A 113192-nucleotide genomic window follows, 5' to 3' on the forward strand; every position below is an offset into this window, starting at 1 on the left:
GCAGCGTAATTTCCGCCTGAGCGAGTTAAAGGGTGGGTGACGCGATGCTGTGGGAGACACGCACATGATCGTTTGGCGTGGCATTGTTGCGAGTGGGAAGAGCTGCTGCACGCGGAGGGTATCGCTTACCTGTTCATGTTGCCAACAATCCCCGGGTAGGTCATTAGATCGATTGTGTGTAAAAAGTAGAGTATTGTTTGTTGCTAAGTATGTGTGTTTTGTGTTGTAGTAACAAACGTGGCAGCGCGCGCGCTCACTTAGAGCTGTACGCGTTATATCGTCCAGCTTCTTTTGTTCATGTTGCTGACAATTCCTGGGTAGGTCGTTTGATTTCTATCATGGCAAAAGGAAGCAGGGTATTGTTATTGAGCATGTGTTTTATATGTGTTCTATATGTGTTGTAGTAGCAAGCTGGTATCGCGTTCATGACTGGTGATATGATGTGTTTGATATAAAATAGGACACCTTGTGGAGGTAATGAGATGTTTTATGTGGTTTTATCTTTTATATAAAGATGTACAAATTAAATTATGATCTAAATGTTATTTGTATGTTTTAATGGTGTATAAATGTAGGTGTGCTGAATGTGTATTATGTGTTGACAGATTCATCTGGCAGCTGATGGCGCATATATGACCGCTGTTTTTCCCAGTATTTAAAATTATTTACAAGTGTGTGTTTGCTTGGACTTAATTTCTTTGTTTTTGTTTTTGTTTTCATATAGTTGCTGTCTGTTAGTTACATTGTATAGTGTATTCGTTATTTTTGTTTGGTTGTATTTTTGTTTGGGCCATTTAGGGGGCCTGGTACTGGATGTGACCATATCTCCCTTATTAGGAGTTAGTGTGATGCAGTGATAGCACTATCTTGTGAGTGATTTGAGGTTTGGGTATTACATTTGGCACGTGTTATAATATTTCCTTGGTTGCACTTAACTAGCGGAGACTGTTACTTCCAGCCCCGGACTTGTTTACACCAAATCAATCTTCCCCTTTTCTTACTGTGGCCCTTATTTTGTTTTGTTTTGTGGTCATACATTGTGTAAGGTTATTGTGTGTGATATTTGTTTTAGCTAGTCTAACGTTTATATGTGTATATTTCTTTTAAAGAAATAAAAAGACTGTGTACCTCCCCAGTGCCTATACTTTCATTTAATTGAACAACTTGAGCGGGTTTATTCCCTCATTAATTATAGACGGCGGATGTCGTACTTGTAACATATATGATATATTCTTTGATGAATAGAAAGTTCAAAAGAACAGCATTATACTTAATGCCCCCTTGATGAAGTAGCATATTAAAAAAAAAAAGTATCATACTGACCCCAACACGTTTGAACGGTATGTAAAATAAACTTGTTGACAGAAATGCACTTTTAATGGATGTCTATGGAACAATTGTATGTTTGCCCCATACACTTCCATTCCAGTGCATTAGAAGAAATTATTCTGTGCTAATGTCAACAGAACTTAACTTGTATTTAACCCAGAATATAAATGTAAGTGTGTGCATGTATTCAGGAATGAGTCCTGTCTGTGTTTAAGGAGATAAAAAGCATTATAATAGATCTATTTTCAGTAATGTTTCAAAGCTTGGCAGATCTTTAATGAATGTGTGTCTGAGTCAGAAAGAAAAAGGAGAGGCAGTCTTTTATCTAAAAATGAAATGAAATGTGGTCTAGTGGGGAGACACGAGCCCTGGGGTCAAATCAAAGGCCCCCCTCAGCTCTCTTGGGACCCTCCCCCTCAATCAGCCATAACTGTTTCAGGGAGACACACACACATACCATCTCATTAACAGATCCATTGTCATATGCTCTGCTTCAGACTGTGTGACAGCACACACACGCACGTTTGAACCTTACACCCCATCTCTGATCACATCTCTAGTGTCTCTCTGAGGCCACACAGACAGATATCCTGGTGCTGTAATGGACGCAGATGCAGAAATAACAGTTCCATATGGAATTGTTGTATGGGTGAGATCATGTACATGTGTCATGCGCCAAAATTTCATTGGACAAGATATCATAGTGACTCCATGACCTGCCGCAGCCATGACATCACGCACTGGGAGGTCAAGCTAGACTCAGGGTAAAAGTGACGTGTTGATTGGTTAAAAAGACAATGCACATGACAGCTGATTCACTCAAGATTTATGAGTGATTTTTTTCCCCCTCAATCATTTTAATTTTTGCATTTGTTTCTTCCTCTCTTCTGTTGTTTTCTTATTTTTTTATTTAGTTTACCAATTAAAATTTTAAATTCAAGAGTTCGTTATTGTCATTCCACAGTACACTGTAGTACGAAATTACATGCAAAGTTCACAGCTTAAGAATATAGCACAAAAACAATCAAAAAGACAGTAGGAAAAACTAAATATTAGCAACATAATATAAATAAATATGCTTATATGGGTATGCAAAGCATGTAAAGTGATATCATCAATGTAAAATAAAGTAAAATAACTAGTGCAAATGAATAAGTAACATTAACATGTAAGTTTGTTTAGCACTTTGAAGTACAGTATAATGTACTTTCAAAAGAGCCTTACAGAAAATCTTTACTAAAGATGAAATACTAGTAGTACATTGTAAAAAGAAAAAAAAGAATGAAAAGTGTGCATTTGAAATAAAATAATAATATAGCAATAATATAAATGGTTTGTAAAATGAATGATTGGATGGATAATTTAATATATTAAAAATTATAAAATAGAACACTGATAGTGTAAACTAACAAAAGTTGCATTTAACAAATACAAAATAGAATACATTTAAAAAGGAAAGATTAATTGATTTAGCTGAATTTATTTAGTCAAAAAAACACATTCATTTATTAAAGTTATTTAGTCAACTAAAGTTGAAGAATAACACTAAATGTGCCAAAATAGTGACATCATACTTTTTTCATATAGCCTACTCCCTTACTATCTCTCTTTCCGTCCCTGGAGAGAATCCAGTTTTACATGGGCAGATGGGCAACTGTTTGTCATCTGCTGTTAAAATTTGGATCACTATCAACAGACCACTCTCACATCTCCTTTCTGTCCCTTTTCTCTCTCTCTCTGTCAATGTTGTGTTATGCAGGAGTTTGCTCTGAGCCACATAGGTCTTCTCGTCATAACCCCTGAACTGGAACGATATTGCATTTAATACACTTACAATCTGTACAGGACTAATGGGCTGCATTTGTGAGAAACCAGCCATTAATAATTGATAAAACCTGACAATTCAATTATCTTAATTAAAGATATGTTGTAGGCTTGTGTGTGAATGCATGCTGTACAGAGACAGAAGCATCCAGCAAATGTGGTAAATGAATTATTAAGAAGAACACAAGAGAACAGACATTCTGCATGGTCTGAGCTAACCAGCAAAATAGAACGCGAGCAAGTAAGAGGAGCGCCAGTCAGAAACACAGAGGAAGAGAAAGCTGGTGGACCATTTGTGTGTGCATTCATGTGTGTCATTTCCAGTATTTCTGGCAAAATCCTAAAGATTAATCAGTTATAAATCAAAACTTCAAAACCCCGGCAGTATCAGAGAGAGCCAGACTTCAGACAGTTCAAAGGGATTTTGAAGTGGGCCAGACCCATTTAAAGCACTCACCCAGCTCTCCAGGGGAGGCAGGAGTGTGGGGCCCACCTTCAAACACCCAAAGATTTAGCACTGGCCCGATTAAAACATCACACTTTAAAATATAGATATTTTGGGTAAGTTGGTGAGATTCATTTCTGAATATTGACATTTTAGTCAATATTATAAGTAACTATAACATCAAAATTGACTGTTCTTAATTATTTTTATTTTTATTGAATATTGCATTATTTACTATAAATGATTTATTGGTGCACATCATTTTTTTAAATTCATGTACCCTCATAATCTTTAATTAAAATAACTTCCCTCTCCATCTTGCAGTGCATGGCATCTCTTTTTTTGACCCTGTTTACACCTGGTGTGATGCATTGTGGTTGATCGGATCACGAGTATGACTAAATACAGCTGTAAACGCAGTCAAAAACATGTTGAGCTTGTCCACTTTGGAACATTTCAAACCACTTTCAGAGGTAATATTAAAGAAATCAGGACAGACATGGTTGAAAGTGAACAAAATAGATAGCATCATAAGCATGCAAAGGCTGTTGTTGACTTCTACGAAGCCTTCTTTTTGCCCGATTTGTATATATTATTCAGAGAATGCAAACTCTGAAAAAAAATCAAGATGTTGCTTATGAATAGCCTATAAGTTCTATTTCATCCAATACCAAACTGACAACGACAAAATAGCTGATATTAAGATTCTTCAGGGTTTTTTTTTTATATAAATGAACATTCTTAAAACAAAAATTAATCATTTTAAATATTACAAGTGAATTTAGGTATCACAGCATTATAATGTAGAGTATGAAAAATTTGATTTGCAAAAGATTACAGTTAACAGTGTTATTATTAGTAGTGCTTTCGGAGATTAACTTTAAATAAGTGTTAGATGAATGGCCAGTTCCAATAAAGATACTGAAAAAAGAATCTAATATTGGCCTCAAAAGGGGTCAAAAATGACAAATGGAATACTCTACAGTTTCATGGACTACATATAAACCAATCATCACAAGTCTGCAACTACATAGTACGTGTGTCATTTGGGACAGGGCCACACTCATAGGCAGCTGCCTGTTTTGGCTGACAAAAGCATGGCAGCTCACTTGTTTATTCTCATTTTCTCACATTTACCTTCTGTAAAGAGTCATTTAGTCTAAATGAAGGTTAGAAACTAAGGCCAAAGTTTCACTTTACACATCTCCCCACTAATGACCAAGCATTATAACCCACGTTCCTGCAAACATTCTCCTTTTTAGAGCCAGAACTTTCTAACGCTGAGAGCGAAAAAACAATGATCAAGGACATGAAATATAATCTCAAGGGTTTTTAGGATGGATTTCCTCTTTCCACATTGGATTTAGTATGACCGTGACTGTCAAGAACATTGTAGGATCCTTAGGACTCTGATTGTCAATCATATCAGGTTCCTCTCGTCACTGCTGACCTGATCTGAACCAAAGCCACTGATGGCGACCAGCCACAGAAATCACTTCTTACTGGCCAGACATATCTATTGGTCAGGGAAATCAAATCCTGGATGAGCTCTGGTTTTACTTCTAAACGATGCTGGATCTGGGGCCACAAACATTCATACACACACACGTACACAATGACCAGATGGGTGGAGTGTTCTCATTACTTCAATAGCATGGCTGAAGCACCCATAGAATACATTCAAAAAGGCCCACGAGACATGCTTAACACAATGCAAATAGCCTTTTTCATTCTGCTGTGGAGGATGGACAGAATGTGAGGGAGGGGTGGAAGATGGAGTGATACCATTGTGTGGAGGAAAGCGGCACAGTGTCGAGTTCTGGAAAAACACTCACAATTACATGTACATATTCAATCTCTTTGAGAAGAGCACTTGACCTTTAGAACAATACGTACACAAACGCACACACACCCACACTTCAGGTGTGCTATGGAGGGACTTTATGTTCAGTGCTGATGTATTTATGATAAATATTGGCCAATATTTATATTTATATAACGCTAGTTGTGATAAAAACAACTTTACAGTAAGTTTCAATAAGACAACATTACTTTTGTGAAGTCTATAGGATAAATCATATTTTTTTGCATTCAAATATTATTTTCATGTCATTTGCACACATTGCCCCCCTAAATTCGCATTACCGTAATGTGTCGAGGAGCCCGGTTCCAGTTATTGTCAAGGGCTTTTCTCATGAATTGAATACACTAATTTTTAAAGAATGAAAGAAAAAAAGAAAAAAATATTTTTTAAAAGACTAAATTAAATATTAAATTAAATTAAAACATAAAATTAAAGAGTTATTAACACATCATTTATATATATATATATATATATTACATGTTTACAATGAAGTCTATGGTTTGGGTTCCTATGAGAGTTAATGGAAATTATCTATAGTGTGGTTCCCCAAATGTAATTAACACATCACTATGCAATCTTCAAAAACACACACGTCGTGTGTGTGGAATTACACACACACACACACACACACACACACACTATCATCCCTCTTGCAACAACAGTCTTCACCAAGAGACTTTATCCATCCTTCTATCCATCATCTATCTCTTTTCCTCCTCTTCTCTCTCACACATACACAGCTCACACGCGCATGTGTCTATTTGACTAGCGCGCCTCAGTTATCAGACTGCACTGATCTGGGTCGGGGGGGAGAGAAAAGAGGAGAGAAAAGGAGAGGAAACGAGAGAAGAGAGAGAGGATAAGGGAGAAAGAGGAGAGGAGAAGGGTGGGAGGGCTTTTCTTTTTTTCTTTTTCCCTCTATCCTCAGGATACTCCAGCAGGACAGGCGAGTTTCTGTGACTCTGAGCACCAGTGCAGAAGACATCAGACCCGTTTATTTCTGCTCTTCTTCACCTCTCCTCCTTTCTTTCTTCAGAGTGGAAGTCCTGAGCGCTGGCTGAGGTAAGTGCGTGTGATTGCGTGTTTGTGTGTCTGTGATTACATGTCAGGGACTCAACTGGTAGAGCCATGGTGCCAGCAACGCCAAAGTCATGGGTTCGATTTCCAGTGAAAACACAAAGTGATAATGAAAATCTTGAATGCAAGTTGCTTTAGATGAAAGTATTAATGTTTAGTATTTTGGAGAACCATTTTCTTCAATCTCTATTTATATCATTTTGTTACATGAGATGGCGATCATCCTCTGTGTGTGTCTCTTACTCATGTCTCTTTGACCACGAAATAGCCCATAAGTACAGCAGTGAGATAGTGTGTGGTTTTGGGATGGGGGTTCAGTTTCATGGAAATCCAGAACAGGGGGCAAAAAAGAAACTCCTCACAACGCAGATGAAAGTTACAATGAATCAAAATATCAGAAAAGAATAAGTTTTGGAATGTTTTTCCAATTTTTATTTCTGGTTTAAAAATATATATAGAAAAAATTATTTATTAAAGCATTATATGTCATATTTGTAGTGTGTGTGTGTGTGTGTGTGTGTGTGTGTGTGTGTGTGTGTGTGTGTGTGTGTGTGTGTGTGTTACACAATTGTAATACATATTTAATATAGATATTAGATATATAAAAATATATAAGTATATAAGATAATAAATATACAACTTTTGTTTATGAACATATATATTGTACATAGGCATTATTTTGCTGTGGTAGTGTTGTAACTGCATGACCATAACTAAACGTCTCTGAACTGAATTCAGCTCAATTCAATTTTGAGAGACAGAGACTGAAAGGAAAGAGAGACAAAGCAATTAGTGTTACTTTTGACTAGTTAAAGTCAGCCATTAGATCTTGTGTTCATGATTATAATATATTACTCTTCCCTAATCTTTCACTAAACCCTCTTTCTCCCCATCTGAGCACATCTCTGTCTATTTACCCCCCTACGGCCCACATCTTTGCATGAGTTCTCAGTTTTCATTCAAGTTTGGAGTCCTTTTCTGTCTTTCCTTCTCTCTTTTCTACCTCTCCCCCTTCTTTTCTCTCTCGCTTTATATCTGGCTCCCCTGGGAGCAGTCAGGACCCCTGCAAAGAGCATGTGTCACATGACACCCCAGCCACCAACGCCATCAACAAGCTCTCTAACAGATCCAGAGCGAGAGAGAGAGTGTGTGTACAGTAATACGAGCTCGCAGAACACAGTAAACACAGAGATTGAGAGATAAAAGAGAGAAATAAAACTAGTGTGAGGTTTAATGAACAGACAGACTTAGTGCTATAGAGACATGGGGAATCAAAAGAGAGAGAAAAAAATCATAAAGAAATGTAGCATATTTTAGGACAAATCATGTTTTTGCATTACGCCATTATTTTTTATGATAATAAATTTTCCCCCCTCAATTCCCCTATTATCATTACCGTAATGTGTCCAGGCATCCCACTCCCATTATTTTTTTATGGCAGTTCCATACAGTATTTTAGTTTTACATTTACATTTTTTAATTCATATAAAATTAAATAGCCTACAGCAAACACTATGGTGTATAAATACATTTTATTAAAATAATATAAATGTTTGAATCATTTTAAAATATTAAAAATATATAATAAAATGTAAATAATATAAATAATTTTGCATTACATTAATGATAAGTTTGGCAGAAAATAGCAGAAAATAGCATGAAAACAATTTTACAATGCACTTTTTTTTTTCTCATTGTCAAATATTTATTTTGAGTTTGGGATGAAATATAACTCAAACATGTTCTCGACTTGTCATCAGATTCACCTGGAGGTTTTATGACCACCCATCCAACACTTTTTCGTTTCCTCTTTCTCTGTATTTTATGTGCACGTGTCAAATTGGTCTTCCATTTTTCTTCTACACTTCCTTCTATCCCTTCCTCCTCCTGCCTTTCTCTCTCACCTCCTACGCCCTTGTTCTGATTCACTCATCTTCACTCTCCCTTTACTTCTTTTTTTTCTTCCGTTCCTCTCTTTCTCACCTTCACTGTCTTTTTTTCACCTTTCTTAATCCCTCCCTTCATCTTCCTGGACATTTTCCCGCTCCAATCTCGCCCTCTCTCCTCTCTTCACACTTTCCTTGCATCCTTCTTTCCCACCCCCTCCATCCTTCTCTCCCACCCCCTCCATCCTTCTCTCCCACCCCCTCCATCCTTCTCTTCTACCCCCTCCCTCCATCCTTCTCTTCTGTTTCTAATGAGGGCCTGTTCAGCAGTCATAATCAGAGCAGAGGTTGGGTGATGAGAGAGCGCGTCGCGTCTCATGCGCGTTCACTCCACCGCCTGTCATCTGATCTACGGGGCAACGTTTCCCCAGCGACAACCATGCGTGTTGTTATGGGGACACTTTTCAGCACGATGGCTTTGATCGCTGCCTCTCTCTCCCCGGGGACGTGAACTCACATCACTAGGCCCATCAGCTGCAGATAAACACAGATTGAACATCTGAGAGTTTCAAACTTCCTCAACTCTCCCCCACAGACGCCGCTCGGCGGTGTTCAGATTACCTCCAGGTGCTGTTTTGGTCGGTTTTTGTTCTTTTTGTCGATGGGTTTTTATAGTACCAAAGCAGCCTGCTGTTCGTACATAATGAGAAGAGTTGAATTCTATTTCCGTAGTAAACCAATTTGATGTCGCTTGTTAAAAATAGAGACATAAATTCAAGTGAGTGTTTGCCAGGCATCGCTGAAGTGCCGTTCTCGTCTCGCAGCGCAAGGTTTCTGTGTGGAGTGTCAAAGCAGAGAGCAGCGAGTGTTAGCAGATAGCAAATTTTCTTTGCTCATATAAATAATTCTCTCTGAATAAAGCCAAATGTTTTCTGCTATCAATGAATCATCAGCTGGGATGAGGCTAACTTTCTCTCCCTCATCCTCTCTCGCGTTTTTCCTCTTGCGTTTTCCCTCTCTCTCTCTCTCTCTCTCTCTCTCTCTCTCTCTCTCTCTCTCTCTCTCTCTCTCTCTCTCTCTCTCTCTCTCATCTTGCCCTCACAACAGATGGAGTGTGAGAATAAACTGATTGACTGATAGCTCAGTTCTTCGCTTGTCAGCCATAATGAATAACCTTTGTGCTGAACACCAGTGAGTTTGTCAGCACATTGAGAGATAAATAACAGCACTGTCATCTAGCACATCAGCCCCGAGTGCAGATCTACCCGAGAATGTGAGTTTCAGCCGTCAGAGCTGGATTTTGACAGGTTTCAGAAGATTTTAATCTTAATTTTAATTTGAAGTCGGCAGTTTATCTCCAACTTTTACATCAAGGACAAGGCAGATGTTTTAAGTATGATGGATTTACTTTTTTGAAATGAGATAAAGTCAAAATTCTGCTGAATTATCAGCTCCTTTGAAACTTCCAGATGTCCTCATTTGTCTCAGAGCTTTCATAAGCCAAGACATGGGACGTTTGTAATCTAAATAGATGGACTGACTGACAAGATATGCTAAATCGATTTTTCTCTGCAGTCTGTATAGGCGATGCGTAGGCTACTATCCCCATTACATATGCAAATAGCAGTGTGTCAAATTAGCAGAAGTGTATAGGCGAAGATTGTGGAGATTGTGAAGTGTGTAACCAGTGGCCACTGCTGAAAGGACGTCAGTGAAACAAAAATGGCAGATAATTGTCAGTAAGATGGCTTTTTTTAAGTGCTAAACCAAAACACATTGACATTTTAAGGCTATTCCCCCAGTGACAAGCTGTTGTACCCCTAAAGGTATCATTTGTACAAACAGTGTTGTTAGTATGCCATAGGTCAAAGGTCAGACAGGTCAAAGGTACAACATGGTGAATGTTGAAGTGTATACAAGAAGTCAAACTTCTTAATCAAATTTATTATTATGCGAATTCAGATGTTCCTTTCATAGTGTCTTTATGAAGGGAGAACTGAGCACAGTAGTTCTATAAAATTAATTAATTAATTCTATAAATTAATACTTACTCAATGTGCTTTAAGTTGTCAATGAAAATCTTTCGCCACCAAAAGTCTTGCTGGTTAAGTCTTGCACCCTTGTGGTTTTTAGTGAAATATTCAAAAACTGGTGGATAAAATGCATTTAAAAGCTCTTACCGCTTGTTTAAAAATGTCATTCTTTGTTTTCCAGACAAGTGAGTGGCTGTTTGTGTTGGACAAGGATGGCTCTCTTCTGGTTTCTCTGCCTGGCCATGGCCGTCTTTTCTGGTCCCGGCACCATCAGTGCACTGGCACCTGAAAATGAAGTGACATTACACCCCACAACATGGCTGAGTGAGAACAGGGTCACACCAGTACATCTGCCCAAAGGACGCGCTCGTAGGTAAAATACACCTTGGGGTTCTGGTGGGAGATAAAGGGAAAGTACACTAAAATTGGTCAAGTGAACATATCAGAAAGGAAAGGAATGAAAGAGAAACACTGATTGTGTATGTTTTGAAGCTTTAACTCAAGTAGAGAAGAATTGGTAGAGTGGAAGAGTTTAAACCAACATTGTAGTCCTCCAGAGATTGCTAATACTGCATAATCACTTAGCAGGGAATCGACTCATCTGAAAATCACTGTAAACTGATATCTGTCCTTTAGAGCAGGGGGTTTCAAAGACCCAGGAGGTTGCAATGGGGTTGAAAATATATACAATATTAACTTAAATAAATATTTCCTGATATTTGTCACAGTCATGTTTAGTTATCACTGTCTTGTTTAGTTTTAAAGCGCTATTCAGACGGTAATTGATGGTTTCTCATGGGGTCGTAATGTATTTTCAACATTTACAGGGGCTAGTCTGTGATTTTATTGCTGTCCGAATCCAGAATGTCAGTGTTTTTCTCCCACCACCCCCGTAAAAATAATGTTCTGCCATCATTTGCCGTCCGAATTCACATCACTGAGTTTACAAGAAGAGATCAATTAAAAATGTACTGTTTAAATCCTTTTTGACCACTGCCAAGCACAGTACGATAACTGTTGTGCTTCGCTGTAATTTGGATGCATTTTAAAAATCTAGCCTATACACTTTTATTACATTTACTATTACTATCGTAACTTATTTCTGCTAATTTTCCACATTTTTAAAATGACATGCATAATTTTGAGGTAAAATACAAGACATAAAACCATTTTAACTACAGCACGTCTATATTCCTATTTTCAAACAGATTTAAATGAGTAAATAATAAATCTTCTGTAATAAATAATCGTAACCTTACGTTGTTCATGTGTAGTATTCTCTTCGTGACCATTACAAATATTAGAATTATTCATTCATCCAGCGTCAAGCATCATCTTTGAATGATCAACACAGCCAATCCGTGACAATATTATTATTATTATTAAATATTACACATATTTATAATATTCCCATTTTTCACAGTATACATTTTTAGGATCAGTGTTGTTATTTTTTAACTAAAACTGTTAAACATTTTTGGTAATTGAAATAAAAGTGATCCCCTATATGTTTAATTATCGTTAATAGTCTTAAAATCATGCCACAGATTTCTCAGTTTCCTCTCCATCAAACCCAATAGCTAAACCCAAACCCAGCAGCTAAAACTAAACTAAAACTGCAGCTTTCTTTTTCCATTAGCAACACTAGCCAGTGAGAATCACAGTGAGAACTGCTCCCTCACCCGTAACAGAGGTGGTGTCAGGCTTCAGACTGAGCGCGAGAAAGAGAGAGAAGAACAGAGTGCGTTTCAATGCACAGCCGTAGGGCAGGAGCTGCTGATCATAAATCAAATTAATTAATCTATTAAAAGATTGTAACTGTGCCTTCCACACAAAACTCTCACAAAAAAATTGCATTAAAAGGGTAAGGGATGGACATACCTAAAGTGTACCTGCCAGTAATCCCTCAAACTAAATTGATGACCCTTTATTTCCGTCAAGGTCAAAGTTAAACTTGATTACCAGAAGAATTAAATCAATATTATGATAATGTGCTATGCTGGTGAGCCAGTGGCATGCAAATAAGAGATCCAAATTGCATTAAACAAACGCTGAGTCTTAAATCTAATGTCTGACTATTTCCATAGAAAAAAAATATAATGAGCAGTTGAAGATGCAAACACCATTGACTGAAGGCAGCCACACAAGCTTGTTTTCAAGGTCAGAGGAAGTGGCGGTTGCCAAATGGCTGGTGTTACCAGAATGCACAGAGGGAGGTTCACCAGAATCTGCCCAGTGTGATGTTAATCATGGAGGGGGAGTGAATGTGTTTCCTGCTTGAGCAAAGCGCTCTACAGTGATGGTGCACCTGGCATCAGTTGTGATCTGTAAACATTAGGGTTTGTGGAGATGCATATCTAAACGGTGGTGATGGATCGATAGAAGCTTATCAGAGATCAGTCATTCTGAAGTCATTGCTTTTGTTTCTCCTCACCTTCATTAGCAGATCAACCTGTGCAAACAACAGCAGTCAAACAGTCCCCAAGGAAGCTCTGCGGCATGTTATTTCATTTATTTAAAGGCATCATGTCATACACTTTTTAGTAGGGATGCACCAATACCACATTTACTTTAGTCTACTTTCCGATACAAGTACTGATATCTGTATTTTCATTGCATTTACATTTTTTTTTTTTTATATTGGGCAAACCAAAAAAATATCAAGTCAAAATACCAAGTCAAATTAGTTGGCTTAGCCAAAATATATTTCCTTCAGTTATTTTCATGCTTTATTATGCCTGTTAAAATGTATTGTTGGAGCTACTGTTACTTTTACTGTTCTTATTATTGCTCTATCATCTTTTATTTAATAGCACTGTGAATATTTAGAGCTGCTCCAGCAGGGCTCAACCATTCAAGAGCAGTGAGTGATTTTCTCTGTCGTTTGTTGTTAGAGTAACATTGAGGACAAAGACAGCAGTGAGATTATTAGGCTGCTGTCACTTTAAGAGCTGCACGTATCCAGCATACTGTTAAATGTGTTTCCTTTTCAACTGTTTATGTTCAAGACATAACTGACTATGTTTCACAAAGATACTTGCATATGGGCATTTTAACATAATTTTGTGTGATTTTGTCCGCTTACAGCAGCTAAATATTTAATTTGTTTAACATTTACATTTGTTAAACTATTAATTTGATACATTTACTTCATAGACATCCTTCATTTTAATGAGTACAAGCGAAGGGTCGGCTCTATACCAATACTGGTATCCCTACTTTTTGGCATAATTTTTTTTCTTTTTTTTCTGAGGTCCGTTTAAGTAATGTTTAATTTTGTTCCCCTCCAAAACAGTCATGATTTAGTTTTAAATAACAACTTTTTTCCCCCTTATTAAAAATGAAAATTTTATCATAATTTACTCACCCTCATGTCATTCTAAACCTGTATGCATTTTTCTTCTGCAAAATAGAAAAGAAGGTTTTTTGAAGAATGTTGGTAACCAAACAGACCATCGGCATTTCCACTGTATGGAGAGAAAAAAAAACATTCTCAAAACAGACATTTAAAAATATGTCCTTTTATATTGCCTTGAAGAAAAAAAAAGTCATACCGGTTTTGAACAACATGAGGGTGAGTATATGATAACAATTTTAATTGTTGTGTGAATTTTTTGGGTCTCTTTAATGTAAACACTTTCTTTATTTAAGAATCACCCTTATACTCACAAGTGGGTTTGCTGGCACGTACAATATAGATGCCAAATGTTCACGATACAAAGGCATGTTGCTCAAACTATAAAGATCAGACTGAATAATCAGGGACTTTGTTAAAATAAACTTCATCTACTCATTTCTAATGTTGAGATCCTTCTGAATAATACACAGAGGCAATAGTGTTGGGTGGACCATTGCTAAATTTGGTGTTTAGAAATAATAATAAGACTGAGCAGATCAAGAGTTCTGAAAACTGAATAGGGGTTTACTAATAAATATGGGCAGTCATGTTAAAGTATGGGTTTCTAATGTCAGAATCAAAAATCCAATGATTTTGAAACAAGCAGCTTAATTTCATTTAGGGGTCTTTTATGGAAGCCTGTTTCTGCTTCAGAGTAAAAAATAAAACGGTATTTTTTAGATACATTTTCAAATAAGAAATTCAGCCTAATTGTAAGATATAAGTCACAACTGTGAGAATTATAATTATAATTGTAAGAGTCATAATTGTGAGATAATACGTCAGTTATGTTAAAAGTTTTTTAGTTTGAAAATGAGTGAATACAATAGAGTAGATTAGATTATTTGATGAGACACGATTAGGCTGGTACAACTTGTTGAAAAAGGATATTGTTTGACCAAATAATTTATGATAATGGTTCATTCATAGAAAATAAAATTAGATTTTTGGAGAGGTCGTATGGACAATTAGGCCAAACCATATCATATGTGCTGTTTCTAATACAGATAGGCCTATGTATCTGTGTTTCAGACTGTATTTCACACTAAAGAAGAAAGCTGATTTGCTGTCTGTTACTGTGAGCCCCTGTGCAGTGCCCATCGAATGGAGCTTGGCTGTTCGGACCTTGAAGGATAAACCACCTAAAAAAGCACACTGTGAGTTTGTGTGTGTGTATGCTTATTCATGGACTTGTGTCTGCTTGAAGGTATATTTGTGCATGCATGCAAACACGTACTTGTGTGTTTGGGGAGTACTGGCATAGGCCTAACCAGGGCTAACAGACAACTCAGGGATTTTGTATCCAAAGGGTGGACAGGTTACATCCCTTCAGAGGCTCTAATGAAGAAGCGAAGCAGTCGCTTGAGGCTCACTGATTTAATTAGTAGGTGTAAAACTGCTGTTGTGTTGCTTTAGGGCCTCTGTGGACAGAAGATTCTCCTCTTATCCATCTCCAAATCTCCAGGCTGTTTCCTGATAGAAAGTAAAACATTTTCAAACAGAAACAAAGAGACAACATATGCAAGCACAGTCTGGATGGATAAACATTAACATCTGTTTCTAATTTTAATGGTACTTTCCAATACTTATTTGTCCACAGAAGTAATAGAATAGTGATACAGGTTTAGAATAACATGAGGGTAAGTCGATGACCACAGAAATGTTATTTTCAGGTTAAATTTTTTTATGTTAATTATAAATATCCTGATTTTCATTGTTAATTTACATTTGTGCATGTTAGATGTTCATTTATACAACTTTAAATGTAAAAATATATTTGTATATGTAAAATTAACATTAACCAAGATAAATAAATACATAATGCATTAACTTATGGTAACGAATTAAACATTAAGGTAAAGTGTAAAATTATAAAATAATTTAAGAAATATTTACTATCCATTCATAATGCTAGACAGACAACTGAATACTAAATCCTAGCTAAACAAACTATTTTGTTGCAAAATACATTTTACAATTACCAGTATCTTAATTTATATTTGGAAGACACATCTGCATCATGTTTTAACAGTACCAGAATAATCCTGATACGTTTCTGCACTCTTCTTTCATAATCATGCACATGTACTGAAATGAAGGGGTAGTCTGGCAGGCAAAGCAGCATTATAAAGTCATAAAGTGACATATAAATCATTTAGACTGTGAACTCAGGGGTCCCCATCTACACCTTTAAATTATTCACTTTGATTACCAAATGTTCCCTCTAAAAGTGTGCCGACAAAAGTAATGATGGTTTGCATGAAAAACAGTCTTATGCGTGCATGCGGCCCAATGTTTTTTAGCTTTCTTTTGATTAGAGCTTTTGAATATGCTTGATCTTGATCTGAAATGCTTCGTTTTTTCAGGGGGCTCGAAGAAGAGCATGCCTGAGGTTTGGTGGAGAGGTTCTGGAAGAGAGGTTAGGATTTACACCTACACCGGCAATGCTGTAGACACCTACACCGGCCCTGCCTACGCTCCAGCGTCCATCTACATCCTGCGGCTGAAATCAAACGATCAGGACACGCAGGTGTCGGCATACCTCCACGAAGGTCCTGGTCCTTCAGGGGCTTTCCCGGAGCTGCCTTCAGATCCTAGAGTGCAAACTCTGGGGGTGGGCATGACCAGTGTCACCTTAAACTGGGCTCCGAGCTCATCCATAGTTGTTAAAGATGGTCACCTGCCACATCACGAATATTGCGTGTTAGTCAACCACAAACATAACTACCGAAGTCTTTGCGCTGCCCGTGAGGGAATCCGAAAGGAGATACAGAGTGTGCAGAAGAGACAGAGAAGAGACAAACAAAGCATGGAGGTTGTGTGGGCACCGCTTAAAGACTGGTGGTGGCGGCACCCGGATAACCTTGAGGATCGTGAATCATCGACAACTGACAAGTTTGAGGACCCTGGATGTGTGTGCAGGGATGTCGAAAGTGTGTGCACGGTTTCGGACCTGCTTCCGGAGACACAGTACTATTTTGACGTGTTTGTAGTGGACAGGGTTAACGGCACAAGTGCGGCATACACCGGCACTTTCGCCCGCACACACGAGGAGGCTCGTCCAGCTGTCATGTCCTTACGGGAAAGCCAGGTCAAATGGGTCACCCTGAGCGAGGACGCAAGCAATCTACAGGGGGAACAGTTCCGATTTAAACCTCGTGGGTGGCAACAAAATGGCCTCCTTACCTTGCACACCTGTAACGGCACAAGTAAAGTCAAGGTCACCGTCTCTAGTAAAGGACGGACTTTGACGTCTCAGGAGGTGGGACACCAGCTGGCCCAGATATGGTTAAATGGTGCCCCGTCATACCTCATCCAGCTCCAGGCCTTGGCTCCAGGTTCCTCATCGTCAATTCCTAAAGGCAATTTCGGGAAGTCCAAATTCTGTCTCAAAATTCAGGCATCATCGGCGTACCATCGCCGAGCTATGCCGGTTTTTCCCTCCACACTGCAGATTAAGTCTTTCAACAAGTTGCGGACCTGCAACTCAGTCACTCTCGCCTGGATGGGGACTGAAGAACGGAGTCTATATTGCGTTTATCGGAGGCAGATCCCACTTGACAACAAACACAACTTGACGGATCGCTGCATCGACCCGGAGTCCCGTCCAGCCAATGAGAGAGTCCTCTGTAAGTATTTCCAAGAGTTAAACCCACGTCGGGCGGTCACTACAGCGGTGATCGGTGAACTGGAATCAGGGCTGTTATATGTGTTTGACGTTTATCTTATGAGACGCTGGGGGCTTCCAATTAAGTACCACAGCAAGACTGTGAGAACCAGGAGTGAATGTTAAGTGAGCATCTCAGAATCTTGCTCTCGGTGGAGAAGGACTCAATGGAGAGACAATATGCCACAGGGAAGCCAATGTAAGGCCAGAGAAGGAACTGTTGGGGGCCTAGATCTGGTGCAGCTGAGGTCCAACGTGACCACTGAAAGACAAACACATTTATATGCCAACACAGACACAAATACAAAGAGAGGTGAGACCAAGCTCACACCAGCAAAAACTAATTTACTGTACCATGTTCCCGTATTAATGTTTGTGTTGTTGCTGTCCGTGGTGCCGTCTCTGTTGTTAATTATACAGTATTGAGTGTCTGAATAACAGAAACTCTCTCGTCTCTTACACAAAAGAGGACCGTGCCAAAATATGCAAGAGAAACAGCCGGAGGGCTTTGAGCACCAGTGCTAACCAGAGCTGTATCAGATCTCTCAATCTGCCACCAGTATCAGAGAAAGACACCAAGTATGGGAGCGGCGAGAGAGAGCGAAAGGAGCTGTGTGAAGTCAGTGTGTTGATTATGCTCTGCTAAAGCATGCAGCAGGGAAAACGAGTTAGCAGTTCGCTTCATTGTCTGTGATGTGATTGTTGTGCTGCGCTTCTGCGCACTAATAAAAACACAATTACCAACCAGACATGAAAATGATCTGTGGATGTGTCACACTTTGACATTCTTCAAGGGCAATGGCTGTTCATATTCCTGAATATAAAATTAACTGGATCGAGGTTATACACATGAAAGCAATTCAATGAGATGTTAGTGGTAAAAAGGCGTTCACCAGTCTGTGACGATACGAAAGTCTTACAATCAATAATATTGATTATATAAACAATCAACATACATTGTGAGCTCTTATTAAGTCTTTAAACTATTTACAAAGAACTTAGTTTGGAAGCGCTCCAGTGGCTCCCTCTGCTGTCCAAATTAGGAAAAAAACACTGAACAGCTGCTGGATGTCCCAAAAGAGAGGTGGGGATTTTGATTCAGTGATTAGAATCTTTTGAGTCGATTCACAAAGAGATTTGTTCAGTGGCCATTTCTACAGTCTGGATCGTTACGTCAGTAGTTGGCAACAAGTCTTTTTAATGGCATGCATCAGTACTTTAATAATTCTTCTTCAGCTTTTCTGTCTTTGCTGCGAATGAGACTGACAATAAGTGGAGACAACATCATTTATGGTCTATTCAACCAATTCAGCAAAAATAAAACAATTTAATTATCAAAAAAAAATTGTAATATAGGCAATTGTGGTTTTATTGTTCAATTGTTTACCCAACAGCTACACCAAACAAATTTAAGTATAATATAATGATGATAGAATCACTAAAAGTATTCTAGTTTAAGGTTTTAAACGAACATACAAAACCACTGCAAGAGAAATTTGGACTCAAAACTGTATAGTAAATGAGATACAGCCACATGAATGTAGTACTGTTACAATGTCAAAGATGAAAAGAAAAACACAGTATTATTCAAATAATTACCTTTATTTTTTCAATTGCCATTCTCATTAATGTTAGAGGTAAACATTTAAGGGGAATCTTAGATACAGCAGTGCTACACCTGCCTGTCACCTCCACATGCACAATCACACACACTCCCATCCAGCACTGTCATCACCAGATTCAGAGCAGATAAACCATTATTTCCACGTGCGAAACATGTCCCCTTGCATCCATATTTAAAAGACCAGCGTGGTCTGTTGATTTAGGTGACATGGCTCTTGAAATCTTCCCACTCTAATCAGAAGCAATGAAACTCAAGACAGTCAATGTCTACTGGAACTCTAGAAATCTCTCGAATAAAGAAACTCTAGAAGTCAAATATGGCTACAACTTCTTCAACTCTGGATTGTCCTTGCCGAGCTGAGCGAAGAATATTTTAATCTGTCTTAGAGGCGGAGGCGTTAGGCTGGGGTATGAAGAGATGTCTTTCTGTGACATCCCTTCGGTATGGCTGTAGAGGAATCCATCTCTCTGATCATCAAACATTATAATGGCCTGTACACTCATAATACATGCTTTGAGCTTGGTTACTCTCCAGATAGACGAAAAAAGTCGATTAAAAGCAATACTCACTCACTGAGATCAACACGTTAATCAAATCTGAGAAATGCAAATGTTCAGTTAGAGTCAGTACGATTTCAATAAATGCTGTTACAGTGAAGCTGCCACATAAACATTACAAACCTGTAAGAGCCACATTCAATATCTGCCAGTAAAACGGAACGTCAAAATGCGCTTTACCAGTCAGTGTTAAATATTTAAGGATTTCCTGGCACCAAAGAAACCAAATGGCCATTTAAAAAACTAAATTAAAGACTTTCCCTATAATAATCCTGTGAAATCCCCCCCCCCACCCCCCCAAAAAAAAAAAGAAAAGAAAAAAAAAGATTATTACAGTACACGTTTGAACAAACCCTGAAACCTCTGCGGTCTTTGTGTGCGTTTCTGTTTTCTATATATAATAATGAATACACACCGTCCTGTCCATCGCTTTCCAAGCTCCGTATGGCTCACAGGACTGAAGGTGCTGTCACATTTACCATTGCTCTGCGGGTGAATTCTATTCATTGCGATAGAAATCCGTACAATTGTGAGTTTCACGTGAGGGTGGAAAATTTCCCGATGCAGATTTAGCTCATGTTCAAGCTGGTCACACAAATTCACCAAGCAAACCAGCAGAAAACTGCTAGTTTGAAACTGAGTGACTTCTGTGTGAGCTGTGTTTCGTACATGCCTGCATTATGCAAATATGACCCCACTTTAAGGCTAATTTCCTCAACAACAAAATGTTTTAAAAAGAAAACTTAAATCTTTCCTCTTTCCGCCCATCATTATGTAGGCTGTACTATTTTACTGTCCCGCTCTCGTATTGCAGATATACTTCCAGAATTTCAGTGCATCTCTGAAAAACGGGGTCATTGAGGTTCTACACTGAAGCTCTGCTCAGTTTGAATGCTATTGAAAATTCCATGATCACAGAAACACGATAAAAAGGCTTATAACCTTGGAATCTTCATAAGAATTCTTACACGCCTATTTTCTATGATTGTGGATAAAGTTGTTGGAATTGCATCACGTTGGAACATCCGTCTAGGATATGGACAGTATAATCTTCCATAGCAGGTTCCAAAATCCAATAGTCTTGAACAATCCGGTGTGGGCAACATTCAGGAAATTTAAACACCCAGCTTGTATGAACCTGCATAGAAACTCCATGTAGGCCTCATAGACCCGTCTTTAGGGAAAACCAAAAGTTGTTACTCCATACAGTACAGCATGTACAGTACATCTACAGATGTAATGGATAGAAAGTTTCCTGTATTTGGCAGCCATATGAAGCTGAATAGTCCAATATACAAAAATAGGGTTTTAGAAAATTTCAAACAACAACATGAATAACAATACTATTGATAATAACAACTGTGGTCATAAATATAGTCCACGCCCAAATGGCGTGTCATACAAAAGTCCAGCAGACGTATAAAGCATCTGTCAGTACTGAAGAAAAGTTGTGTCAGTGCTGAGGTGTGTTTGGTTCAAGACGGTGAGGGAGATTGTGTGTGTGTGTGTGTGTGTACATGTGTTTTGTGTTAAAGCCCTGGTCTGCTACTGCGTGCCGTCGTACCGCCTCTGTTGTGGGAACGTGCTGGAACAGACACTGGGAGTGGTGATAGAGAGAGACACTACATTAGGGTTATATTACTACATTCACTACATGATAAAGATTAATAGCCTAAAATCAATTTAGTATAAGCATAAATAGCATAAGATAATTATCAGTATAAAGATCATCCAATCATGTCAGTATTTATTATATATCCAAGATGAGTAACTAAATACAAACTCAGGGTCTGTAAGGAATATTTCCTGTGAGATCTGTGTAAGGTTTAGTAAGTTATATCTAAAGAAAAAGTTTAGACTTTTAGCACTCAGACGCTTGAGTCTGAGCATGGTACTTAAGGATTAATCATTGGTAATAAATAATACATTGATAAATCAGAATATTAAATGACTTCCTTTTTACATTTCACTCTTTCATCATTATTCTTAAAGTAAAAAATTATGTAATATTCATAAATATAAAGTACTAAGAAAGTGCAAATTTGAGGTGCTACTTACTACTCACTAATCTTACTACTGTGCTTGCTAGGCTGCTTTCATATCCTATTATATTTTCCATTCTGTTCCGTTTTATGCAATTAATTCAGCTCAAACAAACTTCATTCCAGCCTTTGGTGTGCTAATTTTGTTTTTATATATAACTGACAGAAAATAATTAATATTAGCAAGCTGAATTATGATTAACCTGCTGTTCAAAAGTTTGGGGTCAGTACGTTTTTCTTTTTTTTTTTATGTTTTACGCTTTCCACAAAATATTAAGCATCAACTGTTTTCAAAATTAATAATAATTATAAATGTTTCTTGAGCACCTAATAAGCATATTAGAAATAGAATGATTTCTGAAGGATCACCTGACAATGAAGACTGTAGTAATGATGCTGAAAATTCAGCTTTGCCAACACAGGAATAAACTATTTTAAAATACATTATGATAGAAAATAGTTCTTTTAAATTGTAATAATATTTCACAATATTACTGTTTTTACTGTATTTTGGTTCAAATAAATGCAGCCTTGAGGAGCATAAGAGACTTAAAAAAAATCTTACAAACTCCAAACTTTTTAACAGTAGAGTATTTGTATATTAAATCGACTGGTCTTTTCTTTCTTGTATCTATTTAACTATTTATTGCCACATTTACTGTACATTGCAAACACATTTAATTTGCAAAGAACAAAAACCTACAACATAAGTTTATCAAAAAACTTATGCACATCTAGTTCATTCTGACAAAAAAAAATTTTACTATATGAAAAAGAAAATGTTTAACTTTATTTACTTGGGGGCGGAGCTTTTCCATCTGGATCCTCCTCATGCTCAATGGGGAAGTGGCCATGGGGGTGATGGGAAAATGAGTCTATAAAGGAGGAGCTGCTGATACCCAAACTGATTCCAGTCACACCAATTCCCAGAGAATCTGCGAATCACACCCAAACACAGTCAATGGGACAGTTTATAGAACTACAGTGTTCATCTTGAGGAGCATATAAGATAAGTGTGTTTGTATGCACACACCTATGCCAACAGATGCTCTGCCAGGTCGTCCCTGACCGATGTTGTCTATTCCAGTAAATGAACGGCGATAAGGGGTGTCTGACTGCAAAGCAAGGTTTACCATGATCAATACACTCATGAAGACAAACACATGTTGAGGGTCATGATGTTTATGTATACAAATATGTGGGAGAGATTCACCCTAAAGGTGTGTGTGGTGTTGGGTCTGGAAAACACATCCAGCAAGTGCATTTTGTCTCGGGGCTGCAGACTGACACCCTCGTCGGTCACTGCACTATGCGCACGACTCGAGGAGCCTCTCTGCTTCTGCAAACACATGTGTTTACACACACACACACATATAATATATATATATATATATATATATAAATTAGGGCTGTCGATTTAACGCATTTATTTAATTAATTAGTAATAGTAAAAAAAAATAACACATTATAATTATTAATGCACCCTCCCCCAAGTGTAAATGTGATATTGATTTTATACAACAGTTAAATAATAATAAATAAAGAATAATAATAATAATTTAATGTTGTGTTATCTTTTTAGATGCAATATTGTCTGTTTTTGTTCATTTTTGCCCATGAAAATATTACCTATAATGCCAGAGCACAACTGTTGTGCGTCTCCGAAGCAACTCACAGCAGTTTTTAATTTCTGAATGAATCTGCATTTTGAGCGAATCAATCGGGTGAACCAATGATTCAATGGCCCACTCATAAAGAGAGCTATTTACTTAATTCCTGAATGAACCAGCTGTTCGAACGAATCAAATGAATGAATGACTCAATGACTTATTTAGATATTTACCGCCACCTACTGGCAGTTTCCGTTTCTTATTTAGAGTATAATTTCCATATTACTAAAAAAATCAATTAAAAGGTATAGTTCACCCAAAAATGTAAATACTGTTATCACATTTACATTCTACATTTAGAGGAATAGTTCACCCAAAAATGAAAATCCTGTCATCATTTATTCACACCCTCAAGTTGTTCCAAACCTTCTGCTGAGCACGAAAAGAATATATTTTGAAGAATATGGGTAACAGAACAGTTGATGGACCCAATTGACTTCCATAGTATAGAAAAAAATTACTAAGGCAGTCAAAGGGGACCATTAACTCCTTGGATTCCGACATTCTTCAAAATAACTTAATTTGTATTCAGCAGAAGACAGAAATACATACAGGTTTGGAACAACTTGAGGGTGAGTAAATTATGACAGAATTTTAATTCTTTGGTAAACTATTCCTTTAAATTGTTCTCTTCCCAAAAAAAAACTGACCAAAAATGTTGGTGACTTATCTTGTAAAACAACTAAACAACTGTTACTAACGTCTGGTTGCACCTGCATAAGCCGTGAGTGCTGTCCGGAGTAGGTGAGGTCTGTGTCTCCTGTGCCAATAGGAGGGAGAAGTGTGTTTCTACTGAGATGCATTGGAGGAGAGGCCAAACGATCGCTGGCGGTCGTCCTTAAACACATACAGTACAGACACACACTATTGTAAGAAACTTTTTTTTTTTCAGGAAAAAAAAGAGTACCGGATATATAACACAAATATAAGGTTATCTTACAATCTTGTGCCTCTAACCACCTCTTCCATGGAGCCAGTTGTGATGGCCTGCGTTACACTGGATGTCAATGGCATCAGAGTGCGAGGAGGTGGGTTCCGTCGCCGTGCCGACTGAGGGGGGCGAGTCAAGGAGGAGGAGCTTTGTTCCAGTGCCCGACGGGGCCGAGGTTTACTGGTGGGAATGACACTAGACCCGGGACGATGAGACACTTTCTCCTCTGAGTCTCTACAGTCAGAATGACAGAAAGAAGATTAATCAAAGAAAGTATGATTCATTTAGAGAAGCCATAGAGATACAAAAGTGTTTCCCGCACAGCTAATCTATGGAAGCGTGTTAAAAAAAGTTCTACTTTTCAGTTTGAATAAAAAGACTAAGTACTGCAAATCAATACAAAGACAATGAATAGACAGCATGTCTTTCAGTTGTCACTGGTTCAATGCAACCACTGTAGTCTGACACACAAGCAAATAGGAGCTGGTTCTTGAATTGGTAAATAAAATAAAATAAAATAAATGCTGCTCAGAAGTTGTCAGTTTGAAAAAAATCTAACTAATTGATGTTTTATTGTAGTAAGACTAAATGTTCTGCATATTGTTTTACATTTCTTTTTAGAAATTAATGCTTTTATTTGGCAAGGATGCATTAAATTTATCAAAAGTGACAGTACAAATATTTATAAAGTTGCAAAATATTTCTATTTCAAATAAAAGCTGTTCTTTTGAACTTTCTATTAAAATATATTCAAATAGGAAACATTATTTTAAATTGTAACAATATTACTGGTTTAACATATTTTTGATCAAATAAATGCAGCCTTGGTGAACATAAGAGACTTTCAAAAACATTACAAACTAAAAAAATCTTACCAACCCCAAACTTTTGAACAATAGAGTATTTCTTTTCAAATGTAAAAAACACAAAAACATATGTTTCAGAAACTTTTGAAAACATTGTTACACTTTTAGAGGTCAATCAATTCAGTGTTTTTTATTATTAAAAATGTATTTATTGTTTTATTAATCAACTTAGAACAGCTTTTGAAACTCTTGTATATTGTTAGTTTGGTATGTTTTCCTATGGGTGGCACTAGAGGCAAAATACTACATCAGCGAACTTTACTTTGGATCAATTATTGTGGATGAACAGAATTAAAGACTAAACTACAATGCTAAATATGCACAGTAAAGTTGTATTAGTTTGTGTTTATTTTCTCTGTGGTGTTCATACTGAGCTATTCGGTCCAGAGTTCCCAGGTTCCTTTGCTGCAGTGGAATGCCATGTATCATGATGAGGTCATTGAAATTGTGATGAGCAACCGCCGCCCCTACTGGAACTCGACTGGTCTGTGGGAACAGAGAAAGAGAGAGAAGCAGGAAAGAAAAAAAGTTAGGCTAGTTCAGGTTGTAATTGTATTTTCCCTTTAGTGCACAAGTATGTACAGTATATCTTAGTGTTAAAAAAAAAAAATCTGACATCCATGATCTGTACAGCATGCAATGTTGTGTAAAACAGACAAAAAGACACTGAAAAGAAACATACAGAACATAAAGAAAACAGAGTGGGAACAAGCATTATAAACACCTCCACAAGATTAAAAAATGAACACTAGGTTAAATTAAAGTCAGACATTTTATAAGGATGTTTAAACAGTGGCTAGGAATTTGGTTGTTAAAAAAACAAAGATGAGCATTGAGAATTAGGAGAAAAGAGGGGAACCGGTACAGACAGAAACACTCTCGCTCGCCCTCTCTGTTTAAGTGTTGTTATCAGGGTAAAGTTACATACAGTCGATGACTTTCTCTGCTTTTTGGATTTCCGTCTTGACTTGTGCTTTGAACCCCATGACTTTGAGCTCTTTGGAAAGAAAATGAAGGGAAATGATAGAAATAGAATGGTATAGAAAGAGAAAGGAAGAATACAGATGACAGATGGATGATTGGACAGAAAGGCAGAAACAAAGACAATGAGGAAAAGACAGAAAAAAGGGAGGTAAAAAGTTAATGAATTGCAAGCCTGAGGAAAAAAGCTGGGGGAAAAAAAACAAATGCTGACAGCAGTGAAAATCAGCATTTGTGTGTATTTTTGGGTATGTGAATGTGTAAAGACAGAGAGGACACAAAGCAGTGAAGATCTACGCTTATATCTACAGAATTCCCACAGATTTGGCTAAATTAATTTCTATGACTTTTCCAGTTATTCAAAAATTCCAGGTAAAGATTTTTTTAATAATTATTTATAGAGATTAACATTTTTAAAGCAAAACATAACTTTATGACTTTTTAAAAGTACAAAAATGTAAGATCATAAAATGCATGCATAATTAGATTTTAAAAATAGCCGAATAGTTTTGGGTGCAGTACAGCAACTTCCCATAAGTTTTTCATTTCCGTTACCCATTCACTATAGAAATTTCAAGATTTTTAAAAAAAGATTTTGAAAGGTATTTTCCAAACCTGGAAATCAGTTTTCTATGACCGTGGGAATCCTGTTATTTAAATGTATTTGGACACTATCATCAAGCAGATAACAGGGGACGGAAGGGTACAAATCAGTGAGACAGGACTTCAGATGAAATCAGTGTTTCATCCATCTGCCACAAAAGGAAAAGAATTTGCTCTAAATATATTCTACAATCTGAGAAGCGGTTAACCAACCTGAGCCTGCAAGCTGGCCGTGAGCTGCTGTGTTCTGCTCTGTGACAGTGGAGGAAGCACTGATGAGACATTGGACAGCAGCAAAAAAAAATTCTGGGTATCAGGGCACGCAGGACTGAGGGCCACGGCATTCTTCTCATCATCTGATGGACAGAGAAGTTCAAAGAGAAAATATTCTTCACCAGTACTCGACTCAATACTTGATTCTGATTGGACACGACACTTTGCTCTCAAATAGTAGAGAATAATGACGCTAAACTGTATATTTCTTGTATCACTTAAGTCTCCTCTTACATAACAGAAAGTCAATGTTTTATTAATTTATTTGGTGAGCTGTGTAGTATGAAATATAATTTACAGTATAATGTACAATCTTGCTGATCACTTTTACGAAATAAACCCCTTGGTTGATGTCCTGGTCATGCACACTACAGTACAAAAGTTTGGGGTCAGTAAAACCTTTTTTTTTTTAAAGGATGCATTAAAAGTGTAAGTAAAGACTTTTATATAGTTACAAAATATTTATATTTCAAATAAACACTGTTGTTTTTAACTTTTCCATTCATTAAAGAATCCTGAAAACAATGTATCATAGTTTCTACAAAAATATAAAGCAGCATTGCTTTTAACATTGATAATCATGAGAAATGTTTATTTATAGCACTTTATACAATATATTGCTTTAAACCAAACAGCTTTACAGTATTAAACATGAAAAAACAGTATCTGTGTTGCTTTCAATTAGAATTACACTTCATTTCTATTATAAAAAACTTGTGTTTTCTTCACACCAGTTCATTCTTTGATTTCGCTAATCTTAAGAGACTTCTTTAAAAAATAGAGTAAAAAAAACCCCACAGCAAATCACATTTAGACAAGTATTTGAAAATTAATCCTACCTGACACAAAACCCTCCCAATGCCTACGTACAAGCTCCTCCATCCAGCCAATGAGCTCACGCCACACATCATCAAACAGCAGACCAAGCACCGCCTCCCGGCGACAGCGATAGGGTGAGACGGGGGGCAGGCAGCGCCTTCGCCGTCTGTTCACATAATCGCGTTCCCATTCCTCATCCCTAGATAAACACATATTATCTGCACAAATCTCTGACAAAATATCAGATAAATTATGCTAAAATAAACTCCCATCTGTCACACACAAGCATACAAGCACACACACTCACAAGTCCCTGCAGTCGAAAGCGAGATACTCTTCTATCAGCCCCTCGGCCTCAATCACCCTGGGCATCTCGTCTCCATGGTTACTGCTGGGCGTGACATGCTGGGTCACCTCCACAGAGGGCCGACACAAAACAGCCCTCCGACCCTGCACACACAACCTGCCACACGCACACAATGCCATGAAAATGAGACTTTACAGAACACTTTCATACTTACACACATCAACAAACTGAACTCACTCATTGGCGGTTATCTCTTTGCTCTGGCCTGCCTTGGAGAGGATGGGAGTGTGAGCTGGGGTGGCGTACCACTGGAATCCTTCATCTGTGGGACACACCAGCTGCGTTCCGAGGATCCTGTCGCACACAAATGCCCCAAACAGGTTTAATAACCAGGCATAGGGGCTGCACTTTTTAGCAAAGAATGAAAAAGAACTTCGCCATGAGTATATCAGGTTGAATATTTTATATATAGTTGCTGGCTGAAGTTCACCTAACAGCCATCAGTGTCGCTAATAACAAGAGTTTCTGAAATTCTACATATAGCCCCCTTAAATGCATATCAAGAGAGCGTCAACACATATGCAAGGTTTAATTTACCTTATCCAGTTTTCTAGTTTATCATATACATTAACACACTCCCTACATTATGAACCGGTAAAGAAACTAAAGTTGCGATCGTCATTTCTTCCCTATTGAGATGTATATTCACGGTGACTTTGAGAGGTTTCTATCAAAAGCAAAGAAACAGTTAATTCCAATAATTTTTAATTATCGTAAAAATAAAAATAAAAACTATTAAAACACCAAAAAAAGACTATTGTATCAAAAAACTGCACAAGTAGATTTATTCAGCAACCACAATAGCAAAGAATATAGTCAAGATTCATGATTTGTGTCTATAGCACAAGCTGCGATGTGAACACGGACTGGCTGTATAGCACTTTCATTTGAGCAGAGTATCACAGTGGAGATCGGAAAACGAGAGAAACAGAAATCGTGGTCGCCATTAAAATACGATTAATCACGCAGCCCCAACCAGAGACTGCTAAGGCATTACTAATGTCCACAGATCTGAGTGTGTGCATGTATACGTGTGCGAACCGGAGGTGAGGGAATCGTGAAGCCCACTCTTGACACTCTTCCTGCAGGCCTTTGAGCTGAGTTTCACACTTCCTCTCATACAACTGTTCTTCAATCTCTTCAAACATCTGCTGGACCTGCCTGGAAGCGGCTTTATCAAATTCCTACCGGAAAATAGAAAAATATATGGGGGAAACAAGACATGAACTTGAGCACCCAGTTTTGAAGACGCTGTAAAGTTAAAAACAAGAATGCATCTGGTGTAGAATTCACGAATAATCACACTAATCAGTCATCATTCTACGACTCACATCGTAGCCCCACGAGAAGACAGAGCTGCGTTCTGTAGAGATGCCAGTTCCTGTGTAACTATGGATACCAGACCAAGACTGAGCTGTGTCATCTGTGGTGAGTGTCTGACATCCTGATCTGATGGATGATGCAGAGGACTCCTCAGACCTAGAAAGAGAGAAAGAGTGTCATTATTTCATAAATTCAAATGTCAGATTGAAAAGAGTGAAAATTATAGACAAGAAAGAATAAACATTATCTAACAATATACACATTGATGAAAGCCTATGACTTTAATGTATACCTGTAGACACACATTCAACCTGCCACTCACCTGCTGTATGAGGACATGTCCTCCTGTAGATCATGCAGGAGTCTGGGAGGATGCGCAGTATCATCATCTGCCTCCTCTGGAAGAGGATGCTGGTCCGGACAGCTGCGGGACAAACCACGACTACCAAAACCAGCAGAGAGACGGAGAAAAAGGATTTAGTAGATGATGACAGGCCTCTTGTCTGTCAATTTATCTATAATCTAATCTGTCTGTCGATCGATCGGATTATCTTTCTCTCTGTCCATCCATCAATCTAAGCATCAATCCAAAGATCGATCTATCTATCTATCTATCTATCTATCTATCTATCTATCTATCTATCTATCTGTCTGTCTGTCTGTCTGTCTGTCTGTCTGTCTGTCTGTCTGTCTGTCTATGGATCAATCCAAAGATCTTTCTATCTGACTTCCCATCTATCTATTAAAAGATCTAGTAGCAATCTATCCATCCAAAAATCTTTCTATACATAGATCTATGGGAAAAAATGAAGGCTTTTTAAAGTATTCCTTGAGTATTTACACACTGTAGGCTACTTAATAAATCAACCAGATATATTTAAACGCCAGTCCACAGTAAGTTAACCTAGTTAGCTGGCTATCTCTGCGACTAAGATATCAAAATGCTGTCTAAGTAAGCAGCTTGAGATCGTTTGTGTGATTTATACGCACATCTCTAGGCTGTGAGATACAGGCCGACGGCTGTATCGTGAAATCATCCTCCTGATGCTGTTACAGGCGCATCTCCTCCATCAATCCTGTGATCCGACTCCGAGCCTCCTGTGTCCGGACCCGACCGCTGCTGCTGCTCCACCGCTGCTCTCTCATTCTTCACAAACAGGAACCACACAGACCGGATCACAACTGAGCTGTGAGAAAATGTGTAGTATCCAACACTGAGCTGGGCCGAACCTGACCAATCAAACCCTTGTGTGAATGAGAGAAAAGAGTCCGAGAACATGAAACGGAAATTTGATTATTCCGCCATATCGTTGACTGATTTATTAGGAAGGGTTTATTTGAAAGAAAAGCAGTTGTATTCTTCATCCATCCATGATTATCTACTAAAAAACAATAACAAGACTGTCATGGAGACCAAGGTGCTCGAGCTCAATGTTTTATGGGAAGTGTAGTTTTCAACGTGGTTTGTGCTAACATGACATGTACACTGCTCTCTAGTGCATGGGAGTATTAGTAGGTTACTAACATGAACATGATAAAATCACTATTGCTTTTATAAAATGGTTACTACACGTGCCTGGCAAGATGAAATGAAGTACAAAAACAGCAACAATAATAAATGATTGATAACAAATAGTTATAATACTTATTCCGTCATGCAATGTAGTTCTCTAGAAATGTTTAGTAGTATGTTACAAAGCCTTCGAATGCAGCTTAGCCAATCATAATCAAGGACCAGAACTATCCATTTCATAGACATTTTAAGTCATCTTGACATCTGCCCTAGCTCTCTGTGGCATGTTCATGAGGCAACAAAAGAATAATCAAAAGGGTGACCCCTTTTTCACCTCTTTTTCATTACTGCTGTTACTTTTGACACATTTGTTTAGAAGTAACTTGGATTGAATTTTCCATGTTGCAATATAATTTAGTTGTAACACATTACAGTCAAAGGGATAATGCAAAAATTAAATTCTGTCTGTATGGGGAAAATACTATGGAAGTCAATGGGGCCCATCAACTGTTTGGTTACAGACATTCTTCAAATTATCTTCTTTTGTATTCAACACAGAATAAAGAAATTCATACAGGTTTGGAACAACTTCAGGGTGAGTAAATGATGACAGAATTATAATTTTTGGGTGAACTATCACTTTAAGCCAGGGGTGGGGAACGTTAGTCCAGGAGGGCCACTGTCCTGCAGAGTTTAGCTGGAACCCTGAAAAAGATTCACCTGATTGTAGCCGTTGTGACCCTGAAGACATTGATTAGCTTGTTCAGGTGTGTTATTTTAGGGTTGGAACTAAACTCTGCAGGAGAGTGGCCCTCCAGGACCAACGTTCCCCACCCCTGCTTTAAGCTATACCATGGAGACTACTTGAATCAGAAATAAGGAGAAGAGCCAGATGTGATGATTAGAAAAGAAATCATTTATAAACATAACACACATCACATACAGCCAGGTGTACAATGCAGAACTTATCAAATCAAGCAATGATTTTTATTATTTAATTTACACCTTTCTCTCCAAACTCTGAGATCCATCAGTCTTTGATGTTCTGGTTAGCTGGACCAGGTCTTGGTGATTTTCAGGTGGTTGAGTTGGTCTGCAATGTATTTGTGTTCAGGAAACTTGGCTTGTCGTGCATCTTTGATTTGAAGCCACATCCACTCCCGCCTCTGCGCTGCGTGGCCTCGCTCCTGTTCCAGCGTCATGAATGGCCGGCTGATCCAGTATTCATTCTCCGCTTCCTGTTCCAGCCGTTTAATCATATTCCGCTTCATCTGCCAGGTGACTACTCGTGGTCGACGGTACTTCCCGATCCACTGCTTTCCTGGGATCCCCTTTCGCAAAAGTGCCAGAGTCAAGAACATCCTGCAGCCAGTGACAGGTTACAAGTGTGAATCTGTGAAAAGCAGTTCAGATCAAAACATCATACATTTACACATAAATATGCTGATATGAGTAAAGATAATTATTGATTATAAAAGATCAAGCAAAAATTGTTTTGAAACTGTATTAAAGTGACATAAACATGTAAACAATACATTTTTGTACTGTATGTATAGCCTACATTATTTGAGAATATTGAGTTAGAGTTGATAAACAGCAGATATAATCTAAATTAGTTATGATCATGTCTTTAAACTCATTAACAATACATGTCTTTAATAACTAAAAAGTGCTAACAGTATCTGATGTAAATTTACTCCTAAACTTCCAAGTCTAAACAGACCAATTTGACCTTGACTTAAAATGCCATTGAAATCAAATCAACAGCATTTCAAATAGAAAAGAGCAACGCCAAAAAAAAAAAAAAAACATCTACAGCCATATGTGCATCTTTTAGATATGTAAACACTCGCAATAACCCATTTTAATGTTTCTTGCTGCATCACATAGTAGACTTGCATGCATGTTATAAACGAGTAAGAAATACTACCGTTCGTACAACAACGACGATAACCGAAAGTGCTTATAAATCTAAACACTTAGATATTACAACCAGTCCACTACTTACAACAGCAATAATGATTAAGACATTTAATTACTTACACGATCTTTTCTCCAAATCCGAGGCCAGCATGCCGCAGAGTGACACACTTGCTGCTGAATGTCAGTGGTGAGTTTTTGGCACCGCCACCTACAGCACTGGAGGCTGCAGTGCATCGCGCTCTGCTGGCTGATGAACTACAAAACCCTGGAAGGGCATCTCCATTCAATCCAGTTTAAGGGAGGGACAGAGCTGTTCAGTCCAGTCAGTGTAGTCCTAAAACCCGATAGACACTGCTAATTACACGACTTGTTGTGTTTCCCCCTTAAATTTAATTTAATTTCTGCTATAATTTGTTTTAATTAATTAATTATATAATTTATTTATTTGTATATGTAGTATTGATTTACGTTTAATTTTGTTATTGGCTTATTGGTAGAGTCTAGACTAGAGGACAAGACTAGACTAGGATATCATTATTCAATAAAAAAAATATAATTAAAAAATGAATTAAAATAAAATAAATTAAAATATTGTCCCAGGCTTTTTACACATGAGAAACAAAAATAGCCTCAAAAATTGTCACATGTTAGAAGTCTGTCCAATTAGAGTTCAGCACCATGGCCCGGAAGAGTAATCCGGTTCATGTTTTTAAAATCCTCTCCATGTCTTTGATGTTTCTGTGCTCCGACTCCAGTCGTGTTTTGGTCAGTACTCGGAGGAGGTAGAAAGATGACAGCCAGAAAGTCCGGGTCGCGATTAGAGTCTGAAATAGAGCGCTGTCGATCAGAGACACAATGGGACAAGATACCAGAACTCGTGCGACAGCTGTCTGCGAAACTCATCTCAAACGGTGTGTGTGGTTTATGTACATATTCTCACGGCTAACGCGTTAGCTCTGACAGTGTGTGTGCCTCAGGCCTGATGACAGAATTCGTGTCGGATTTATTCATTCCCGTTCATTTAACTACACATTTAACGGTTCTTTCAATTAATACTTTGATTTCATGGTGTCTAAAATATGCTATTATTTTGCCCTTTTGGTAGTGTTCCGCACATCTGCCCAGTAACGTAACGCACACTTCCTGATTGCTCATACAGTTGTGTCCATTCATCTTCATAATTTCTGTAACGTTAATTCTTATTTGATCAAGTCTATGAAGTTATGAAGAGTCATTATTTGGCTTATTATCTTGTGAAGGTGTAATGTCAAATTATAGGAGTCTATTTTGCATTGAAAACACAGATTCAGTTATTTGTTAAACAGATAGTTGAACTTCAATGTTGCATCAACTCACACTCAGATAAAGAGAAGGAACTTACAGAGTAACGTTAATAAATACAAATAATAATGAATAGAAAAGGGCAGTACACAAATATCACCAGAGATCAGTTAAAAGTAGAGACTATTTTAAAAGTTTTGAATGCTTTTTGTGTTGACAGATTAAAACAAATAAATTAAAAAAAACTTGAAAAGCGGCTTCAAGTTTACAAAGAAATAGGCCTATATATTATTTGAAACAAGTTGTAACTTGTAAGTAATAATTCATAGTCATTTAAGTTCCATCATTATTGAAATACAGTTAGTATAATACTGTAAAAAATGTTTTAAAACATAATTATTTTATTTTCATTAGCCTATGTTTAAATATGGTCAAGACTAAAATAAGTGAGGGATTGTTTAAGGGAAGGTTTCACAAAAATAACATTTTACAATATCATTTGTGAACATCTGTAAGATGTATAAATGAATGGAGGCTATCCGAAAGGTTGGTTTAATATCTATAATGAATCTACATTCATACTATTGGGGGTTAAAATTGCTTGTTGCCATCTTTACATTTAACCCTGTTCATTAAAAGGTACATTTTATTAACATTATTACACAAGCATTATTACATGAACAATATGTGCATGTAAGGCAGCAGATTAAACCACATGTGATTCTACTCAGAGCCTTGTAAGAATGTGGCTTTATGTAATGCTATTTTCACATCAGTGTTTGTTTTTTGAGATATACTGTAGTGCAGGTGACATCTCTCTCCACGGTTACCGTTTCAGTCAGAAGAGAAAGATGAAAGGAATAGTTCACACAAAAATAAAATGTCTTCCATGCTTGAGCTCGCTGACAGTCATTAAGATAAAATAGCCTAGCTTATAAAGTTCGGACAATGTCATGTGACAAATTTCCTCAGTATAGTCTTGAGGTCCTTTCTTCATACCTCGCTTAATACATCTGAGATCTTCTATTTGTGATAACTTTTTTTCAAATGAATTTGCATATTTAAATTAAAATATCTGGATTAAGCTTTCTGAGATTACTGCGCATTCCTGTGTTCATTGGAAAGGACATCATATGAAAAAAGAATATCACACACCTAATGAAAAACTTGAATTTTCTGGACCTTTATATAAAGAAACAGCCAAGCAACCATTGGCCTTCCGTTTTGTGCCTATTTGAGTGAATTCAGGTGCAGGACTAAACCTCTGCCTCTCTTGTAGATGATCTCGGGGAACTTCTGCTGGGGGAGGCCAAACTCCAGCAGTACCTCAAGGAAAACCCCATTAAGCAGGGAACCAGTCCCCGTGGGCCCCGGCCCCGCCTCCAGGAGGTGCGCAAACACTTGACGGCTGCTCTTGATAGGGGGAACTTAAAGGTAAGCCTGAACAGTCAGGAGTCATAACTTTGAAATAAAATAAAATAGATTTCAGGTAGTTAGCTAAAGAATTTTTTAAAAAAATATTTAGTGATGTACTAAAACTAAAACTTAAATAAAAACTACAGTAGTCAACATTTGAAGTGGATCAAAAAAGTTCATCAAAGTTGTCCTAAGACGAGAACGGGTATTGTTCAAAACTCATGTATAACTTTGTTGAAAGGTTTTGATCCACTTCAAATGTTGACTACTGTATAAAATCAAAAACGAATAAATATGACAACACAATAAAATGACTAAAAACTTAAATTCAAATGGAAATGACAAAAATCTAAGTGAATTTTTATTTATTTAATGTATTTTATATATTCTTGTTCTGTTTCTAAAAATGTGGTGATTGTGTAGATATATTTGATTTCACTGTAAAAAATTATAAATAAAAACCTGCCGCTATAAATTAAGTACAATCAACTTGGCTGTATAAGTCATTTCAACTTAAATTATATTAAAGTGCATTTGAAAAAAAATGGGTTATTGTATAACTATAGTTATAGGTTATTTTAAACTATAGTTAAAGTAATGTAAAAACATATGTTGTCATGATTTACTGATCGTATAATTTTTTTTACAGTGACTGAGTGTACTATATTGTGGCGGTGTGTATTTGTCTTTCTCTCTCAGCCTGAATACATGCAGGAGGCCAGTCTGATCATGGCTAAGCTGTGTTATGTGGAGGCTGATTACAGGGAAGCGCTGAATCAGTACGGCCGTGTGAATCTGGATGAGATGCAGCTGGTGGGAGCTCCAGTGTACAGACTCTCCATGATCGCAGAGGCCTATGCCACCAAAGGTAAATAATCAGTGTAGTAACTCAGAAATCACAGTGTTTTTTGTTTAGAGCTGCGGATCTGTTACATAGCTGACATTCTATCAGTGTGAAAGCACCATACACTGCTTATGTATGCACTGTGAAACAGACTTGTAACTTGCTTTGGTAAGGAGGTTTTGTCTAACCACAACCGAATCTTTATGCTATCAAGTATATATTTCTGTCCTCACTAAAGGAAAACTGCTGCACAAACAAAACAACAAAATCACAGGCAATCACAGCAGTAAGATACTTGATATTCGATATACAGCTCTATGGAGCGGATTTTTTGTAGTGGACAAGAAATCAATATCATAATATAAGTTTATACTACTGTTCAAAGATTTCTTTTAATTAATTTTATTTCTTTGAATTAATACTCTTATTCAGCCAGGACAAATTAATTTATAAAATGTAACATTTATAATGTTACAAAAAATGTTATCAACAATGTATCACTGTTTGCACAAAAATATTAAGCAACCCAGCTGTTTTCTACATTGATACAATAGTAATAATAAATGTTTCTTGAGCAGCAAATGAGCATATTTGAATGATTCCTCAGGGATCATGTGACACTGAAGACTAGAGTAATGGCTGCATTACATTTTTATTGTGTATATGTGCTAAAAAAAAATAATGTTTCAATGTTTAGAATTACATACACTAGCGTTCAAAAGTTTGGGGTTGGTAAGATTTAAAAAAATATTTAAAAAATAAGTCTCATATGCTCTTCAAGACTGCATTTATTTGATCATACTTGAATACAGCATGACTGTTGAAAATTCAGCTTTGCCATCAGATGCATAAATTCCATTTAGAAAAATAATAAGATAGAAATCATTTAATTTAAATTGTAATAATATTTCAAAATATTGCAGATTTTACTGTATTTTGACCAAATAATTTCAGCCTTGGTGCATTTAAAAACAGTTTTAGTTTAAAACGCAGTTTTAGTCATGTGACACATATTGAACCGATAGATATCGATGTTTATACCTAAAAACACCATACCGACCCCAAGTGTTTAAATGGAAGTGTATATAATCATATTTAATTATAATATAATCACAGGTATTTCATTATAAAACATGTAATTCAATTTATAAATAATTTTTTTAATGTATTTAATTTAAATGTTGTTGTTTTTTTACTTTTTAACGCTCACTTGGTCAGATCAGTGTAGAGATAGGATCCTGCAGTTCACATTTTGACCTTTGGGTGGCAGCATTGATTTAATATGTGGTGCTCTGCAGAGAAAAGTGTTTGCAACTAAATCCTTTGCTCTGAACACACACACAAACACACACACTTTTAATTCCGAGCACAGTGAATGTGTTTGCCAAGACCGCAGCATGAGGTCTTTGATCAGAGTTCTGACAGATCGGCGGTACTGTGGGGCTCTGGGGGAAAAACTGCAGGGTGGCACAGAGCCTGTCTCATCCAATCATCTCATAGCATCTCTGTGACTGACAAGTGCCTTTACAGGGGGGCAGCTTCCTCCTTTGACCCTAATCATCCATCACGCCCCAGCTACCACACACGAACACACGTGTGTGTCATCTTGCTGGCACTTTCTGCCTTGTCTCATGTGTATATTAAACCCTCGTCCTGAATTAAAAAAAATCTCCCTCATGCCGCCATGAGCTGCTTGTCACACAGCCTGTCCTGAGGCATCAGATTTACTGTGGCCGTTAAGAGCCTGATCACGGTAATGGGGCTTGTCTTGGGTCTGGCTAGTATAACGGGCCTTTAAACCTCTAAGAAGAGCGATATGTGTGTGTTTAGAGGAACACAGCATTTGAGAGGAATAGATTTCTGATGAATTTTTTATCTGTATCAGAACAGAAGTCAATGTGCCTTTTCCAGACCTTGTCTGGTCTCCAGTGTAGCAGGTCTAAATAAGGTAATGGGATTTACAGCATGTAAACACACTCTCTCATTCATTTTTTCTCTCCCCTTTTTCTCTTTGGGCATCAGTGTGGAGCAACAAGACCATAGAAAATTCCTCTGCCCACATTTGTAATGAAATATAACTTTTCCTTAAAGCTAGAGTGTGTCAGTTTGTGCCCACATGATAGTGGTTCTTCAACTAGCACCACGGCCCCTATTGTCCATAACAATATTAAAAAATCCCCAGCCCTAGTTTTTTTTCTCAAAACTTGTTTCAATGTATGGTCACTCCTAGCAATAGATAATTAGATTTCAGGATTCCTATTTCTACACAATAATATATTTTAGAGCTTGGTATAACTAGTAAAATGTATATTCATAGTAAAATGGTCATGGTGTTTTAAAATGTTTTTTTTTATTTTATTATACTTTTTCAGGTCTAGAAATCACATTTTATGGGCCATAATTTGTTATTTGCTAAGTAGAGGGGCATACTACTTTTAAAGAGCATTTTATTGGATAATAATTGGACACTTAGCGGCCATTTAATGCAAGATTAATCAATATTTTTGGTTGGTTTTCTTGATAGAAATATCTGCCAAAAAAACATTATTATTTATAATAATGTTTAGGATTACATACACTACCAATAAAATGTTTGTGGTCAATAAGAAGTCTCTTATGCTCATCAAAGCTGCATTTATTTGAACAAAAATACAGTAAAAACAGTAATATTGTGAAATAATATTACAATTTACAATAATTTTCTATTTACATTTTTTAAATGTATTCCTGTAATGGCAAAGCTGAATTTTCAGCATCATTACTCCAGTCGTTAGTGTCACATGATCCTTCAGAAATCATTCTAATATGCGGATTTGTCGCTCAAGATACATTTATTATAATTATCAATGTCAAAAACTGTGATATGTTTTCAGAATTTTTTTATAAATGTAAAGAACAGAATTTATTTGAAATATATTTTTTTGTAACAATGTGAAAGTCTTTACTGTCACATTTGATCAGTATTAATTTATTTATTAAAAAAATACTGACCCCAAACTTTTCAACAGTAGTGCAGATTCCCTTAAACCTTTAACTAATATGTTATGCCAGTCAGTCCACTCTTGTTCTCTTCCTGTCTTACTAAGACTTTTAATCAGGGCCTCACCATTACCTTTTCGCTCGTGATGGATTATTTGGCTCCGTTTTCATTTTGGAATCATTTTGTGACTCAGTACCAGACCGTTTTCTTCATCCTGTGATATCCGTTTATAAGTCGATATCTATTATTGAAGCAGTTTGAAAAGTAGTTAGGAGGGCTACAGTTTCTGTTTCCTGTCACACTGCCAAGCTGTCATGAAAACTTTATCTGCACGGAGAACCCAATACTAACGGCAGCCAAACAAACAACTCTCATCATGTTTACCGGCCACCTGAGCGCCGGGTCTGGCCTGTTTTCCCTCATGCTATGAGGGATTTAAGATGTGAATTAGGAAGTTGAAGCCAGTAGACAGAGATTGGCCACAGATTGTGTGACATCTCTAAAGAACCGTGCTTGTATCTTTACCTGGCTCTCAGTTGACCCAGACGAGGCAAGGAGATATGGCAGTGGAATCAGCTCGTGCTTAAACATTTAAAGCTTTTCTGGTTTGTCTGATTTTCTCACACATGTATATTTCATTGTCTTACTTCCTCTGACCAGCAGCAACAAACAAACTTCACTTACATGAACGAAACCTATCACGTTCAGTTTGACCCTTTCTGAATTAATATCATATCCTTAAAGTAGGGATCAAACAATAACAGTGTATTTCATTAGTCAATTGAATTAGAATTGACATAAGCGCTGTGTGAAATTCAAGCTTTGCTTCTACATCACTAAATTTCACATAAGTGAAATGAATACTGTGGCTCTGTAGAAATTGAATGGAACTAGGATTTTAAAAAAGGATTATGGTAATACTACACTGTATCAAAAACTAAATCGATACCTCAAGTAACAAATAAACAACCTATGAATTGTCAGGGCTGTCAATACATTCAAATGTCAGCATTTTGTGATTAAATTTCAAAATAATCTTTAAATTTAACCTCTTTAGTTAAATTAATTTGGATGATGTTCATATAAACTAGAAATATAGACATTGATTATTTTATCTAACATAAACATTAATTCAATAAACAGTTGTAAATGTTTATTTAATTTGCAATTGTTGCAATATTGCTATTCTATATATTCTATAACATTTATTTATAACATCAATATACAACATTTTTAACATTTACAATATACAACTTTTTAATATTTTTTTGTTTAATTTTATTTCCGATCTGATCTGAATAGATTATATCTAATCCGATCAGAACAGTGCAGAGATGCATAATGTGATTTAGTTAATTGATAATTCATTCCTTCATTTTACTTTTAAATGGCCCTTCTAGTTCTCCGTGGTTATTATGTTGAATATGGTAAATGCGTGTTTAATCATTTATTTAACTCCTGATGGTATTGCATAATGAATGATACATTTATAGAACTGCTATGCCATATAGCCCTATCAGGGAACAAAAGTTAGCATCAATTATTGCCATTTTTCACCCATTAAATGATCTTTATTGAAATGAGCTGTCATAAGTCATGAACATCCTTCTGATGGAACAATCTGGCAGAGCGCTAGGACAGCTCTGTGTACTTTTCTTGCTGTTGGCATGTGTAAGGCATCTCATCCTTCTGCTGTTTGTTCGTAGGTCTTTGTCTGGAGAAAGTGCCCATGGCGTCCCCATCACTGTCCAATCGTCCTGCAGACAGAGACCAGGAGATCATCACTTGTTATGAGAAGTCTGGAGACATTGCCCTGCTCTATCTTCAGGAGGTAGAGAAGGTATTTCCAAATGTTCATTGACTACAGTTTTCACTACTGTTTTAGCACGTCAAACGTACATACATTTTGTAGCTGAGGACAGATTTGCACAGTTCTGCTGCAGAGGTTCAGCCATCCGTGAGTCTAATCTCTTACTGTCCCACCTGTGAACTTTAAATCACAATCAAAGCCTTTTACAGGTCAAAGTTCATTCTCTTGCAGAGTAAGATTCTCTGTTGCAATAGTAGCGCACAGATTCCTCCCCCTGCACAGTGTTTAGTATTTACTGCTTGTGATTTAGCGTTGGTGGGGAAGGGAGGGAGAGTGGAGAGACGGAGAGAGTGAATGATGGCGAGGAGAACGGCAGAGCTTGTATTCTGCTGCAGTGTTGATGCTGCATTTTTTGGGTGCAGCCGAAGTTTTACGGTTGACCTTCATGCGTGGCTCACTCGTACCCTCCTAACCGCCGTCCACTCTAATGTGTTCTCCGGGTAAATATAGCTAATCTGACTCTGTGCTTCTTTTGAAGATATGGTCTGAATTAGCTGAAAAACTAACAGGAAGTTACTGGGGGAAAGAGTTTAAACTTGTTTTAGTAATGATTGACAGTAACATTTGATGACTTGTCCTGTCTTCAGGCTCTTAGTGCTGGCATTCAGAACCGCAGTCCAAAGCCTGGCCCGGTCACACAGGAACAGGAACTTGGCTACTTCCTAGAGACTGGACTTCAGAGGGCTCATGTTATTCATTTCAAAAATGGGTGAGTGTGTGTGTGTGTGTGTGTGTGTGTTTATATTCTCAGTGACTAGGGCTGGGCGATATAACTGAAAATATGTTTTTCAGCCTCTTGACAATATTTAAAAATAATAATAATAATAATACATTTAAAGGGTCTCAAGAATCACTATTTTGAACGAACAAAGTAATACAATTTTAATCTAATTTGCTAAGTAATACAGTAAAAAATAAGAAATATTTGGTGGGAAAAGGCACCCACTCAAGTGTGGATGATATTTTATTTATATATCATTATTATAAATTTCTGCTCTAATAAAACAATAAACAACAACATTTACTGATGTATACACTACCGTTCAAAAGTTTAGGGTCAGTGAGACTTAAAAAAAAAAAATTCAGCAAGGATTAAATTAAAAGCATTAATTTGATCAAAAGTGACAGTAAAGACATTTACAAAAGTTACAAAAGATATATATTTCAAATAATGCTGTTCTTTTGAAAAATATTCCTGAAAATATTGATCAGCACAACCATTTTCAACATTAATAATAATAAGATTTTTAAAGAATCATGTTTCAGCTTTGAATTTAGCATTTTTAAAATATATTAAAATAGAAAAATGTTTTAATTATTGCAATAAAACAATATTGCTGTTTTACTGTATTTTTGATCAAATAAATTCAGCCTTGGTGAGCATGCGTTTTGAATTAAATCATTGAAGCTGACCGTTTTGCAAAACTATTTCAATGGCACATTCTTGATGAAACTTAATAGTCAAAAAGCATGGTGATAATCAGTGTAGATTTATATCACCAGCAAAATCATCTCAAATTAGTTATGTACCGGTATATATTGTGTATATAGAATTCAATATATCACTCAGCCCTGTCAGTTACACAGCACATTATGATTCATGGCCCATACAGGCTACCTCATGTCTATCCATTTATAATTCCTTCAGTTCGTACATCCCTTGTTTTCTCTCTCCACCCCTCTTTCCCTAAGACATGTGCTTCAGTGAGTGGTCTAGGAATCTGCTGAGCTTTTTGTCTCGAACTTTTTTTTTTTTTCAAATGCTTTTTAAACCCTCTGTAGTTCTCAGCCTGTGAATGTCTGTGCGTCTCATGTTATTTATGCGTGTTCTGATGCCACCATCTCCCCCTGCACCGCGGCCTCTGCACCATGGAGCCGTGTGTTTGACGACTACTCGTACGTATCTCTACACATTCTTCATGTAGAGTAGTGCCTTGCTTTTTTGTAGCAGCTTCACACAAAGCCAAAACCTAGTGAGCTGCCTACATAAGCAGTATTTTAAGGCAGCATAGGCACGCTCTCAACATGAAGGCTGCATGAATACGCTGGAGTTTTAAGATTTTAAGAAAATCCCAGAATGCATTGAAACAAATGGAAAAAACTGTCCAAGATGGTGGACAATGCAAGAGATGTTGATTATAAATATACTTATTTATTTAAAGCCAAAAAGTATCAATAAATTAGTAAAAATAAATCTATTAATTTATGGCTTCGTCAAGATTTTCTGTTTTGGGGGGGACAGTAATTTTTTTTATAATATTGTAAAGACTTCTATTTAAAATAAATGCTGTTCTCTTGAACTTTCTATTCATCAAAGAATCATAGAAAAAATGTGTCATGGTTCCTATAAAAAATATTAAACAGCACAACTGTGTTCAACATTCAAAAGAAATGCTTCTTGACAACAAAATCAGCATATTAGTATGATTTCTGAAATCTCACGTGACACTGAAGACTGGAGTAATGATGCAGAAAATTCACAGGAATAAATTAAATCTTTAAATATATTAAAATAGAAAACTATTTTTTAAATCACAGTACCGGTAATACCTTATTTCGCAATATTACTGTTTTTACTGTATTTTTGACCAAATAAATGCTGCCTTGGTGAGCATAAGAAACTAATTTTAAAAACATAAAAAAATCTTACTGAACCCAAACTTTTAAATAGCAGTGTGCCTATAAAATAGATTAAATTGTATTAAATTTTTACATTTTATGTAAAAAGTTACTTAAATGACTTTTACATTTGCATATGTACCGGTAACTTACATTGCATTCAAGGTGCACATTTTATGGGTTCATGCACTTCCTAGGATTCAAACTGATGAACTTGGGGTTGCTAGCACAATGTTCTACTGTTTGAGCTACAGGAATGTAGATTTTTCAAATTTGACTACATTTTATTATTTTTTTCCATATTAATGTATCAAGCTGTTAGCTTAGCAACTTAAATAATTAAAATGAATAGAAATCAATTGGGAATCGAGTCACACAGTGGCAGCAAGGCAGCTTACTATTTTTGGAGCAAAACAAATCAAACGGAGAGAAGCAAAAGAAAAGTCTAGATAGTGCTTTGATGCCCAGGTGAACTAAACATGGAGGATCCCACAAGCTGATTAATCTCTGTCAGCAAAGATTTGATTTTGTTTACTCTGATAGACCCTCTGATTGCAGAGAGTAACACATCTAGTCAGTGATCTTCCTGTTGTAGGAGGGGAAGGGAAAGCATGGGAAAGCTGAAGGAGTAGGAGACAAGTTCATCCTATATCCTAATCTTTCATTCTAACCAGAGGTACACCTTTCTTTTTAGCGATTTTCACCACTAGCGTGAAACGTGAGTTGGCCTTACACAAGCCAATTTGAACTGTTTATGAGAATGTCCATCATTTTTTTTTATTGGTGCAGTGAGTGTGTGGTTGGGGATGAATCTACCATATGGATGCAGGTGGGGCATCTGTCAGTGCTTCTAATGCGTCTGTGTGAAATATGACCGCTGCAGTGGTGCATTGTGGGTAATGTATCTGTTAGGCTCATAAATGTTTGAAAGCAGTGTCTTTAAGTCTCATGCAACATGCAGTTCTTACAGCACAACAAATGTTCAGTGCTCAGTCTGTGTGCTATAAAAACACTATAGACCGGTTTAAAGGTATTAAAGTGATAGCTGTTTTCATTTTATGGCTGATATTAAAAATTCTAAAAAAAACACAGACATTATATATATATATATATGCAATACTCCTATAGGTTTAAAATCGGATAAAAACGTGACTGTTTTTGAACTGATGCTTGAATTTACTTTTATTTGTTCATTCCTTTTCTCTCTATCCTGCTCACTCTCATCACTATTTTGACACTTCTGTCTCTCTCAACTCAACTTCTGTACTGCGTCTCCCTGCATTCACGTGAACCTCTGCAAGCTATCTTGTTCATTTCACACACGTCCATTCATGGTTTGTGTGTTTTCGCGTGCTGTCAGTTTGTGGGAATATAGGAGTCTGATGAGGATATTGACCCCAGTCATTGACAGGCTCTAACACATTCACAGGTTGTGTTCATAGGTGTTAATTGTGACCGTATCAAGAACTACTGTAATTGATGTGCTCCCTGTTATCTTCCTGTCCACTGATAAGTGACTGCTTTAGACTGACGACTTGATGTTAGAGCTCATTAAATCATGGCAGAGTTCTGACTTGTCCTGAGGGTGTCTGTGCGTGTGTTTCCACATGTTTGTGTATGAAGTTTGTACTGAGTTGATGTGAAATTTGTTGATGTCAGCTGTCAGGTTTCTTCAGCTCTCTAGAGGTTATTAATGTTTCGCTTTTCTCTCTATTTCCCGGTGCTGCAGTAACCTGACCCATGGTGTCGGCCGCTTCCGAGAGATTCTCCGAGCCGTTGAGACCAGAACCACTCAGAATCTGCGTATGGTGAGTTGTGTGTGTTTATGGCTTCGTCTTGTTGTCTTTATCTAGAACAGTAGTTGTCAGCCTTTCTTGAACCCAAGTCCTCTCATAATCCAAGACAATGTTCATAGACTCCCGTTGCAGATTTCTGGTACTTCTGCTGTAATGACAAAGCTGCTTTTAATTTACAGAAACAGGGGGCCGGATTCACGAAACATTCTTCATAAAATTCTTCTTAACTGCCAAGTTCTTCTTATTTTCTAACTTAAGAAAAAAGATAAGAATATTTTGTATTCCCAAAAACTTTTCTTAAGAATGTTCTTATCTTTTTTTCTTAAGAATGTTCTTAACCCCTTAAGCGGCACCCCCTTTTTTAAATAGACATGAAAATGCACATTCCGACCTTAAACGGTCGTAATTCAAGAATGCTTTGGAATATAGATGTAAGATTGGTCTTGTTTTAAAGAAGGCATTTGGCAGATTTTTGTAGGAGTGAAATAAATTAAGAAAGTCAAACAGAAAATAAGTTATAGAAGTTTGAGTTTATGAGAATGTACAATGTTAAAAATTTAATTATTCATATTTTATATAAAATATATATTTTCAAAACCTGGTGGACTCTAAAAATGCCAAAAAATCAAAGCCAAAAATCTGAACAAGTCGTGTTTCAAATTTTAGGTTGATATCTCAAAAAATAAGCTTTCAGTGAGATTTTGTTTGGGTGCAGTAACAAACTTTTTCACTAGTTGACATTACTGCCCATATAAGGGCGTCTTCATTTCCATATGTTGATTGAGTGATCTGAACCATTATTTTTTACAATTTTCATACAATTTATGAAGTAGACATTCTATTCAGAAGTAGTATTGGAAGTTTGGCAGATGTTTAAATGAATTCAACCTCTAAGGCCCTGTTTACAATGCTCGTGGGTGAAAACGTAAAAATATTTTATCAGATGTGCCTTTCGTTTAGACGGCGACGGCGTTTTTGGGGCTTAAAAACTTAAAAAAGTGAAACCACCCTCCAGAGTGGAAATCTAAAAAACGCTCCACCGTCGCTTTCCCGTCTAAAGGGTAAAACCGCAAAAGTCTGCTTGACAGTGAAGGCACCGATCTGCTCACGGTGGCATGCGGCAGTACAGGAAAATAACAAAACATTATCAAACTAAAATATAGTATTAATTTTATCGACATACGAAGAGCACCGAGGGTAAAAGCAGCAGCTTTACCGTATTAAACATGAAAGACCATGTTTACCGTGTCAGCGTCTCTTTCACTTTCAGTGCTTCACATTGCCACCTAGCCGCCTGGAGTGCATACTACATCGAATTTCACACACTTTTGCCTCACCACATGCACGCAGATTCCCCCCCCCCCCCCCCCATAACGCTCGTCTAAACGCAGAATAAAAAGTGATAACGCATAATTGCGTTTTCTCTTCAGATCGTTTCGGTGTAAACATAGCCTAAGAAACACAAAAAGAACACGTATGTGCATTATAGCTCACTGCCACATCACAAATGGTGAATCTATTTTTTATTTTATATTCAAAAAAATGTCAGACATTTTTTTCTAAAATAATTGAATGGATGCTATCTTTTGAACTCTTGGCATGAAAACAAACTGAGGTTTCTACCATTCTTTCATGATTTTTCATGTCCATCACTCTTTCAAAATAAAGGTCTGAACACCTTAGGAGTATGAAAATATTCTTGTTGCAAATTGATAAATTACGGCTCCTCTGTAATTTATTTTGAAAATCTGTCTCCAAATATGTAAACTAGAGATTGTAAGCTTTCAAATTATATATAGTTTGTCAAGATTAGTTTAGGTTTAGTATAGGATATTACTGTTTTAAATATGTAATGGCTGTGGCAATATAAGGGGTTAAGATCAAATAAGAAGTTTTCGTATTCATAAAAAGAGCATCCAAAAGAGCATCTGCATGAGACAGGCTCTTTTAAAATAATGATTTTAATTTGAGATGGTGCATTAAAAACACAACACAGAGTGATTAACTCCAGTCAAGCCTGTCGTGACGAAAATAGTTAGCTTATTATGATAACTACGGTAATCTGCAGGCAGTGCAAAAAGACAAACTTTGATGTGTTTTTCATTCAGCGAGTCTTCAGCATTACCCGCCTTTCAGTCAAATAACAAATAACACCTTTCATTTTCTTGTTCTTGTTTCTATGTTAAGAACATATTTCTGCTCAAAAACATTTTTAAATAAATATTATAAATAATACATCAATTACAAAAATATTATATAAATATATTAATTATAGAAAAGTCTAGAAATTACATTTATATCCAGGTTTTCCAAGACTTTGGGGAGCCTGATTCTTAAATAAAACTGACCGGGGTTGAGGGACCAAATACAAATAAGAAATTTTGCCAGTTTTCATGTTGATTTTTAATTGTTTTATCTTATCTTAAAGCTTATTTTTAAATCCAATTAAATTCGGTTGTCAGTTCACCTTTTTAGTGCTCAATACACACACAGTTCCGTAATTTACTGGAGTGACAACCGCATTCTACAACCAAATTAACTCCTGAAATAATGCAGGTAATGACAATCGTATTTAGAAAAATATAGACATACACAATGTCTATATGCAGACAGTGTGTACAGAACCGAACTGAACAACTGATTGTTAATGTTCATAATAAGTGGACATGGCAACACTTCAAGTGCGCGGTCTGCGAAGATATTATAGCGGATATCAAACATGCGACATGGTAGAATGTTGCTGTTGTTACCGTGGTATCAATCATCACAATTTTGGGAATGAGTCGGTTTCCCTACACACGGAACGATAACTTGGGGGATTCACTCTTTTAGGGGATTCACTATTTAAATACAGTTGTCACTCCTGAAACTTTACAGTTTGTATGTGGCCTCTACATCATCTTGGAAGTTTGCTTAGGCCCTGTAGTGGGCCCCGGCCCCCTGGTTGAGAACTACTCTGAAGGTATACGTGTGTGTTTGTGTTTAGACTATTGCCAGGCAGCTTGCAGAGATCCTGCTGCGGGGCATGTGTGAACAGAGTTACTGGAACCCCCTGGAAGACCCCCCTCACCACTCCCCACTGGACGATCCGCTCAGACACAACCCACACATTAAGGACTACGCCCTCAGCCGCCGTCCACGCATCTACTCAGGAGAGAAGTAGGACATAACGCCAGCTCTCCTAGACTGTGCTTCTCTCTTTCCATTTGTAAAGTGGCATGTCTTAAGCCTGACATATCTTAAACTATGTCAGTCCCATTGTTTTGTCTCGAGATGCACACTAGTAATGTAATGTTATTTTCTAAGGCACATTTATTAAGCCTAGTTCTTGCTTAATCTAAGCCTTGTCTGTAAAACCAGGCCTTAATGTACAGCTGAATGCACAACCTTTCAGAGCTGAATATCTACATTTCTAAAACTTCAACTAATATTGACATGAAAACAAAGCTAATAAAAAAAAATACTATTAAGTAAAAAATAAATAAAAAAGGATTTGGATTTGGCAACAATTTGCTAAAAGGTTAGGACAATTTTCTGCTTTTATTTTTTATGATGTAGTTTAAAAAATGGGGGAAATGAAATGATCAGAATTCTGGTAGTTTGTTTCTTGTTACTTCATGATGTCATGGATAGAAAAGTTCATGATATAGCTTTTCTTTCTCTGTCTAGTTTGTTTTGTCCGCAGGAGAACACAGAGGAGGCCTTACTTTTGTTGTTAATCAGTGAGTCCATGGTGAGTAGCAGTAAAACTCCTGTGACCTCCTGTGACCACCAGCACTGGAGCTAGAACATGTCACTGCAGGTTTTTTATCCCATCATAATAGCACTGAAAGCAGAGCTGGAGAATCAGAGCTTTAGCTTTAACTTTAACTCAGCAGAACTGAACCATTAGCTCTCTTGGTCATGTGGCTTTTCTTTCATATTCTTTAAACTGATGCCCCAACAGCTCAGGGAGTGACTGTGTTCAGTTATAATGTGTTTTTACTTGGGAACAATGTGATCAAGCAGTGTTTTATTTCGTATAAATATTTACTTTACTACTGCAGTAACCTATAAGGAAATAAGCTGTCTAATATTATCAGTAGCATCTATTATCAATAGTTCTGGTGGTATATGCTACTATGTTGGGATTTATATAAATAAATAAATAAATATTTGTATTGATTAAGGAAACATTATATTAATCAAAAGTTACAGTAAAGACATGTATAACGTTACAGAAGATTTCAAATAGCCATATAAAAATCCTGAAAAAATGTATCGTGTTACTGTCACTTATATAGATCAGTGATTAAGGTTTACACAAAAATATTAATGTTTACAATATTGATAATAATGTTAAGATGTCTTGAAATATTTCTTGATGAAATCACCAAATATGCATATTAGAAAGAATTCTGAAGGACCATGTTACACTGAAGACTGGATTCATGTCTGCTGAAAATTCAGCTCTGCAATCAAAGGATAAAATTACATTTTAAAATGTAGGAAAATAGAAAACAGTCATTTTTAAATTGTAACATTTCACAGTATCTCTGGTTTTACTGTATTTTTATCAAATACATGCAGCCTTGGTCAGCCTTTGAAAAACATTCAAAAACTCTTCGCAAACCCAAACATTTGAATGGTAGTGTGGTGTGTGAATGAGTCTATTAACTTCTGTATTTATCGTAGGCTAACAGAGACGCCGTATTGAGTCGAATCCCTGAACACAATAATGACCGAATCATCAGCCTCCAGAGCGCCTCGCTGGTGTACGACCTGCTGACCATCGCGCTTGGCCGACGCGGACAATATGAGATGCTCTCAGAGGTGAGGTCCTGCCCACACTTATCGCTATGGGTTCAGGAATACTCCCTCAGCGGGACGAGTTGAACCTCCTGGTGTGGTTGCTGTGGTAACGAGACCAGACATGTACTCTAGACTGCACTCTCTCTGTGTGTGTGTGTCTGTGACTGGTCTAGAGGTTATGCACAACATTTATTTGAGTTTGTGAGGATATAACAAGCCAGAATGCTGCTTCAACTGATTATAATATAATATTGTATATTATATTATATTATGAATTTAGAACTAACCCAGTATTAGTATTAGAGTAAAAGTCTGCATGTCACAGTTTTGTTCAAATCTTTAAGTATATACAGCATTATTTATAACTTTCTACTTAGTTTCATTTTAGCCATGGACAAACCTGAAATGTTTGTTTTCAGAAGCCTGACCTATTTAGGACAGAACAGGCTGACGAAAAAAGGCACTTTTGTTGTGTGTGTGTTTTGTATATGTTTTCATTAGTGTACCTGGGCATCATTTTCTGTTCCATCTCCATCTGTTGATCATGCTGTTGTTGCTAATGTTAGACTCAGCATAACTTTTGCTGTGTCTTTTATATTCAAGGTTTTCACGGTTGTGCAATCGCAGGGCCCCAGGAGCCTGCCAGTGTGCCCTCTGCAGGGTCATGTGTGTTTGTGTAGATGTTTGTTATATAGATCTAATTGTTCAATGAATTGCTTTCTGCTAAGCTGCTAGTGTGATTAACTGTAAAGCCTCAGAGACACACTGAAAAGCCTGTGGCACCTTGGGTAATCTACAGCAGGAGACATGGCCTGGCTCTGTGTTTGACCTTTGTGTGTGTATCTGGTAGGGTCATAATTATTGTTCTCAACTCTTATCCGAGGTTATCTTAATGTGTCCTCTCCACAGTGTCTCGAAAGAGCCATGAAGTTTGCCTTTGAGGAGTTTCATCTCTGGTTTCAGCTCGCTCTCTCCCTGATGGCCGCTGGGAAGGTTAGTGTTCCATTTTACAACTCCTATGTACCCCAAAGTTTCCATGGTGATGCAAAAGCCTGGAAATATCAGGCAATTGTGAAGTTGATTTCAAGGCCTATGAAAATAATGAAAATTGATAATGATAAAAAAATGAACATTTCTTTTATATAGATTTAAAATAAAATATATGTATTTATATATATGACGAGGCTTTCAAAAAAAAAAAAAATGCAGGAAAAATGGAGGTGCATCATCTCACTCTCCAAGTAAGCTTCCAGTTCTGCACCTCGGCTCGACAGGGCGCTTATTTGGAGAGCTGGGATATATTGTGATGATCCATGCTGTACTCAAGGACGAAATCTTTGGACATATAATTTAATAGCGTATAAATACGGCATTTCCGACACCAGTTTTGATGTTATTGCTGTGTGTCACGTTAAGAGTGATGCAAGATACTATTTAAAATCTAATTTGAGCAGCCGAGCGTCCAGACTGAGACGCATCTGTAAAGGTCTTATTGGAATCACATTTCAAACCACCTCCAAATGTGGTTTGAAAAAGATTTTAAATAAAAACATAATTTATGTTTGTTTGTTTTCTGGATATACATACAAAAAATATCCGATTTTTGCTGGTAGTCTGAACATATCATTATATACTATTTATAAAATATATCTAATATGCAATCAGTGCAATCTCTGTGTTTGTGTGTGTGTGTAGTCGGCTCGAGCAGTGAAGGTGCTGAAGGAGTGTATAAGACTGAAGCCAGACGATCCCACCATCCCTCTGCTGGCCGTCAAGCTGTGTATTGGAAACCTGCACTGGGTAATGAAAGCGGAATCATGGGAAATATGCACAGGCTCAACCGGAGAGCTGACACTGACCTGTTTATGACTCTGTAAATCCATTACTGTTAGACCGGCCACGAACAGTGAGATGGTGATGACATGGGGTGTGTATTTGTGTGTTTTAGCTGGAAGAAGGTGAGCGCTTCGCTAAAATAGTGATTGATATGGGTGAGAAGGCTGCTGAATTCAGGGCCAAAGGCTATCTAGCTATTGGTCTCGTCTACAGTCTGAAAGCCACAGATGGTGAGCAAACCTGCACAAAGACTGTAATATTTACTGTATCCTCTATAACACACTCTATATATTTTTTATAATACTTTATAACAAAATGTGTCTTTATAACAAAAAAAGTGCTGATATATTAAATTAATTAAACCAGATGCAGTCTGTCATTCTATAAGATTCTGATTCTGCATGTTTTTTTTAAATAAAAATCAATTATTGAGGGAAGAAATAAAAAAAAATTGGCTTTAATTATTTTTGTATGTATATAATTAGAATATGTGCCCATGCCACAAACTTCTAAGCTCCCTGGTTGAGAGCCACTGTTCTCAAGCCTTTCTGCAGTCGATTTATAATGTTCTCTTCCTCTGTTCTTATATAACACACTCTTTAAGCACTCTGTACCTCTCTGTAATGCCTTTTGTAATGGTTTATGCTTTCTCTACATTCTATTACCTGCACTATTCTCTTTCTATAATCCATTTATACTTTATAACCCATTTATTTTCTTATATAACACACTCTGTACCTCTCTGTAATGACAATTACATAATTTATAATGGTCTCGACATTTTGTCTTTATAATCACTCCATAATGATCTACACCTTATCTATTCCCTCTATTACACACTTTATAATCCCTTGATACCCTTTCTCAACATTTAGGTATCTGAAACCTTACAGACTTCTCTTAGTTTCCTGGTTTATATTGTCCTTACCATCTTCTCACATCTCTGTCACCTGTCTTTACAGCATCTCTTCGAGGAATGCAGGAAGAGTATCAGAAAAAAGCACTGAGCGCTTTCCAGAGGTAGACTGTCCTAAATCTCTCTCTCTCTCTCTCTCTCTCTCTCTCTCTCTCTCTCTCTCTCTCTCTCTCTCTCTCTCTCTCTCTCTCTCTCTCTCTCTCTCTCTCTCTCTCTCTCTCTCTCTCTCTCACTCTCTCTCACTCTCACTCTCACTTTCACTCTCTCTCTCACTCTCACTCTCTCTCACTCTCACTCTCACTCTCACTCTCTCTCACTCTCACTCTCACTCTCACTCACTCTTACTGATGAAACACTCTGTTTCTCTCTCTCTCAGAGCACAGAGTCTATCCCCCACTGATCATCTGGCTGTTTTCTACCTGGCACTGCAACTGGCTGTATCTCGACAGGTAGGAGAATCAACATCTGCTTCTTACACACAGGTAGTGAGAATTAAAACATCTCAACATTCAGATGATGGTACATGATACATTTCTCCTCCATTTTGCTTTTGATACCTGGGTGACTGTAAGCATTTGCATATGGCTAATTTCAACTGCTTCAAGCCACACATAGGGCTAGGCAATATGGCCAAAAATTATTACAATATTTTTTATATTTTATATATTTGTTGTCCTTGTTTCCCTGACAGTCTGTCGCTCTCGAATGTCAGTCTATTATTTTTCCTTCTCATTTTTACCTCACCCTGTTTAAAACAATCATCTAATAAAAGCGTCTCTTGTGTGTGTATGTCAGATTCCAGAAGCTCTCGGTTATGTTCGCCAGGCGTTACAGCTGCAGGGCGATGATGTTCATTCACTGCACCTGCTGGCCTTGCTGCTGTCAGCTCAGAAACACTACCACGATGGTCTCAACATCATCGAGATGGCCCTCAGCGAATACCCTGAGAACTTCATGTGAGTCCAACACGCTCACAATCACTGTCACACTTTAACTAACCTCTCCAACTTATAGTTGGATGTAGCCTTGTTTTTTGACTGCACTGAGTTGATACAGTTGTCAGCAGCCAATCAGAGAAAGGGCAGAAGCCTATTCTTGGATAAGAGAACCAATCAGATTATTCCATGCTTTTTTGCACAGCATTTGTAAAGCCTTACACACACACACACACACACACACACACACACACACAAACACACAGCAGCAGGCAGTGTTTAGACATTTAGAGGCATGCCACAATGCCCACTCTAATGAGAATGTTTGTGTTCGCTGTAGCAGCTGGGATAGATGGGTACATATCTGCTGCTGGCATCTTCAATTAGACGAGTTAGAAGCATGCGTGTGTGTGCTGGATGTTTGGAGCACTGGGCAGTCCCCACGCAAATTCCCTTCACATTCGATTTGATCAGAGTTCCCTCCATCTCTGAGTTTATGTTGTGTGTGTGTGTTGTCGTTCTTCCGGCTGTGTGCTTCAGCCACTTACATAATAGAAAAAAAAATACAACAGCTTTCTTTTTCCTCCAATCATATGGCCTTCTTTTTCAACCTGTTTTTCCCTGGAGGGTTTTTGGTGTTGTGTGTGTGTTTATCCAGTTTGTGTGTGTGTTTCCATGCATTTTGCTTCATTGCCTTGAATGGAAATGCACCAGAACATCCAGCCCACCTTATTCCACACACACAGACACATGCGACAAGATTAATTCAGTGCTTGTGTGGGCGTCCTAGCAGTGTAGCGTGCAAATACAGCAGAGATGAAAGAGCGGCTGATGAGAATGTGCCTTCAGCGCTTTGAATTGGCTGAACTCATATCAGCATGGCCTTCAGAGACCGCAGCTCATGTATGAAGCTCAAACTGATCTCGGTTCAGGCTCCAACGACATCGAACTGTTGAAGATCAACCTCAATATATGGTATCTGCTTCACTCTCTCTCTCTCACACACACACACACACACACCAGCTGGATCTCCTCACACGCTGCCATATCTGATTATAGAAATGCCCCTCTGCTCTCTCAATGGTGGGATGTTCACTCCGTGCAAGCAGAAATGTGTGTGAAATACAGGTGTTACCAGGGGATTCTGTGTGTACTCATCAGCAGAGATATGCAACTCTAGACAGGATACAATACACCCCAAACTCCCATACACATATATACAATATACATCACACCACTCAATATAACACAAATACATCATTTGGATTATTGGATATATATTGGATATTAAGTTGTGTATTACTCCTATTTTTATGTTTAGATTATCTAGCTGTCATCTAATTCTTCCAACCCTTTTCTAATTGAACATGTTTTAAAATGTAATTTATTCCTGTGGTGGCACAGCTGTATTTTCAGCAGTCATTACTCCAGTCTTCAGTGTCACATGATCCCTCTGTGATAAATAGAAACTTCAAAAGAACAGCATTTTTTTTTTAACAGATGTTTTTTTTCAAACAGTCGGTTTAATGCATTCTTGCTAAATAAAAGTATTTATTTAAAAAAAAAAAATCTTACTGACCCCAAACATTTGACCAGTAGTGTGCTGTACTTTTAATTTTGTGATGCCTAAATTAAATGTAAGCATTTAAAATGATTGATTTTAATGTTTTATTTTTAATGTATTTAGACAAAATTGTGTACAATTTTAAAATCGGCTATTTATGGACTAACAAACCAGAATTGATTTCTCTATACTATACACACTATTCATTATTTAGATTTTTTTTTCCTTATTGTGTAGATTTTTTTTTTTCATTGAGAAATCTATTGATCTGCTCCGTTGAAGTTTTTTTTAAGTAATCCCAGCTGAAAGTGCAGAATCATTTTGACCCTGATTAAAGTTTTGCATTTAATATGGCTTTCAGAGGAGATTTACGCTCATTAGTCTTTATCTGTGTCAATAAACTCAGCTCTTCTCTGTTTATTGAACACTTTCAGATGGAAGGAGAGTGAATATAAACTTTTTTATGTGTCTCTGTAGTCTTTTATTTACAAAGGTGAAGTTGGAGACGTTGTGTAGAGGCCCAGAGGAGGCGTTGCTCTCCTGCAAACGCATGCTGCAGATTTGGAAATCCTGTTACAACCTCACCAACCCCAGGTACACACACATACTCTTTCTCTCTCTCTCCAGCTGTTGACGCATGAATGCTAGAAGCTCAAGTGTCTGCACTCACCATCACACATAAGACAGCACAGCATGTCTCGCTGACTGTGAGGAGCTAACCACTCCTTCATTAAAAATAAATAAAAGCACAGCTCGTACCAGTGCTGCATACTACGATTCAGTCCTTCTTTCTCTCACTCGCTCTCTCATTCTAATGGCTGAAATACCAACCCCCCGCTGTCAGAACACTCCAGCTCTTCCTGTCAAACTGTCCTGAACTCCGTACCTGGTGACAATCCACTGGAGACCAATTAGTGTCCGGACACAGTAACCAAACCCTGCCACATATTCAGAGTCCCTCCCTCCAAACCCTGGGTAGCGCCACTCAGAACCACTTGAGCTCTTACACCCTTAACCTCACCGCTAATACATGCTCATAGTCATTCTCGAACACCAAACAGTTGCTACTCCAGAGGTTGTTGGGCGCCCTACAGAGACTGTATGATGAGGAGGAGGAAGAGATGTGTAGTGAAATTTCGTAGCCTAAAAGGTTCGTTCTGTATTGTCTGTAGTGTAGCGACGTATGAAGCACAGTTCACACGGAAGTCACTTTCAAACCAAACAGTTTTCTTTTTATCAACACTGAATTTACATAACCAACTTGAACTCATTGCGAAATCCCTGATCATGTGGATTCCTATCGACTGGATTAAGTGAAAATTTACAGAACAGCAGTAAATGTGACCACACAATAATGCTCAGTATGACAGCTATCACCCGATAGAAACAACCGATTTGGACTATCGTCTCTATCATGGCTACGTTCATGTGACGTTCTGTGCCGTCTCAAAAGCTTATCGTTTGAATGCGTTTTTAAGCCTTGCGGTTTAAAGATAGGTGGTTTTAAACCGTTCAAGCGCAAAAAGCCGTGAAAGAGGACTACTTTTGAAATGCACACCCATCCATCCTTCGGATGAGACGTTAAACCGAGGTCCTGACTCTCTGTGGTCATTAAAAATCCCATGGCACTTCCCTCCATTTATCAATCATAGCCTCCTAATAATCCCTATCCACTGAATTGGCTCAATCACTCTCTCTCCCCTCCACCTATAGCTGGTGTGTGGTGAGCGCACTGGCGCCGTCGTTCTGTGGCTGCCGTCACTTCATCCAAGTGGATGCTGTACACTGGTGGTGGTTGAGGAGAGATTCCCTGATATGATTGTAAAGCGCTTGCTGCCATTTCACACATAAAGCCACTGCTCTTAGCGCCTAGACTACTTTCTAACATCTTACTGCAAAATGCCCGTCTTTTGCGAGTATCTTCATAAACGCAGTGGTTTATGTCTTAAGTGAACGTAAATCGTTGAGAAAGAAAGCACAAGTTAATCAGTATATTAGATCAGTGCATTTTTAAAGTGCATTCTTTAAACTCTTAAAGTGACAGCAGCCTAATATACCTCTTTTGTTTATATGTAAAATTCTGCATCATTTTCTTCATCAGCTTCTTAGAATCTTTCAGTCTTTTTTCTTTTTACATTTTTTTTATCTATATAAATGTTTTATTTAATTTTTTGCTCTGTTAATGAAATAGATGAAATTCTATTATAGCCTACTTGCATTCCCATATGATTTCATATCTTGGTATCATCATGACTTTTGATTTGGGCCAGTAAGCAACCACTTTGCACACAATTCCCTTGCAGCCATTCATAGCACACGAGCTACCACCTAGCATTGTCCTGATAACTACCCGTAACACCCTACCATCCTGGCGCCAAGTCTTCTCACGCTTGCATTTTCTTCTGATTTTCTTTCTTATTTCCTCTCTTATTTCTATGCTCCTTTTCAGATTAACAGTGTTGCATGAGCATTGTGGTTGTGTGTGTGCTATAGCACTGTACCATGAGATGCTGAGTGAAATTTCTGAGGGTTTCATCATTCTGTGTGTATTGATGTGCAAGTATCACGTCGCCTGTCTGTGTGCTTGAGCATTAGAGCTCTGTCTCTAATTGTAATGTCTTAATTGCCTCTTTTTATCTTCTGTGTGTGTGTGTGTAGTGATTCTGGGAGGGGGAGCAGTCTGTTAGACAGAGCTGTTGCTGACCGTCGCCAGCTGAACGCCATGTCACTACCTGACTTCAGTGATCCAGAGACAGGTGAGCGTGCACACACACACACACACACACACAAATGAATGTCCCTATAACTCTAATTATTGTGGTAACAGATTTTTCCCCCCCACCTTTTATGGTGAGTTTGCATAACCATGACAACAGACATCAGCTTTGCTGTCATTTTATCTGTATTTCCTGCATATGTCTCTCTCTCTCTCTCTCTCTCTCTCTCTCTCTCTCTCTCTCTCTCTCTCTCTCTCTCTCTCTCTCTCTCTCTCTCTCTCTCGCTCTCTCAAACACACCAATTTAGATTGAGAATTAATGGCTTAATAAGATGATGGGTTAATACATTTTGTAATGTAAATTTTAACTTTTAGAATTTCTAAAGCTGTAATCCTTGTTGATGGGTCATATTGAATTGTATTCCCAGTATCTTGTGCGGTGAGTAGAGTAATTAGATAAAGAGGGCTGAGATGAGCGCAGGTGTTTGTTTGCTGCGTTTGCACAGCAGTGATGGCGGAGGGTTTCTCTGCTGTGTATGCAGACAGTAAACATGTCATCTCGTCTCCGTGATTCAGCAGTTACCTATTTCCTTTACAATCTGATCTAACTGCTCCAGCTGTGTTTAGTTCTGGTTATTTCCTTTTTATTATTTGAACCTTTTCCATTATTTTTAGGGCTGTCAGTCAATCAAACATTTTAAAATAATTTCATTTCGTTTACATATTACAGAATCTACATACAGGGCATGAGTTATGTTGAGTTATTTTTAACATTGTCTTTAATGTAGTTAAGATGCATGCTGAATTACCGCTTCCCAATGACAGCCCTAAATATTTAATGTCTTTTTCCTTCTGTTCTCCTTTTAATTATCATTTTTTTGTTTAATATCACATCCTTTTAATTTTCTTATTTTTATTCCTAGCCTCTCATGCCTCTTCCTCCCTCTCGGGGTCAGAACCTGTATCTCCTATCTTTCCTCTTCCATCCTTCTATCCTCCACCCAAGACCGAATCCACTCAGAGGCCCAGCAGCCATGCTTTCTGTGACCACCACGCCCCCCGTCGACGCTTCTCCTCCGCCAGTAATGCACTGTGCACCTTGTGTGTGTTTTTCGACCAATAGATTGGCATGAGTCTCTTCTCATTAGCAAATCGCCATACCACTAACTGCACTGCCTGAATAGCCCCACCCACCAGCCCAATTCATTTGGGATTTGGTTAAGTGTGTTTGGTGACTTGTTTGCTGCTGCGGTTTGAATTGGTATTGAAGCAGTGTTTGGCTTTTGGAGGCCTCTTTTTGAAGATTTCAGTCTCTAAAGACCATCAGGGAACTAATGGGTTTTTAATGTGATTTTAACCATTCCAAGAAGCAATTTTACAGTGCACTGATGGCAAGTAGAAGAATCAAATGCTCAAGTTATTATTATGTGAATAAGCGTTTAAGTACTTGTACTATTGTTTCAAGATGTGTAGAGGAGTTAGATGTAACTCAGCCTTATTTATGGTGTCTCCAGTTATGGCTTGTATCAGCTGTAAAAGGACATTAATTGAGTACAGGGCTGTTATAAGACTCTAAATGCCCCTGGCAGAATGATGTGATGGTGTGGGTTCGGGGATCCAGTGGCCCGTGAGACTGACACTAAGCTCTTAATCTCCACTGGCTCCTGGGGAAACGAAAGACAGAGAAGCAGTGACACTTGCTATCAGCTACAGTAGCTGTTTAAGACCTGGGATCATATCCACACTTGTATCAAAGAGAGAGAGAGAGTTCAACAGGAGATTTCCTATGTTACTTAAAATCACTCATACTGCAGTTTTGTCTTCTTTTTCTTCATCTAATATGCTTTCCTCCTCTGGCCCTGTTTACATTTTATATAAACATCTTTTTGGAGTAATCCAGTCAGGCGAGACAGATTGTTGTTTACATCTGGTATTTACATTCATTTTATTATTATCATTATTATTATTATTATTTATTAATTATTTGATTCAACTGGGATACATTAACTGAATCAAAAGTGACAGTAAAGACATTTATAATGTTACAAAAGAGTTCTATTTCAAATAAATGCTGTTGTTCCCCTTTTTTTCCTTTCTATTCATCAAGGAATCCTAAAAAAAAATTTAAGCAGCACAACTGTTCAACATTGATAAAAATATATAATTTATTGAGCACAGAATCAGCTTATTAGAATGATTTCTGAAGGATGATGTGACACTGAAGACTGAACTAATGATGCTGGAAATTCAGCTTTGCCATCACAGGAATAAATTACATTTTAAAATATAATAAAATTGAAAACGACTATTTGATATTCACAATATTTATGTTTTTACTGTATTTTGATCCAATAAATGTTGCCTTGGTGAGCATAAGAGACATCTTATCAGCCCCACACTTTTAAACAGTAGTGTATCACTTACATTAGTGTGTCGAAAATTAAACTTGTGACATCAACTGTTAACAGAAATTAATTTTTTTCAAAAACTTTTCACGCAAATTGATGTTGAAAATATAATTTGTCCTGAAAAATCAATTAAGTTAGAAAAATAAACAGTGTACTCGGACATTTGAACTTAACTGCCTAAAATTGGTTATTTTATAGTGAAAGGTAACCAGCAGGCCTAAAGTTTAAATGTCGCAGTCCTTCACTCTTGTTCAAGTATGCAGGATGAATAACCTTTTGGTTTTTCACTCCATTTAAGCCAAAATTCAGCACTGTCCACATATGATCAGAGCACCCGGGACCGATATTAATACCAGGTGTAAACAGGGTCTCTATCTTCTGTAATGCTGTGCATGTGATCTGTTGCAACTATTTTCGCCGTGTTTGTGCATCGAAATCATTGTATTAACACACGTACAGCCCAACATACAGTGGTACCCACCTGCCAGTTCCTGTTCACAGAGCGTGTGAATAGCACAGATACAGGGTTTTCAGGGCCATTACCTGCTCAGGACTCGTGACACTTTGGTTTGTGGTATATAGAAAGTCAGACAAACTGTTTATTTTTTTTCTATTATATTTCTCTCTGTTTCTGTAAACTTTGTGTTGTTGTTGTTGTTGTTTTTATTCCTAATTTTTATGAGTAATTGCCCCTTTTTGTTGTTCTTTTTGGTTTCCAAGGCAACCTTCCAGATGCTTTCTTTCATGGTTTTGACTCCTTTATTGGGGTTTGTAAGTAGCTCTTGTCGTTACTGCTCTGTCTCTACACACACTTTTCAACACACACCTGCTTTTTTGCCTCGCTGGCCTTCTCCTCCTTGGCAGAGTGCACTCACCACCTGTCTGTTACGAGACTCCAACACACTCCGCCATAATGTGTTCAATAGGCGTGTTGCGTCTTACCTTTTGTTTTGCCCTCTTATTGTGTTTCCTCTCCTGGCGTTTTGTGTCCCAGGCCTCTTTGTGCTGGAGAGAGACAAATGCACTCGTTTGGCCTCAGTTCTCAATAATTAAAGAGACAGTTGTGTTCCTCCAGGCCTTTCAAACACATACAGCTGCTTAAAGCCAAACACTTATGGGTACAAATGATTAGTTTTAATGATACTTTTTAATATAATTATTAGTTGTTGTTATTATTAATGGTATGGCAAGTAATATTATTATTATTACTATACTATAATGAATTAGTGTTAGTAATATGAACAGCGCTTAGTATTACTTAGAAACGTGTTCATCATTTATGCTACAGAGATGAATGACACTTTAATGCCGCATATGATATTAAAACAAATTTTTGTTCAAAAGTTTGGGATATATATATATTTTTTTTTTAAGAATCATGCTCACCAAGGCTGCATTGTTTTTGATAAAAAGTTGTAAAAATGGTAATATTGTGAAATATTATTACAACTTGAAATAACTGTTTTCTATTTTAATATATTTTAAAATGTATTAAAAATGTATTTTGTAGAAACCATGATACTTTTTTCCTGGATTATTTGATGAATAGAAATTTTAAAAGAACCGCATTTATTTGAAGTCTTTTGTAATATTACAAATGTCTTTAATTTCAACTTTTGATCAACTTAATGCATCCTTGATGAATAAAGGCATTATTTTCATAAAAGAATCACACTGACCCCAAACTTTTGAACGTTAGTGTATGTGTAAATATACACACTGCTTGTCTCTTGTTATCACAACAGCCCTATTCAAGCTTTCCAACACTGACACTATATGTTTTTCAGTTTAGTTTGTTTTGAAACAAAACTTTCATTTTAATATGAAGCGACGCTGCTGAGATTAAAAGTTAATAAATTATTCAAAATAGATTTGGTGCCTCAGGAGAGCATTGAATGACCTTGCCTGAATTTTTTTTACACTTAAGCCCTTTTAATTCCATTTGATAGTCCACAGTTTAATCCCAGTTTAATTTTATTCGAAACCTGAGTGAAGTCAACAACATTTAAAGGGACTTTTACTGATCCTCTAATTATTTTAACGGTTATTATTTAAATGTAGATTATTTGTCATTATAGGGACATTTGATATAAAGTGTGTGTGCGATATCTGATGGAATAACACCCTGGTCTCTAGACCGTAGATTACGAGCTCTAATTTCCTTTAGCGTCTCACATTTAGCAGCTGTTTCTAAACTCCTGGCTCTGTTAACAGAGCGATGAAACGTTTAAGAGGACGGGAGCACTGGTGTCATGATAGTGCTGAGAGGTGCTCATTTAGAGCCAATTGCGTTGGACACAAAATCCGGAAAGAATCGTAGCCTGTAAAAATCTGATATAGGTATTCTGTCTCACAAAAGTGGAATTAATTGTTTTTAGGGACTTGACAAATTGATTGAAAATATTTTGAATTAAGAAGATAACTTTTTAGCTGAATTTAATGGAGAGAAAAACCATTAAATGGGAAATTATGGTGCTTGTGTTTAACAGAAATACATTTGTAGTGTTAAATTATTCTAACTTAATTATGAATTTGAATGTGCCCATTTGCACACAAAAAAAGCTGACATGCAGTTTACAGTTGTTAAAGAGGTGTTGCATTACAAACCAATGTAGACTTGCTGTAATTGACTGTAGGTTCTGGTGAAGAAAGTACTGTCTCTTTAAAAACATAGCTGCTTTTTATATGTGTGTGTGATTGCGTGTGATGATGCTTTCTCACTCTTAGCATGTGGCTCCATGGTCACGCTCTTTCTGCAGCTTGGTCTGATGCATCATGGGTGTCTGTTTGCGTTTGCGTGTGCACACGCATGTGCTTAAAAGAGATGTGAAGTTGTTGACTGTTTATCTAGAAAGTACTTGTCAGTCATCAACTTCAGCCCTACAGAGTGACAGCAGCTCTTGGACCCCTCAACAGCCTGATATCTTCCCCTACTTCAGTCAAGCATAATAGTCATTTAAAGTAATTTAAATAGAGACTCGAAGGGATAGTTCACACAGAAATTAATTTAGAATCATTTATTCGTGTTGTTCTAACCTGTATGACTTTTTAATAGTTAAATTAGAAACTAGCGGTTTTCTAAAGTAATATATATAGGCTATATTTTTTTTTCCTGTGATGGCAAAGCTGAATTTTCAGCATCATTACTCCAGTCTTCAGTTTCACATGATCCTTCAGAAATCATTCTAATATGCTGATTTGCTGCTCAAGAAACTATTATTATCAATGTAGAAAACAGTTACAGTTATCAGAAACGGTGTTACATTTTTTTCACGATTCATATATTTGAAATAGAAATCTTTCGTAACATTATAAATATATTTTACTCTCATTTTGAATCAACAATAGTCACAAAGGTTTGGAACAACATGAGAGTAAGAAACATGACATTTTTCATTTTTGGGTGAACTATCTACCTTTTAACAAGAGATCGTATATTAGTACAACCTAGGACAGCCATTAATGATCGTGTCCTCATTTATTAAATGTTCTATTTCACGGTTTAAATTTGTTAATTCTTTTGGCCTCGATGAGTTGTTTTTTTAAGGCTGTGGCATTGGACATTCATGAAGAGATCCCCTGGAAGCCTTTCAAACTCAGTACAGATGGGGTCAGATTCTCAGTGTTTGGTCCAGTGATCCATGGCTTTGTCCACTGTCGCCATAGAAAAGCTAAACATAGGAACTGAATAAAAAACTGAGATGTACAGGGATCGATTTCAGTATGAATGTGTTTTATGTCCTGCTGGTCTGGTCGATAAAGTCCAGCCTCTGACTCATAGAGACTCTTGAGGATCTTAATATGTTTCTCTGAACCCCGACAGAGACTTTAATGACCACACTGATGCCGGGCACTGCACGTCCATACAAATAGGGACTCTGTGATCGCTGAACTGCAGGGGGCAATTTCATTTCAGTTCACCCAGTTCAGAAAACTGATGTAGTGTCTTCAGTTCATCTCCTGAATCAGGCAAATTGAAAAGGAACTGAGGCCAAATCTGGAATTTATTGATAAAATGGTTAAAGGAATAGTTCACCCAGAACTCAAAGTTCATTTACAAACCCAAATGACTTGCACTACTGGTCAAAAGTTTGGGTTCAGTAAGATTTTTTTTTTTTTTTTTTTTTCAAATAAATTAATACTTTTAATAATACTTTTAAAGTGGTCTTTATGACTTATGGACTGTAAGTCTTCTGATTCTTTCTGATTCCTATATGTGAGGAACAGACCTAGAAATTGAGTTGTCATTCACTGAAAATTATGAATATTTGGTTTGTAGTTGGATTGTTCTTTTGAGTCTAATCTTTTCAGTGAATCATTTGATCAGATTCGCAAATGAAAAATTATTGTAAATGATGACGAAATGTCCATTTGGGTGAACTATCCATTTAATTTAAGACACTCATATTCAAACCGAGCAGAAAGGAAAACAACCTCATTTCTGTTGATCTGTTGCTGAAATTTGTACGTTGCAGCCTTGCAGCCAGCACTTTTACATGCAGGGTTTAGAAAACGTGTGGAAAGTAGCAGCAAATGTGCTTTATTGTTTACTATTGATAATCTTATGCTGTTTGTGTGTTTTAAGTTTCGTGTATAAAGGCACGTTCACACCAAGGACTATAACAATAAATATATAGTTTTACAAATTGTTCTAAATTTCGAAGAATAGCATTGTCCACACCACAACTATAACGACACACAGAGGAACGATATCACTTTCACAATTGTTTCCAGCTGATGAATGATAAAAACATTGACAGCCAATCAGAATCCATCCTGCTTTAAAGAACACAAGCATTTAAAGCGGCAGATGACCGAACTGCAGTGCGCGCTAATAATAAAAAGAACTCCAAGTTATCTTTATAGTTATCGTTCTTGGTGTAAACAGGCCTTAAATGTGTTTGTTAAAAATTTTGTCCACCTTTTAGGAACCCTGAGAGTTGAGCCCAATCTTTGTCATGCTGTTTCTTTACCCTTGTGTTTCCTAAAGGCCCTTCATTCAGATGACTGGTGTTCATTTGTCATATTTTTTCTAGAATGAACGTTAGAATGGAAAAATCACTGTTAAAGATGATCCTCTTCATATGTATCCCATCAATCAAGATATCAGGAATCAAGATATTTTCAAACCCGAACTCTTGTGTGTTACATATATAAGAACCAGTGTTATTTTACTATTGTTTTGCTGCACTCTTATAGTGTTTATTCATATTTTGAATTTTTGTGTTTTCAGTTTTAATTTTAAAGTTGTAGTAATTGTATTATTATTTCATTTTTGTTTAAGTGTTTTAAAGAATTTAATCTACTATTTGTTTCAATTAACAATTTTTAATAACTTTACTTTTAAGTTTAGTTCTTTAGTTCGAGTTAAGTAAACAATAAAAACACTGCTGAGAACAGGGTTTAGTTATGATCAACTGCTATTTGGCCTTCATGTCAATGCTTTCACTCTGAGAGGCACGACCCCTAAAGGCTGGTGTGTAGTGGCCATATATGTAGAAAAGCTCCAATGTACATGTCTTTGCTGACTGTCTGTATTTCCACTGCAGGTTCCGTCCATGCCACCTCTATAGCAGCATCACGTGTGGAACAGGCGCTGTCTGAGGTGGCCTCCTCCCTCCAGAGCAGTGCTCCAAAACAGGGGCCGCTCCACCCTTGGATGACTCTTGCCCAGATCTGGCTGCATGCAGGTATAAACACAGCCCTCATTTGCATCTTGTTAACATAAGCCACACCCATATCATGTTTTTGCACTGTATGAGGTCCAGGTTTAATGAACGGCAAATTCTGTAGTCTTGCAATAAAATACCTACTTCATTTATAAACAAACTGTAAGAGTACACCATGTTCAAATATAGAAAGCTTATTCCTCACTGCTTTGCGGACCCAGGTTGTTATTAATAGCTGCCTTTGTCCAAACAAATACATTAGGAAAGCCACATCCAGCAGGATCGAATTACCCATCTGGATACTTTTGCTCTCTGTCTACAATCAGCATTTACAGATAGACTAGCAGTTGTGCATATTTGTGAATTTGGCTGAATTAAATGCAATAAAGTTTAGGAAAGTTCTGCGTCTTCATGGTAGATGATTCTAGCAACTCCAAGGTCATTGGTTCGACTTGTCACGCAAGTACTAATAAAAGGGGGAGGTTTTTTTATGCTCATACCTTGGATCTTTTTAGGCCTATTGTGGACAGCAGACTCCAGAAGTTTTCATATTCTGTGCTTTGGTTAGTTCACAGAAGTGAAACAAACTAAACTGTTTCATTGAAGGTTTAGTTCACCCAAAAATGAAATTAAAAATTTCAAAATGTCATTCCAAACCCTTAAGACTTTTGTTCATATTTGAAACACAAATGAAGAATTTTTGATGAAATCTGAGTTTTCTGTCTCTCCATTGACAGCCTATGCAACTACCACTTTGACACTTCAAAAAGTTCATAAAAAGATTGTACAACTAATCCATATGAATCGGGCATTTTAGTATACATTTTCTGGAGAGACTCGGTTGCTTTATATGATTACCAGATTGAATTTAGGCTTTTATTCACATATAAATATAGCAGAAGCTCAAACGTTCTGCGTAACACACGAGAATGAATTTCATTGGTTCTCTCACGTCCAGCTAGCACACTTCCGTGTACCACAACTGATGTGTGCATTGATGAATGTTTATATGTGAATAAAAGCTTAAATCAAATCTGTTTATCATATAAAGCAATTGTGTCTCATCAGAAAATTTGGGTGAGTAAATAATGACAGAATTGTATATTTTATGCCATATTCCAATATATTTTAAACACTTAATTCAATTAAAATAGTAAGACACTATAGGGCTGTTACCAATCAAATAAAACTAGGATCAACAAAAGCCATCTCTGCACTGTCAATGACACTTCTGTGACATTCAGCTGCAACTGAAGTGGCATTTAGATGTAGTTACACAGACTGTTTAATCTTATTCAGAGGTGGCCTGAATGAATTAACTCTACAATTACATTTGCATAAATAATACTATGAGGTTATTGTTCCAAATTCAAAATATTTAAATGTGAAATTGTTTTAAAAATTAAATGATACTTTAAAAATGAAATTAAAACCACCAGTAAGTGACAGCACATTAGTGAGTCATTAAATTAATCATTCAAACTGTGTCAAATTCAAATTGGTTAAAAATGACTGATTCATTAAAAACAAAAATTGGTCACAGTCTTTATGAATGGGTAAAGGCATAAATGTTGCCTTGGAAACTAACTGAAATTAAAATAAAAATTCAAGTACTAAAATTACTGAAAACTAAAACTGAAAAAAAAATAAAGATAAATGTTTAATTTAATTAAAATGAAAACTGAGAATATAAAAATAGTCAAAATATGAATAAATACTATAATGGTTCGTAATACTAAATTTGGGGGAAATTGAGATACTACAATTGGGAACAGCGTCTCTCCAATGAAAATCCTTTAATTTGTTGTCTCAGTATAAAGCAATCAACTTGGATACTAAGACTGATTATTCTTTAATCAGCTTGGCTGTCACTGAGCCAAGTTAGGGAACCTTAGTAGGACTTGGCAGGGTGAGAAAGGTGTCAAGAGTGAAGCATGCTTAGTAGTCACTTTCCCTGAGTTTGTTGGTTGGCTGAAAAGGCTGGACACCCCATCAGTTCCTCTGTTTCATCACCGTTTTTGAACTATTGAACGGTTGAGGCTGATGATGTAGCTGACAGCCTGTCTGAGAATCCCATTTCCTGTGTGACTCGAGATAAGAAATAAACTAAACGATCAGTCACCCCAACAATGCTTCTTTCTCTATTTCCTCTTTATATCTTATTTGTCTTCCTCTGTCTCTCCATAGCGGAGGTGTATATTGGAATGGGAAAGGCGGCGGAGGCGACAGCGTGTACGCAGGAAGCCGCCAACCTGTTCCCCATGTCCCATAACGTGTTGTTTATGAAGGGTCAGGTGGCAGAGCTGCGGGGGAACGTGGACGAGGCCAAACGCTGGTACGAGGAGGCTCTGTCCATCAGCCCCACCCACGTCAAGACCATGCAGAGAATGGTGAGCAAGTTTTCTACCCGCTAACACAAACCCTGTGCGGTTTTACATATTCATTAAGGCATAATTTAGTATGTTTATTAAGCCATTAATTGGCTGCTACCCACAATGATTTCAGGATTTACTCTTCTTATGGGAATGTGTAGTGTGTGTTAGATTGGCATGCTGAGATTGAGCAGAGAGACAAGATCTCAGACTCATCCCGTGTCACTATTTAGCAGACAATGAGTCCAGGGTGTTGAGACTTGTCAGACAAAGTGTGTTTGTGTGTGTGTGCGGGCGCGCTGCTGTCTCCAGGGGTGTTTGTGTGTGTGTCTTAATAGTAAGCAGAAATGTCATGTCTCATAAAGGAACTCCCTGTAGTAGACAGCTGCAGGAGGAAGTATTGCCCCTGTCTCTGTCAAATCTCTCTCTCTCTCTCTTTCTCTCTGACCTTCTTTTGTGTGTGTGCCTGACACTGTTCTAACAGCAGGACAGTGGACGGCATCTGAACTCTCAGAGCTGCTCACACTATCCATTTTCAAAAACCACAGATTATATAAACTATTAAGAAATAATAATATATTATGAATATAATATATACATTATATAATTATATCATTTTTACTTATCAATATTTTAGATCAGTTTTACAATATAAATAGATGATTGTTTTCTAAAAAGGCCATGTTGTACTATAATTCATGAATTTATAATGCTCAAATTTATTAATGGGTCAAATTTGTGGCTAAACGGTATGTGCAGTTTTTAAATCAATAGGAGGGTTTACATTATCCAGATGGAACCTGGAATAAAAAAAATTCTCAGCAATAGTTAAAAACCCTCTTGCTCTTTTCATTTGTCTTTGCAGGGTCTGATATTGCATCAGCTACAGAGGTACAGTCTTGCGGAGAAGTTCTTGCGTGACGCGGTGCAGGTGAACAGTACGGCACATGACGTGTGGAACAGTCTGGGTGAGGTGCTGCAAGCCCAGGGCAACGACACCGCCGCGACCGAATGCTTCCTTACTGCCCTGGAGCTGGAGGCCAGCTGCCCTATCTTACCTTTCACCATCATTCCCCGCAGCCTCTAAGACACTCCGAACAAAAAACCTCTGTCCGAGAGTCGTGCATGAGCCACAGCCCTTAATCGCACACAAACGCCCAACCCTGAAACTTCTATCCTCGAATGCCTTTCCCACCCCCCTAAGTTTTTTTAATCTGTTCTCAGATGTGGATCTGCAGAAAAATAAACTCCGATTGACACGGTTATCAGTGTGAACTCTTCTACACTGCTTCACTCTCGTTCTTTTTTTCCCCTCCCCTCTTCCTTCCCTTTTTCCCTGCTAGAATGTCCTCCTGCTTCTGTACATCATAGTGGTGCTGCCCATCTTAAATCCCCGCTCCCTTCAGCACTCTCATTGGTCAGTTTCACGCCACTGTATGATTGGACCAATGAGAAACATGTACAAGCTGTTGTCACAGTGAAGCGGGTGATTGATGCAGCGGTTTCATCAAACCACAGTGCTTCCTTTTTGCCCGAAACGTGTCCTGAAAAATACAATCTCGAGATTCTAGTAGCTGTGTGTCATACGAACCAATAATAACACTGACACAGAGACGGTCAAAAGTGTCTATACGTGTGCTGTGTGTTTGTGCCGAGTTAAATGGACAGTGAGAGAGTGTGTGTCCTTTATATGTGTAACTATCCAAAATCTGTGGCGTGTGCGCATGCTTATTTTGAATGGAATACTTGACACGCTGTTACAGTGGATCCCTGTTACACGCACACGTGTAACAGATTGTGTTTCCATGCTGTTGTTCCTGAGGGCAGGTGTGTCAACCTTGTTATGACTCCTAGAGAAACATTATGTCCCCCTCTGATCAAACACTCTATTGTTTATATAATCTATGTACAAAAGAATCACCTAGAGCAAATGGAACGGATGCCAAAAGAACAACTATTCTAAAAGCAAATATTTTATCTTGGTTCTCGTTAAAAGAGAAGATAAATCTAGTTTTGGACATTTCGTTTTGTTTGTTGGTTTATTTTTCCACATTTATCATGATTGAGAGGTCAAGATTTATATTGTTGATTTATCAGAGATGTGTTATATTAGATGTTTATTTATCTGTGTCTCAGTGGCCATGTGTTAGACGGGTGAAGACGTATTCCATGTGTGTGTGTGTGTGTGGTGTGTGTTCCTGAGAAACGAACGTGAGGGGAGTTGGACTGTTACAGACAGACACGTTGAACTCTCAGATATGCAAACTATCTTCATAATGGTCAAAATGATTTCAGCCACGAAAGAGGAAGATTGTATTCGTGTACTTGAAGTCTTAGCAATGTCAATCACAGGGCCAAACACACAACTGGAAAAGCTGTTTTATGATGTCAATAAATGATCGATTGTGAAAAGTCTTTGTTTTTGTTTGTTATTCCTTAATTTTAGGACAGTGTAAGGGTTCTTCCATAACATTTTCAGGAGACATTCATGGAGTCGACAAAGAGTCATTTTATTGACTGCGACACTCAAGTACTGACCACACATTGTGCAGAAAAAGATAAATCAAGGGGAAAAACAAAACACTGACTAATAAATGGGACATCGGCACATTACTGAGTTCTGGGTCTCAGATGTTTCTCAGGGATCCCTCACCAGAACTAACTCAGCCACAGAAAATTAAGCCCTTTTAACAAAACTAGACCAAACCATTTTTATAATTACAGGGGTCTCACAAAATTATCCTCAAACTTAAAAAGAAAAACATAAATATACACACATCTCAAATGAACATAGAAATCACATTTACCCTACAGCAATAATGAAAATACACTTAAACATGCGCACACATAAAAATAAACATCCTTTAAACACATTCGAATTAACACATATTGTCCCAAAACTACATTTCCCAAAATTCCCAAAAGGAGATATAAAGGACATCAGGAAAGACCGCACCCCCTGTAATTCCAAACCTTTGGTCCATGCTGCAGTCATGGATCCCGGGGGAACAACGGGTAAGTTGTGTACACATTCAAACAAACTTAAATAAAATGTTAAACCCATATATTGGTCGTGGTTTCATTTACTACTAGTGTGCACTCTAGAAATAAATGGTTATTGGCTTTGTTGCTCTTTGAGGGTTGAAATGCTAGAGACAACGTAGCTCCTCAGTTCCAATGTTTGGGCAACTTCTATTTAAAAACACAAAATAGTTACATAAAAATGTACAAATAAACAAACAAAGTAAACTAGAACCATTCAAAATTAATTGTTCACTCAGTGTGGCCTTAGCCATCACAGACAGCTAATATCAATTTGACTGTCAGAGAATTTTTGGTTCTACTTTATTTTACAGTAGGTGTACTTAGTGTACTTACCTAAGAAAGTACTGGGTAGGCAACTACATGGGTTAAGGTTAGGTTTAGGGGTAGGTTCAGGGTTAGTACCTAGTTATTGCAATTACTAAAGCTAGTATGTACATGGGGAACAGGACTGTAAAATAAAGTGCTACCAAATTTTCTCCTAATTGTGACTATTTCATACAATTGCATATTTATATCTCACAATTGTGTCTATTTTTCATAGTTGCGACTGCATATCTCAAAATGTCACTATTTCTTATTTTAGGTGATTGGAAATGGGACAAACCACAGTCTGTCCTCAAGGGGAAATAGATTTACCGTCATGCCTGTGCTAGTAAACTGGATGTATTATTCAGGTAACTAGCTATAAATATGTTAACATTCTGAAGGTGCGCTCACATTAGCGAACCTTCACGGGCAAAAAAGGTCCATTGTCGATTGTCAATAGTGTATTCAATTCAATTAAATTCTAATTTATTTGTATAGCGCTTTTCACAATACATATTGTTTCAAAGCAGCTTTACAGAAAATGTATTTCAGAAATGTACATACAAAAATACAGTTAGTTAATCATGTATAAATTTAGGGCATAACATATCGCCGGCGCTGGGTCGTCTCTTCACAGGCGTCGAGTCGTCTCTTCACAGAAGCACAGTTCACACAATTGTAACTTTCAATTTCAGCATCTATCTTTTGGTCAACACGGCAAATTTGCATGACCAACTGAACCTGAAGTGAAATCTGCGTTTGTAAATATTTCGCCCCTCATGTGAAATTCCTGATCATTCCTATTGAAATGACTGGATTTAGCCTGCAAAATTTCACAACAATGCTAAATATGACCACACCTTACTCTTACTCTGCCAAAACGTTAACTTATCTGACCTGAAGAGAGTATGGGGTCTCTGCGGAACAAAAGTGGGCGTTTCTAAATGTGTGGGTGTTTTCAAACTGGTGGGTGTTTATAAATCATGCTATGCAAATGATGCCCTTCACCTGGCCCCACCCCTAACTGTTTTAGCTATACCGGCTTCTTGCGCTGATTGGTTGATTACCTGAACGTGCTCCTCCCGAACTTTGTTAAATAAAACTTCATTTTGTAGAATGTAGTTCGTACTATTATTGCGTTATTATTGCTTGCATTCTGAAACATATCGAAACGCTATGACGTGAAAGCGAACTTGCCTTTACATTGACTTTGCATTGAAGCTTAGAGTATGTTTCAGCCCCTACTTTTCCTGTTTAATTTATTTTCGTGTCATTCACTCACGTTTCCTTACATGCGCTGCTGACATCATCTCATGCATGTTAAATGAGCCCACTGTTCCCCTGACTTGTGGTACGGATGAATACCTTAAAAAGCTCTCAAAGATTGATGAAGGTCCAAAAGCTAAGAAGCAGGAAAAAAAATACAAAGAAAGGACGAGGGCAGCTGCCTCTGAAAACTAGCAAATGAATGATGTGGCCTAATAAAAAAGGAGTGAGGGAGAAAGAAGGATCTGAGGTGGGAAATGTAGAAGGTGAATTATTTAATGCACTTACAGGCCTGCCTTAAACTAATGAGTGCTTGCCACTTGCTTTACGGGACAGGCCGCACTCCCTGGAGGAATCTAGGACGTAAAAAGAGCTGCAGCAAGAGTTTGGCCATTATTAAAGAGGTGTGTTTTAGTGTCTGCCAAAGTGTTTATGCCTCTTGAGACCTCTTCTTTGCTTCATTCCTGCTGTAAAGTGGCGAACATCATAAACAGCCCAATACGGCCCCATGCTGGATCTTTGATCTGGGTCAGGAGCATGTTGAACCCTAATGAGCCCTCAGTGACAGCATTATTCCCCTGGCTTCTGTAAACACAAAATAAATAGTCCTGACCAGTGTATCTCTGAGGGGTTTCCTTTGATCATTATTAGTTGCAGAGCATCAACGTGGCCTGAAGGATGGTTGAGTGGTTTGAGCTGTATTTCACTGATCATTGTACAATGTGGTACCCCCAAACAAAACACTGAATTTGAAGTGCTTACTAAGGCAATTACTATTATTACTGCACATACTTGTCACAATCCTAACCCTAAATATTAAGTGTGTAACTCATCCCTAACTAACATTTCTAAAGTCCTTGCTATCATTCAAAATATCCTTAGTAATACACTTAGCAACACCCTAGCAACCACCCCAAAAAACAAGAAACACTAAGCAATGCCATAGAACCCACATATAACACTAACAAACCCTTTGCAACACCCAATCATTCAAAATACCCTAAAACTTAGCAACACCTTAGCAACCACACACAATACCTTAACAAACACTTGACAACACCTAGCAACCAACCACCCACAATACCCTAACAAACCCTTAGCAACACCCTAGCAATCATTCAAAATACCTTAACACTTAGCAATGCCCTATCAACTACACAGATCTTCCTAGCAAACACTTAGCAACAACCTGGCAACCACCAAAAATACCCTAACAAACAATTAGCATCATCCTAGCAACCAAACAACACCCTAGCAAATACTTAAATAGCCATGATCTAGCAATAATTCAAAATAACAGAATACTTAGCAACACCCCAACCACCCACAATAGCACTTAGCAATGCCTTAGAAACCACCCAAAATATGCCATATAGCATCCACACAGATCATCCAATAGGATACTAGTCATTAATTGCATTAAAAAAATTAAAAAGTGTATATCAGTCAAAGCTTTGGGTACAAAGCTAATTTAACTCGCTAAATTCACATTGGGTGGCTAAAACATTTATATTTTCGACTTGTGAACTAAATATAAACATAAATGATCAGAACTCACCTTTAAATTTTGTCTTCTTCTAGTTTTATATAGTTTAACATAAACCCTCTAGACAGATTTTATGTTGATAAAGAGCAAAAGCCAGGACCGCGCTTCAGTCGTCGTGTAGCCATGCTTCCCGCTGTAAGTTCGGAAAATTCAGTAACGGCTGAAGTGATTTCGACCAATCAGCGTCTTGATGCTATGCCAAAAACTCAACACAGCAACCAATCATGAATGAAACAGTTATTTGGCCCATCACTGTACCCTTGATGTGAGAACAATTATATAACTAAATTTCAATTGTACCTTAAAAGGCTCCAAACAGTATAATCATATTTCCTGTACCAATAAAGGTACCATTATTGAAAAGGTACAAAACTGTTCTTTGAGGAACATTATTTGTACCGTCGTGTACCTTTTTTTCTGAGAGTGTAGCAAACACTTAGCAATGCCCTGGCAACCATCCAAAATACCCTAACAAACAATTAGCAATGCCCACACCAAACACTTTAGCTAAAAGCTTCTCAGACGACCATAGCAACTCATTAGAAGCACCCAGGTGACCACCCAGAACACCCTTGCATTGTGGCAGCAAGTTTTGCATGTGGGCAAGAATCAGTCAAAAATGTAATGTAAATGTTCAGTGAAAGTATTTAGAAATTGTGAATATCTAGGGATTTGAAATCAATTGAATGTATGTGATAAAGAATAAGCTTTTATTTTAATCTCATCTCTGCAGTGGTCTCTCTCTCTCTGTTCTCTTTGGACGGTGGCTTGTGTTTCATTTGTATTACTGCTCTGATCCTGTCATTGATTGGCAACCCAGCTCAATTCTCACATCAGAGAACACTGAATCAATACGAGAGACTCCAGAGAGTTTGATTTTTATAGGGTGAGCTCACATTCTCACACAGCAATGGGGAAATGTGTCTATGGCATTCAGGATGATGTCCTGTCAAGGCATAATACAGAACCATTAGAAGCATTTAAGGGACAGTTCAATCGAAAATGAATGTGTGTCATCATGTTTAAAACCTATATGGCTTTATTTATTCTGTGGAACACCACACTTTATTTTTTCATTAACAACCCCTCATTTTGGTGCAAATACTCTGAAGTTTCTGAAACATTCAGTTATTTCTCCAGAAAATCTGCAATAGTGATTGCCCTAGGATCCACATGCCCTCCGCTCACATGCCCATCCACATGTTTGCTGGCGATTATCCCAGTGAGGGGTGTTGACATTGCACAAGGACATTTACTGTCATTTGTCCAAACAACATTAGCTTCACATATAACGTACCCATAGTTTGCACTGGCTTTTGGACATGTAGGAAAAGCGTGTCTTAATGAAAGTTTGTGAGCTAGTGAAACTGTGTAAGGTGACACCTCTAGCCGTGACTCCTGCTGTTTCACAGACTTAAAGTGTTGATAGCAATGTGTCATCTATCACCAGCAGATTAGTCAGTATATGTGCGAGAGAGACATAGAAATGTTGTTCATTGTTTTGTAGCATGACAGTTCTTGGTGTCAGTGTCACACGTTGAGCATTCTCGGGGGTCGTGACCCTTCACTCAGGTCTATGCAGTCTTGTGTTTAGATCAGTATCGCAGTTTGGGCATAACCAAATGTCTTCTTCATAGGTATCAAGCATCATTTCAGAGATTTTCGATGGTATACGTTACAAGCTACTATCAAAGTTGACCTGAGTAGACAATTAAATTATGGAATTATCAATAATAAGTGAAAAGCTGTCGAATTTTTCCAAATGGATTTAAAGAACATCGGTTTTATAAGTATTTAGGTTGAGAAAATTGCACGAGAACCAGGATTTGATCGCATCTAAACCGTCCAAGAGGGAAAAAGAAAGACGAGACAATTAGGCTTGGAGGACAAATAGAGCTGAGGGTCATCCACATAGCAATGGAAATGAATACCAGATTCCCTAAAAATGTGATCAAGAGGTGATAAGATAATAAAGAAAAGACAGAAATAAATGGAAATAAATGAGGAATATGAAATTAAGTTGGACAAATTGAGAGAAATAGGATCTAAACCAAGTGAGAGGGACACCACACACCAGTAATATCAATAGAGATTATTTTATCTAAAAGAACTTGATGAGAAATGAATCCAGAATCAGTCCAGAATCCGCTGCCATCAACAGATCATGGGTAACTTTTACCATAGCAGTCTCTGTGCTAATGGACGGAAACTAGACTGAAAATGTAACAGACGAACCTGGGCTGCAACAATATTTTCCAATATTTTCGAATGTTGCCAAAATTATTAGGGTCAGCACCAGATTTCTTAAGCCTTGGAGTTATTACGGCAGTCTAAAGAGATGAGGGAGCTACGCCTGAGGTGATAGAAGAATGTATAGTATGATGTCTGTTATTAGACCAGATAATGAAGGTATACATGCTTTGACTAAGTGTGGGTCTAACTGACAGGAAGACTTGGATTATCGAATAAGACCAGATGTCAACAGTTGGAAGTTCAAAACTATAGAGTGGAGAAAGGAGAGGATCATATGAAGATAGATACAGTGGATCACATGCCATTTTATTTTGGGAAATTAATTGCTGATGAATATGGTCAATTTTAGTATTAAAATAGGGTTATGAATTTGTTACTGCTAACTTGAATAATCGGTGCATCTGTTGTCTTGTCTAAAAGTTATTTTACCATCTAAGAATTGTGTAACTTCTCACCAGTAATGCAAATCAACACACAAACACACCAGTCAGGTGTCCATGTTTTATTCCAAAGACATATGATTTTATACTGTATAAACTGCATATTATATCCCCTAACACTATACCCATCACACAAAACTTTCTGCATTTTTAGATTTTCAAAAAAACAAACTTATGTTTATAAGCTTTCCTCGTGGGAACCAAAAAATGTCCCCACAAGGAAAAGGATTTCGGATATGGCCATCTTTGTGGTGATATTTTGCCCCCAACGGTTTATCAGGACCACACACACACACACACACACACACACTAATTCTTCCTGCTGTTCCACTCTGAAGTTACTCAAGACTGCTGACACAAGGTGGTACAAATTATGTATTTCCCACAGGGGTCTCCAGTCTTTAGTAAACTTGTAACAGCAGATGACTGTCCTATCAGCACGTCCTTCCTACACAAACAAACATCCAAAGCCTCACAATCTCCTCATCCATCCATCCATCCCTCGCCTGGAAGCGTGGGAGGAGAAGGAACAGATGGAGACTGGGGAAAGAGATGGACATAGCAGGAACACCCAGTGAGAGAGGGGGGAGGAGGAGGAGGGGCGGGGGGGGGGGGCATTACAGGAAGGACTCGCAGTACTCTGTTTAAAAAAAAAGAAAATTCAATTCAAGTTAATTAACTTTATTTATAGCACACATAACAGTGGTGATTGTCTCCAAGCAGCTTTACAAAGTGGCAGGAATAAAGGCCCAAGTGAGCAACCAAGCAAAGAAATGCACTTAGACTGACACAAGAATACATCCTGGCAAGGGCCGCTTGAGCTGAATATGGGGAGAATAGATCAAAGAGACACTGAGCTGTAGTCCTGGGGGACAGTAAGACTCCAGGGAGAACTGGTCATCAGAAGAATTTCATCGGATCAATCTGTAAACACTGAATGCGCCAGTACCCAAGACCGCTTTTATTTGCACTTAGTTGTGTAATCCTAATATTTGTAAATTAAATTAAATTAAATTAATATTTAGGGAAACTGGATGCAGATGCAGAATGAAGTCCAAAAAAGACGTGAAAAGTCATCGATGTCTATCGTGACTGACGACTTACCTGGCGCGAATGTAGACCAGGCTACATTTGAATGTAACATGAATTATTTTTTGAGTGTAATGATAGAAAACAGTTTTACTACTTTGTAAATTCTTGGCTTCAGAAGATTGAAACTGTAGTGCACAAATAATTAGAAATAGAAATAGTCTTATTGTTTTGTTTTTGTCAATACTGGAGCTTGACAGTCACTTTTCATCTGGAACGGCGGGATGGTGAGTAAATGATGAGGGAATGTTAATTATAAATGAAAATAATATTATATAAATCCTTCAAAGGTTGAGTGAAGATGGCAATGGCATTAGCCTGTTACACACCGTCCAAGTTATTTTGAGATCCTATATAGGCTACAACATGCTGTTCAATGTGACCTGTCCTAAATGTGGATGCATTTTACAATATCAATCAACAACACAGACTCTCCATGTAGCTATGTGTGTGAAGTGTGAACGGCAAACTATCCTTTGTGCTGCTTCAAGCCTGCTTGATAGTGTGTGTTTACGTGGTTGTGTTCAGTTTCTCGTGTTACTGTAACGCAAGCCTGTATTCTTTCAGTGACCAGTCTGTTGCTGCCCTGCAATGTGTATGTGCGTGTGAAATATTAATGCAGTGTTTCACTTCAGCATCATTTAACCCCACAGAGCAGCCTGTCAATCAATAAGCCCCGTCCCATCTGAAGGATGACCTCACTCTCTCTGTTCTGCGGTGCAGCAGGACAGGGACTCCCTCACAAACACAGGCAGACAGTCAAGCGCGAGGTGGAACAGTTCAAATGCTGATGGCTGCATTCTTCAACTGCCCACTTGCTATACACTCATATCTCATTTCCCCCGCTGTGCATTTTTCTTCCACCATATGGGCTTCCCCACCTCAAACACACACGGCTTTCCCAGACCACTCTGGAGTTGTGCCAAACACTCGTGCACACTGACTAATTATTCAACTCCAGTGATGCTCCGTAGAGCAGAACCTGCAACGCGCGTGCCGTGACAGCTAAAGGAACACAAAAACACACTCTGTGATTAACCATGGGTTTTGGGAGATTCACAATGTCGCTGTGTTGACATGAAATCTTTTTATGAGCGACATACACTTTACTAAGGTTTAAGGCAGTCGGCAGGTCATTATTGCAAAATAAAGCCTGACAAGGCATTGTGTATATTGGGTTTATTTTGTGATAATGAACGATTGACTGTAGTGTACATCATCCAACCAGTGTTACCAAGTTTCGCTAGAGAAATAAGCACCCCTTTGAAAGTGATTTTGTTCCAGTTTTCTAGGCCTATGATGTTTTGCCAAAATCTTTGATCGTTTTTTTATTTCTTGGATCGTTTCTAGTCCTATAAATAAATCACTGCACAATAGCATATTGACCAATCAGAATACATTGTTCATGTAAAATAAAAAATCATTTTTGATCTAAAAACTTTTTTTTAATCTTTAAAGATGACAAAATGAAAAATCACGTGTTTTGACCTTGTAATTTGTGTTTGTCCTACGTGGGACTCGAGAACGGTGTGTCTCACAATCATGCGACTGAAATGTCCACATACTTTTTCTGTCTGAATATTTTCAGTACCTCCATGTACCCATGGTTGAATTATTTTTCTTTCCATCTGAGCAGGTCGGGGTGTTAACAGATGACAAAAGCTCCTGATATTTGATATCATACATACATGATACATACATTCTGTGTTGCAATGTGAGTTATAGTCTGCGTGTGACCCATAGTCTGGTTTCTCTCATGCATCTCTCTGGACAGCTTTAAGCCTGCAGTACTTATGTTGTTTTTTTGTTGTTTTTTGGACAACTGCATGTGCCTTTAATGTTGCAGAGGAGGTGCTGAACCCTCGGTCAGTTATAAATTAAAAATCCTCTGCCGGATGATTTGCCAGCTCAGGGGTTGAGAGGGAGCTGTCGGGATAAGATGACCTTATTGGCACTGTGTGAATACAGAGTAAATGAGTGAATGACAGGCCTTTAGAGTGCCGTCTATGCATGTGGTTTAAAATGGCACACTAGATAGAGACTATATATTCAGCACTGCTAAGGGGGAAAGCCATGGGTCCTAAGAGGTAAATAGCATTTGACGAAATCTGTTCACCCATGCATGAGTAAGCCTGTATTTTGAATAGAATATGCCACACAACAAAACCCCTGGAGCAACATGAGTTAAAGCTGCAGTGTAATTTCAGCATCACTGTGGATTTTGAATCTATAACCTTCTGATTGCCATCTTATATCTACATAGAAGCGAATTATATTTCCCAATAAACTATGTATTTGTCTCGCTGTCTGTGCTCGGTTGAGGTCACAGCAGTGCACTGAAGCTCACTTGCGTTTCTGAAGGCAAATGAATCAATGGGTTTGAGAGTATTACATTTCATGTTTACACCACTTACAAGCTCTTTACAAATGTTTTGTGTCCGTGATTATGTTCAGAATTGCACATAGGCTACATGGATTGCATAGCAGTATTCAAATTTCTTTATGCATTAAATACTTGAATGACTTTGTCATGTGTGTAATACTGTATCCCACAATGCAATGCACTCAGTTTGACCTCCTATTATGTAATGGATGAATAGACCAGAAGTAACATCAGCTGCAATCTCCTTTTTAACTCATTATTTAATTGAAATGCCAAGAGTTGAGACTTGACTATTACACTAAATCAATCAAAAATCCCCCAAAATTGGTTAGATTATGCAAAATAAGAAAATGCAAATAAGCCAGAGATCACTAGGGTAAATACTCAAAAGCTTATCTTTTGAGTGTTTCTAATTTAATAGTTATTACAAGCAACTAACCCTAAACCAAACCCTATCTGTAACACAATAGTAAGTACATGCAGTTAATTAATATTACTATATCACTACGTTACCTTAAAATAAAGTGTAACAAAAATGTCTTACTAATTATATTATCAGCATCAATTGGAAAGAGAAGTTTATTAGAAAAATTTACATTTCAATAGTGAGATTATGTAGAATATTTAATATATTCTTAAGAATATTAATATAAAATATTTTAAATATTCAATATTTTTATATATTATTGAAAACAAACTATTTAAAGGGTTTCTAAAGTAAAATCCCATATTTTTAAATGTGGTCTCAGACTTTTGGACCCCCCTACGCGTGTATGTTGTATCGTTGTGTGGTCCACTGAGCTGTGTTAAACATTCTCTGTTTATGTGGGACATTTTGGCTGTTTTTGCTCAGAGATTCTTCCCATAAATCCTGAGAGGACAGAGGGAGTGTGACCAACCAGCGCCTGCAACCAAATGACAAAAAGACATTCTGCCATATCTGAGAGGCACCGAAGGGACCAGGGGCATTTTCTGCATATATCAGCCAAACATTTCCTGAAGTCTTTAGCCATTCTCTGATTATTCTTCATGGATTAAGAAATGTATTTAACACACACACACACACACGCTTAGCCACGTGCAGCTCATAAGTCAGAAGGGCAGAGAGACGTGGGCTGTTAGCACTCTCTCTCTCCTCCCACACGCCTGTCACTGTATCCTGTTTCTCACTGCTGAGCACATAGTAGACGCACAATCATCTCCACACCCCCCGAGCACACTGTCACTGAGCTCAGTCTTTAAATAGCTGTAAATTAAGAGCGAGTCTGAAAATTGTGTGCAAAAAACACTCACAATACATCTAATGCGAATGATAGGGTAAAGCTTCGATTGGAAAAATGCAAATTAATAATTTCAATAATGAAGGAACATACTGTAGATCTGCTGCAGGGATACACTCTGCCTAACTACAGGAGGTGGATCTAATCAGCTGTAGCCCTACACACACCATCTCTCCAGAGTCTCTTCTCCAGCTCCCACATGGTTTTTGATATCTCCCTCATCCACCAGAGCCATAGATCCAGGTTGCCAGGCAACCCCTAAAATCCCCAAAGACAGACGCGCTCAAGCCTGCGCTTGGATAGATCAGTGCTCATGCAACATGACACATATATACTGAGACATACAGAAAAAGAGAGCGGTTGCCATGGCAATTTCTGTAGGCTGGCTGCAAAAGCTTCCCTAAATGTTTGTTTCAATAGAGGATGACAAAAAGGACAAACAAGGTTGAGAGCTTCGAGTTCATGTTCTTTTATTGAAAAAAAGAAACGAAAAAAAAAAAATCAAAAGACAAGCATATACAACTTGGAATGAACATAAACAGAACTGAAGGTGGGCAGTCGAAACAAACCCCTGGCAGCCAAAGCCCTCTTTTGCACTCTCCAGAGTAATCGACACGCTCACAGTCAGAGCCCAGAGAAAAACTAAAGATAAAACATTTATGGTACAGTCACCATTGCCCTTACCCCAAAAACGCTTCCACGTAAGGTGAAAGGTCACGCCCTGAAACTCCAAAGCCACTCCCGCTAAACGCCCCTACTATTCGGGCACAATGCACAAAGAAACAAAACTCCAAATATCTTGACATGCCAAACATAGTTTAAAATCTCTTAACTGCTCATTTTTCTTAAAAATATCTCTTTATTTAGTTATTGAAGCAAACTGCAAAGGTCCCATTCATTCGTCCTCTATGCAGATTCTGAAAACCCGCCCGCCACCCAATCCCACCTCCCCCAAACAATATTAAACCCTCTTTTAAATTCACCCCCTGAACACTCCGACAGACATCGCTGAGGTTTCCGCCCCAATAGCGGCTCCAGACTCAAGCTGCATGCATGTAGAACAGAAACAGGAAGTAGAAGACGATTGGCCAGCCCAAACATCGCCGCTAGCAAATGGAACCAGTTAAGCAGTTCACCAGATGCTTTTACTTTAGTTTCTGAAGGTTTGATATCAGGATTAATTGATTGATCTTTTTGTAGATGTCTAAGCAGTTCTTTGGGAACAGGACCACTAACCAGTACATGCAGGTCATTTATGTTTGTTTATGACATTTTTTTTGGTTTGTTTTTTTTTTTCATATATTTTTTTTCTATATATGGACATTTTTGTTTTTTAACATTCAGTTTTTTCTATACAGAAACAGTATGAATAAATGAATATTTTTGCGTAAGAGGTAAGTAAAACATTTGACTGATTTTTTTTGTCTTCTAAAGAGGTCAGGAGAGAACAGAAGAGCTTCACTTTGCCGTCATCATCTGTACAAATTCTGTGGACAGAAAGAGAAGTGGACATCAGACATGACACTAAGATCACAACAACAACAACTCAAAGCACAAAACCTACTAGGTTCCAGACTGCTCCTTTAAATGAATCTCCATTTTTTTAATATACACGCAAATAACCTTGCGTCATCCAAATCCAATCTACATTATTGTAATTGAATTGGCAATTCATAAAAGTAATATTTAATCTGCATAAAACTGTGACCCTTTCCAGATAATCTGGAAAGCACACAGCTGCGTCGTACCTTCGTAATTGACTTGACCGTCACCATCGATGTCAGCTTCTCTGATCATTTCGTCCACCTCCTCATCCGTTAGCTTCTCGCCCAGGTTTGTCATGACGTGGCGAAGCTCTGCTGCGCTGATGTAGCCGTTCCCGTCCTGACAGAGATAGACAAGATCAATAAGTAAGCCGTGTCATGCTTTTAAAAATATTAAAGCACTAAATCCAAAGTGGGCGATTTTGAAATCAGTAATGACGTATCATGGAGGCGTAATGCAGAGGGAAAACGGGCAACAAGAGTAACATTCAACAAATGGAAGCGAAAGAGGCCAATGCTTAAACGTTTGACAATCAAATATCCCTGCAAAACTATAAGGAAATAAATATGTATGACTGTGGAAATGATTGCACCATGAATCGCTTGAAACCAGCTTTATGTGGAACATGGGCTTAGTTTTCCAAGTTTAATTTGTTTTTTCCTGCCTCCTCACTCTTTCCATGGAAGCAAAAACATAATCTTTCCCTGTTTTTCAGCAAGCACTGACCTTGTCAAACACTCGGAACGCTTCACGGATCTCCTCCTCGCTGTCCGTGTCTTTCATTTTCCGGGCCATCATTGTCAAAAACTCAGGAAAGTCAATGGTTCCATTACCTGAAAGAAACAGAGAAAATCATCAGATCTGGTCCGAGATGTTTTGAAGACTCAAGATAAAGCATCCAGGAAGCAAAATGCAGGAAAAGAAAGCAGGGCAGTAAACAGGACATAATTAGGAGTAATGAGGTCTAATAGCACATATTTAGTGAGTTTGGCTCTAGTTGAACCACAGCCAACACTCTCTTGGATGCACAAAACCCTGTATGGGCACGGTATCAGGAATCTATATTCTTATATTGTGAGATAAAACATTAAATTATTGATGCACAACATATCAATATTAGAGTTTTGTTTTTTTACTTATCAGATTACACATTTAATTGTTAATGCTCATTCTTCTACTTCTATTCCCTTTCCTGTCATCTTATGCTCGTTTAAAGGTGCTGTATGTCATTTTTTTGACTGTACTAAAGCATAAAAATACCATAATATGTTTGCAGAGATTTAGGATTAGGTTCAAATACTTATTTATCCAAAAAACAATGCAACAACCAGTTATTCTACTTTGAAATGTGCGTTCCGTGTCAGAACGGTCTGCGTAATCCCGTCCACAGTCAATTTACCCAATAGTATTTCGGCACCCCAGGTTGCCAGATGGCGAAAAACACAGCGTATTGCAGCCACGGAAGCCAGCAAGCGAACTCGCCGATTCTACCTGACCTAAAAAAGCATTGTCAATAAAACATTGCAAACGGATACATTAGCTGATCAACTTACAGTGTAAAGCTCAGCGCTTTCTATTGTCAACTGCGCTCGTTCCTGTTGCGTGTCCTCAATCTGGCAACCAGCCTGAGTGTTGAGTCTGATGAGGAGAGGCGGAAGAAACAACTCCCTCCAATATTTTGAATTTGGACTGCAGTACCCATTTCAGCCACTAGCTGTCAATTTTACATACTGCACCTTTAAAGTTAATGTTTAAAACACTAGTTTAATAAATCTAATTGCACAGTTAAATGTAATCTTTAGCAATCTCAAAATGAACATCTATTTTTCGTTCTGTACATTATAATGTGATGCGGAAATACACTTGTAGCATTTAGTAAATAGACGTTGTTTGATTTATTTAGACAAAATAATGCAGAATTTTACTATCAGCCATTTATAAACTATTTCTGGCCTGTATTTTAATATTGGTGCATTGCAAATTTGAATCTAAACAAGGCAGGAAAAATAACAGGTCAGGGGTTTTCAGGCTGAAATGGGTGTTTTGCTACCCTCGAGGTTTAACCAAGCTGAGGTGAGACATTTCCATTACACAGAACAAATATGACATCCTCCTGTGTGCATGCGTGTGTGAAAATGATCACTACAGCCATTCCCAGAGGGCTCACACTGCGCGTGTAATCTGACAATGTGTGTGTACGCACGTGGTTGCGTATGTGTGTGTGTTTTTCTTCACATTGCATGTTCTCCTTACTGGAGCTCTTCACAAACACTCTCTCGATTCCATCGCCGACACTGCCAAAGTGGATTATGTAAAGGATTCCATGAGGTCTTTATTACCTGCTGTTATTCAACAAGCTTTACTGCTGTCTGACCTACAAAAACGACTCCATACCGCACAATACCATCTGCAAATAATCAGTATATCAGAAACCCAACGTGCTCTGCGTGATCTAACAAAACTCTATACTAGCGCTAAAAGACACTCTAAAGACACCATAGCCTACTGGAACACTAATTACATCAGCTCTGTAACAAGAGAGACATCCCGGGCATATTATATTTGGTGCAATTTAAAAGCTTGCTTGCACACAAGCTAATTCCAAATCAAGATAACGAGACAGAGCGATACAGGTCAAAGGTCAACATTACGAAGCAGGAGCGATAGATGAGATCCTCTGTACAGAGGTGTTAGGATGAGTGAGTTTAATGAGTGAGTCAAATAATAAAATGAAAAGAAGATAAGAATGTTTGATTTATAAAATAAAATATAAAGGAAATGTATTCTTAAGTAATGTCTTAAGTGAAATATAAACAGATATATACACTAGAACTGCTGTATTTAAAATAAAGGCAAATAAATATTAAATATTTTTCTCAATATCTGGAAGTTTACTTGAATACTTGATATTGCTGTTAGACACTTAATATATACATTTACATTAAAAAAATGTGTCAATAACATTGTTTTGTGATTTCCCCCCCCCCTCAAACCAGTTAAGCGCAAACAGCTGATTGACACTACACTGATACAAATACTAGGCTAACTCTAACTTAAAACCTAACCTTAGAATAGCATTGATAGCACATCCTGATAGCATTACTGTTTGTTGCAATCGGATCCATCAATGATTTCTGAAGTCTGAACTGAATCCAACTCACCATCAGCGTCCACTTCGTTGATCATGTCCTGGAGTTCGGCCTCCGTGGGGTTCTGACCGAGCGAACGCATCACTGTGCCCAGCTCTTTGGTTGTGATGGTACCGTCACCATCCTTATCAAACAAGGAGAAAGCCTCCTTAAACTCTGTAAGGGAATGGATGAAAACAACATTTATACCTCATATATATGCCCATTTGAAACTATTTTCACAAGAAAGATACATTTTCCTTAAGTGTCTGGCTGAATGAAGCGCAGGTGTGCTGATAGTAAGCAGCTACTATGACTTTCATCCTCGGCATGTCATTTCAGGGCATGTACAGAATACAAGCATACGGATTGGCTTACCAGCAATTTGCTCCTCTGTGAGTTGGTCAGCCTGGAAATAGAGAAGGAAAGAAAAATGATTAGATAACGGATGTCATAAACATAACTCATTTTATTTGTATTGTACACTTTACTGTGGAACTGAGCAAACACTAAAGGCACAAATGTCCTGTCATCAAGAAAAACAAGTCACAAAAGCAAGATCAAATCCACACCCACAGTCTAAAATATTTAAAAAAAGGAATAGAAGAGCTCGACCATAACATGAATAAGAAATAAATACTGCAGCATCATAAATGCTATTCATAAAGCTTTCTTAAAAAAAATAAACATCTACTTCATCTGCCGTCACTTCTTGGTATTGACACCCAAAGCTTCCACTTAGAAACTCAAGGTCCCAGATCAACCAATCAATTCCAGCATTCAAGACAAAATACCACTTTGACCACCAATTTAAAAACTAATGGTGAATATATATCTCCTTAAAGGTCACAACAAAAACAGTGTCTTAATGCTAATGCAACCTTTATGCCATCAAACTGAATATCGGTCAGGTCAGCCACCAGCCTCTTTGCTTTAGGTTCGCTTTTCCAGCCATCAGTTGTCTTTACATCTTGCCTATCCATTTTTACTGGTGCTTTCCTGGGTTTGACCTCAACGTTAGGGCTTTTCGATGAGGTCAGGCCTTCCACCACTCCTTGAACCATCACCAGTCCTTCTGCCAGACACTCGGCCCGCTTGGCGTTTTGTGTGCCCTGGCGCCTGACATCCCCTAACTCAGTCCTGCACTGCTGCAGACAGTTCTTCAAATCCTGTACATCTCGCACCACGCTGTCAATGCGGCTGTTGGTGGAGTCCACCAGCATCTGCAGGAATGACTTGTAGTTTCTCTCCTGTTGCTCGATCAGCTCTTTATAAAAGAACTGCTGCTGGTCAAAGAGATCGTAGACCATGGATAACGACACAGAGTTCTTCTCAGAGTAGAGGATGGGTCTCTTTGGAGGCATTCTGGTCTCTTTGAGCAGACGTTACCTGAAGCATTTAGCAGTGACTCTGGCTGATCAGGCTGAAGAACAACGGACCCCGAGAGAGATCACCTGACCCTTGAGGCCGATGTTATTGTACCAACCTCCTGGGCCGCATTGGGTATCGTACAGCAAGATATTGGGCCGTTTTTTGAGAAGCTTAATGTCAGCAGCTCACTACGGTTACAAAGCCGAGGGTCAGGGATCATTTACATTATTTGAGATTAGTCAAATGGGCGTCCCATCGGGTTACTCAAGCAAAGTATTCTGAGATAGACCCGCAGGTACACAGAGTGACAGCTAAATCAAAGAAGGGTATTAAGGCCTGTCTGTCAAAATCAAACGCCTCGTCACTTTACCTGCTCCTGTGGTCATCTCAGTTTACAGCCAGCTGTAGGTTTACATTTATATCTCTTTGACCATCTGAGTGGCATCACATCTCTGCTAATTGTGCCAACACCTCTTCGTCTGTGAACACAATGGCAGGTTTTACCTTTCCCTGCGTGGATGCATTCTCACCTGTCTCAATGTGCTTGTGATCAAATGTATTTTTCTCACCCCGTCTCACACTAAGGGTCCTGTTAGCCTGAGGGTTATGGAAATTTTGGGCTGCTAGCAGGAAAATTTAGTTCAAATTCAGGTAGGGACAAACTATGACCTGGAGAGTTACAAAGGTCTCTTCCTGCCCTATTATTCATGACTATGCTGTTGTGCAAGGGATCTCGGCACATGTTGTTCCAATTAGTGTGCTGTCCCTAACTCCCTTAAAATGTAACCTAAATATGAACATACATCCTTTACCCTTAAACCCTTGGCTAGTAAAAACAACACATCTTTTCTTCTATATTGTGACTTACATTAAGGTTGAAAATTATATATATATATATATAAAAAAAAAAAAAGTTGCTCAGGGTTCATTGGTTTTTGATTGGATGGAGATCTGAATGTGAGCTTGGGGTCAATTGTAAGAAAGGGGTGGGGTTTATGAGGATGACCTGATTGAAGAAGTCCCGCATGTCACCAGAGAAATCTATCATTTTCACAGGAAGATCAGGAGTTTCTGAATAAATTATGAGGGTACAAAAAAGAAAAAGAAAAGAAACCTAGAAACACATGCATGGACGAATTGTTTTATTTTCTAATATAAAGTGCATTTAAAAAATAAAGTGTGAATTATTTCATGACGACTTTAACAACAAACTTTGTTGTCAAAAATTGTGATGTGTGCAAGAGTGATGATTCCTCTCTATCCTTGGTTGCACCAACAGTATTCCTGCAAAGCTCTGCAAAAAAAGCTCTGCTAGCTTTAATTCATCTGATGAGGCAATTCTTTTAAAGTCAACATGAAGCAAAAAAATTGTAATCGTCTTTTATTCCCTATCGTAACGTATTTATCAGAGTAATATGGCTTGTTAAGAGAGAAAATAATGTAGGGTTGAACTTGATTTTGTCCATCGGAAATTGACTGGACTTTTCTTGTTTGGTAATTGCTGCGATTGTACCATTTTTGAATTTGACTGTAGAAACATTCGAAACCGCGTCAGAAAGCCTTCTCAATGGCGCATGAGATGCGATGATGCAAGTTGTTTTTGTGTTTTAATGTTTTTGTTAGACTAAATGTAACTAAATGTGGCACTGCTGCGTTGTTCACTCAAAACATTGCAGAAATAGAGAATCTCAACGCAGTTAAGAGCGGTCAAAACCGTAACCAAGTCGTTCACCCAGAACTCCTTTTATGTGCTGCTTTTTTTAGTTTTCTATGTAAACATGCACTAGACTGACATCGTTGACCGTTGAACTTGCGTCTCGCACAAGAAGCCTGTATGTTTAGAAAGCCATGTAAAGTAAAAAAAAAAGAAGAAGTTAAACTTTTAAAATACGTCTCAAGACTTTGTGGGCTTTTTTCCCCCCATTCCACTGCATCTCATGTTTAAACGCAAAAACTACCCTGTGATCGGCGCTTTGGCTCTTTCCATTAAACTGCATAAATTCATGCTGTTTTGTTCATAATTGTTTATCCAATTTACAAAATTATATTTGCCTTAAAATTTAATAGAATTTGAATATTAGTAATATACAAGTAAAAAAATTTTTTTCGTTTTTCAGCAATTATGGCAGCCCTAGTTGCTGGAGGGCGGGGATTGAAACTCGTCTGGCACTTGGACAACTTCATTGCCCAGCAATGGCGCTGGTATACATCGGCAATATTCTCTCTATAAAAAGAGAGAGAGAAAAAGTCACACAAAAAAAGAAAAGTAATTGTCAACTTTAATTACGTTTTGACTTTAATGAATAGCCTAGTTAAAAAAATAGTTACTGGTTTGAATCACTCAGAAACATAGCTCTATAATTTATAGCATTATTAGAGAGGGAATGGACATTATATTTAAATGTAGATTAAATATACCAAAATTAATCTGAATCAAATCAAATTTAATCAAAACTAATAAGGAAATCTGTAAAAATATTCACATTAGTGTTCATCTAATAAACATTTCAACAACTTGAAGCTTTCAGCAACCAATAAAAGTGTAGAACTCTTATGCAGATTTCCCCCCGGAATATGCATGTCCACAGATTCCCCATTGGCCCTGCCCATAAAGAATAATTTCTTCTCTCAAGCTGATGGGAGGGGAGAACAAGATCCTGCACCTCTATTGGAAACCTTCCAGGCTATTTGCCATCCAGCAAGGCTTCAAACATTGCACACCACTGCCAGGAATTTGGCCTGGATCTGAAACGCTGCGCAACGTTGCCTGGAATCTGGCCTTGATTTACGAGCCGCCAAGCGGCAGGAGCAGCTGAGAAAAGGCTGGCCTGGCGCTCAGGACGACCAGTGTACGATAATGACTGTGGTATTGCCACTTTCACACCATGTAAATGGGAGTCCCCGAGGCCCTGAACCATCCCGCCGCCACACTGATGCTCTACCGAGTCTAGTTCCAGTAACTGTCTTTATGCACATAACAAATACCAATATACCCACAACTTAGCACCCAAGACAGGAAGATGGCTTAATACAAACTCACGACCACAACTGTGAAGGCTGCTTCCTTATGAGCCTTCCTTATGTGTGCCGTAAAGACAGCGAGCCATGAATTAGCCATACTTTTAAGGCTAATCTGTCCATTTTAGTTACAAGGTTTCCCAATAAATTCTTTAGGATAAGCGAGTTAGAGTTTTAATCCAGTTCTGAACACTGGACAGCTGGTTAGCTCTTACACAGTAAAAGACTGTAGTTATTGTTCTAGCATTCAAGCAGTTCAGCATGGCCGTCATTTCAGAGGTACACCCCAAAAAAATATAAAGAAGCGCAGACTGTTTCTAGACTGTTTTACATGATGAGTGAAAAAGAAAAAAAAAAATCATTATTTTCCCCACAAGTACCCAATGAATCTAATGGCACAGTTGCCTGTACAGGCAGCACAATGAAATTAGATCTGCAACAGGGTCAGAAAGATCATGAAGACGCAACCAGGGAGGAAACGGACACCTCAGACACCTCTCAGCAACTAACCATTCATAGTTCATCAAAGAACTGAGATAATTCTCAACAAACAGCACAGGCTTAAATAGCACCCAGAATTTGATTCATTTATTTTTAACACTGAGCCTTCTGGCAGCATGCTGTGTAGAAGCTGAAACAGAAACGTTTGTATGGACTCATTGAATCAGTATTGACTTTTGTTGAACTCACTCGGGACATTCTTTCCATGCTTCACGAACAATGTTTGCTTTCTTGAGCTAAAATGCACCATTTAAACAAAGGTTTGTTTATTTTCTCATTTGGTATACAGCCATATGATTTATGCACTCCATTTCAAGCTCTTATGAGAAAATAAGATCAAGTCCAGACCACAGATAACAAACAGACCTGTTGCATTAACACGTTAATACAGCACAAAATAAATCAAATATGTTTGTGGCAATTTCTGCCAACCTAAACCAATGAATAAAGCCAATGTGCAATTCTAACCCTGCTTAGATCTGAAAGTTAAAAAGCTCAATAAAAAAGCAGCTGAGATAAATAACAAGGTCACATATGCATGTCATAATGCCTTATCTTAAAAATTGAAACACTGACCATCTACAGCCAACACACCTTGCATGACAACTGCTTAATAGATCTAATTAATTTCATTACACTGGACATTTAAAGAAATATTTCAATCAAATATTGAACTTTTGCCATCATTTATGACGACTTCTCTTCTTCTATGGAGCACAAAAGGAGATGTTGAGAGCCCCAGTCACCGTTCACTTTCATTGCATCTTTTTCAACACAATGAAAGTGAATGGCGACGGAGGCAGTAATTCTAACATCTCCTTTTGTGCTACAGGTAAGAAAAAGTCATACGGGTTTGCATTATAACGACATAAGGGCGAGCAAATGATGATTTAATTTTCATTTTTTAGGAGAATTAATCCTTTAAGGTCTTTCCATGCTCTCTATTAAGACTGGCCTGATTTGTCCAGGCGCTGTCAATTATGTCTAGCAAAAATCATTTGCCAAAGCAAATATTGTCTCATACACGCCAAATATGAAGGCAAGCACAATGTGTTTCTATTTAATAGGAGGTGAGCACTGATCATCTGTCTGCTGCTGTCCAGCACATCACACCATAATAAAACGCATATGTCACATTTCCTGCCGCACTATGACATCAATAACACTGCAACACGTTCAAAGTAATAAACAGACGCAACCATCTCTTGCGAAGTGCATTGAAATACAGAACATATTCTAATGCATATTAAATTAAATTTGCTGTTGCACGAGCGCAAAACGCAGCAGTGGCAAGCAAGCAAGCAGGTGGTTAACGTTAGTCGTTTCTGCATATTAATCGCAAAGCGTTAAATATATGAAAGATTATCACCGTTTCATAAACGAGTAATGCATGATAAAAGCCTATACGTACCATATCTGTGGTTGGAGAGTAGGCTAGGTTTGTAAATCTACACTAGACTGCAGCGATGCTCCGCTCTCAGTTGAAAGCTCCACCGTGCGACTGTCGCTCGCAGAGTATTGAAGGTGATCCGGTTCTATATACATCGGTGTATTCCTCCGCCGTACTGACCCCTATCACTCACTTCCGCATAGTGCAGTCACAAGCCCCGCCCATCTAATTATCATAACCACCTCAGTCCCGAGAAGGGAAAGTGTTTAGGTATAAGAAAAAAAAGTCTCTACAAGTGAAATGCAATAATTCTATTTGGAGAAATGTATTATATATTCCGGCACTTAGGTACATGGAATCTGACATTTTCTGGTAGGTCTAAATGAAAATGTTATGGAGTTTCAGCACTGTATCAAGAAAACAAACAACATATTTACATTCTACTGCATGTAGGCCTAATTTTTATTTTTATTTTAATGAAAACCAACAGGTTTATTAGAATAGTAATATATTATATTACTTAATTATATTAGGCTACTCAAAATATATGATTAATAATTTAAGTTTAGTACCCTATTTAGTAGGCTATTTTCTCATAAAATTATTTCAATATTAAAAGCACGCAATACAGATCAATAGTGTATATTTGATATGTAATTATTTATTGAAGCACTTTACACACTGTTATTGTATAATAAGTAATATGAGCACTGCGGGAAAGAAATATTCATCTCACTCACAAAGGTTATCGTACACTTCATTATTGTAATAACAATGCGCAAATATATATATTTTTTAAATATGGGATTATTTACAAACATATTTCTCACAGCGTGCGTTCTCACATGCTGATAATTCTGATTTAATTTCTAAGCAGACCCAAATCTTCCCACAAATGACCAATCAATGTTTTCTATGAGTTATGTAGAGACAGAAGTTGACCTAACTAAAATCTAAAGTAAATTAATCCAGTATACATTTGTAATGAGGAGGAAAACACCTGCAGGAATAGTTGCATAGGCAACAAGCTTATGGCAAAATGTAGGCAACAGCAAGAGTAAACACATTCAACATTGACAAAACTTCTAGAATTAGTTTTGTGTGTGTGTGTGTGTGTGTGTGTGTGTGTGTGTGTGTGTGTGTGTGTGTGTGTGTGTGTGTGTGTGTGTGTGTGTGTGTGTGTGTTAATGAAGACCTTTTTAAGTGAAATTAGGTGAAAAATATTCTTATTAATAGTTGAAAACGTATTCCACTGGTTTCAATTAATTTATTAATTTAAATAATTCCCAGTGAACAGCTAGCCTACATTTGAAAACGAAATGTTCATTGATAAGGAGTAAATAAAACGTGGAAATAATGATAGGTTATATTAATATAATATTATAAATAACAACATTTTTGAATACACTTAGCTTTACATAATAGCATCACCCATTATTAAATCACAGATTCTATATATAAAAAATAAGGACATGTCGATAACCAGTAAAATTAATTTATTATGGCCACATTACTATAAATGGTCTAAGAACTCTTTACATCTTGAGGGACTACTTCTCAAAAAGGCACTAGTTTCTTTCGTCGGAATATTACTTATTGCGTCAAGTTCAGTGCCTTTGTTGACGCTAGAGAGATTTCGACTCAGCATGTCACAGCTTTTATGATTGGCCAGCTGAGACCCGCAATCCGCTCGTGACTGTAACAGAGTCTCTGATTGGTTACGTTAGACCTGCAATGCGTCAAGCCATTGCGCTCTGTGTGTCCCGGATCACGCAGCACTGGAACCGGCGGGCCAACAAGCCCATCGGTTAGACAAGACAGGGCTGATTCAATTTCTCTCCCGCGATCAGATCTCATAATATACTCACCGTGAGCCTTCTTTACTTCAAGAAAGTTAAGGTTTAATTGAGAAAAGCTGTGGTAAGCACAGACTGCTGTCCACTTTGTATAAACCGATTTGGACAATAAATAACTCTTTAAACTGGATGAAATTAAGGTTGCGACAACGGAGATAAATACGTAACGTTACATGTATCCGTTATGATAAGAATGAAAGAATAACACTTATTTTAGGAGGACCAAACATTTGCTAAATAAATGCAGAAAACTGTTACTATAATAAACAAACTTCTGTTCTTGTATTTAACTTAACGGTAAAACAAAAGTGCGTTTCCTTATCGCCATGGAAAACATTTCCCCAAAAAATTAATTATCAGAAATCTAAACGAGACTCGATTTTTGAGCGATTTCCTGATAAGTTAACTGTTAATCATCTCACTGATTAATTTAATCCAGAACCGTTTCTTTCGAACCCGATTCGTAATTTGGATGATGAAGAATATTAAGATTATTGTATTTGGGTGATTTTAACTGACAAGGAGTTTACTATAATAGCAGAAATGTTACAAATTAATTAAAATGGAAATATGTTTACCGTAATATGACTTAAAAATTAAATATGAAATATGACATAGGCTATATTGTGTGACATTTTTTACCAACACGCGCGAGAAGTAACGTAGACTTGGCATTTATAGATAGCATTTTATTAAAACATGCAAAAAAGATTATCTTTAGTATTGTTTGCAAATTGAATCATTGTAATATATATATGTATATATTTAGAGCAACAAAAATATATATATATACATATGTATATGTGCTCTAAATGAGCTGAATCAAGGCTGAAAGTATGTTGTAATAATGTCATGACAAAATAATTGCTGAATAATTTTTATTGTTCGAAAGAACCGATTCGCATAAATGAGTCGGACTTCTCACATGACTTCTCATCACTGCATGCGTTCCTGCTAGGTCGCAGACTGATGACGCAATCGGCGCGCGTCTGTTTTGAACTGAATGAAGCAACATGGCTCTGTTTCCGTCCTGCGCTGGACTGTCAGGCATTAACAGCTCTGCTGAGGATAGAGGTAAGCTCTCTGGCCAGCTTCAAGTCTTCATACAAGATTAGGCCAGGTGCACTTGATGGTGCATTATTGAAAGATAACCTGTGAACAAAACCTAACATTTGTGCTGATTATTCTACAACTGCTGCTTGATTTACTATAACGTTGTGCAACTACATTACAGTTGATCAACAGTAATACTATTTAGTAGCCATTATATTAGATTCTAATTATAGAATCATCTGTAGTAGTAGTATTACTTCTAGATCAGTGATTTGTGGTGATTCGGTTGGAATATAAGTTACTGCATTGAACTGAATCCTTTATGAAGCATCTTTGCTCCTCAATACGGTGTCACTTAGATTATTATAAAATGTAAATCATTTCAAGCATAAAACATGCATCATTTTAAGAATAAAATTGTCTACTGTTTTATTTTAGTAGTTAATAAGTAAACTAAGTTTTTACTTTTTCTGAAAACAATGTTGCCTGTGCAAAAGGGCCTTCGTGTCTCAGTGATATTCGTGTGCCTGGATATGGCCAGGCAGCCAGGGTACATTATACCAATGTAAGTGTATGGGATATTTCACGTTTTGTTGATTTCCAGGCAAAAACACACCTGTTATCAAGAAGTCGCATGATTAAAGTGTCATTCGTCTCCATACACAAACATTCTGGACAAGTTACACAGCAAAGTTTAATGCATAGGGTTTGTTCAAAGTGAGCAATAGATTGAATGATGTTTACAAGCACCGCTAGAAATCGCACATATTATGCACAAACAAATGATCTTGTATGCTAAAAACACGACCTTATGGATTTGGCTATAGTTCAACACAATGTAATCAGTCAGCCATTCCGTATGAGTGGTTCCTTTGAGCATTTAGCTAGATGAAGATGCACATCCCAACTAATCAATATCAAATTATTGGGAAAGGACCATTCTCACATTGAGTACAGTAGAAAAGAACAAACTGCTCTTGCATGCAGATCACCTTTGCTGCCGTGGGGGATTTGTGCAGAATATCGGCCAGGTCAGCAATGCATCTGGCTCCTTCCTAGGCTGTCCACAGAGTAACAGATAGCATCATGCTTCTGTCCTTCTCACTGCTTAAGGGAATCAACTCCCTTTAACTGACAGGTTTTTTTGCGTGTGAATCACATCAGATGCACTCCTCTGAGTTTTCACTTCATTTGGACTGGCTGTCTGTCATGATTGACTGATTTATTCAGTTCTTAAGAGGCCGGCAGAGCTAATTTGGTTTGACTGAATGTTTCTTCTCTCAGCTCCAGCAGATCTAGAATGGCTGAGTAATCAGAGCTTCAACAGAGAAGGTGCTTTGAAGACTCACCAGCGTGCCACAGACCGAGTGCAAGCAGAGGAACCAGCAAGGTCATCTGATCGTTATTGACTCAATAAATTCACTTTATCACCTGTGTGGAACTTAATGTGTGATTTAAAGAACTTGCATAATTGAAATCAAACAACTGACATATCACCTTTTGTAAATCTTGTTAAAATACAATAAAAAAGTAATTTTAATTTAACTTCAACCAAAGCTGAAGCTTGGCTAAATATTTAATTGTCCTTCCCACATTAAAATGTCATGGACAAGTATAGTAATCTGTACATATATAATGTTTCTTTTAATGGCTGTTTAAGCTTCATAACTATGTATGTGTGTACAGTAATATAGTACTATATGCCTGTTATAGACCAGGCTTGAAATGTACACATACACGCATTTAAACACACTATTGTATTAACTTTCTTGTTAAAAAGTGTCTGTTTATCAGAGAGGATAACTTCCTTTTTTTTTTACGTCTATTCAGTGAGCAGAAGCGTAAAGAGAGTGAAGATAGCCATGGCAGATCGAAGAAGAGAAAGAAAAAGAAGAAGAAAAAACACAAGAAGAGGAGCAGAGATAATTCGGAGAGCAGTGGTTCTGAATCCGACACCATTTACCCCAGCGACCTGCTCAAAAAGGACAATGCTGACAGGTGTGTTCATAGAAAAATTCTGTCATGTACTCCCCTTACTTTCTTACATTAAGCATCAAAGTAGACTTTAGCAGAATGAATATGCAGCTCTTTTCTAGACAACAGAAGCAGGATGTGTGTCTTTTTGTGCAAAATCTTAGTGAATTCCCTTCAAGGGTTGTTCTGTTTGCATTGTTTTAGAACTTTTCAATATACAAAACTTCAACCACATTTCTAGACAGTCTATTCAAGACTCTTTTAACCCTGAATTTGTAATTATTGGTGTGTGTGTGTGTGTGTGTTTTTTTTTTATGTCCTTGTCTTTCATCCTTTTGGCTGCAGAGAGGAAGCTCAGGTTCGGGTGAGCGAGACCTTTATGTGGCTGGATGACCTCCAGACCCCCACTGACTCCCCCTTCTGTATCGACAGGAGAGCTGACCGTGCCAACTGGGAATACAAATCCCTTTATAGAGGAGACATAGCCAGGTAACTTTACTCACCATCTCTGTGTGTCTGTCTGTCTGTCTCACACATAGGTGCTCTCCTCTTTCATTCTTTCTGTTTGGCAGCAGCAGCAGGTGCCAGACTCTCCATAATCCAGGGAAGCACTGTGACTGTGTGTATGAGAGGGCTGCAGTGTGTATTGTGCTCATGCAAAGAGACTTTCAACTGCTTTTAGAACCCAAACTTCTGTGTGCAGAGACCCTTTGAAATCCACATGACATCGTCTGCATGTGCAAATCCAAAAGCCCTTTTTGGCTTCTCTTCTTTTTCTCTCTCTCTCTCTCTCTCTGCAATTTTCTGCAATGAATTCACCAATTAACAGACTTTGAACAAAAATGAAACTTAAAAAAAAAAAATTAAATGTGATATTTGCAGAAAAAAAAAAACCATCTACATGTGGACAAGAAACTCTTCTTGTTTATACACACACGTTTCTTGTGTGCATGGCATGCAAAAGGGTTTTCCCTGCGAATATCTTCTAAATTGAATTGTGTATTCTTTTAAAAAGTTATTTTGTAATTAATCTGAAAGTTTAAGTACGTGGAGTGTGTTTACATTCACATCTTACACCAATTATGCTTAATAGCTTGCTATATGTGAGGTTATGTAAACATCTTTAACAGTTTTTTTTTTTAATGGCTTGAGTAAAACCTAGATTTTTTTACATTTGACATTTATTCATTTAGTCCACGCTTTTATCAAAAGCGATTTACAATTAAGGAATTCAACAAGTGATTAATCTTAAAGAGGCAATAAACATATGCCCCTGGTTTCACAGACAAGGCTTAAGATAGTCTCAGACTAAAATGTTTGAGCTGTTTTAACTGAAAGCAACTTGCACTGGCATATCTTAAAGGGAACCTATTAGTCAAAATTCACTTTTATAAGATGTTTGAATACCGATATGTGTGTCCGCAGTGTGTGAGAACAATCAGCCTACAATGGTAAAAAAATCTACTCGTATAAAAAAATAATTCTTTAAAATAATTCAAAAGCAGTCTCTTCAAACGAGCTGATTCAGATTCGAGTCCTGCCCGTTCCACAGATGATTAAATTGCAGCTTAATTTTCATTTCAGTGCTTCTAACTCTAAAGCTGTAAGTGGGTTAGGAATAGGATTTCAAGTGATTTAAAAAAAAAGGACAAAAAAGAGAATCGCATACCCCAGCTTTAAGTGTTCACAGAGGCTTTTTACCTATTCCCCCAGTTTTAGTATGCTGGTAAACATCTTTACTGGTAATCTGTTAATGTGCACATGTCTGTTTACGTTTTGGTGTCATAGCCTGGAAAAATTGAAGTTAAATTCCATTTTCTTGCATTATTTATGAGCTATTTTTTCATAGGTTTTGATAGTTATCAATGTAAATGCACTCACTGCAGCTATAGTTAAAGTTCGGCACCCCTGCTCTTCAGAAGTGTCATTCTGGATATTATTTACTCCAGTGTTCTGGCACTGCTGGCTTTAGTGCAGGGTTTATTAGCTGCTCAGAGGCAACAAATCTCACGCCTGGCAGTTCTCCAGCTTCTATCAGCTATAATCTGGTGTCAAAGCTGCCATCTGTAACTTAAGAGACTACAATCAATACTCACATTCTCTCTCACCGTCCCTCTCTCCCGACACCCCTCTCTCATACAGATGCCCCATACACACTGCTCTAAAGCTGATCGGTATCATGCACAAAGAGAGTGTGTTTTACCGAGGTGCACCCCAGAACTCTTTTCTTGAGAAGGTCAAGTGCTGCTTCGAAGAAGATATCCCTAGTCTTCGATCTCTTTCCTTCACATTCTCAAGTTATCTTATACTCCCTCAGTCACCTGCCAACTCCTGTTTTTACTTCGTCCTTCATCTGTCAGCTGGCCCAGATGGAATCTAAATCTTTCTTCATGTTTTCAGCACTGATTTTAGGGGGAGAGTGTAGAGGTACTCCACCAATTTAATTCAAACTTTTTCTTGTTGGTTTTCTTATGTTAACTTCTGCTTTTCAGGTATAAGAGGAAAGGAGACTCATGCCTAGGTTTGGACTTTAGGAGGCATGGTGTAAACTGGGCCGACAGCGGCCCAGAAAAGAAGCGGGTGGTCAAGAAACCTGAGCGCTATTTCTGTCCTTCCACCCTTCAGCGTCTCCGGTCAGATGGTCTGCCGGCTTTGCCCAGACTCTCTGAGGGTAGTGCCGCCACCTCTGATTCCTACATCAAACTCCCAGCCTGCACTGAAGAGCAGGGCTCTTCCACACAGGCACCGGTATCATGGGTCAATCCGCTCGGCATCTATGACTCTGGAACCTCTCTGTGGTTGGAGGGCAAGGGTCAACCGGAGGTCAAGGGAGATCAGCAGGCCGTTAAGGTTCAAGGAAGCAGCAGCTCCCTTCTGAGCGCACGGGTGGAGGAGTTTAACAGGAAGCTACGGGAGAATCCTACAGACATCCAGATGTGGCTGGACTTCGTACACTTCCAGGTAGGCCTCCAGAGATTAAATGGACCAGTTTAATAGTTTCCTTTAAGTTTTTACCCATCTTACAAATCTCTCTTTTTTTCTCTGATCAGGATGAGCTGGCCTTCGGTTCTTTCTCTGCTGACAGTGACGGCGACAGTGATATGAGAAAGATGTCTATTCGTGCTGTGCTGGAGAAGAAGCTGTCCATAGTGGACAGGGCGGTGGAAAGTAACCCTACCAACGTGGACCTGAAACTGGAGAAACTCTGCTTGTGCAAGGAACTATGGGAGCCTGCCGTCCTGCAGAAAGAGTGGAAGAAACTAGTGTTTGTCCATCCAAACAGTGCCCCTTTATGGAGGAAGTACCTCCTCTTCACACAGAGTCATTTCAGCACTTTCTCAGTGTCAAAGGTCAACGGCGTATTCGGAAAATGTCTTAGCACGCTCAGTGCAGTCCAGGATGGCAGTATGGTGTCTCACCCTCCACTTCCAGGCACACAGGAAGGCCTCTTGGGTACAGTGATATTTTTTACTTGTAAATTGTAGATACTTGCCAAATGTATCATTTTTAGACTGTCCAGATTTTCCACCACGGTCTTCCTAATGTCTCCTAGTGTACTCAGATCATTTTTGCATTGTCATAGTTTGGGTTTTATTTCTTTTTGCATCCGTGTTTTTATTTTTATTTCTCCATGTTGCTGTGACAGCAGTCGGGTGGAAATTGTAAACTTGTTTTGATTACATGCATAAATATTTGTAGAGTTAAGCAGCTCATGTACAATTTGTGCAAGCGTACATTTTGGAGTACGTTTGGGCTGTGTGTGTGTGTGTGTGTGTGTGTGTGTGTGTGTGTGTGTGTGTGTGTGTGTGTGTGTGTGTGTGTGTGTGTGTGTGTGTGTGTGTGTGTGTGTGTGTGTGTGTGTGTGTGTGTGTGTGTGTGTGTGTGTGTGTGTGTGTGTGTGTGTGTGTGTGTGTGTGTGTGTGTGTGTGTGTGTGTGTGTGTGTGTGTGTGTGTGTGTGTGTGTGTGTGTGTGTGTGTGTGTGTGTGTGTGTGTGTGTGTGTGTGTGTGTGTGTGTGTGTGTGTGTGTGTGTGTGTGTGTGTGTGTGTGTGTGTGTGTGTGTGTGTGTGGCAGGGATCGACTGGCAGGCAACAGTAAAAGGTGATGATGTGGTGTTTTTGAGGTGGATTGGCATGTTGTTTGTCAGCTAGTTTAGAGGGTGTATTGTGTGGGTCTGTTTAGAGAGAGACAGACAGTGAGTCATAACACAAACATCACTGTCCTGGGTTTCCCCGCACTGGGATTCGCTGAAATGAACAGCCATTAAAGTGTGTGTGTGTGTGATCAGATTTTGAGCCAGACCCCTTGCTGTTCTGTGCTCTCTATCACTGGATTCTCAATTAGCCTAATTAAACAATTACCTCGATAGGTCGGGCCAATGTGCTGCCTTTATCTGGATCAGCACTCCCAGGGCCCACGTTTGCTGAGCTGAAATTTACACTCATACTATGCAATTAATTTTACACAGATTGGACCAGACTGATTATAATGTCTATAGTGCAATACAAATAAAGGTCTGACATTGTTATTGCAATGTGAGGGGCCAATGTTGAATACTAAGAGCACATCTGAGGTTCTGAAATTAGTTGAAGGGATAGTTTATCCAGAAAACTACTTTTATTTTTATTTTTTACTAACCCTCATAATGTTCTCCTTTCTAAGTTTCTTGGTTAAAAATAAATAAATAAATGCAGCCTTGGAACAGCATTAGGATGACTGATAGATTATGTGTTTGGGTAAATTATTCCTCGAAGGTAACAGCTCTGTGACTCTGTGCTTCCCTCTTGTGTTCAGAAGTGGCAGTGCAGTATTAAGTATTTCAGTGTTGTTTTTAGGTTAAATCTTCATTTGATTTATATTTATTCTCATTTCTGGTATATATTTAATATCCACGATCAGAATTCAAGTCAAACAAAGTACTCTCTCTTTTCTGGCAGATATCTTTCTACAGCAGTGCCATTTCCTGCGGCAAGCAGGTCACACAGAGAAAGCTGTGTGTCTCTTCCAAGCCCTGCTGGACTTCACTTTCTTCAAGCCAGACAGTGTGAAAGATCTGCCCACTAGACAGCAGGTATACAAACAAATACAAACGCTTTAAACCCTGTTGTAAAAGTTGTGTCCTTTAATTAATTTACTTTGAAGCACTGTCGCTACAGCCATACAATTTAAGATGAACGTCTTTGACATTCTTCATTCTGTTTCATTCGATTGCGCTCTGTCTCATTGTTTATGAACGCATGTCAGCACCCTCTAAAAAACATGTCATGTTGGGGTCAGGTTGAAACCCATGGAATTATACTGGTCTTCCTTAAAACAGAATAGTCAAGTAATTTTTCAGGCAACCCACCAACTCAAAATATGTAACCGTTTTTACTGTGCAGTGAAACTGTAACTGTAGTCCATTTAAGATTAACATGATATCTGTGGTAAAAATATTTAACAATTTTAAAGTATATACAACAAGGCATAATTATATATACTATATTGTATATATACTATACAGGAAGAGGTGTTAATGTGAAACTGTGGTTGTTCTGGCCTCTTCGTTTCGGTCACAGGATTTGCTGAAGAGGCATATTCACATGCACTGTTGCTTTTTAAAACAAACTTTTTCTTTAACAGCAGAAAAATCTGTCCTGTCAACAGCCACATACACATTATGCTGAGCAAGACCTAAAGAGTCCTAGAAAGTCAGATCGTGCCCTGTCCAAGACACTTTCAACATGACCTTGATAGGCTCAGAAGCTGATTGTTGGTGATTATTAAAAACGTGATATGCATTTAAGTCTGTGATTGATTGCTCCTATTATACCCCTCACATTCTTACTCATGGTAAGTAACTGTGAAACTTTGTTTCTTTGCATTTCTTATCCTTAAACTTTAGGAGATATCAATTAGTGACATGCACATCACTGTTGCATTAATCATCCTGTCATCCTGTGATTGGGTTACCACTCCTGGTGTCTTTCTCTGATTGGCTGAGCAAGTTCTTGGTGCTGGTAGAGTTTGGTAATGCAGAATGAGGTAGTTTTGGCACTTAGGCCTGGTTTCACAGACAGCTTATTAGGCCTTAGTTTAATTAGGACATTTAAGGAGCTTTTATAAACATGCCTTTAAAAATACGTTACTGTTGCCGTGCATCTTGAGACAAAACAAAGGCACTGACATATTTTAAGATATGTCAGTGTAAGTTGCTTTCAGTTAAAACTGCTCAAACATGCATTTTATTTCGGGACTAGCTTAAAGGGTTAGTGCACCCTAAAATGAAAATTCTGTCATTAATTGCACACCTTTATGTCATTCCAAACCCGTAAGAACTTCGTTAATCTTTGGAACACCAATTAAGATATTTTTGATGAAATTTCTGAACCACCCATAGGCAGCAATATCTTCATATCGAAGATGAATGAGGGTTTAGAACGATATGAGGGTGAGTAATTAATTCACAATTCATTTTTAGGTGAACTAACCCTTTAAGCCTTTTCTGTGAAACCAGGGGATAGTGTGATAACTGCAAATGAAATGAGACTTCACCATTCAGCTGAGTACACACTTTACGGCACTTTTATGTGAATGAGAGTCGTACTGCTAGTGATTCTACAAATGGATTGGTCAGTGAAAACCAGGAAATCTCAGTATTTTAAAACCCAAGACTGGAAAAGGCATGAACCTATTATAGCAAATTTAGATTTTCTATATATGCTTAGCTCTAAATATTTCATAAAGAAAGGGTATTGATTCTATAAAAACATGAATGGAAAAAACATGAATGGAAAAATCATGAAAATCTATTGGTCTAAATGTGTGGAAATTTTATGGATTGTTAGCTTTTATTTGTTGTCCTACTTGTGTTTTTTAGGATATTTATAATCTTTTCTTAGGATATTTATAATCTTTTCTATTTCTTTGTGTCCAGGTGGAATTTTTTGAGCCATTTTGGGACAGTGGAGAGCCCAGGATAGGGGAGCGGGGGGCTCGGGGATGGAATGCTTGGATGCTTCAGCAGGAGAGAGGAGGATGGGTGATTCCACCTGAGCCAGGTGTTCTAACCAAACACAGTACACACACACTCACACAGATGTAGATAATTGCCAATGTACTACCGGTATATAATGTAGCTGCTGGCATTTGGTTCAAAGGCATATTTAAGTTTGGTATTTCTGATTACACAGACATGGGTAATAGTGAATGCTTGTCACATCATGGGATAAAGATAAAAACATAAGGAGTTGTCCAAGTTTTTTTTTTTCAGAATTGATGCACAATTACAAGAAATCAAAGTGTTTTAATCGATTCTGAGAGCTAACATTACAGTGAACTTTATGGCTTGCAGATGATGAAGATGAAGAAGAGCAGGAGGACTCGGAGATCAAAGACAAGACCAGGCCTAAATGGCAGATCTGGTTAGAAGTAGAGACGTCCCGTGAGGCAAACAACTGGTTGCCATGGAGACCAGATAAAACCAAGGGCCAATCAGAAGAGGACTGCGAGGACCCCGACAGGCAGGTGCGACTTTTGTTGACAACCCGATGAGTTGGCCCAAATTAAATCTGCAGATGGTTTTGCATTTTTGTTGAGGGAAATTTCTGCAAAATGTATTTTATATGCTCAACAACACTGTTTTTGTTTAATGCAGTCAATATTAGCCAAAATATTTGCAAGATGTTATGAATGTTCTAATTGTGCATAAATCTCTCCGTCCATGCAGGTATTGTTTGATGATATCGGGCCATCTGTGATTCGTGTGGACAGACCAGATCTCCAGCTGCAGGTGATCCTGTCCTTCCTGCAGTTCCTAGGTCTGCCTGGACCTTCAGGAAGGTTTTCTACAACCTCTTCCTCAAACATTCTACTGGACGATCTCGCCTTCCTTGAAGAGGGCCCAGACCAGGAGCGACCTCTGACCTCTTATGACCTCCCAATGGCTGGGATCTGTGCAGTGGGTCACATGACATTTCTGAGTGACTGCAGGAGGCAGGCAGGGCTGTGTAAGGCAGGGGAGGAGTTTCTCCAGAACGTTCTACATCAAACTCTCCCGCTCGTTTCTTCACAGGATCAAGCTGCTATTACTCTCTGCTGGCTGCAGTATGAGAAACTCAAGGTTTGTGTGTGTGAGAAAGAAAAATATGATTAACCGTTTTTGCATTCATAGATATTTCTCATTATACAATCTCAGAAAGAATTGACAGTCATATTACATGCAAAAAAAACTATACATTTTAACATTATTTTCATAATAATTATTATCATGATAATAATTAATTTATCATAATTATAAAAAAAATCATGACCATTAAAAAACCTATAATATATATGTTATCATAATCATGTGATTAGTTTGAAGTATATGAATATACTGTATATTAGTGTAACATTAATGACATTAATCAAACAACAAAAGACAGAAAATGCACTCGCTATTGCTGACTGACAAACAAAGACAAAAGTTCTGTGTGTTCGTATTCTTTAGCCTGTTGATTTTTGTTCATGGTATTCAGCTACAATGAAATGGTTTGAAATAAGACTTCTAAGATCTAAGTTTTTGTTTGTGGAATCAAAATTAGGTATCGATAAGAACTGGAATCGATAAACGGAATCAGAATCGTTAAAATTCAAATGATACTCAACCCTAGATGATGTGGATCCGACACGTATCCCATTTTCTCACAACTCTTTACATTCATTTAACACTTTTTAATTAATTTGAGACTGTTAACGAGGATACTTGACAAAACGGGAATTTTGACATAATTTCCTGTTTTTGGCCATTCATGCACGAAAGAGAACTTGATGCGGCACATGCGCTCTGTCAGAAGCTGCATTTTGTACGTGCATTTCAGTGTTTGTTCACAGAGAACCGCTTCACAGACAGCAAGCCAGTACAGATTTTTTTATTTTATCATATTTGAATGGTTTAATAGCACTTGGATGAATGATAGCGTGATCATAAAAATGGATGCTGCGTTAATTGCGTTATATTTAACGCATTAAATTGAAAAAAATTTATTACATGCATTAACATGTTAACTTTGACAGCCCTAATATAAATATATTAATTTTACGGCTCTGACATTTTTTTTTTAACAATTATTGTGAAATTCACCGTAATTTGTATTTCTTTAATTCTATGTTTGCATCATTCTGTAACCTTCTTCATTGCTTTTCTGTTGTAGGTGCTGAGATGTTTACGCAGTGGAAATAAAAGGCAACTGAAGTCTCAGGGAAAGCGTAGTAAACGACTAGCGAAACGGCTGCTAAAAGAGCCCAATAACAGGGGAAGTCTGGCACTTTGGAGAGAGTATGCCTATCTAGAGTGGCTTCTGGGTAACCTGGAAGAGGCGCGCAACGTATTTGACACTGCCTTGGGCATGGGTGTATCTAGAGGTCTTAATGACCCTGTTCTCTGCAACCTCTGCTTTCTCTATGCCCAGTTAGAGGTAGAGCAGGTTTTAAGCGGTGGGACAGTCTCCACTTCCTCCAAAGCTGTCTACATTCTCTCTAAATTAGCTGAGGGTGCTGCTTACACTCCTTTCTCTGGCCAGATCAACCCAGTGGCTATATTGAAGGCCAGGAAGGCCTATGAGCAGGCCCTGTTGAGCTTTTTACCTGAGCAGAGCACAGATAAAGCTGGAGCTCCAAAGAAACTCCGTAGGACATCCAGCCTGGTTGGATGCTTTGGGCTTTTCCAGTACCTGACAATGGGGATAGATGCAGCTGATGCCGTATACAGTCATGCCATCCAAAAACTGATTCCCACCAACTTGAATTCAGAAGTGACAGATGATTCTCTGAGGAGATGCAAGGTCTTTGCAGACTGGGAGTCTGTTGCTGTCCAGCATGTAGCACTGCTACGCCACCACACCAACACCAATGTGTTTTCTCTCTCCCGGCTAAGACTGGCACTCACAGATGCCATCTCCTTACTGCCCTCTAGCGCCTTGTTATGGCATCTCTACCTGCAAACAGAGAACCGCTATCACAGCGCAGGCCGTGCCCGGAGGTTTTTCCACAGTGTGGCAAAGAAAACTGACAGTGTTGTGCCTTATCTATTCGCCATCACTGCAGAACGACGACTCAAACAGCTTCTGGACTCTGTGCAGAGGTGAGGAAAAAAATGAGCTTTTCAATTTTGTTTTCTTGTTTCATATTTTAGTTGGGTTTGGATGGGTTTTGATTTTGTTTGGTGTTGTGTTGCATTGTTAGTACATGAACACAAACACTTCTGGCACTGCCCGATTTAACACATAGTAGCTAATGTTTTGAAATGGATTTCAAAATGTGACACAAATGTGTTGCATTCTGAGTGTTGCAGCAAGGGCCGCTATAGCAGCCTTTTTTATATATTTTTTCTACAGTCAGCGATCTCATTCAAGTCACCCTACCGCCATGGAGGAGGAGCAGTTGGTAGAGATTCTTGCAGACCCAATTAGTTCAAAGTTAGTTAGACTGTGCTTGCTTATGGCCAGCTACCTGATTAATAAAAATCTGTGGCCGGTTGCATAAACTGCTTAGACTAGTTTTAAATGTTTTTTTTTCTTCAAGCCTGGTCCTAACTTTTTTAAATCAGTTACTTAAAAAAGGTTGTTTGGTCTACTTCAAATTGAAAGATTACCCCTTGACTAACTGCTTGTTGGTCAAACTAGCTCTTAAGAAACAGTCTTAACATGGTGGATAAGATTATACCACTTGCCCCTTGTTTAGTAGCACAAACTGTTCTCTTTTTTTATCCAAAGGTCTCGTCATCCTGGAGAAGCTCTCCCCGGCCAGCCAGTGATTGGTCTCAGCAACCGTATCCGCTGTCTGTTTGAAACCGCTACAGCAACAGAACATGGGGCCCATTGTCCTCTGCTGTGGAGAATGTATCTGAACTTCATGGTAAAGTTGTAAACACGCTACAATTTAGAAGTGTTTATAAATACCCAGCAATAAACAGCTGATGCCCTGTGTGTTTTCTACAGGTATGTGATGGGACCGCAGAGAGTGGCAGTGGAATCTTCTACAAGGCTCTACAGGAAGTGCCCTGGGTAAAGGTAAGGTTCACTAGACTCACACACAGGTAATGAGAAGTGTTACAATGACAATGTCTCCACACTTAACACATTTATTTTCAGCCTCTCAATGTGTATGTTACAGTTTGTAACGTGTGTGTGTGTCTGCAGGGCTTGTACATGGACGCCGTGCAGCTGTTTCCTGAACGTGTGCAAGAGTTTTTAGATCTTATGACTGAGAAGGAGTTACGTCTGAGAGTGCCGATGGAGGAGGTGGACATCTTGCTGGAGGAGTAGCCATCCAAACCCTTACCACAATACACTAGAAATCAGTAACCGCTGGCCACCAACAAACCAACAGAGACTTTACAATCTCTGAAAAAAAATACAGATTTTATTTATTTTTATGCATTGTTAAATGTATTTTTCCATGATTTTGGGAATAAATGATTACATTTTAAGTTTTCTGTCTTCTTTTAAATGGAATGTTTGTGTGGGAGTTTATCATGGTTTGTTTGTAGTGTATTTTAGTTAGCTATCTAGCCAGATATGTTTCAGTTTAGTTTGTGCCAACCCTAAGTTTTAGGCATCATGAAAGTTGGTTTGGCTTCTAGCAGTGTTCATCACCATAGTAACTTGTGCTCCACAGCTAACCTGCTTTGGGGCAGGTTATGTTCCAGGTAAGAGATCTCAAACCAAATTGTACCAATCGGCTGTGAGCAAAGTGACACAATCATGTCTGGTGCAATAAAGACACTCCCCCTGTTTCTACTCCAATTTAAACTACATAGCAAATTATTTTTAAAGACAAATCGTCTAGCTTTTAGCAATGCTTAAATTTGTATGATTTAGAAATGAATGATATACCCATAGTCCATTACACATGCAAAATTTTAGTTTAGCTATTATTATGCACTTAGCTTAAATTAATATAAACATTTATAAAACGGTTAGTTCCAATCCTTGATCCTGATTGGCCAATAGCTGTGTTTTATTTACGATAAAACACGGCTATGACTGCTTCACCTATCTGTTCTATGTATCACTACACAACACCCCTAGCAACCACTCTTAGCAACTTAAATGTTTGATCTCATCGATATTGTTAATTGAAGAAGCTATAGTAAATTATTGTGAGAGATCGAGTAAGCGAGTGTACCTGCATTTACAGTAGATCCTATATATTCATTAAAAAAATCCGTTTGAATGTCCGCTGCGATATCTTGTCCTTTTAACAGGGAGTTCGAGTCCTTTCAATGTAAACGTCTTCTCTACTGACTGACTCACTCATAAAGACAGTCTTTGCCGCCATCTATTGGCGAAATAATGTACTGGTATATAACAACTTCTGTTGCTGTTTACGGTCAGGGACTATTTTTTCCAGCGGAAGAAGGCTTTTAGTGATTTTACTTCATAAAATGTTTAGGCTCGAGGCAAGTAACGTTACTCCGCTTCCCTTCAGCCGTGACTTATTCATCACGATACAGCACACCCTCTCGTACCTTATTGCTTACATAAAGGTCATATAAATAAGCTTTAGAATCATAGATAAAGCTAGAAAATGACTACATAACTTGAATGTTCAAATCTCTCTATACCTATACAAACGAACTGCACACAACTTTTACTTGCACTGATATGCGCCTGAGAAACAAGGGCGCAGACATCTTTAGAATATTGTCTTTGAGCTTCCGTTTTGCGGTCGCTCTGTGTATTTCAATCAGATTTCAATGGGATCGCTGTCTAGGAGTAACTAGCTTTGGATTTACTTAATGTAAAGTTAACGAAAGTTATCATGACTCATGAGGATTGTAATATTTAAAGCAGATGTCTTAACAAATGTCAGTAGACCGGGAAGATTGTAAAACGAGCCGTTCATTCATAAATATAATACAGACCGGGTCACCGGAAGTCAAAAAGACAACGAGCGCAGCGCTGAAAAGGGGCGGGGCTACACAAGGTCTATAAGTTTTAGTTGTCCTCTTTTCTTCCTGCTGTGTAAATTTGTTTAAATTCTTTATATTTTTCAATCTCGTATTATTCTGCAGAAGATAAAAGTTAATCGCAGTTTTGTGATTGGCTGTTGGCTACTGATGTCTCTCTCACACACACACACACACACACACACACACACACACACACACACACACACACACACACACACACACACACACACACACACACACACACACACACACACACACACACACACCTAAAAGGATCAAAGCCTGAGTTGACAAAGAAAGTTGATGAACAATGTCATGGTACCAACAAAGCCTGATTGGATTGGTTTAGTTTGTTTAAATGCCACCGTACTACGGATCCCTGGTTGGTTCTGGAATTAAAGTTTCAAACAGCTACAATCAGCAGACTGTTTTGGCCAGCAGAGGGCATCAATACCTTCTGTCTGTTTTATGTCCTGGATCTGACCCACAAATTTACAACCTCAGATTAGGATTATCTTGAAATACCAAGAGATTGTTGCAGAGCTTTAAATTGATCTTTAGACTGCAACTTTCTTTTCATCTCCCCATACTAGCTTCTGGAAGTGCTGGATTTGAACCTGCAATTTAAAGATGTGAATTTAACTGATATAAAAATGTTGGTGATAGGAAGAAACTTGGGTTTTTATAATGCTTATTGCATAAAAATGTTCATTCAAAATGTCCAAACTTTCAGCATGCTTTTTTTAAAGCTTTTGTTTTGTTTGGGTTTGCTATGAGTCTCAAAAGTATGAGATTTTGAACTGATGTCATAATGGGGTAGATAAGTATACGAGTTTCTTCACAGCTAATTCTTTTCATTTTACTCTGAAATGTCATGAGGAGCAGAATAAAGGGCTCTGGAACTACATGGTATTATGCAAAAGATCCAAAGAACCATCATCTGCAAGCTTTCTTCAGGCTTTTTGGACCTTTTTTGTCCCTTACCATGTGTACAATAAATGATAGAATCTGAGTAATTTAATGTGAACTTTCATGATTAAAATACTGAACATCTTTAAAGAGATTTTATTTTATTTTATATATATATCCAGTATATACATCATAATTATAGCTTTTTTTTAAAGTTAATCTTTCATATCTGCCACCTTATTTATTTGAAAAGCAGCGCATAAACACTGAACGTATGTTCATTCAATTTAACACTTCACCAGAACATTTTAGCCTGTAGTTGCAGAGAAAACCTGACAACATCTCATGCACATCAGTCATTTGAAGGTGTTCAATATTATCTCTGAATTGCTTTTCTTTGACGAATGCAAGGAAGAAATCTTAATATTTTAATAATTAATTTAAATAATTGTTACTTTCGTCGGTCTTACATTAATAGCACCACTTTCTTATAAACAGTAGGCTAGGCCTTTAATGTGCCCTTGGTGTGATGCTCAACCAAATTCAATTCAGTGTTTCTATAACGTTCTGTTAGCGTGTACTGTTCATATTTCTAATTTGGCAAAGGCTCTAAACCAGTTGATAAAATCTATGCGATGTCACGTTTTATGTGTTTTTTTCTCTCTCTCTCGTTTTTTGTAACAGTCTGTGGGGGAAAGGCCACGTCAGACTGCCTCTGATCAGTGTTGCCAAATCGTGCTTTAAAACCCAGCAACCTGACAAAACGAACTCCAAATTAGCATAAAACCTCTTTACAAGAACTGTAAGAAAAAGTTATTTAATTTATTGATCTGATGTATTGTACAATGAATTTGCATAATACTCTACACAAGAAAAAAT

At 37.9% G+C, this 113192-nt stretch overlaps 6 protein-coding genes across 15 annotated transcripts; 3 read left to right on the forward strand and 3 right to left on the reverse strand.

Moving 5' to 3' along the window:
- Positions 1 to 6333: 6333 nt before the first annotated feature.
- ndnfl (neuron-derived neurotrophic factor, like) lies at positions 6334 to 18275 on the forward strand. 2 transcript variants are annotated; one of them, XM_079633307.1, is made up of 4 exons: positions 6334 to 6524; positions 10640 to 10831; positions 14888 to 15012; positions 16222 to 18275. In XM_079633307.1, exons 2-4 carry the CDS (start codon positions 10671 to 10673, stop codon positions 17646 to 17648), a joined length of 1713 nt encoding a protein of 570 aa, XP_079489433.1. In that variant the 5' UTR covers positions 6334 to 6524; positions 10640 to 10670; the 3' UTR covers positions 17649 to 18275. The 2 variants fall into 2 exon arrangements, with proteins under 2 accessions (XP_079489433.1, XP_079489434.1); XM_079633308.1 differs by lacking the exon at positions 6334 to 6524 and adding an exon at positions 8754 to 9052 and having other exon boundaries at positions 16222 to 18269.
- Positions 18276 to 19105: 830 nt separating this feature from the next.
- On the reverse strand, positions 19106 to 31027 carry fam149b1 (family with sequence similarity 149 member B1). 4 transcript variants are annotated; one of them, XM_079634104.1, is made up of 16 exons: positions 30569 to 31008; positions 29901 to 30020; positions 29587 to 29734; positions 29297 to 29439; positions 28433 to 28549; positions 28196 to 28351; positions 27909 to 28087; positions 27010 to 27152; positions 26141 to 26209; positions 25583 to 25698; positions 24356 to 24580; positions 24129 to 24252; positions 22959 to 23084; positions 22779 to 22860; positions 22543 to 22680; positions 19106 to 21300 (listed from the first exon to the last, which is right to left on the reverse strand). In XM_079634104.1, the coding sequence occupies exons 1-16, from the start codon at positions 30613 to 30615 to the stop codon at positions 21233 to 21235; spliced, it is 2001 nt and encodes a 666-aa protein (XP_079490230.1). In that variant the 5' UTR covers positions 30616 to 31008; the 3' UTR covers positions 19106 to 21232. The 4 variants fall into 4 exon arrangements, with proteins under 4 accessions (XP_079490230.1, XP_079490229.1, XP_079490232.1 ...); XM_079634103.1 differs by having other exon boundaries at positions 24117 to 24252; XM_079634106.1 differs by lacking the exon at positions 26141 to 26209 and having other exon boundaries at positions 30569 to 31027.
- A 959-nt stretch (positions 31028 to 31986) lies between these two features.
- Positions 31987 to 33255, reverse strand: mrpl57 (mitochondrial ribosomal protein L57). The gene is made up of 2 exons (XM_079631875.1): positions 33135 to 33255; positions 31987 to 32484 (listed from the first exon to the last, which is right to left on the reverse strand). The coding sequence occupies exon 2, from the start codon at positions 32450 to 32452 to the stop codon at positions 32141 to 32143; it is 312 nt and encodes a 103-aa protein (XP_079488001.1). The 5' UTR covers positions 32453 to 32484; positions 33135 to 33255; the 3' UTR covers positions 31987 to 32140.
- Positions 33256 to 33739: 484 nt separating this feature from the next.
- On the forward strand, positions 33740 to 71439 carry ttc7b (tetratricopeptide repeat domain 7B). Of its 4 annotated transcripts, none has more exons than XM_079631876.1 (22): positions 33740 to 33925; positions 35575 to 35729; positions 36411 to 36579; positions 41242 to 41375; positions 41993 to 42114; positions 45754 to 45832; positions 48807 to 48979; positions 49490 to 49553; positions 50495 to 50632; positions 51521 to 51604; positions 52307 to 52411; positions 52560 to 52677; positions 53410 to 53467; positions 53740 to 53812; positions 54159 to 54319; positions 56340 to 56456; positions 58521 to 58618; positions 59502 to 59660; positions 61698 to 61757; positions 66536 to 66676; positions 68843 to 69045; positions 69893 to 71439. In XM_079631876.1, exons 1-22 carry the CDS (start codon positions 33805 to 33807, stop codon positions 70112 to 70114), a joined length of 2754 nt encoding a protein of 917 aa, XP_079488002.1. In that variant the 5' UTR covers positions 33740 to 33804; the 3' UTR covers positions 70115 to 71439. The 4 variants fall into 4 exon arrangements, with proteins under 4 accessions (XP_079488002.1, XP_079488003.1, XP_079488004.1 ...); XM_079631877.1 differs by having other exon boundaries at positions 61707 to 61757; XM_079631878.1 differs by lacking the exon at positions 59502 to 59660 and having other exon boundaries at positions 61707 to 61757.
- Positions 71440 to 83084: 11645 nt separating this feature from the next.
- calm1a (calmodulin 1a) lies at positions 83085 to 93837 on the reverse strand. The gene is made up of 6 exons (XM_079632485.1): positions 93610 to 93837; positions 87687 to 87717; positions 87342 to 87485; positions 84907 to 85013; positions 84384 to 84519; positions 83085 to 84122 (listed from the first exon to the last, which is right to left on the reverse strand). The coding sequence occupies exons 1-6, from the start codon at positions 93610 to 93612 to the stop codon at positions 84094 to 84096; spliced, it is 450 nt and encodes a 149-aa protein (XP_079488611.1). The 5' UTR covers positions 93613 to 93837; the 3' UTR covers positions 83085 to 84093.
- On the forward strand, positions 93014 to 109919 carry nrde2 (NRDE-2, necessary for RNA interference, domain containing). Of its 3 annotated transcripts, none has more exons than XM_079632482.1 (15): positions 93014 to 93030; positions 96403 to 96518; positions 97782 to 97887; positions 98328 to 98495; positions 98817 to 98960; positions 100964 to 101432; positions 101522 to 101924; positions 103408 to 103541; positions 105387 to 105510; positions 105804 to 105976; positions 106179 to 106571; positions 107644 to 108572; positions 109204 to 109345; positions 109429 to 109500; positions 109630 to 109919. In XM_079632482.1, the coding sequence occupies exons 2-15, from the start codon at positions 96458 to 96460 to the stop codon at positions 109753 to 109755; spliced, it is 3444 nt and encodes a 1147-aa protein (XP_079488608.1). In that variant the 5' UTR covers positions 93014 to 93030; positions 96403 to 96457; the 3' UTR covers positions 109756 to 109919. The 3 variants fall into 3 exon arrangements, with proteins under 3 accessions (XP_079488608.1, XP_079488607.1, XP_079488609.1); XM_079632481.1 differs by lacking the exon at positions 93014 to 93030 and adding an exon at positions 95277 to 95508; XM_079632483.1 differs by lacking the exon at positions 93014 to 93030 and having other exon boundaries at positions 96386 to 96518.
- The last annotated feature ends 3273 nt before the right edge of the window (positions 109920 to 113192 follow it).

Source organism: Phoxinus phoxinus, assembly GCF_949152265.1.
Source record: "Phoxinus phoxinus genome assembly, chromosome: 13".
Taxonomy (NCBI): domain Eukaryota; kingdom Metazoa; phylum Chordata; class Actinopteri; order Cypriniformes; family Leuciscidae; genus Phoxinus; species Phoxinus phoxinus.

Bases quoted from the DNA above. Each gene is read 5' to 3' on its own strand.
- ndnfl (XM_079633307.1), top strand. From the start codon at position 10,671: ATGGCTCTCTTCTGGTTTCTCTGCCTGGCCATGGCCGTCTTTTCTGGT. The intron at 10,832-14,887 runs GTAAAATACACC...TCTGTGTTTCAG, and splicing joins CCCAAAGGACGCGCTCGTAG to ACTGTATTTCACACTAAAGA. The intron at 15,013-16,221 runs GTGAGTTTGTGT...TCGTTTTTTCAG, and splicing joins ACCACCTAAAAAAGCACACT to GGGGCTCGAAGAAGAGCATG.
- fam149b1 (XM_079634103.1), bottom strand. From the start codon at position 30,615: ATGATTTCACGATACAGCCGTCGGCCTGTATCTCACAGCCTAGAGAT. The intron at 29,735-29,900 runs GTGAGTGGCAGG...CTCTCTTTCTAG, and splicing joins GACATGTCCTCATACAGCAG to GTCTGAGGAGTCCTCTGCAT. The intron at 27,153-27,908 runs GTAGGATTAATT...TCTGTCCATCAG, and splicing joins TTGGGAGGGTTTTGTGTCAG to ATGATGAGAAGAATGCCGTG.
- mrpl57 (XM_079631875.1), bottom strand. From the start codon at position 32,452: ATGTTCTTGACTCTGGCACTTTTGCGAAAGGGGATCCCAGGAAAGCAG.
- ttc7b (XM_079631876.1), top strand. From the start codon at position 33,805: ATGACAGCCAGAAAGTCCGGGTCGCGATTAGAGTCTGAAATAGAGCGC. The intron at 56,457-58,520 runs GTACACACACAT...GTGTGTGTGTAG, and splicing joins TACAACCTCACCAACCCCAG to TGATTCTGGGAGGGGGAGCA. The intron at 59,661-61,697 runs GTAATGCACTGT...TTGTTCTTTTTG, and splicing joins TCGACGCTTCTCCTCCGCCA to GTTTCCAAGGCAACCTTCCA.
- calm1a (XM_079632485.1), bottom strand. The intron at 87,486-87,686 runs GTAAGCCAATCC...ATTCCCTTACAG, and splicing joins CACAGAGGAGCAAATTGCTG to AGTTTAAGGAGGCTTTCTCC. The intron at 85,014-87,341 runs GTGAGTTGGATT...TGTTTCTTTCAG, and splicing joins CAACGAAGTGGACGCTGATG to GTAATGGAACCATTGACTTT.
- nrde2 (XM_079632482.1), top strand. From the start codon at position 96,458: ATGGCTCTGTTTCCGTCCTGCGCTGGACTGTCAGGCATTAACAGCTCT. The intron at 101,925-103,407 runs GTACAGTGATAT...CTTTTCTGGCAG, and splicing joins CACACAGGAAGGCCTCTTGG to ATATCTTTCTACAGCAGTGC. The intron at 103,542-105,386 runs GTATACAAACAA...CTTTGTGTCCAG, and splicing joins ATCTGCCCACTAGACAGCAG to GTGGAATTTTTTGAGCCATT.